The sequence below is a fragment of the Nesoenas mayeri genome (assembly GCF_963082525.1).
Source record: "Nesoenas mayeri genome assembly, chromosome: 22".
NCBI classification, from domain to species: Eukaryota; Metazoa; Chordata; class Aves; order Columbiformes; family Columbidae; genus Nesoenas; species Nesoenas mayeri.
Genome location: NC_137572.1, coordinates 6,441,814 through 6,585,992, shown reverse-complemented (window position 1 = coordinate 6,585,992; position 144,179 = coordinate 6,441,814). Strand labels below are relative to the sequence as shown.

Genomic DNA, 144,179 nt, shown 5'->3' with positions numbered 1-144,179 from the left:
CCTGCAGCCTGTCCCACAGAGACAGGTGGGGCAGGGGGTATCTTAGCATATGACAAAGCCCTGATCACAGTGAGTCAGATGAGTTTGGAAATAGGCTACAGAATGTAAATCTAATAAGCAGGCTGGTTTAAAGCACAGACATCAGGAAAAACGTTGGTGCCTCTGTAGCACTGTATACCCACTCTGCACCCCGTTTTGCTATAAATGACAGTATGAGAGCAGAACAGAGAAACACCTTCTGCAATATATGTGCAGTCTAGATGCAGGAGTCACTCCAAATTAACCTATGGATATAGATTTATGACTGAATTATCGTGGCTTGGCAATTTACTGTGATGGAGTTTGTGTATGTTCTCAGCGGGTGGCAGATGTACAGGAAAACACTCTAGGTTACATTCTTTCATTATGTTTACATTATCATTCCTGCCTTGCACTTGCCACGAGTTGAGATTATGCAAAGTGTGATTTACTGTGGCTCAGTGAATGCGTGATAACCTGTCTGGCCGCGGAGACGAGCCTGAGTGCCTGAGCCCACCTATCAAAGGAAACACGCCGGTCTATGTGGCAGCTCTCAGGGCATCTTGCAAGAAACACGCCTGATTGCCTCTTTGACAAAAAGGCTCAGTAAATTACTTACAAGATGAAAACAGAATCACTCAAGAAGATTACAGAGCGTGAGGCATAAGGAACCGGAATGTGATTCAGAGATACCAGGGAAAGGGAAAACGCTGGTAAATTCTACCTTCCTCTTAATTAAAAGACAGCCAAGGGAAGTTTCCCAGGAAGCAGAGTGATTTTGTGATGCTGTTCACCCAGCAGTCTGACACAGAACAGCTGTCTGAATGGAACAGGGCGCTCAGAAACAGGTCTCGAAACCCAAAAGCCTCAGAATAACGCTGTCACCATGCAGTAACAGTCACCACACCTCCCCGCAGAGCCACCGCCGGCGCTTGCTCAGACCCAGCACCAAGCGGAGCCGCAGCGGGGGCGCCAATGGCTCCCTTAGTCCTGCCCATCGGCAGTTCAAGTCTATGGCTGCCGCGACCATCCTCCTGGGCTTCGGGCTCTCTGGATCCAACCTCACTTCAAACCAGTGCTCAGATACATGTTTCACATCCCATTGCTCTCCAACGGCAAGTCCGTGGTCTTTCTGCAGAAGGGTGCGATTTGTTGTTGATTTATTTGTTCATTATTTAATTGGGAAGCACCATTCTCACCTGTCTCTAGGATGAAGCCCTACATCATGTTCTGTGGGGCTGGATGACTCTTCTGTCCATAGCATGATTTTGATCTTTTACCTTCTTGATTTTTCAAACCAAACTTTTTAAAATGGAAATTAAACACTTAGTCATTAAATAAATGGTAGTTAATTATAACTACATGTTAGTTATGACATTCACAAATTGCCTCTGTTAACTGCATTATGTTCTTGTAACTCAGTATATTAAAAAGGGGTATTTTTATTGTAGAGATATTGCAATAGAGCAAAAAAAATGTGAAGGTATTTATTCCAGAAGCTCACATTTGCAGCATCTTTCCAGTCAAGATGATGAAAGGAAGTCATCATCTTAGGCATGTTTTGGAAGCGCTTAGCAAATTACCATAGGATTGCCACTGGCTACACAAAAGTGCTATTTACTGTGCCAAAAGAATCACCTCCATGAAGACCATACGTTCTCTAGAGAAATACTCAAGCTCTAGAACATCTTCCCAATGAAGATGAAGAATTATTTCCCAGTAGATACATGACTTAAAACTTGACCTGAGGACAGCCAGCTCTCTGGGGTTTCAGCCATTAAGTGATTGTCTGGGGCTAGCAAGCCTCCTTGCTCTCCAGAACACTGCAGCATACCCACAGACCTACACCGCTCCCTGACCTTCCTCATTCTTCTCCAAAAACCACTCCCACAAGCAGGACCACACATAAAACCAGGATATACTTGTCGTAAATTCTACTCTACTCACCAACAGGAGCATATTTTCCGCAGAAATGGTTGAATCTGGGCAACTGAATTCAACATCTCATCTGCTCCCAGAAGACGCCATCCCCTCAAAGCCTGCTAGAGACCAGCCTTTTGAGCTAATACCCACAGCTGGGCCTTGGGAGCCCCACCTGCCTGTTTCCACTGAGTAATTGCTCAACAACCCTCCCAGGTGCTCGTTAAAAAAGAAAAGGTGCTTTGAGAATTCAGGGTAACCCAAAACAGATACTGCTTTTCTAAGGAGAAACTTTCCAACCAGTCTATGAAAGTCCCACAGCAGCATTTCGCACTTAAGACTGGGGATTACTGGTAGCACTCATGGTAGGGAACGAGGTTCGGAACTGCACCCACTTTTTGGCTTCTCCTTATAGCCATCTTTCTAATGACAGCCTCGGTGTTCAAACTCTGAAGTGGAGATGCAGTCATTAAGTTAACTGAACGCTTAGGATAAAAGCTCTTGGCTCTTTTCTTTTGACGGGGTGGAGTAGAATTATTCTGGAATTGCTTTTATCTGTGTTGCATCCATTTAAATACTTTCTACCAGTGATTTTTCTTCCTTCCCTGTTTTATTTTATTCTTGTTTTACAAATGAGATGTCAAAAAATCTGACACATTGCTGTACCATATGCTTAGTGCCTATTTGCAGCAGCAGGTGAGAATATCATGATTCAATTCCCACCTGTGCCAAGGCCATTTTACACCAATCTGCTCTGTAGGAAAACAAGAAATAAAAGCAATAAAATCTGCGGAAGACACATATGTGTGTTGCTGTGCACAGTTTCAGCATTGCCCATATGAAAAGGAAGCATACATATACCCATCTCCATCCCTGCACAGCGTTAGAACAGGAAAGCATTGCCTAAAGGCAGCACCACCAAGCTAAAATGTTCCATGAGCTTTGTCAGACCCTGGAAAATAAGTTGTGGGCTTCCTTCCGCAGCTCCAATTCCTTTAACTCTTTTAGTGTTTGTGCTTAAAAATGTCTCTTAAAAAAGGTATTTTCCTGTAATCACCAAGCTATGGGGGTTTAATGCATAGAACCTGATATTAAATAAATCATAAATGCCAGACTGAAGGATCTACAAATCTGTTCTTCCTGGAACAAATCTGGGTCTTGAAATCTTAGCATCATTCACCAGAGTCTGAGTCCCCGATTTGCTCCTCAGCGAGTCCTTGCCTTGAAGCAGCGTAATGATGTTTTCCCTCTGATGTCTAATTGCCAACTGGAGGGCTGTACAGCCCGTGATATCTTCCACGTCAAGCAGAGCACCAGCCTTAATCAGCGTCTTTATGATGGCCATATTGCCCTTGAGGACAGCGAGGTGCAAGGGTGTCCAGCCCACCTTGTTCTTGGCATTGACGTCTGCCTTGCACTCCAGGAGATTGATGACGGTCATGAAGGAGCCCCGCTGGACTGCAAAATGGAGGGGGGTCCAGTGCGACTTCTCGGCGATGTTGGGGTCTGCCCCACACCTCAACAGCTCGCACACCACCGGCTCGTCGCTGTAGCGAGTGGCCAAGTGGAGCGGCGTCCAGTCCATGCTTCCTTTGGCGTTCAGTTTGGCGTGGCTGCCTTTTAGCAGGTGGATGATTTCAATGTGTCCTTTGAAAGACGCCAAGTGCAGGGGAGTCCAACCTTTGTCTGTCCTCAGCTCCACGTTGGCTCCGTATTTGATGAGCTTCTCGCAGATGAGGTACTTTCCCCTCACCACCGCCAGGTGCAGGGCACTGTAATGGTTTTGGTCCAGGCTGTTGACAGAGGTTCCCTTCTTTAGCAGATAATGGACTACCCTGAACTTCCCCCTCTCCACAGCAACATGAAGTGGGGTTCTGTGGTTCTTCTGCTTTTTCTCCAGGTCCGCCCCTTGGCTGGCGAGCAGCTTCACCAGGCTGACGTGTCCGAAGCAAGCGGCCACGTGGAGGGCAGTTTTGCCATCCAGCTCCTGGGTGTTGGAGTCAGCCTGGCGAGACAGCAGCACTCGGGCCACATTCTCAAAGTTGTTCTGTGACGCCAAGTGCAGGGGGGTCCACCCGTCGTGCTCCTGAGCATCCACCCGCGCCTGGTGGTCCAGCAAGAGGCGTACAATTCTGTCGTCCCCATTCTGAGCGGCGAAGTGAAGAGGCGTCCAACCATCGTCATCAGGCATGTTGACGTCTGCATCGTGCTCTATCAGAAGTGAGCAGATCTCCGGCGACCTCTTCTGAACAGCCATAATGAGAGGGGTGTAGCCACACACCACCTGGCTGTTCACATTGGCTTTGCGGCTCAGGAGAAACTTCACCTTTTCCACATTGCCCTGGATCACCATGAGGTGAAGCAACGTGAGGCCATTCTCATGGACTCTGCAGATTTCCTCAGGCAGAATGTCCTCTGCATGTTCAGTCTCACTGTAAGAAGGTGGGATATGAACCTCCTGATTATCAGTTTCTAAAGGCAGGGGAAACAAAACAGGAGAGGGTAAGACCAAGTGAAATAGCTTGGTGTGCACCAGATGGGAGGGAGAATCTTTGAATCTTCACAGTATGAAATGAAACAAAAGGCATGTTAGAGACAAGGAATATGAAACGGGGCAAGAGCGCTACATGCAGCCTCTTAGAAAGCAGCGACATGCTTGGACTCTCCCTCACAGGAGCTGTATCTGCTATTTCCTGTAAGGATCATTTTCCTTAACTGAAAAAGTCATCCACATTAAAAACTTCCTTGAGCCACACGCTTATCCCTGGAGAGCGGGAAACAGGCTGATTGGTAGGCTTCCCCTGCTTTATTTTTGAATTATAAAGAAAGTCCCCTACTTACCACCACTTCCAGCATCCTGGGGGAAGGTGAACTCTTCTTTATCACTCTCATTTTCAGGAAGAGGAAAAGAAAAAGCCATAAGACAAAGTTGTTTATTTGCATTCTACAGCATTTGCACAGAGCTCTTCTCTGCAGCTGCTCTAGAATTTTGTACTGTAGTTTGAGGGGTTTTTAACCAATGCTGTTATTGCATCCAAAATTCAGCAAAGGAAATGACGACCCTAACAGGAACGCAGGAGCCTGAACAGGATCTCTGGATATCAATTAAATTTTCCTCCTCTTACTCATTTGCTCCCAAATGCACATATATTCTCCTTCCTTATCGCAGCACGTACCCACGGCAGCATCCCAGCTGGTCCTTTTCTCCGTGGTACAGGGAACCCAAACGTCCCCACCTCCTCAACACCCTGTACCCGGGTGTCTCTTTTCTTGCACAACCAGGCAAAACCTCAAAACAGCCACAGTGATCACCAGCTACTTCTCACTGTATGAAGCTGAGTTCTAGATAAAATCACCCTCCAGTAGCTGGGCTAAAATTGTGACTATCTTGAAAACTGTGGGGTTGGTTTTGTTTAATTCCAGTCAGAGCAACACAGGGATTTAAAAATGAATTACAGACGTACAACCTATGCAAAGACACTGTGCAAAGGTTGCTGCTGTGCCCTTGTTGCCTGACGATGAACAGTGACGGGGCAGGGAACACAGTCTCGAGAAGGGTGAGCACAGCGGACCTCCCAGCGGCGCGGGAGCCCTGCTCACCTGCTGGGTCCCGGCGATGGCAGGCTTGTGGGACATCTTCCTAACAAGGCGCTCGTTCTCTGGATCGACTACAAGGCTTTGGATCAGTGACAGCAGCATGTCTGTTTCCACGGGGATATCTGCCAGAGCAAGAAGACCGTTAGCTGTGCACACCATCCACTTGTGGAGAACCCAAGGCTGCAGGAGTCCTCCACATATTGACCATGCAAGGAGGGAGAAGGAGGATGTGTTGACAGCAAATGGCTACCAAGTTTTTCCATGCAATTGTGATTTAACTAGCAAAGTGTCGTGTGCAAGCTTGTCCCCCACTTTTTACTCCATGCAGCAGACCCTCGGCTAATCCATAGCACAATCAGCCGCCGCACCTGTAAAGCTCGGCCTTTGCCGAGGGTCTTGGTCCCAACACCTCTTCATCAAGTCAACCATCTGCTGGCACTCCCCTGGCCAGTCGTCGCTGATGGGCTCTAGGCAGGGCCTCTTCCCAGCTGCAACCTTGACTATTATGGCCATCATGTTGGCTCCTGGAAAAGAGCAACATGCACTGGGCTTTTCCTCTGTGAAGACGGCTGCAATAGACATTGCAGGAGTGCAGAGCGCACGAGAAGCGTCCATATTTACCTGCATAAGGTTTCTTCTGCATAAGCACCTCCCAAATGACAATTCCAAAGCTGCAGGCAAGGAGAGATCATGAGCAATCACTCCCATATGTACATGAACATAAAATTCGCTTATTGCTTTCATCTTCTTGAGAAATGGGAAAATTAGGAAACAAGTTCTGCAAGATGAAAGGATTTCATCCCCCATACCAAAAGGACAAGGTCTTGTGAATCATCACACGCATCTCTGGTTACTCGGGAAAAGAATTGGTATAGGGGACGAGTGGCTTAGAACATTTCCTGTGAAAGTCAGGCTGTCTGTGCCTTCTTTCCACTTTATTCACACCGAGTTATGCAAGGCAGGGAGCCAGAATATAACCCAAAAGAGGCAACGTGCTGTGTAAGAGCCAGGTGGCAACACTGTGCGACCCCTGAACAGCAAGGCAGCCCTCACCTGTACACATCATACTTGATTCCCGGGGGTCTGCTGTTCTGCAGAAACATTTCGGGGGGGATGTAGCTCAGAGTGCCTCTCAAAGCAGAGCTTTCGATATATTGCATTCGGCTAGACTGCTCCATCCACTTGGATAGCCCGAAGTCTGAGATCTGCAAGCAGAAAACATTAAAGCCTCCCCCCGCAATGCTCACAATCCCACCCCTCCTGTATTAGCTGGGAGATACCTCTACCCATCATGACCAGGGATACGAGGAGGTGCCCAGGAGCTGAAGGTTGATAAAGCCCTGGTAAAATGGTAGCCAGTGGTTTTAACTGAGTCCTAACTTATGAGGATTCTGGAGTCATTTGCAAAATAACCCTTCTCTTATTTGAGAAATAGCCTGCCCCTACAAACACAGCGTTAAGGTCATACCTTGACATGCATATTCCCATCTAGGAGAACGTTGCCTGGTTTTAGATCTAGGTGCAGCAAAGGTGGCGTCATGCTGTGCAGGAAATTCATAGCCAAGCCCATCTCATGGATAACCCGGAATTTGAGCTGCCACGACATTTTGTGAGTGGGAAGAATTTTCTCCAAGGACCCTCTGGCCATATATTCCATCACTATCCCCAAAGGGCTGTTGCAGACCCCATAGATGGTGACGATGTGCTGGAATTTGATTTTCTCCATCTTGGTTGCCTCTTCCATGAGACAGTTCATACTGGTCCTGGAAAACAAACAAACAAACCCCAAAAATCCCAAACCAACCAAACAGTGAAACCAAGAACTGGTAGCAGTGGATTCACAGGCTAAGTGAGCGTACAGCAGCTCGGTGACAGACTTTGCAAGCAGCTCTGCCCATTTCAAAGACATGTATGCCTTTCTGTCCCTTGAACTGGTGGTAAAGCAACTGTATTGTGATCTTCTGCAGACTAAAATCTAACATACAGCATGATATGGCTTTTCAAAATGAGCTGGGGATTGCTTGGGCAAAACTCAAGCACTAGGCTCCTAGAGAAAGCATTCAAAGCCTTTTCCATTCACACGTCCCCGGGGCAGCCTCGGTGGCAGCTGCAGGGTCCTGACACACTGACCTGCTGAGCCTGAGCAGCGGGAGCTGCAGGGCCAGAGGGCTCCCCTGGGCCATCGCTGCTCCTGCGCCTCTGCCTTTCTGCCCATGGACGTGGTGATTCTGGTGCCAAAAGGAGTCTAGACATGTCTGTCCATAGACCTGCTTCACTAAATCTTTACATTTCCCAACCTGCTGAACGAGTCGGGGTGCCCAGAGCGTGCTGACTGCAGCCAAGCAGTAAAGGGGCGAAGCTGCATTTAAAAAGAACACCCTGGGAATTAATCTGGGCTTGCAACAACATTATTCCAGGCCACTGACAGCTCTAAACATAGTTCAGCTAAGCAAATCCTCCCACCAGACTTCCTCTAGCAGGCTCCCCACTGTAAAATGTTCCTCTGACTGCGGAATCTCAGGAATTGTATTCCCCACTGGGGAAGAAAGGCTTAACACAGGCTTAACACAGCTGCAGCCCTCAGCGTACAGGGTGCAGACTGATTGTTCCCCCTCCCAGAAGATGATGAACACGGAGAAAGAAGTGACACTATAAACACTTCTATTCACCCGTTCTTCTGCAGTGCACACCAGGAGCTGAGATAATCCATGAAAGCCATATGATTAAATCTATCAGAATTGATATATACAGGAGTAAAAGTGATTAACTGGGCTCACTTTATTTCCCCAAAGAGAATTAAATGCAAACAACATCTGAAGAGCGTGAGCAGTGCGAACTAAATAGGACAGTCACTGCTTGGATTGAACCATATCAATTGTAGTCAGATTACAAGAAGTCATATAAGCATGTGATTTTAACCAAGCAGAATCCTTCCAACCTGAGAAGAACAACATTTTAGAATAAATAACTTCACTGACTTGGTTGTTTTTCATGGAGGCTGCCTATATTGTATATATATTGTATTGTAGGGGTAGTGGTGGTAATTACCTGGCTTTTGTATCTCCAGCGCCAAGGTGCTCAGCAGAAAAGCCTCTGCAGGTGAGAGACAAAGCAAAAAGCAAAGGGAAGGTGCGGGTGCACCATGGGGAGAGAAGAGCGTGTCCGAGGGTACGAGCGAGGGAGCAGAGAACCGCGTGAGCAAAACCAGCTGGAAATCTCTGTCCCCCAGCTTTAAACCTGGATCTTAAAATAGTTCATTGAGTCTAATAGGTACCTGTTAGCTCTAATGTCCAGTGAAAGCTGCAAGTAAGTAACCAGGCTGCTTTCATCCACATGCCCATGTTTAGTTCAAGATGTCTATTTCAGCCTCCTATTTCAACACTAATTGCCCTGAAAAAGTGTTCCTTGCCCACTTGCACATACACACGTAAGAAAGAAAGAGAGAGAAGCAGAACTCTGGATCACTGGTGTTTTTTCCACTTCCTTTGGGTACCAAAAACTTGACTTCCCATGGAGAAGAAGCCATGTGAATATTTCCTTCAGCTTTAGCACCAAATCACCACCGATCGCTCAGACCGTTTGAGCTGCTGAGCTAGAAAAGGCCACACAGTTACCTCTCTGCGCTGGAGTCCTGCAGCAGGTACGGAGAGCACTTCACCGCGTAAACTGTTCGCCACTTCTTGTGCTTGACTTGGTACACGTGCCCGAAGCCTCCGCTGGCCACTTTAACCCAGTCTTCTTCAAAATCCTCCTTGTTAAAGACAGTTAAGCTGCCCAGCTGCCTGTCCTTCTCCAGAGCCATGGTAGCAAGGGCAGTCTGGCCGTCTGCCTCCTGCTCCGGCCGGATCAGAGCAGAACAAAGGACTCGCACAGGGAGGTGGGGAGTTACCTGTGGTGGAGCATGTTGCTAAGAGGTGGATCCTCGGTGTCACTCTTGTTTGATATGCAGAAGAGCTGCATTACTTAATTCCAGGTACCGCGTCGAGCTTGGCCAGGCTGGGTCTATGTCCACATTTCCATAAGGCTGCACTTCTCTCCCATACCAAGTGCTGGGTGAGCAAATAAAGAGTACAAGGTGAAACCAGCGCAATGCAACAACCCCTTAGCAATTGCACGGCGCTGAAGATGGGATTCCTGGCCTGGGGCACCACTATGGGCTGGGGGAAAGGGAGGCAGACCACACTCCAAAGGAAGGCAGGTCTCACACCCAGAGCAATCCACAGTGCACGGCTGAGCTGGGTGGAGATGCAGAAAACACTCCAGAAGGGTAAAGAACAGAGAAGACCCCAGAACTAACATGTGGTAAACATGAATGCATTAACCTGAGAAAATGCTTCAATAGAAAAAGGACCAAACGCAGTGAGCTGGAGCGGTTGCCCCGGGGCTGAAGCATGCTGTCAAGTGCCTGCAGGACATACTTGAAGAAACAGGAGAATACTGAAGAACTGGTCTGAGCGGTTTAACCGTGAGAGCACCAGGAACAGCATGCATGCTTTTAGTTGCCTCATGTCTTGACTCCCCAGCTGTAGAAAGGGTTTAATGACACTCGTCTGGGTCTTGTGCATATATGTCTTTTGATGACTTAGCACAGGCACTGTCTCTGTAGATAAGTCAAATATAATGTGGTACTTGTTTCCCCGGTGCTACTGCAATACAAATAGTAATTAGTGTTTCTGAAGGGGAATTATCATGGTGTCTTGACCTGGAATTTTTAGCTACACATGAAAGCAGAATAAATTACTGGAGGGAGAGTGATGCAGGTGGAAGTGCAAGCTATGTCTCCATTGCACTTGGCACCAGGCGCTCTGGCCCTTCACTCACAACTGAAAGAAGGAAAAAAAAAGCACTTTTAGGAAATAAACAAACACCACCACAAGCAAACCAACCCACATGAATCAGAGTCTAACGTGATTGCTGCTGATTTCCTGCCGTTCCCTAAAAGCTGCCCACCAAGATGCTTCTAGCCCAGGTACCAGCCTGGCCACCTGCCCTCCCACGTGCTGGTGCTCACCTGCCGACGCAGCTTCCGAGCCCAGGACAAGCAGGATGGGGGTCCATTCCCTCGAGTGTAGGCACAGGCAGGACAAACCTTTACTGAAATGCCCGTGTTTTACTAGAGAAAGTTCTGGAGAAGGAGTGGGGGAAAACACCGCGTGGCTGCAGAGCGGCTTTTCCCACCGAATTGCTGTTCCACTGCGCTCTGCAGCGACGACTGCGAACGGTCCCGTCCAGTCCCGGCGGGGCTGCCCGCTCCGCAGCCCTGGGCGATGCCTGCCCGCGCTCCCCCGCACGGCGCCCGAGCCCCGGCCCTCCCCACGGCGCTCCCGGATCCCGCGGGGGACGGCGGATCCCCACCCGCCCCAGGCGATCTAGGACAGTCCCCACGAAGGCGACAGACACCCCCCACCTGTCTGTTTGCAACTGACCAGCTGAGTCAGTTTCCGACCGACCCTCTTTGGGCTCCACCAGACCCTTGCGCTTACTACTATAAGTTTTTATTTCATTTCCAAGGCTCTAAGGGTTCCATTAGAATTCAGGAGTACATTTTCCAGCTGTAGAACTATTTACCAGTAAAGTCTAACAGAACCATCTGGTAGCAGTTCTTAGTGTCTATGGCAGCCAGGAATTACCTAGGACAATTTAGGACTTGTTATAGTGTCAGCAATGACCTCACATCTTTAACACTCGTCAAAAGAAAGACCTGTTAGTATCCAGCACACTACGGGTACCTTTCTGCAGTGTAAACCTACAGATTGTGTGCTCATTACAGTCACTACCAGTACAAGGCACCGGGCAAACACAAGCAAGAGTAGGAGAAGTGAATTGGCATCGCTAAGGAGATCAAGTCCAGACTCATGGGACCCTTGCAAAGAAACGCTCCACTTCTTAAATAAAGTTTCATTACACACACACTTGAGTCTTCGTTAACATGAATTTCCACGTTTAGAATGCGTGCAGGTACTTGAAGTCCACACGGCATTAGGTCCAACAAGATGTAGGCCATGTTTTCCAGCTTGGCAACAAGTGCAGACGCTGCTCTAGCACTTGAAAACAATATACGATGCTTTATTGAAGAGCTACGTGCAAGCGCTGGGTTATTTCCTTCTGAGCAGCTGCATCTCTGCCATCTTCTGGAGGCTCGGTGCCTCGTCACAGCGCTGACAGGCCAGCCCGCAGCACCGGCTCTTCCATCCAGTCTCCAGCTGCTGGGAATTAACTGGATGGATCCGACCTGATTTCTTGTCTGCTTTCCCATGTCTGTGAGCAGACGGTGTGCTGGTGCTTGCACATACCGCGTGTAAGCTCTGCTCTCCCTTACAGCTGGACCACTACGACAGTTCTTCCTCTGCTCTGTAGTTCGTGGAACTGCTCGTGCAGCTGGGAAGAAGGGAAGGAGAGACGTGCTTGAAGCAGAGACTGGGTGTCTTGTTCCCTGGGTCAGCAGAAGCTCTACAAAAGCAACACAGTGTGCAAAGCAAAATCGATTGCTTTTCAGATCAGTGTAGCAGTGGGTCGGGATCTTCAGGACCAGTCAGCTGCTCGTGGGTTACAGGCCATGGATTTCTGCAGCTTGTGGACAGTGTGTGTGTTTGGTTTTCTGTCTATGATGCAGCCAAAGGCTTATGAAAGCACTGCCCAGCACAGCAAAGCCAGTAAGGGATCCCAGCAGAACGGGCACCAGCATGGCAGAACCAGGACCTGAAAATAAGGAAAGAAGTAATCATGCAGTGAACAGCATTAAGAGAGGGAGGGAGAAGAAAGAGAGGGTTAAACTCCTATTCATCCTTATAGCACGCCAAGCAGGTACGGCTAAGTTTCTTTCCATAGAGTAATCCGGATGGGCAGTGTCTTTTCAAACACGCTACCTTCTCTGCCATAAAATCCCAGCAGTAGATATTCTTTGCATACACAAGTAAATGCACAAGAAATTAGGTGTGTCAGGGATGGGGCCAGGGGATTTCAGAAGTCTCGCATGCCCATGATGTGCTGGGTTCAGTGTCACTTCTTTCTAATAGCTGGTCAACATCTAACTGGGATATAGGAAGGCCAAAACAAAGATGAGGAGTCGTTGGGATATAACCTGGTCATGCCAGGTGGCTGTCGAGGGGGTTGTTAAAAGTGTACTGGTTTCCTTACAGCGGGAAAAGTCAAACAGAAACTTCTGCAAGAGAGAGACAGAGAGAAGAAAACACAGGAGACCCACCTTCCATAGGCTGATATAGAAACCTGTTCCTCGTTCTAAAAACTGGACCGAATGAGACCAGGTTGTGCAGGTTTCCATGGCTGTTCCTGTCGCTCGGCTGCAGGAGCGGCTCCACGCTTTCAAAGCACTTCTGGCAAAGACACACGGAAAAGGTTTGAAAAGGCAGATCTGAGCCCTTTCACGTCATTCCACAGTGAGAAATTATTATAGCTCTGCTGAGCCTTTTCCTTGCACTTCACCTCTGAGGTTGCAAATTGCTTATTTGTTGACATGCTTCTTATGTTGATTGCACAAAGCAATGGTAAATTGTGGTCATAAAGTGAAAACATAGCACTGTGAGCTTAGCCTAACAGGGAGCAGAAATTGAGCTGGGCCTTTAGGAGACACAGAGTATGCAGGAGATTAAGAACGAACTGTATGAGCGAGGTGATCTACCACCACCATTCTTCACCGAATCAGCTGTGCCTGCTGGAAGCACCAAATCTTTCCAACAGCTCCTTAGGCCGGTGAGAGCAGAGCCGTCACACGTACCTGTTCACAGCCTGCTTTGCCATGCAGACAGACACTGACCGCGCAGTGCAAATAGGCCATTGAATGATTCAGCATCTGGAACAGCTGGATGGTGAAGCTAGCAGCGCCGGAGTTACCGCTCTGCAGGACCTGGATGTGGCTGCATTCAAATGGCACCCTGGCAAGGACAAAAGGCAAACGGTTTCAAATTGCAGCGCTCCCTGACTGCAGGCAGGGAAGAAGGGGATCTGCTGACACTGGTCTGCACAAGTTCTGAAGAAGGTGCCCGCATCTACGGAATCAGAACCGAACAGAAATCCACCAAGTATCGGTGTCCCGGGCTGTGCCTGTCCCTGCTGAGGAGGCCACAGTCGCAGAGCAGCACAATTGATTCGTGGAGGGTGATTTTGCTACAACCATTGAAATGGCTGCTGTAGCGCCACAGTCATTCCCTGCCCCGGGCTAATTCAGAAGCACTGCAGAGGTGATCTCCCGCTATAGCCCATATGGGCAATCAGAAAGCTCTTTTACTGGTGATGATAATGTGTAGCACTTCTAACACACATTACAAACATCAGCTAATGAATCCTCCAGTTTCCCTGTGCTCAACCCAGACGGCTTTGGCAAGAATAGCCATGACATGCTGATGAGGCAATGGAGGCCCGTGGAGAAGCCCATCTCCCACCCTTGGACCGCTGTGATGTCCCCTAGCAGAAAGTGCAGGAGGTTGCTGTAAACGCCCTGCAGGGATCAGCCCATTCCCAGCCCATTCCCACCCCAAAGGCCCGTGTGACGCCATGCGCACCGCCGCAGCTCCGCGCCTGACCTGCGGAACGGGCAGCACATGGCGCCCGGTCCCCCCGGGCTGGCGGAAGGTGTCGCGCAGCACGATCGGACCTGCAGCGCGGGCTGGCTGCCGTTACCCTGCACGGCGAGCAAAGCCAGGAAGGTCTCCTGGGAAGGTGCTGAGCCTTCGGCGGCGGGGTCTGCTTCTGCAGCGGGGCGCAGGCTCATCTGCACGGTGTAGTTGCCGGAGCCGCAGACGTCGTCACTCACAACTGCGAGGCTTTGGGGAAAGAAGGAAACAAAGCTGAGGCCCCGCTGGGCTCACAGCCCGTTAGGAACAGAACAGCATCAGGGGGAGTTTTCCCAGGGAAACTCAACAGTGAGTTGGAACAAATAAACAATATGTAGATCCTGGCATGATAGAGCTGCCCATGATCAGAGTCACCTCCTGCCTCTCTGCACAGTCAAATAATTTGAACCGAGGGGACCTTGGAAGCATTTTCCCATGTGGGAATATCTACCTTCTCGGCTGGTGCATTTGATCGCTTGAGCAATATCAAATGTTCCACTTGCAAAATGGCAAGCAGATCGAGAGGCAGGGAGTCAAAAGCTATTGTGAAAAAGAAAACTATGTCTGAAGGAGAGTGTTAATATCCAAAACATGAAAAGACTCCCCACTGTCGTCCCTTTTTTTAATGTAATGTCGTTGCTGAACAAACTAAGTGTGTGTCAAACCACAACGTAGCATACTCATGTTACTGAGCCCACGGAGCAATTTGGATATGAACTCCCTCTCTTAAATTATGCAGCATAAATATGCAACAGGAACTACAGTGAGATAATTACCCGTTGAGAATGGCAGCATCTGACTGCAGACCCCTCCTCGGGTGCGATTCCCTCAGCAGCGCGCTGGGCTCCAAATCCAGCAGCGTTAGAGCAGTTACTAAGCCCTCAGCTGCTTCTTCCGTCACCTCGTTTGTTCCAAGCATCTCCTCTGCCTCCGTGCTCAAGAACAGCCTCTCAGATTGTCCAGTGTTTGCAACACCCAGCAAGGAATTCCCCTGTGGCGTAAGCGCTACCAGACCCTGAGCAGAATACGAAGGGCTCTCTGGGGTTGGGAGGAACAGGATGACATCTCTAGCTAGAAGCGTCTCAGCATCCTTGACAGCTGCCTTGCTGAAGACAGCTGACTGATTAGTAACCTTGTTTACAAGCCTATTAGCAGAGACAGAAAATGCTGTTGTTGTAGATGGCCCGGTGGCGTGCGTCAGAGCGTCAGGGCTGGAGTGGCCAGGCTGGTGTGCAGTGTTATCGTCCGGTGATACCTTCACCAAAGGGCGTCTTGCTGGTGGCTGGTGTGGAGAGGACACGGGTGACTGAGTGGGCAGCCGGCTGGCAGCGGCTGCGTCTCCTTGCACTGCTGTGTCCTCACCCTTCCCCATTGCTCTGGAGACCACGGGTGATCTGCTCACTCTGGCAGTTGCGGGCAGCACCACGTTGGGATCAGATTGGACAGTTGATGTTGGCAGGAGAAACGTTTGTTTGTTTCTAAGTGGAGCAGTGACATACTCATCCTTCACTGCGGAGAGAGAAGACATTGCTAACGGAGACTGTGATGTGGTTTGGGTCAATTTAGGCTGCCTCTCAAGAGCAATAACAGATTCTGCAGCCACAGATGGTTGTACTGGAGTTAAAACAACCTTCTTCCCAAGAACTGCAGTGGGGGCTTGCTGTGTCCTCGTGTTAAACGCGGCTGACAGAGACGTGCTTGTTCCCAGGAATTTACCAGTTCCTATTTTTCCTGCACTTGTGCTGATTTCAGTTGGTTTTGCACTTTCTCCTATGTTGGCCTGTGAGAACAGCTTAGCTGGGGCTTGATGGATCTGGTCACGTTTCATGGCTGACAGCAGGGGAACATGTGTAGACATAGGTGAAGGTGGGCTTGCAGGAGAGTCTCTATACATCCTTGGATGGGTAATTGTAGCCAGAAGTTTCCCAGAAACTGCTGTTTTCATTTGGACTGTTGTTGAAAATGGGGTGTGCGCTGGTTCAGTTGTCGGTCTCTCTGTCATTATAAAGGGCTTAGGCACAATGGGAGTGAATTCCAAATGCTCAGTAAGATCAGGTTTTACAGGAGCGGTTCGGGTTTGTGCAGCTTTGGCGTGCACAGTGACTCCCGAGGAGGCCGTGCTGCCTGCTGCTGGGTCTTTGTGATCATTTCCAGCTGGAAGCACCGAGAAAGCCGATGATGTGCTCGGTACAGGCTGAATTTGCGACGGCAGCCTTTGAAGTGCCTCAGTGCTTAGGAGACCTTGCGACCTGGACTGCACAGGCGTGATGCCTGTGAACATCTTGACTGCGTGTTCTGTGGTTCTCGCTGAGCGCCCGGTCGAACACTCCGCGCACTGTGCGTGGGCAGAGGAAGACGTGCTCACCGAGCCTCGGTGCTGGCTCGCAGTTTGCAATGTTAATTTCTTACTGCGCTGAACCCCAGCGACAGTCCCAGTGACAGTGAAGGGAGGCCGGGCAGACATCCGAATATCAGGGAGTCCCTTTGCTGACAGTAAAGGAACCACAGAAGAACGCGGCTTTTCAGTGGTGACAAACACTTTGGGGGAAATGTAGGGGCTGTGCTGTGCAGTTGTCGCTAATGGTGGCGCAGGGGAGGCGGAGGGCTCTGCTGACACAGCGTTCAGTAAAAGCAAATCGGTCCCCTGGTCCTGCTGGAGAGCGGGAGCACGCAGCTGCAGCTCCCCGGGCGGCCGGTGCCGCTGCGCGCCCTGCGCCGCGCTGCCGGTCCTGGCCCCCGCGTCCAGCAAACCGTTTGATGCTGAGGCAACAGCTGGAAACAGAGTACTGGTGGCTGTGTAATTAGGGTTAGTTAGCACTGGCTGAGAAGTTACTGTTGTTTTCTCTGCTTGTTGGCTGGACAGAGCGGAGAGGGCAGTTTCACGCCTCAGGGACTTACTTGTGGGGGAAGAGGAGCTGGTTTTCATTGGGATATCATGGCTGCTTTCGGGGGTACCCAAATCCAGTTCTTGCTTCTTTGTGAAGAAGAGGACAGCTTTGTGGTCATCCTCACCCTCAGGGGATGTCACCACCTGTAAATCTGGTCTGTCAGAGGGCAAAAGGATAAATACAGGCCTGACGAGAATTAAGCTAGAAGGGCTCAGGTTTTGTAGGTTTGCAAGGTCCAGCGCTGAAGAATTTGCTGCTGCCAGGATTTGCTGAATGGAAACCAGACCCCCAATGCTGGTGTTTGGGAAGTTTGTGGGTAGAGGAGAATCTTGCATAGGCTGCAAGCAGATCATGCCATTAGTACTTCTAAGCAGAAAGGACAAGTTTGGGGATGTTGGTAGCGTCGTAAGTTGTTCGCCTCTAAAGGCACTGAGGGTTTTGGTGGCTGCATTGTATGCACCAAGCTGCTGTGCCAGATATGCTGGGACCCCACCTGAAACCCTGGGCACCACCGGTCCGGGATGTGCTGTTGTTGGGCTGGACTGGCTTCCCAGGGAAGCAAAAGCTGCCGGGCTGCCAGCTGGCTGGATGTGGGAGGCCGAGGGAGCAAAGCTATGCACAGGAACTCCCTGGTTGCCATTGCCATGCGGTGCAGAGGGGCTGGGGACCGGACCGGCTTGTGGAGTCACTGCGGGAGAACCAATTTGCCCTATCTGTTGCGGGAGACTTTTCTTTCTCTTGGAGTCCTCCCTTGTGCTCATCTGCAGCACCGCAGAGAAGGCTTTCTGAGATACAGGATGGGCTGAAATGCCTTGAACTCGAGACCCAGAACCAGTCGGTGTGGATGAAGGTGGTGTGTGAAGTCCTTTCTCAGCAGAGGTGGGGACACCCATTAGCCACAATCCAACAGAAGCAGGAAAAGATGTACCTGGCGGCTGAAGCCCTGCAGGGACAGAATGGAACGTGCTTACAGGCTGAAAGGATGTGTTCTCAACGGCAGATGGACCTGCAAAGAGTGCAGATGTTGCTCCTCTCAGCTTTTTAGTAGTTTGGGAAGGTTTTAATGTGGAAATCCATGACTGGCTTAATGAGGATGAACTAGTAGAAGCCTGTGGGGTCTCCGGGGATCTGGATTTTTCAGGTTTGTTTGTCATTGTCTGATGATCGGTATCTCTTTGCAAAACGAGAGCAGTGCTTTCCTGAGAGCTCCTCTTGGTTTCTTGGGAAACGTGTTGTTTAGTACAATTGACAGTCCTGGACCAAGAGATGGGGTTTTGTCTATTGGTTGTGCTAACGGGCCCTTGAAACGGAGATGGCAGTAAGTCATGGACTGGAGCTCCCAGATGCAATGATAATGCAGAATGTACATTGCCTTGTGGGAGTGTCTGACGAACCTGTCCAGAACCATTTTGTACAGCTGTTGTTGAGCTTCTGGCTCGGCTGCCTGTTGTCTCTTGCTTCAGAGATAAAGTAGGGGAAAACTGAATAGCACTTGTCTGTGTCATTCTGGAATAGAGCGCGACAGGGTCCCTTGAAGCTGGCTTTTGTAGGAGTGCAGAAGTTGTAACTTCAGCATCCATGCTCTGAGTCTTCCTCACGTACGCAGGTGTCACACCAGCTTTGCTGTCAGGCTGGACTTGTGCATTTGTGTCTTCTTGCCTTTTGCTAGAGGGAGGCATTCCTGTTGGTAACCAGTCCATCCTCACCCCTTTGAGAGCACTCTCAACTCCAGTGGAAAATGGAGATGCTGTTGTTTCTTTTCTTAAAGAATGGAAATTTACCACTGAAGTCAGAACAGGCATTTTAGGACTTGACACCTCCACCTGCTTGATAACAGGAACAGAAGAGGCAGCCGTAAGCTCGGGGGAGTCTCCATGTGTCCCTCCGCTGAGAAAGGGCTGAGGCAGCCCTGCACTGGAGCTGGTGGGATTGGAACCAGCCTCAGTAGTATTTTCTGGTTCTCCTTGCTGTGACCTGGGTGGCTGTTCCAGATGTGCGGCAGCCTGGGATGCTTGTGTGGAGACAGGGATGCTTATGCTGCTCAGGATCTTGCTGGCAAATGTGTGTCCATCCTGGGGTTTCAAAATTGCCGCTTCAGTGTGCAGTTGCTCAGGCACCTCCGCGTTTCTACCCGACTCTTCGGGCAGCGCGGCTGTGCTGTTTGCAGCTGTCTCTGCGCGGATGGAGATGAATTCAGCCGTCATTTCGTTGGCAGAGTCAACTGCTGGGCTCTGCAAATTAAAGGTCACCTCATCCAGGTTATCTTCTGTAATGGCAAACACTTGGCTGGGCATTGGGCTGCTCTCAGCTCTTGGTTGGGCTTCCCCAGGAAGGCTCCAGCCTAATGCTTCCCTGACATGGTGTTCATTCCTGGAGGCACCTAATGAAAAGAAAACAAGCCCTTTGCCTATTCAGTTTTACACGAACACTGAACAGCTTGCAGCAGCACTTTGCAACAGGCTGAGCGCGAAGCACAACGTTAAGTGGCCACCGACTCCATCCAGAACCACACAGGAGGGAAGACGGGCAGCTCTGGCACTGCCGTTCTTGCAGCCAGCTGCTCTAAATCTGATCCTCTGCTGTCTGTATTGGGGTCATATGAAGAATTACTAACTAGGTGGAAAAGTCTTTGACATCACCCACCCCAGCTTATCTTTACGATGAGAACTGTCTGCCCATAGACACATTAGCCAAGTTAATGTCATGGTCACTTGCAGGCTGTGCTCACAGGCGTGCAATAAGAGGTAGAAAGCAAAGGCTGCCTGGTTCCCTGCAATGAGCGACAGCAGCCCAAGGAACCCGTTTGAGGCACGACAGCATTACAAACTCAGCATTGATTTCATACTGTCAAGAAATATTTGGCTGCACACTTGCTCCCCGAGAAATCACAGTATCACAGTATGTTTGGGACTGGAATTGCAGAACATTGTGTTATCGCATGGTGCAGTGTCTGGAAAAGTATATTCTGAACAACACTTCAGCAGAGAGAAGTTGCTCCCTCATCCCATTGTCGTCACACACCCAGACTGATGCACAATATTGAGCACAGTTTTTCTGTTCACTCATGATAGAGGCAAAAAAGGGAAAAAGGCAGCAATTGAGATTAGAACAAAACACACCACTCACCTGATAAATCAAATAGTCCAGCTGCAACCAGAATACAGATGGGGAATTTATCCTGCATCTTGTGAAGCGGCTCCCGACTCACCCAAGAACAGTGTATTCAGACAGGGAGCAGCTCGCTCAGGAGTCGCTGCTGCCTCTTAGCAATGGGCATTAGCTGTGCTTGGTCTGCAAGGGCAGAGGATTGGGTTACTTTATAAGATCTTTGGCCAGACAGTAACCAATAATCTGTTCCAAAAAAAAGGAAAAAAAAAGCCTGCACCAATTGGAATCGATTGATTTTCAACAAAAGAAGAGAGTGTGTTCATGGCAAAGATGGAAAGCAGGATGGTAAACATGGGAGGTTTCCTGGGCAAGGCAGCTCTTTGTCTCTGAAGAAAGAGTTAAAAGGCCACCCGGAGTACTGTTTGTGGATTTGGGCCACACCGTTTGGAAAGGATGCTTGAAAGCATCCAGAGAGGCACAAGAAAGCTGGTGAAAGGAATGTCTTATTCCTTCCTATAGGAAGGAATATCCTATAGGAATTCCCTATAGGGAGGAATATCCTATGAGGAGTGGCTGAGGACTTTGGGCTTGTCTGGCTTGGAGAAAGGCTGAGGGGTGACCTGGCTCTCCACAACAAAGGAACAGCTTCCTAGAGAGCTGATGGGAGACCCAAGCCTCTCACTGTTTCAAAGGGATTTGGACAATGTCCTTAATAACATGTGTTAACTTTGGCTGCGTTCTTAATTCGAGAGTCTCGGACAAAAGCCACAACGCACAGAGAGAAGCAGATTATAACAGCAAATAACCCCATCTGGCTCTGAGCAGCCTCAATCAGCATTTTGGTGAGACAAGAACGAGAACCATAGTGAAAGAACAAGCACAACAAGTGCCCAACAAGCACACAATTTCAACTTTGATAACAATCGAAGGAACCAGAAGCTTCTTGGGCAAGGTCATAGTTACACTCCTTTTACCTTTAACCATAAGGCCCCAGTGTCCTTGCAAATGTTCACCTGAAGATAGTAAGCAGTTTACATGAGGCATCTGTTTAGTGCCAGGCACAACCCCCTTCCCCCAAATAATGAGCAAAACTCTTGGAGAGAGTAAATTCATAGCAATACACATTAAGGAGACAGGAGAGAACATTATTCCATGGCCATAACTCTTGCAAGTGCAGTGGAAATCACATGTTAAAAAATAAGCAAAAGTCAGATAAGTAGCGTAATGACAGCTCCGAAAAGCAGTGCAAAAGACACGGAGGACGGGGCGATTGCTCTCGGGAGAAATAACAATAAACTAGTATTCATCCTTCAGCAAACTGATAAAGGGTAGTCTAGTAGATAATACAGCAGATTTGGTGCTGACAGGTATCTTTTCCAGCCCCAGCCATGTCACTCACCTCAACGTGGTAACCAAGGTCAGGTCACTTCATTGTTTTCCCACTCTGTCAGTTGTCTGGGAAAGAAAATGATCCCAGCTGGTATTTGCACAGCACCTGGCACACAGAACCCTCATCGGTGTCGGTGCCTCTACCCAGAACCAGCACGCAGTAATGCGTCACATTAGCTGACACGTGAAACGCTTTCAAGAAGGCTGTTTCCAAAGGCTCCACTTCTCCAAGTTGTGTTCTGCTTCTTCCACTGGTTGATGGTCTATCCATCGCATGGTCTTGTTTCACATAGCTGAGGGTGAGGCCAAGTCTGTACTGTTGTGTTACCTACATTATAACACACGTGCTCTGCTGCATCCTAGGTACTGTAATCAAAGCTGCTGGTCTGCAATTCTACCCACGTCACACTGTTGGCAGAAAGTACCATGGTACATCCGCATGGATACCAGACCTGCTACTGTTAAAACTAAATAGCAAGAAACTTTAACATTATAATAAAGGCAATAATTCTCCTAGAAAGAGTGGTTAGTATAACCACAGTCCCTGCAGACCACATACTCGTTAGAAAGCACGGACCTCTTCCCACAGACTGTATGAGCCATCCTACCTGAATACCAGTCGAGACACTCCTGAACCATCCACCCGAGTGCAGTGGTTTTACAAGTATGGAGATGCTACAAAAGTGATCTGTAAGTCCTTAGCGACCCCCAGCTGGGCCTGCTGGCAGGTTCTTTGTTTTTCACGTGGAACTACAGCTTGTACGGCTCAGTGACCCTTCTGTAACTGCTCGGGTGCACTTCTTATCCCCCAAATGGCAATAGACCCTGCTGGTAACCTGGCGTGCTTGGAAGAATCCTGCAATAGAATCCTTTTGGAGGAGGACAAACCAGTTCACAAACACCTCTTGGGAAAGGAAGTCAGAAGCAATTCTGTCACCCGATCACCATTTTCTTCTGGGAACAACAGCAACTGGTATGTGAAAGGTTCCATTAAGCAAAACCCAGCTTGTCAGTCAAAACCAAGAAAGATCTTAAGCTTTCAGGCTTGTAAGATGATTTCAAGTCTCCTGTAATTTTCTGGTGACACACGGCACCCGCTGTTCGCTCTGACATCCTGCCCCTGGTAACACAAGATGCTGTAACCTTTTTCCTTAAGACAATGCTTAGTGTTTGTCAGGTTTAGAGCGCAGGACTTATTTGGACTTGAGCCCTGCACACAGTGCCTGTTACATATTTGCCCAGGCGATGCTGGGGGTCTTTAAAATAGGATTATCAATGATATGCTTTTACTGCGATGGGAGAAAAACCATGCGCAAGAGAATTTCCCCATGCGCAAGTGGGAAGATGATTCAGCTGCTATTTTGAAAAGGAGGTGATATATAATTTGTCAGCCACTGTTCTGAAGGGACAAGATTACACACAGAATAGACACCCACAGGTGTCAGGGAGGCAAATTGAAGAGTCATTTTAAAGTCAAACATGACTGGCCTGTGCTACTTCATATAATTGTAATATATTCTTTTGTTCCCTGCATTCAAAACCAAGCAAAAAGCAGAAGTATTGTATTTATGGCCAAAGTCCTTGTCTAGCCTAAGTTCTACGAGCTTTTAGTACAGATTTGTGTCTATGTGCATCCGTTTATTTGCAGAGAGCCTGTGTTAGATGTGACAGGCAGTACCACGGCTGCACCACCAGCAGAGTCTTCAACAGCTTCGCTTTCCAGAAGCATCTCAAACTGCCTCTTTGGAAGACCACAGAAGAGGTGGGAGCAATGCATCGCTGCCTTTCTTTTCAAATTACACTTGCCATTGGTAGTAATTCATTTTTGATCTCTGCAGAAAACACAAACACTGGCAGGATGTGCCGTTTGTGTTGCTGTTTAAAGAACAAATAACTGTAAAGAGATTAGAGACGAACAGAAGGAGCCATGAGCAAGTGCTCAAGATCAGCAAGGTCATGTACTGCTCTGACTCCACACAAAAGTAAAGCATCAAGGCATAGAATTGAATTTATATAGTGTATAGTAAATGCAATGCTACTAAAATAAACAGCCCATAATTGATAAACAAGCCTCATTGTCACGAATTATCATTTAGACTGAGCCCTTAGTCCAATTAAGACCAACATATTTAAGCGGCTAAGTATGAAGTTTAAGGTTTAAGTAAAGCATGAGGTGATACCACACGTGTAATAGTGAATCATAATCCAGCCAGCACAGGACACTATATGGGGGAAAAACAAACAACACCCACACGATTCCTCAAAGTCACAACTCTATTTATTTCTATTTTCTCCTAACACACTGGGTACCAGACCCAAACTGGACAGTAAACTAGACAACTAGGTCAATGGTTAACCAGCAAAGAACTCACCAGTGAGAAAGGGCAACATCACTTATCAAAGCTTAACGCAGGCTGTTATTTTAGTTGTTAGCCTAGATAATAAACTAACTTCTTTCTCTTGGTACTTATATTGATGTTGTTTTACTGGCTCTTATGGAGGACCAGCAAGCACTTGGAAAAGGGATTGAAAAGCTGATGTGCTTTGAGTTAGTTGTATTAGAGAAGAAAACACTCAAGGGCAAGCGACACTAACAGCGCATTTGAAGCTCTCCTGAAGAGCTCAGGTGCTCTGCACGTATTTCATGGAGGAGCTCAGGATGGCCAGCCCGTTGAGTTTCCGCAGCTGAAGAAGGTGCCTGCAAAGACAACAGAAGGGTCGCTGGGGGAGTCCAAGGTGACTAACAAAGCAAGTTGTGTTAAGTGGAAGAGCAACTTCCACTGCTCTGCTACACCCCGAAACCGCCAAGGGTGCTTAGTGCAACATTTGATAAATTCCTCCTAAAGCAGCACGATAAACAGAGTTTCTAGACTACAATTCCCCCGAAGAAGGAAAACGGAAGTTCTAAATAATACTTGACAATTGTTCAAATAGGTGATACTTCAAATTAACAACACAAAGTAACTAAAGGGTTTCCCTTTTATATCTCGGGACTGTTTTGTAAACCTCAGAGCAGACACTTCATGGTTCATTTGGGATCTCCAGCAGAAGCAAGGTGCTTAAACTTTGGAAGCCAAGCGTCATCCCTTGCTTTCTGCAGTGGGTGGGTGAGGATGTGCACGAACAAGCTGAACTCAGTTCACATCTGGAATGCAGCTCGCTGCAGCTGGCGCTCTGCAGGTAACTGGGGCTTGGCTTACCCTTGGCAGGTAGCAGCAGACGTTCTTTGCTGACATTTATACTGCTGTTTTGCTCTCGTCATTGCTCTGACCTCTAGAAACTTGTACCATCACTCCTCCTCCTTCCATTCTTCAGCACAGGGAGCAGCAGAAAGCAGCTCTTTGAAACACATTATGAGGGGCACCTAACAACACAGGAACCCTAAAGCAGAGCTATGGGGACAGTACCAGAAGTGGGAACGCTCCTTGGAGGAAGAGCGATGGATTGCATGGAGCATATGACGCTGGTCAGCTTTTCAAGAGCTACCACCCGATAACAGCCCGACGGCGCAGGAGAACAGTCGTTCTTTTACAATACCTTGGTTCAGCGACACAAAGCTTCCCCAGAGCAATGGCTGCGTTCTGCTGCACTGAAGTTCTTGTAGCATCACCACCAGCATGTTTCAACAAAGTCATCACGACATCGGAGCTCAGCAAGGACGCTGCTGCTCCAGGAACTCCAAGGCACTGGCCAAGGCATAAAGCGGCGTTTCCCACAATCATTTCATTCTCCGAGTCCAAGAGCTTCAGCAGCACGCTGAACCCTGCAGAAAGAGAGCTTAATGGCACAGAAGGCACGCGGTTTTGTCCTCCTGTCTTTACCGAAACCCCTAGAGAGTGAGCACTGCTCCGTGTCAGGTGCTTTTCTAGGTTAAGGTTCTGTTTTAAGACAGAAATGCTGTTGTGGCAAGAAGAGCTGAACAAAAGGAACACAAACAAGCTTTCTCTGTATCCTGAGCTAACAGAACGCGGCTCAGCTCACCTGCTGCTGTAACCTACGCTCATGTACAGCAGCGGGGTATTCTGTCCGTGCTCCTGATGCAGAGCAGCGCAGCTCTTGCTGGCAGCTGCAAGCAGCAGCAACTTTTTGGGCCACAGAATCTAGAAGCACTTAGACAGAATGCTTTCTAAGTAAAACACAGCCATGGCTTTCACATGCGTGAAGTTTCCTTGGGAGTTGTGGTTGAAAGAACAAGAGTGAAGTGTTTTTACTAATCTGAGGAAACGAAAGCTTCGTCTGCACATGACAGTGCCACTAATAGGGGGTGTACAAAAGGAAGACGGTGCTCCAAGAGGATTTAGTGAGTGGAAATCCTTCGAGTTCAAGTTGAACTACATGAGCTGACAGTTTCTTGACAGGTTCAACCATTTAGATAAAACTCAGGCATTCTCTGTTGTAGTTACATTAGCGTTAATTGATTTTAAAGCAATCTAAGTAGTGTTATACCACATGGCTAGAGCTAAATACTCACAAATACCCTCAGACATCTGATCTGATATAATCAGTCTGTCTCATATCTATTTCCTTTTAATACCAGGCCAAATATCCACTTGTAAATGGAGAGAAAATATAAACAGCCTCACCCTCTGGAAGTCAGATGCCTAAATGAAGACTATTATTTTAGCCACTAACTTTGGGAAATACAACCCAATTCTGTTACAGTTTACAAGCACTTTTTTCTCTGGCTCTGAAAAAACGTATCAAGCCATTTTCCTACAGTAAAGCGCAGTTTCTCTATCTCAGGCTTATTATCTGAGGCGCCTGTTTCCATGCACACACAGAGCTAAGGCCATTAAGCACTATTTCAGGAGGCGAACCAGCACATTACTCAAAGACATGGCTAAAGTCTTGCAAGAGTTAAACCCCGTGTTCAGTTCCATTCTAGAGGGGAAGAAAGTAATTGGAATTGAATCCACCTCTGCATTCAGACTCCAGTGAAGTTGGCACTTACTTTTATCTGCCTTCACTAGATCTTCCTGAGCTTGTCTGTTACTTCTGGTGCAGATGGAAAGGGTCTTTATACCATAGCTGGATGTGATCTGTCCTCCAGCCTGGGTTTGATTAGAACAAAGCACGCATTAGCAAACATACACTTCATACGCCAACTTACTCAAGCTTACAGACCAGCTTAGGTTAGTTAGGGTATAGTTAGGTATTCCTTACGCCTAAGCTCAAATACCAAAGTAAGGCTTTTGTAGAGCATATCTATCTCAAGATGGACATGGGCTGAAAATGACACAAGAACCGTCTCTTTCCTGCCAGCAACAAACATACAAAAATCCCTGAATCTCTGGAGCCCAGTTCCTTTCCGACTATTAACTGCCCTGGTGCTTGCTGGTGACACGAGCCCGGCTGAGCGCCACAGCCTGCTTTCGTCTGAAATCCACATCAGGCTGGGTACATACACATTCTCCCAGATCCACAGCTATACGGGAGAACAGTGCCTGCAGATTAACATACACATTATTTAGGCAAAAATTGCTCCCCAGCTCGGTTCAGCAGCCACTGATGATCAGTGGCAAGGGCTCCATTGCTCTCCAGTGGTCCGAGTTAGATCACACCGACTTTAAGCCCTAATGCACCCACTGGGCCTGCGGTAGTTGATTCTGGAATTGGCAGGGCCCTGCAAGCAGAGCTGGACTACAGACCAGCCTACAGGAGCCAGGTCTAATTTCCAACCTGCTTACCTAGCTTAAAACGAAACTCGAGAGCAGTCACAATGGCCAACAGATGCGGACACCAGCAGCCAGAGTGACTGCGCAGGTCTTTCTCCTAAGGAAAAGAGGCTAAACACAGAGGCAACTATGGTTTTCTTAAGGGGCAACACAGGCAAAAATAAAGGGAATTTTGTTAAATTCATTTACTTTCAAGAATCTGATGATTTTCTTCACCACCCCTCCTTTTACCGCTGCTTCTGTCGCCGTGGAGGATGCCGGCAGGACGCGACTCAGCACTCCAATGGCTCTCTTCGTTAGAACAGTGTGCAGGGAGAAAGGAAAAGTTTATTCGTCCAGACAACTTTAAGGAGTTTTCAAATTATTTTGTTTTTTTCAGAATAAAGCCAAATAATTGAAGTGATAAAAGGAGAATTTCACAGAAACACAACAAAGAACCCCTTCAGGACACGGCACAGCTTTGAAAGACTCGGTGCAGACAGAGATGAGACCAAACAACAAGCAACAGGACAACTCCCTGTATGCTTTGTTATTGAAACAAATTCCCAGTAGGAACCAGCCCGGCACTATTGAGTCAAATAAAGAAGATCAGGAGAATTCATGTCAGTTCAGAGAGGAGAATGGACGCAGAGTCCACATCTGCTCCCACCGATCTGCCCCAAACACCTGCTGTCTGTGCGAGTTACACACACAACAGGAGTCCAATGTCCCAGCCTTGATTCACATACAATAACTGTAAAAAGAAACAGCAGCTAAACACCCAAATTATTCTTGCTCCTTCGCTTCTAGATTGATTTTGAAGAGTTTTATACTGAACACAATCCTAAGGTTGAAATTATTTGTAAGAGCTTCTGTTAAGTCTATTCCAAGAGAACATTGAACACCTCTTGCATCAAATAATACCAAAAACTGAACAATATAAGGGGTATATTATCTCTTTACTACTAACAATTATGAACGTCTTAGGCTTCAAAGCCTAAGGCACAGACTTGTACAGTTTGCACTGGGCTGTTCATTAGTCCGTAGATGTTCCACTTACTGTGACAATCCTCCCGTCCTTGTCCCCAAGGAGAGACATGCACCTGCCGCTCACGTCCTCAGCAAAGCACTGAAACAACAACGCGAAAAGGCAGGTCCAGCCGACTGCTGGAAGCGCCAGGAGAAGAATGGGCTGATACACAAAGCACCGCGCACCGGAGAACCCAGGGAGACCAGGGCACACACGGCACCGAGTCACTAACACTGCACCATCCAGACCTGACTTAAGAAATTGTTCCTTCTTGACGGAATCCTTAGTTTTAAACAATTTTGGAACGTGCCAAGCATCTAAGAATATTCCACAACAGGAGACTGATGACAAACAAAACATTTATACCACTATAGAAAGGTTCTATACACTGTGTTTTTCTCATAACTGTGTGTATATGGGGTGTGGCGGTGGAAGAGAAAGTTTTGTAGATTTTTTCACGTCTTAGTTTACTTAGTCAATTATCTGTAATAGTAACCTTAAATACCAATAAAAACTAAACATTAACTCAACGCCAGCAAAATCCGAGGTTGGCAGCCTCTAAGTGCTTCAGCACGCTTGGTGTGAAAGGGGGCTCTGAATCCAGCTAACGCGGTCGAGCTCTTTTTCCCTGTACAGAAAGAGGGCTCTGAATCCATCTAACACGGTCAAGCTCTTTTTCCCCGTACGGACTGCAAGGCCACAATGTTCCACGGCCATTCCCTCACCTCATCCATCTGAATGCTTTGGTTTGACGTCAGTGACTTGCATCAGACCCACTGACAGTGCCAAGGGAGGAGGGGGCTCTAACTGCTCAAGCAATTCTGCATCTCTGAGAAAGTGTTTATAAGAAGACAACTACCAAAGAACGTTTACAGGTCTTGCATACCTGGATGGTCACATTTGATTCAAGCAGTAAGTTCATCATTAGGCCCAGGACTGCAAACACACACTCCTGGTATTGGGGTGTGCTGACATCCAAGTATTCACCCTGTGCACGAAGGAAAGAAGAGTGCCATCAGTTCAGGGTTCAGCTCATGCGCTTCCCCAGTCTCGCGTGTGCTTGCGGACACGGCGCTTCGGTGTTCCCCTGCTGCACCAGCAACTTAGAAGGAAGAAAGTCCTGTAAGCACCAGAGCAAATGGTGCCTTTTTAACACAGATTCATCCTTGTGTTTGTTCCTCTTTGGTATCTAAAGCTGCACACTCCAAACGTCTGATGTTTAGGCAGTTAATAAGATCCTCTGAATTCTTTAATTTCGGAGGACTGAGTTCATACTGCATCCTTAAAATAAGGCACCATTCACTCTCCCCCACCCATCTACCGATCTGCACCTTATGTGAACAATGGACCTTTATCCAACTACTAGATTAGAAAGATCTCAGTCGAGGGTTCAAAGCCATTAGGTGAGGCAGACAAACAGGATCACGCAGGTACCACTTCCACAGGAGACAGGGCTGAAAACACTATTCTAGGGAGCCGTCACATTTCTTTACCATGAGCTTTAAGCAGGCTTGCCAGCACTCCTCGCACTCGGAGATCTGCGCTCGAATGGCCACGTCTGCACACAGGTTGCCCATGACGCCAACGCAGCGCGCAAGGGCTGCCTGGTTCACCAGCGCGGCAGAGGCCTGAGAACACAGGAGTGGAACAACAAATCAAGAACAAGTGACAAGGAAACACAAACACATGCTCCCACCCCTCTGGAGATGGAAAACGGGAACAGAACTACGGGCACAGTAACTAGTTCTACCACAGAGAGGTTCTGTCTAGAAGCAAGCGGCTGTAAAACTGGAAAGAGTGGTCATAAGACACGTTACACACAAAAGTAAACCAGAAATATAGAAACAGATCTTTCATACCAGCAGCTGGGTGAATAAAGGTAAAACAGCTGTGGACAGCATGACACGACACTGGGTTTTGAACCTGTCGGGGGATAAAGAAAGCCATATTTGGACACGTAAAGCTTTAGACAAAACTCACAGATAAAGGCAACACAACAGCAACATAAAGACAAAGTACAACAAGAAGCAGCTGTGGTTTAATGCCAGCCAGCAACTAGGACCACCCAGCTGCTCACTCACGGCCTCCCCAAGGTGGGACGGGGGACACAATCAGAAAGGGGAAAAAGAACCAACCAACCTCATGGGTTGAGATAAGAACAGTATAATGAACAGTATAACGAACAGTATAATGAATGAAGAAATGTAAGTTACCTTTCCTCTGCTGTTAAATCAGATAGTATGTTCATGGCACTGCTAGCCCTGGTATCAGTGTGGTTGACAAACGTCATCAAAATCTGCAGCCATCTGTTATTAAAAAGAAAAAATAAACAAATTGTGTCCACTTTGGTTTAATTATTAAAGATCAAAATCGTATTTTAAGTGCACCAACAAAATTTGTGGTCTTGAGCTTCATTGTGTTCAGTAGGGCTTTGACCAAGCTGGATAAGCCAGGCCTTTCAGACACCCTCAGTCACCTAACTGCCAGCAGAACGTGTGTTAGTACCAGATCCTCCCATGATATCCCTCCTTGCACCAGTGCCAGCATCACAATATCCCTCCTTGCACAAGTGCCAATATCACAATGTCTGTCCTTGCACAACTAGAGCAATTTTAACACACGTGCCAATTTCTGTCAGCACTATAACATTTCACCAGCGTGCAAGCTCCACAGACACGGGAGGCTAAGCTGCTCTGCTGCTGGCAAACATCTTGGGGATGGACACGCAGAACGCAACTGAAAAGTTTTAGAGAGAGCACCTCTAGGCTCGTCTCATTCCAATGACGAGCCCACTGCCCAGAAGCCCGTGGGACAGGTTCTGAACACGTGCGAACCCTGGAGCGAGGACGTTTCCTGAGGTACAGCAGTGCCCATTACTTTGATAGGTCCAGGTGCCTGACAAGCAGCCTCCTCCCGTTCTCATTCTCTGAGTAAAGAGAAATCAGTGCCAATGTCTCCTGTTGGATCTCCGGCACTCCGCAGGAGAGCAGTTTTGGCAGCTGTGCATTCACATCAGGCTGAGTCAATAGAAGATGCTGATTTTCTTCTGAAATAAAAGAGAAGACCTAAGACCAATGTCACACGCAAATGGCGCCCCCATTACTATTATATGTTTTTATTTCTAGGTGCTGATTTAACATGTTTAATATCTCTATTTCATCCACGAGCGCCTGCGCATCCCTCTGTGTTCACTGCCGGCGACCCGCGGGCAGAGTACGGCACAGGCCTTCCCCTTGCCCTGCAGCACGAATATCCTCTCGGGCACCAGCTGGATGCTGCGGCACACGAGTCAATGCCGACACCAAGCATTCTGCTTTCCTCTCCACTTTATCACCCACCGCCACAGCGGATCATTCCCCATCTACACGTACACTCCCTACAAACAGAGGCAAGGGCGACCTGCCCGGTGACGACCAATTGCGAATACCTAAGGGATTCCGCACTTCTACAAACCTCTGCTTTTTGCTGGTACAACTGCTTAAAACAGTGCAAAATGGCACAAGTGATATTATCTTGAAAGCAGCAATAAACACAGGGAATTTACTTGCCACCCCTTCAGCAAATTTAAAATGCCCATAGAAACAGACTATGAGTTTCATCTCGTGACGCACAGAACCATCAAAAGTGCGTTGCTGCCAGCAGAACACGTCCAACGCTTGCCTTTGACCTCTAAAACTTGGTTTACAACAGTGTGTAGAGCCAAGTGCTCTGGCAGAGTGACGTTCATGCCAAACAACGCTTCCAGACACAATAAGTGCCGTATTAACAGTACATTAGCGATGATTAACATTCATTATATAGTCTTACCGTTCCCGGTGCAGACAGCTTGCCAAAGGAAGAGAAGAGAAACAGACAGATCCACTTCAGCACTGTTTTTAGTCTCTGTACAGAAGGCCCTGAATTAGAAATGTTATCTCATAAAAAGAGCAAAGGACAGGTCAAAGCATTAGTTTTTGGGTAGGGAAACCAGCAAAGGCGCACAGAGATGAGGCTCCGCCACAGGAACACGGGAGTTCATAAGCTCTAAACCCAGCTCATTGGTGACACGTTTTTAGAACGATCAGACTCGTTTTCCAGAACCTCCCCAAGACCAGATCTAGGATCTGTTCTACCTTCAACACACACAGGCCCTATACAAGCGTAACACAGCACAATACAGGTGATAAACTCAGTTCTGCACCGAGATAGTTGTGAACAGCCTGGGTGCAAAAACTGTGCAAATTTGGAAGGGCTTCAGCTCTTAAGTGTGTTTACAGCCAACATCCGAAATACTGGCGAGCCCCGAGGACGCCCCCGCGCTGCAGAGCCGCTGCCAGCCTGAAACGGCTGCCCGGCCCCTTCTCAGCTAACTTACTAGTGCCAAATTTTCAGATCACATCTTTTGCACATGTTACTTGTTTCCATTCTAACTGAACTTGACTCAAATACGTATTCAGACACATATAAAGCAATACGGGTAAATATTAGTCAGATTTGTTTCCCGATTACCGAAACAATACGACAGCGGCCACGAAAGCACGGCAGCAGAAGATACAGGTCCCCAGAGATGATCCCCATCCTTGATCACAGGATTAGAGAGTTTCACGGGTTACACTACAGAGCTATATGGCCAAATATTTACTGACAGCACCAACAGCACCAGGGAGTCTGGCCAGGTGTACTTAAAGCCACTGAGTGCTTTCAGATGCTCTTTCATGCTAAGGTGGGCTGGGTTTTTTGGTGTGTGTGTGTGTGCATGTGCTTTTATTTCCCCCAAAGTTGCCCTCCCCATGACAGGAAGGACAACTGTGCGGAAATAGGAGAACCAAGCAGAAATCCATTCATTCTGCTCACTGCGTCTAAGAGACCACTGTTTGTGTAGGAGTCAGTGCACTCAGCCATTAACATCTGTTATTACATTATCTTTTGATAATCCCATGTGCGTTTCAAGATGTGATTGTCTTTCTTGAGAACAATCTCTTCATTTTCTCATGCTGTAACACCCTACTGTTCTCCTTGGGAGAGCTCTTACCGTCTCACAGCCTCGTTGTCTTTGAGGATACTGAATCCATTGTTTGTTCTAAACAGAGTTTGCTCAGTGCCTGAAAAATTCAGAGATAAACGAATGAGCTCTGTGACCCATCTGGCTGATACATCCCAGTGAAGGCAGAGTGCCACCCTCCTGTGACACGGTGTCAAAGGAGAAAGTCACCGTGTCCACAGCTTTGGGGAAAGGCTCCAGGAACGCTACGTGAAGTAGAAACAGCTTTGAAGCTAAAGGCCTCTCTAATCCATGCCTGATGCTGTAAAGGACGATTGACTTGGGGGATTGGACTAGATGATCTTTTGAGGTCCCTTCCAATCCCAAACATACTGTGATACTGTGATACTTCAAGCTAAAGGCTGTTTAGGAAAACTGAAACGTGAGACCAGCTTTGCAAATCAACATGCTTTAACAGAGAATGACAAGTGTTTCAAAACAAATGAAACACCTCTTAAGAAGTCTTAACAGATCGGCTACAACATCCGTCTAGTTCTAAAATGATATGTAAACATCTACTGGCTGTAAATTTGGACTTCAAACATTACTGATTTTATGTTTAAAATATAGGGATAGTTTTTCTGCCCCTTTAAAAACTCCTCCACTTGTATTAATCTACTTGGACTCCCATGATCAACAAACTTGGTGTCACACACTTACGGCCTTTGACGGCTCCTGCCAACAGTCGGATCCCGCCCGTGTAGTACAGGACGTGCTGGTGGGGTCTCCGCAGCTTCTGCAGCAGCTCTGCTATGGACAGGGCAGCAGGATCCCCAGAGCGAACCTCCGTCCTTGCTGCCTCCTCATCTTCCATTCTTTCTTCCTCCAAGTTTACCTCGTTGACACAATCTTGGAAATAATAAGAAAACAAAGCGTGTCAGATGAAGGTTCTGATAGGGTCAAGTTTCAAGTAAAGAAATGAAGCAGAGTCCATGGGACAGCACGACGTTCTACACGCAGGTGTACAGGACCAGCGACAGCTCTGGTGAGGGAAACAGCTGGAACAGGAAACAACCGCAACCAAAAGCTGCATGAAAAGACTCCAGCAAAAGTTCCGAAGGGCTGAGCAGGGGTTTGATTAAGCTCTGTCTTGATCACAAAGCAAGGGACGGCAGGGGAACGATTTTAATTTCTCACCTTTGAATAGGCTTTCCTTTCGGGGATCAATTTGTAAGATCTTCTCGTAACACTGCCTGGACTGAACAGGGAAAAGAACAGCTCTCTCAATGTAAGATAAGATAGGAAGATGATAACAATTATAACCCAGGCTGAGTCATCCCAGTTAAGCTCAAAAGTTCTTGGCCCACGGTATTGAAGCGTGAAAAATCACATTTATGGAGACGCACAAGTCAAAACTTCCATGATTTAAAGTATTTACGCTTCCATTAGGGTTTCATACGTGAAATGCAGAACTAGATCTTTTGTTTGATATTCATTTCACTGGGATCTTGGGAAAATATATATACACATATATATATCACTCTCACTAGCATCTTTAATCTTAACAGTTCACCGAACCTGAATTATGCAGAGATTTTTGTCACGCACAGATAACACGCAATCATTTCTCAGCTATAGGCAGCAACAGTTTAATGCACTGCCCAGAGCAATTTGGGATAAAAATATAAAACACATTTTACTCGATTGTCTCTTTGGGGCAAACGCAGAACAAAACACGGTCCCAGGGGCGCAAGATTTAGTCAGCTTACCTCACTGTAGTGCTTAAGTGCCAGGTGAGCTTTCCCCATCAGAAAATAGGCTTTAATGCATTTTTCATTGCACTGTGTTGAAAAAGGAACTATTCATTATGTGTTTAGAAATTTTAACCTTTAAATACTTTTTTTCCAGCCTTCTGACTAATAGTTTTAGCTGCCCAAAGTGACTGCGAGCACGAAAAGGAGCATTCATACCGTCTGCTAGGGGTACCTCAAGTTTATATGGTGAATTATCACCTCCAGGTACCAACTTCCCTCCCTAAGCGAGGAACGCAGGCGCTGCTCTGGTTAAGAGTGGAAAGCAGCTGGTGCTGATATCCTGCCCAGAAAACTGCACTTTGGGCAACACAAGCAGATTCTCATACAATTGGGTAACCTTGAAGGCCCGCATCAAGTCTACAATGGCAGAACTTCATAACAACACGATTTCCGTGTCTTTTGATGAGTTCTGCCAGGAACAGGTACTAATTTTCATTAGAAAAAAGAGAGGAAACATCCAGCTCAGCACTAACAGATGGGGTTATCTTTTCCAGCTCCATTACAAGTGAAAAGCACTTATTTCTTTAAATGATACTGCCAATATTATTAATAATCTGCTAATTGTGTTGTAGTCATTGGCACCACTGATGGGACGCAACTACATTTCAGCTCAGCTCTTTGGCGTTTTATATGATCTTTGCCCTTCCCCACCAGATCTGGTTTTGGGAGCTTAGAGACAGAATCCTGCCGTTACCTTCAATGCCCATTCGCAGTCACCAATGGCTTTTTCGTATTCATGCACCTTCAGGTAGGCCTGAAATCAACCAAGATCGTCCAGGTAGAGGGATCAGAATCTGCAAACAGGTTCCACCGCCCACTGTGCACACATCGGTTCAGTCAATAAAAATACTAAAAAGATTAGACGGTTTATTTGCTTAGCCATTGATTTTGCAGGATAATTACCAGCTGTTCCTTCATTCCTCCTCCATCTCCTTGGAGTTTGAATAAACCAAAATTCAATACGCACATACGCATGATACAAAGCAAGTAGAGAAAGCAAAACAAGTATTAATCTACAGTTATAAAAGTGACCCCTAAAAAGAAATAATTCAAAAATCAGCGCATCCAAATAACACTATGACCTAGAATGACTGTTCTCTCCTTATTCTGAAGGAGCAAACGTCCACCTGTGCCATGTCCAAGGGGGGAGACTCGAGCGCTCCCTTGGGAAGGAGCAGCCGCAGCAGGATTGAGGCCCCCAGGGATTCAGATACATTGGAAGTTCCACCTCTAATGATCTGCTTTGTGTAAATTTGCCCAATATATGACCTTTTACGAAATCCATTTAGATAATAGAACAATATTACTTTGCCAGAATAAGACCCCAAAGTGGTCTAGGGGCAGCTCATTTCCACATGCTGACCTGTGCTCTGTTGGTATAAAGTTCCTGCTTATCCTTCAGCTTTTCCAGACCTTCGGAGTATCTCTTGATGGCCGTGCCATAGTCTCCTTTCCTGAAGGCGTCATTTCCCTTCTCTTTCAGAGCTGCAAAACAACACACAGGCATTCAAAACAACATTTGTGTTTCATTTGCCCAAATGGTGACTGAGGAAACAGAGGCCATATTGGAATAATCATCAAAACAGCGAATCAATGCTGTGTCTTGGATAACCAGGGCACTGTCTCAGCATGTGTAAGAACGGCAATAACAGAGTAGCTCGACAGCATCTTAAATCAGCCCAGATCCTGCTAAATAGTGTGTGAAGGCATTAGCTAAAAAACCTTTGGCAATTACCATTTGCTAAGTGTTCGTTCCTCTTCCTTCGTTCAGCTCGTTCCTTCGCATCCTTTTCCAAAATAGCCAGAAAGCCTTGTTGGAATCGGGAGAGTTGGTGGTATTCGAAAAATAAGAAGTGAGAGAGAGCGACCTTCATTAAAATCAGTCTACAGTAGAGAAAACAGTTATTTCTAAGGCTTTGGCAGAAATGTTATTAGGTCTTGCAGGAAGTAACAGCAACGCTGCTAAAATCGATTGAAGAGATGCTAAATATTTTAGGGAGCACTGTCCTACCTTTGTTCGCTGCCTCTGCATTTGCCGTATCCTAAAAAGAGAGAAACACGCGCATGTATACGTACAAAGATTTTACCACAACCCAGAGCAGCAAAGAACACTTGGTTAAGTTGTTCAAAGCCACACAGTCTCTGAAATATCCAGATTAATGCGTATTGGGAACAGCAAATCGACATTTAAACACAGGATGGTAAGGACTGAGTTGTTTTTGTACATTACCAGGAGGTTTCCCCGTGAACCTTCCCTGCGTTCCAACCCAACTGCAGGAACCAAAGCCCAGGGAACAACCAAGAGACTCTTGTGGCTTCAACTAGTTTGGCTCAAGTTGCTGAAGCACAGGAAACAGCTACAGGTTACAGCACCTTGGTGCTGCCGTGCAACTTGGATAAATCCAATAGAAGCATTCTGTATTATCAACAGCCTTTAGAGAAAGACAATATAACACCAAGTACCTCCCAATAAGATAACTGGTGAAAATAATAATGCCACATTTAGAACATTCTTATAAGTATTGTACTTTTTTTTGTTCTCCTGGGTCAGGAATGTGAATTAGTCTTACTTAAAAGCCCAAAACTGCATGCAGCTTCAACTTCAAAGGGAAAAAACCCCTTACGGAAGCTCGCGTGTTGATGACTGTTCTGTTCACCATAGTCTTGCTTTCTTCCTCCTTGCAAGTTTCTTGATCATGGAGCCTCTTCTCTGTTTCGGCAATAGCTTTTTCCTGGACAGCTGGGTCTGTGGAGTTCAAGCCTTGCACTAAATTGCCTAAAAAGGGGATGAAAAAATAAGAGACACACATGACTCCCAGTGATCCTGGGAGGACCAGGAGATCCGTTGTGCCTCTGCCGACCCATGCGTTTGAAACACAGGTGACCAGGGTCGCCTCTGTAAATGGAAACCTTTACAAACACAACTCCCTCTGGCTTCCAAGAGCTACCTACAGCTTCTGCGTTCTAAAATTTGCTAGGCGTAGAGAGCAGCTCTTGGCATCCGCACAGCCTTGTGACACCTAAGGAGACTTCACGTAAAGCAAACTCGGAAAGGAAGGGCGGGAATTCTCCTGTTTTCCATTCGTTTTCTGCTTTCCTTTTGCTCATGTCCTTTTTCTTTCAGTCCCTGGTACCCCATCCCGACGAAAACGGGGATGTCCGACCGCCTCCGGCCCCCACCGCGCCCCCGCGGAGTCTCCCGGCCGGGGACAGCCGGGGACAGCCGGCTCCCCCGCGGGTCACTTACTGATATCGTCCACACGGCGGAGGAACCGCTGGAAATCCTCCTCCTGCCCCCGGTCGGGCAGCATGGCCGGAGCGGCGGGGCCACCGGACGGACCAGCCGCGCCGGAAGGTGCGCACCGACCGCGCCGTTGCCGTGGCAACCACGGCCGCCGGGCACACTCCGCCAAGGGGCGTGGTTATGCAAAACAGGGGGTGGGGCGTCGCCGTCCGCCATTTCGCGCCCACCCTCGGGAGCCGGGGCGGCGTGGGAGGGTTGCGGGGTGTGCTCCGCTCCCTCCGCGCCGTGCGTGGGCTGTGCTGCCGACCCCGCTCGCCCCGCAGCGTGGGGTCCCGCTCCTGGCGCGCGTCAGCCCGTGCTGTGCAAAACCCCGCTGCGGCCCCAAGGGGGTTGGTACCTGCGCAACAGCGACACAGCCAGAGGGTGGCACCATCCTCCAGCACAACGCGGCCGGCTGCGAACAAAGCTGTGACTGCAGGGCTTCTCCCGCCTTGTCGCCTGTGTCCCCAAAGCAGCCCCCGTGCTCCCGCCAGCCGGCTGAGCGCGCCCCGAGCTGCGCGTCCGCCCGGGGGAATGAAACACGGGCAGGCTGTGCTCCAGCAGTACGTGCGGTGGCCAGGGACACACTTCTCAGGCTCTTCGGGCCCTCGCAAGAGACGCCTCGCCCTCCTTTTCCCCATGCAGCCCCGGTGGATGTGTCCGGCTCGCGGTTCAAGGCAGTCTGTGCATCCAGCACTTCACACAAAGCACGTTCCCAGCAGGACACGCACACGCATGTCATGGCTCCAATAGCTAGATGGTGGCAGCTACTGGAAGTTGTGAGTCGCCAAAGAGCGCCAGAGCATCACTGAGTTCCTGCTGCACTGCCAGGACGTTTAAATTTCGGGCACGTTATAGCCCGGCCTGTCAGAAAGGTTCTCCCCATGGCTGTGAACCTGCAGCAGTGAACTCCAGCTGGGTGGGAAATGGAGCAAGCAGGGGTCCCGCAGTCTCTCCCCTCGTGGCGGGTGGACGGGCTGCTGCCCTTCAGCCTCCTGCTCCGCCAGCTCTGCACTCTGCTCCGGCCTCTGGGCTGCCCCGCTGGCTCAGTGTCCGGGAGCGGAGCCGTTCAGCTTAAAGATGCAGCATCTCTATAGGCAAATCCTGCCTTTACTCACCTGCGTCCAAATAGCCTTGTGCGCCTCCCATTCAGCTTCCCCTTCTCTCTCCTTTCAAGAGGCTGCATTTCGTTGTGCCATCAGATCCAATGTTTATGTCTCCTGTTCATCAGGCTCTGCAGGGGGGCTACAGAAGAAAGAGCGTAATTTGCTGTATGGAAAGCCACTGCTGCTCACGCACTGCTATAGCGTCACTCACAGAGCAGCCAGCAGACACGGTGCTATACTGCCATGCGGCTTCTGCTGTGCCAGCATCCCCAGCAGAGCCGGGCGGCTGTGCGCTGCACCAGAGAAACACAGAGACCTGCAGGACCTGAGCCTCCGTGGGCAGGATGAAGCTAATGATGCAGCTGAGGAAAATAGGAGCTGGAAATCATTTAGCAGCTGGGTGGAGATTTCATTACAGCAAATGAAGAAGTTCTCAACTCAGTTTGGCTGCGAGATCTGCTGATCGCTCACAGAGCGTGGCTGCGTGCTCCGCGCCAGGCGCTGCGTCTTCCTGCCCCTTTGCCATGAACGGCAGGGAGCGCAACGGGCAAACACACAGAGGGAAGAGCCACCATTACCGAAATGGTGCCTAATGCTTTCCATACAATTCAGTAAAGAAGCACTTAAAATGATACCCTGAGAGCACGTGCATGTATATTCATACATTTATAACGGATGACAAGCCAACTATCTAGCATGGCTAGAAGAGATGAAAGAATCAGAGAAGCATTTTGGTTGGAGAAGGCTTTGAAGATCATAGAGTCCAACCGTTAAACTGTTTGCAGCAGATCTGCAGCCGCCTCCTTCAAGCTCCCCCAGCTTAGACTTACCCTTCAGCCCAGCCTGTGGTAGGACCAGACCTGCTCGGCCACGCTGACATTGACCGTCGGGTGCCATGGGCTCAGCGGGGGGAGGCAAGTTAGAATGACCAAGACAGGCAGGTCTGAAGGCTGGTGAATGGCTGAAGAAATACAAAGATCTAGTAAAGAATTTTCAGTTCTATTCGGCCCAGGAAAAGAAAACTCATCCCTCTTCACACACTGCAGCAGCAGTATATGAGGCCAAAGTGCTCTAGGACCCTCTACTGATCTCTGACAAAGGAGGAAAGACCACCCGAGCTCCTCATGGTTCATTAAGACGCTACAGCAGGAAACAAGCCAAACGCCAGGGAACAGCAGCACCAAAGTCATATGGGGCCCATCACAGCAGCTTTGCTGCAATAGTGTCTTAAACCACACCGTAAACCCCTCTTGGGACACTCACCACTTCGGAAGAGCCCGTCGGTGGAGTCACTGGTGTTCCTTCTGCAGTTTGGAACAGCTTGGACGCCGCAGCACGACTGCTCTGCCAACACTGCTGTGCCGAGAGCCGCGTTCCCCTTGTCTGCAGCCCAGAGCCTCAGCCACGGCTCAACTCACGCTGCGCGCACGGCAACGTGGGACCGCTCGCTCCACGTTAAGCTCACGTGTGGACGCAGCCCTGGGCTCCGTGTCTGCGCACAGGACCCGCGGAGCAGCTAAAGAAGGGCACAAAGGGCACGGACTGCGTGCGTGGGGCAGCTAAAGAAGGGCACAAAGGGCACAGACTGTATGCATGAGCTTGGTTTTTTGTAATTTTTATTTGAACACAGTATTCTGACAGAATGCAAAGTCAAAATCCTCAGTTAGTATCAGTATTTACACCAGTGAGAATGGGAATAAAGGTGGAATCGATGTTTCACTTGGTAAAAAGATTTTCTGTTTTCTTTCTTTTTTTTTTCTTTTTTTTTGATTTTTTGTTGTTGTTTTTGTCCTTTTTTCTAACAAGATGGAAGGCCCCAAAGTGGGGACGCTGGGTGAGGATGGCAACGGCAGCTCCGAGAACAACTGTCAAAACAGCCTAGTGTGAAAACCTGGGGTCTGAAGGCTCCATAGAAAAGGGTGAAAATAAAATCCCACTCTAAAAGCCGAACAACTGGATGCACTATTATCATCTTTACGTATGCGGCAGCATGAAATGTAGTCACTCCACAACTAGAAGCTGATCAGTCTACATTGCCATATAGATATATATGTATGGTATGGATACATATATAAACATATACAGCATAAACGGCATCAGGTTGGTCCCTCTTCAAATGTTTAAACAAAAGCAACGAAGTCTAAACTACCTTGGAAATTGGGAACTTCTACATTAAAATAAATTATTCGCCATTGAGGCCAAGTATAAAACCTCTCGGAATTGATCTCTGAGTATTGGGAGGTGTCGCAAGGGCATTGAAAGGAGCTGGATGGGCACTCCTAGGGTTCCGGCAATGCCTTGGAATGGTGCTCAGCCACAGGAGCGGAGGCACACGCTGCCTGCCCCGTCCTCTCCCCAGCCATGGACACGCCATGGTAGCGTTTTGTACCGTATTTCATGGGTTGATTCTTTAGAAAACAAAAATCCCAGGCACCGCGGGCCGAACTACCCGTAGTCACACTGGTACTGCTGCGATGGGTCATGCAAGGGCCAAACTGGACACGACGGACCCACAGCGCCCTGACACCCTGCGCAGGATGGGTGCTGCGCGCGTGCCTACGCCTGCATATCCAGCCATCCCCCATTCGCATCCCAGGAGCCAAGGAAAAACCCGCACACTCAGCAAGCGACAAGACCGTTATTTTTCACAGTTTGAAGCGATGCGATGCCACCGTAAGAGACCGCGTACTCAGAATAACACACCGATAAACGGGGCTCAACTCACCCGAGCCAACCTGCAGGCTGCCCCTACCCTCATCATCCCTCTGCTCATCGCCTTAGCACAACGCAATGGATGCCACGCTCAGCTTGGTTTGATTTTTCATTTCAAGGCTTCTGTTCCTTCTAAGAGTTGTTCTCTTCTTTGTTTTTCCTCCTGATTTGTTTAATCTGAACTATCGCTACACCTTCCACATCCAATCTATGTTGAAGCTTTTATTATTTCAATACTATGACGAAAAACACATTTCACACTAAAATAGTCACGCACCCACAGTGCACAAGCTTGCAGATCTAAAGTAGAATTAAAACAGAAAACAAACCCAACGAAAATAAAACAGAGAAAAAAAAACCCAAACGAAAACAAAAGCAAAAGCCCAACAGAAGGAACATCTCTATACAATGGGCTGGTCTTCCGCTCTATACCTCTGCCTTCCTTCTGCTCAAGCCTCCTTTCTTTTCACCCCAAAATCTCAGTGTTACTCTATGACTCCCAATTATAACCTCCCCCATCCACAATGATAACAGATGTACTACATCAGCCCCCTTTCCCAACTGTTACAGACACGATGCAAAGACAAGTGAAATCAACGGGAGTCTTGGCCATGATTTCCAAGCACTTGTTCTTCGTTTCATGGGTTTGATTCTGCAGAGCAGAATCAGTTGGAAGGGACCCCCAAGGACCATCGCGTCCAACTCCTGTCCCTGCACAGGACGAGCTCAGGCGATGGGACACAACAGTTCGGTTGGAAGGGACCCCCAAGGACCATCGTGTCCAACTCCAGGACGAGCTCAAGCGATGGGACACAACAGTTGAGCTGGAAGGGACCTACAAGGACCATCTGGTCCCAGTGCTGATGGGGCTTTGCAGGACAGGTCCTGCACGCTGCCAAGCACCCTCGTGCAAAAAGGTTTTGCCTTTAATTAAGACTTCTAGGGTCAAAAGAAATCGTATTTACTGACATACTAAGGAGGAATTGATACAATCAAACATCTGAGATGAGACCAGACCAGCCCTAACTGTACAATCTCCCTTCTGCTTCGCAAAGCTCCAGGAGGGGTCCATGAAGGAAAGGGGAGAATGTCCTAAAAAAGCAGAGATGATATTTCTCTTATGCAGTCAGGCCCAGGTCCAGCAAGGGACTTAAACTCGTGGTAAATTTAAGAATAGAAGGACTCTCACCAGCAACTCTCTCATTCCAAGTTAATGTGTTTCTGGGGGTTGCTGGGTAAAGACCTTGATTGGTGACAAGTGGTTTGGATACCCCCACCCACCCACAGAAACCCACGCAAACCCCAGCGTTACTTCTCTTCTTACTCCAGTAAGAAATAATAATAATAATTATAATAATAATAAGAACAATAATTAAGAAAAGATAAAGGGGAAACAACTACTGTAAACATCCATGGTTTCAAATGTCTCCCTTTGCCAAGCAAGCATGCTCTACCCTAGGATCTAGAGACCGTATTTACTTCTTTTTTAAAAAAGGCAGCTATTTTACACATACATTAAACACAAAAAAAAGTTAAAAAAATGTCAACTGTAAACACTGGAAAGAACAAAAGTTGGCAAAATTAACATAAAATTTAAAGAAATGTAGAGTCTGAATACTGCAAATCGAAATATATCCCCCCCACAGCTGCTATTTTGGCATTCTTCCTAAAAATAACGATAAAAGCCAAAGAAATGCCTAACGTGGAGAACAGAATTCAGTCACAAAGAGCTCAGGACACTTTGCATACTGAACAAATACAAGGTGAACAGAAATTATAACTTATTTATGAGGCTTTACATAGTTCAAACTCGACTGAAAAGTATAAAAATAAATTGTGGACTTTGTTCATTAAGTACCAGCTGTACCAATGATACAGCAGCTATATCTGCTATACTAATGAAGGAAACAACAGGGGTTATTTATTTCTCTAGGACTAGTTGATTTTGAGTGTCCCAATCACGTTGCAAATGGTATTTGCAATTTTGCTCTATTGGAATATATACAGGGTCAGCTAAGCCCTGATTTGGTGCTGGGTTTAACCCCGGTTTTAAAATGCATTACTTTTTAAAAGCAAGTGCACAACAGATAGAACTTTTCTAGAAATCTTTAAAAAAAAAAAAAAAAAGAAAAAGAAAAAGAACAAAAGAAAAGCAAAAGAGAGATGCCCCCCGCCCCCCCATTTATGCATTTCCTCTTTTGTTTGTTTTTTTAAAAAAAGGCAACAGACACGAGAAGAACGAGATGGGTGTTGTGTTTTGTGTTTTAAATGCTTGGGTGAAGTTGTTCTGTCACTCGTTTCCACCTGGCGCTGATCATGCTTTGCTCTCGCTGCCGTTTGTTTGTGTGGCTTCATTGGGCACCGTCTTCACTTCCGCGGGAGGTGCCTTCGTGTCCGTCGCTTGCGCTTCGGGTTTGTCTTCTACTGGGCTTTTCCTGAGGAAGAACCACCAAAACGGCACCGTTTAGAGACAGAGAAATACAGACCGAACTGCTGAATTAGTGATAGGGAATGTGTTTCTGGAAATGAGCAAATATTCGCCTTTGTAGAGCCGCCTGTGGCTGCAACACTGATTTGCCCCAAGGGAATCAGGTGGGCAGCACAGGTAAAAGAAGGAGGCTGGAGCGGCAGAAATAACCCGGCTCTGCAACCCACCGGACCAAGAACTCATGTACATGCCACAGACATGTTGCCATATCCTTTTGCCAGTTTAGGGACAAACCAGAGGCACCGTGCTCCTACCGTTTCACGTGGCATTAGTTCCTGCCCTGCCTTATGTTGAAATAAGTCCTGCTCTGTTAGGAAACCCAATTTGGGTCACTGTGCTCACTGAACTGCAGGAACTCAGCGCTTCCTCTGCATCAAACTGCCCTGTTTCTCATCAAAGAATAACCTATAATAGACAAATCTGCATAAAAGTCTAAAGAATAACACTTTTATTATAAATTCCTGTGTTTGTCTTTGCTTCGCTGGCATAGCCTACCCTGCTTTCCTCCTGGACCTTTTAAAGCCACGTCCTATTTAGTTGGTTCAAGGTGAGTTAGTTTGCTAAGGAAACAATGAGATTAGTTACAAGAACATCCAACAAGAACACAGCACAAGCACCAGTGCACAAGAGACACAGCACACAACCAACAGAAGATTAAAGGCGGCCATACTCGGTCTTTGCAGGTGCGGCGGGTACAGAGCTGTCTGCAGCGGATGAAGCAGGCTCGTGAGCCTGCCCGCTAGCCACACTGGGAGGAGTAGCAGTGCCAAGAGCTGCAAAAACATCCTTTGCAAGATCAATGTCTGGTGTCTTGAAGGCCCCTTCGTCCATTTTAAAGTCCTCGTTCTGGGAGGGGTTTGCGGTGCTGCCTGAAGCAGCCTCGCTCTTCACATTGCTCGGGTTCTTGGTTGTCTCTGTTGGGCTCTTCACTGTACTGGGCTGCACAGCTTCCTTTTCAGGGCTCTTGGTGCTGGAGACCTCCTGCTTGGGCTCTGATGGAGCTGGAGGGCTAGTGAGGTTTGCAGGGCTTGAGGCAGCTGGCTTGTTAGCAGCCGCCGCTTTGGAGGCCTCGGCCACGTTTGCAACAGCGCTGGGGCTGAGCACCGCGCCTTGGTTGGACAGGACACTTGAAGACAAATTGTTAGTAGCTACAGCAGAGCTTGGGGTATCGCTGAGATCAACGAGGGGGGCCACTTTGGGGGTGGAGGAGGGTGGTGGTGAGGAGACAGAGGCCCCTTTGGCTGGAGTAGCCTGGCCAGGCGACATGGAGTTTGAGTCGGGCACGGCCGCAGCTGGCAGGGCCATGCTGGACGTCAGCGTAGTGGTCTCACTGGTGGGGCTGTTCTGAGCAGTGGCAAAGGTTTCAGTGACAGTGTCAGAGTTAGTGGTGCCCGTGGTTACGGAAGGCAGCATGTCCTCAACGGTAGCTGCGGTATCGGCGGGGTGCCTGTGAATGGGACAGGAGTAGAAGAGAAATAGAGACAATGAAGCCCGTAAACGACGGCAGGGGAGCAGAGTGTAAGAGTGAGAAGGCAGGTGGGTGGCACAGCAGCGGCACGTGGGGACAACACACACAACACAAAGAGGTGCTCGCAGGAGCAGAACCCTTTCGGAGGTCAGATGTGCGAAGGGTAGCAAGGACTGGCTAGGATGCCTGAAGGACAACTAGGAAGAGAAAGAGAGTAAAGAGGACGCATCCCTCAGGACTGGCTTGCTCACACAGATTTTGGGTTAAGTCTCAGCCAATAGTAACCCTGCCAACTTACAGAGACTCTTCTCTTTTAGCTTAACTTACCCCTCAGCCTCTTCCACCTAACCTCACAAGGAAGCCTTCCACCAGTTCCCTGAGCCTGCAGCCCTGTGCCATCTGTCAACACGCAACAAGGTCCAGTGCTACCCCTGAATCCAGTCCCTCATCTTGGCCCCGTCCCCTTCCCTGCGAGTCTCAGACCTTCATCAAACCACACAGAACAGGATTATTTTTCTCACACACACGCATAAAGAAACACAGAATGGTTTGTGCTGGAAGGAATGCTAAAGATAATCCAGTTCCATCCCCCTGCCGTGGGCAGGGACACCTTGCGCTAGACCAGCTTGCTCCAAGCCCTGTCCAACATGGTCTTGAACACCTCCAGGCACCCACAACTGTGGGCAGCCTGTGCCAGGGCCTCAGCACCCTCACAGGGTGAAGAGTTTCTTCCCTATAGCTAATCCAATTCTACCCTCTGTCAGTTTAAAGCCTTTATCCCTTCTCCTCTCACTACACACTCTTGTAAAAAGTCCCTCTCCAGCTTTCTCGTAGACACCCTTTATGTACTGCAGGGCTGCTACAGGGTCTCCTCGGAGCCTTCTCTTCTCCAGGCTGAACAACCCGTGCTAAGAGCGACCCATGCCAACGTACTCTGGCTCTGTCAGCGGGGTGGTCTCGTTGGGCTCTGTGTGTTTCCCTCCGTCGTGGTTGGGGGTCCGCTCCTCTTCAGTCCGCACCTCCACAATGGGCTCCTTGGACTCATCTTTCCTGTAACAGGGAATGACATGGAGATTGCTTCCCGTTCGCACTGGGTATCCTCCTGCAAACACGCTGCAAATGTCAACAGCGAATGACAGAAACAGACTGGACTGAACAGCAGATCACTTCTTTTTGTCACTCCCCCTTCCAGTTATTAGCTACAGCACGCAAGACCACCATGACATCCAGCATGTGGGCCAGCCGTTTGATGGCTACTAACAGGAACAGGACAAAACCCCAACTCCCTTCCTGGAATATAAAGCTAACCCAGCGTGGCTCCAGATCTTTTCAGTCCCTTCCCATCAGAGCTGAGGAACCCAGAACTCCCCGAACCAGCTTCTTTTCTAGAGCTGCTGAAGGGACACACAGATCAACAGAAGGAGCAACATAAGCGGTGACAGTACTCACGAGAAGGCGGCCTTGCCCTCCTCCATGTCTTTGCCCTTGGCTCCGGGGCCGGATTTGCCGCACAAGTTGACCGCAATGCACATCAGGAGACCACACTTGTTCAGGAAGTAGCAGGTGACATCCACAGCCACCAGGAGCAGCACAAAGATTACAATGAGAATGCCTACAATGGCAGCAGTCCCAAGGCCTGATGTAGGGCTAGTGCTGGCTTTAGAGACCAAAAAAAGAAGAAGGCGTTTTAGTTAAAAGGCGAGTTGGGGCTAGTGATGGCTCACATTTGGCTATGCTTCGGTTCTAAGTGTGGGTAATTTACAGAAGGTGCATTCTCTCTCTAGCAGCCTTGTGTTATAACCAATACTTTAGGATAAAGATATTTGGGGCAATCTGCTTGAAAAGACAGATTGACTTGGACCTAACGGGGCTTTTCCCATCCCTATTGGATCAAGGCCTGGAACGCAGACTACAGCAATTAATCAATCAGGGAGTGAGGATGTCATGCATTTTTCCTCTTCTAATGTATTCAGGATTCTTGCGTATTCAATAATTAACATGTTCCTGTTCACACCAGCTCCTGGAGAAAAAGCTAAAAGTGTGTCAATCCTTCTTCTCATCTACATCATCTGTCTGTGAACGAGCTACTTGGCAGGCTGGTTCAGGTGCAGTAAGGACAGTATCAGAGAGAGGGTAACAGGATCACAGCTCCTTGTTGTGCCCACAGAATACACCTCATCTCAGCCACCAGAGCTGGGGTGAGACAAAACAGTCCTGGGACACATGGAATTTTCTCACGTGCTAGAAGATACCCTCTGGAAAATTCCATTCAAATCACAGTCCTACTCTCCTCTTCCTCTCCCCACCAGCTTTTACAAGACCTGTCAGTATCAGCTATAAGCCCCTTAAGGGTATTATCTGTGGCATAAACCGCATCAATAGCCTCACATATCGCCCACACCTTTTCTGTGCACCACTGCACGTGGCCCACGTGAACTGCAAAAACCGCAAACCCGTTAGGAACCAGTTTCTTCCCTGCGCAGGAGTCGGTTTGCTGTGCTGTGATCAAAAGGTTCGGGCATTCCCACGGGATCCTGGGCCAGCCTGTTACCATTTCACTGTGGCAACACCAAGGCACACGTATGAACAGGGGTGCAAGGAGCTGGAAATGAAACAACACCGCTGTCTTTGGCATCAGTGTGACTAACGAGGGAAAGATGCTCAGAGGAGACACTGGGGAATGTGGCGATTCAGGGAAATCTCACCATTGTGGTTGAAGAGTTAAAAAATGACTTGGGAAAGTCAGTCAGCGTAAGTTAAAAAAAGAAACGTGCAGGGATTAATGAGGTCATTGTATCCCTCTACAGAGCAGAATAGTACAACCAGTAAAGGCACTTTATTCAAGCAAAGATGCAACACGATTCAAAATCCAGAAACAGAGGACGGATGAGCTTAGGCTATGAATAACACAGGAAATTTTAACAGAAATCCCCAAATAAAAGTAAATGTCATATCTTTCTTCGCCAAATATGGTTGAATAGAAATCACCTTCACTGCTCCCAAAGATCCAATTTCTGCTATGATAGCTACAAAAAGCCCCCTCTGTTCTCTGTAACCACTCAACAGGGAGCTGCAGAACAGGCACAAGCCTCCCTGCCTGGTTCCTCCCTCCAGAATGGGTTCAAACGTCCCCTCCTGGTTCCTCCCACCAGAACAGGTTCAAGCGTCCCCTCCTGGTTCTTCCCTCCAGAACGGGTTCAAGTGTCCCCTCCTGGTTCCTCCCTCCAGAACGGGTTCAAGCGTCCCCTCCTGGTTCCTCCCTCCAGAACGGGTTCAAACGTCCCCTCCTGGTTCCTCCCTCCAGGACGGGTTCAGACCTGCCCCCCTGGTTCCTCCGTCCCTCCCCAACCATCTCCTCCCCGCTGTGCCCGGGGCTCCAGCCTGTGCCAGCAGAGCCCGCAGGGAGCGGAGACGGGAGAACAAGGGCAAAGCCCAGAGGAACGCCCTTGCTTTTGTGTATCCTCAGATCCGATGTTTCAGATCATAAAACTGGGCCAAGGTCGTTGCCTGATTTAGTAAGAAAGCCCTGCAATTTTCGGTAACTTTCCAATCTCTTCGACTAGCTCTCATTTTATAAATTCTAACTCATCACACGAATTGATATTCTACATCTTTCAGAGACCAGCAATAAGGAAGAATAATATAAGAATCCTTAAAGACCTCATGAACTTGGAGCCTGTTGGTGCTGCGTTTCTTTTTTCTTTATATATTTCGTAAAGGAATGCTGCTGTTGCTATAAAATGCAGGAAGCACGTAGCATATTATTCAGTTTCACAGGCTGGCATATTTGATTAAATTGATCTACGAATACTTTCAGAACTATTCACTCCATCCTGTAGCCAAATTTATGTCGCATTTAAACAAACTAATATTTGGACATTTAATATCCGTAATGAGTTTGCTGGGGCCTAAAAAATGCAGTGTATAAATAGGGAGGTTGAGCATCAGCTGCTGATGCTCAGTGTACGAGTACATGTACATCCCCAGCGAGAGCTGACGTGGGAAATAGATGGTGAATGTCTCTGGCCTGATCCAGAGCACGTTCAACCTGACGAGAAGCTTTCTTACAACTCCCTTTTGCTGTTACCAGGGCTACGAGGAATAATATTTCTATTGGTGTAATGAGGAAACTCTTTTCAGAAGTAACCCAGACTGTGAAGAGTGGGAGAGCTCCAAAAACCGCTGTTTATCTAGCAGAAACTAGGAGGTATGAACAACTGCAACTGATCCTGGTGGAGCAGAACGTTATCAGAGAAAGCCCTCCTCTAAAATGAAGACAAAGTAATGCTTTGACAAACACCTTTGAAAATATGTAGACACTTAACAACAGATGCTGCAGGGAGTGGAGCATCTCCCGTGTGAGGAAAGGCTGAGGGAGCTGGGGCTCTGGAGCTGGACAAGAGGACACTGAGGGGGGACTCATTCCTGGGGATCAATATGGAAAGGGGCAGTGTCAGGAGGATGGAGCCAGGCTCTGCTGGTGACAACCAGGGACAGGACAAGGGGCCATGGGTGCAAACTGGAACACAGGAGGTTCCACTTAAAGAGGAGAAGAAACTTGTTGGGGTGAGGGTGTCAGAGCCTGGCCCAGGCTGCCCAGGGGGGTTGTGGAGTCTCCTTCTCTGCAGACATTCCAACCCGCCTGGACACCTTCCTGTGTAACCTCATCTGGGTGTTCCTGCTCCATGGGGGGATTGCACTGGATGAGCTTTCCAGGGCCCTTCAACCCCTGACACTCGGGGATCCTGTGGGGCGGAGTGGCTGGAATCCCACGGGCCATGGGAGATCCTATGAGGCTCCGCAGTTCATCACACACATGGAAACACCTTTTCCAAGGGCTGGGGTTCCAGGCTGCCTGTACGTGTGACTGTTCCTGGGGAACACGTGCTGGCAAAGCTGCGTGTGTGCGCTGGAAACCGCTCCCGGAACAGCAGGAACGGGCTGCAGAGGTGCTGCTCGCTCTGCACGCAACGCTAGGTAAAGTTACGGTTATTAAAAAGATCTTACCCAAACTGTGAGTGTGAGGGTGAGATACAGCTCAACCTCAGCTCGGAAACTCTGTCTGTGGATAAGGGGAAACCCACAACATGAGCTGATACCAGATCTACGGCTCGACTTAATAAACAGGTCACACAAGTTTTTAGTACTCTTTAGCACTCTTTTAGTACTCAAAAAGTACTTTCAGTACTATTTTAAGGTACTCTTTTTGTACTCATTTTAGTACTATTTAGTACTCTTGCTGTACTGCAGTAAGACTAAGGTGCAAACTCAAGAGATCTAACAAATTCTTTATACTCTAGAACACTGGAGGTGAGGGGTTTTTAAAGGAAATCCACGTGCTTTTGTGTGCAACACCTGCACAAAGCTTTCATTTATAATTTCGATAGAAAAGCAGCTCACAAGTCATAATGAACAAGGTCTGGATAAACAGAGCAGATTTATGTGCAGAGCACAAAATGCATAGTTAGACAAGATAGCCGGCAGAGTTTCCTGGTTGCCCCTATCAGAGTTTTGTTAGAAGGTTGATCCCATTGCAGACAACTGCTCCTATTTGGGACCCTCTAACAGACCGTTCAATGGCTCCGGCATCACTTTCACCCTTGGCAACATCAGCCCCACAGAGAAAGAGACACGGGGGGACAGCAACAGTCGTTTTAGTGTCAGAGCCCAATGGATTTGCCATCACAGACAATTCATGAGGGGCACAGGTTTTTCGGTTCGGTTTTTGTTTTTTAAGGAAGAACAAGAGAAAAGGAAAGAAGTCAACTAAAATTTGTTCAAGGAAATGCAATACACAGATCTCGGTAACAAAGGTGGATTATGTCGCACCAATTTCCACCCTGGATTAATCCTGTCTGGTAGTGTCACATGCACAGTTAACCATGAATATTGTTAATGATCAGTAATAATAATAATGATAATTTAGCTGGTCAGGTAACTTGATAAAAGCTAATATTCTCTGTTAAAACAGCAAGAAAAGAGATCTCTCAATGAAATTGATAATACAGTAGCAGAAAACCATGAAATGTTAGACAAGCATCCATTGCAAATGTTTATGCCCATGGGCTCTATTATGCCCCAGATCCACCATGGGTCATGAGATACTTGACCGCACACAAGGGGCCAAAGAAGTCGCAAGGATTCGACCCCATAAATAAGAAATAAGGAAATCTCTTCAGCATCATTCCCACAGATGTTCGCGCTCAGACCGCCACATCGGGGAAACCTCGCGGCCATAGATTGGCAACCACACGCATAAGCCCACAGGGACATTGGAGCCACCAGTAGGATTATCTCGGACAAATCTTCTTTCTCTTTTTACAGTCTGTGGGTTTAGATTTGTGGACGGGGCTTTAGAAACGTTTTGCACGATACAGTGGTGATCAGCACCAGATGTGCAGAGGAATCAGTGCAAAGCAGCGAAAGGCTTTGAGGGCTGCACACCTTCCGCTGATGAAAAGCTGCACGCAAGTAACGGCAAAAATATTTCTTTACATCCATTTAAACGAGCAAATTCATGACAAGTAACAAAAAAAAATGTTAAAGAGAAAAAACTTGGCTTAAACCCTTTTTCCTTGTTACAAAATAGCGACTCTTTCAAATTAAGGAATTCTTGTTTTCTCTCTGAACTGATCCTCTGTAGCAAAGGTATCTGTTCCACACCTCGCTGGGACCCGGGCCTCTCGCTAGCAAATATTGCTTTATTTTATTTCGAGTTTCTAACAGAGTAAAAGCAGAGTCACTGCAGAGAGAAGCAATGAGACAAAGGAGGACGACGTTGATGGGCTTCCCAGGGTCGCTGCAGGCGCCAGACAATGGTTCCCAGGAGGGAAAAGATGGTTGTTTAAAAACAAATTTGGTGCATGTGGCAAGCGTGGATGTTTCCCGTGAGATCCAAGGTGACATGTATGACGACAGACAGGGAAGGAGAACGGGGAGGAGGGGGGGGAAGGACGAGGAAGAAAAAGAAAGAAAGAGAGAAAAATAGATAAAAAAATTAGGTCATAAATATAGAAAACATAAGAATCAAAGGTTTATTTGATTTCGTAAATTAAAATGGCTAAAGGTTAAAGAAGAGCATTAGCACATTCACGCCGACAAAAGGGCCGGTTCAGAAGCTCAGCAACGTCCAAAGCCACAGAGCGGGGTCCAAGTCAGGGTTTAGGGGGTTCGCAAGCAAATGGGATTAAAAACGATGGAACAGAAAGCTCAGCAACAAGCACAAGAGAACGGTTATCTGGTATTTGAAAGGACAACACTTCTGTGCAGCAGACAAGCTACCCGCCTGTCCACGTCCTTCCCCAAAGCCTGTTGGACCAAGGACCCGGATAACAGAAGCAGGTGACTAGAACACCAAGGAAACAAGAAGGTCTCAAGAATACAGGACTGACTTTTCCATGCAGCCTTCCCGCTGCTTGTAAGCTACTCTAACACAATTATTATTACTGAAAATAACACCCTTATCTTTCCAACCACTTTAAGGACACTGTGCAAGGGACGGAAACAAAGGACTCTCCATAATAAACAGACTTTTTCTGCAGGCAATTCCTAGCTATTACTGCCAAGCAGAGCAATGCCATGTTAGAGGCATTGACTCTGACTCCTCCTGTGTAGCTCATTTTGAAATCAAAATGTAAAAGCTAAACGCCATGAAAACAACAAGAGATGCTAAAGGGAAGTACATACGCAGAGCCTCTGCCCCACTGCACTTCAGCATACTCGCCCCATTTCACCGGAGGCCTCGGGTCTGCACGTTGCCTGCGCTTGGGAAATATTTTCCCCAACATAATTGGTTTGGGGATCAGCTGAGGGAACCAAAGTGTCTGGAAACACACTGGGAGGTCTAATAGAAACGAAAGTCCCCACAAAGGGGGAAAGATCTGGAGAAACAGAGTCTGAACCGCAGCACAGGCAGCAGCGGTTTCACTGCACCGAGAACCAGCCGCGGCCTCTGTGGGGCCAATCCTGCCACAAACCCCCAGAACGAGCGCGTTCCCACGGGCTCCTGACATTGACAAGTGCACATTAGAGCGGCAGCCCCCAATACTGATTCCTCCTACGCCTCACAGCAGACTGAGGAATAATTCCAGTGAAACCAAAGTTACACCTGTGATAACAAACTGGGCACCGTTTTTCTTTTTAATGTCCATTTTCAGAGGGTCCCCGCCCATGTTACTGTTGGATTTCATGGGTTTGGTGGCATCCGGGCTCATTGCTGCTCCCATTGCCATGGAGTACAGCATGAACACTGTACTCCAAAGGCGACAGCATTTTCCAAATTTGCTAATACACCTGTGCAAGACACCCCAGCTGTCCCGAGTTGCTTTGTTGTCCCATCGGACACTAACAAAAGCTAAAAGGGAATATCAGCACAGGAAGGCAACGACGGTTGCACACGAAGGAGTGTGAAGGAACCTGTAAGTGTCCCCGAGGAGACGTGTCGCAGTGCAGGAGGAACCAGCGCCGGCTGTTTCCAGCCTACTGCATTGGACTCCTCAGCTCTGAACTGAAACAAGGCATTCTGCCAAACCACCCTCACCCTGTCCTGCCACAGCAGTCACAGTTGTCCTTCAAATACGTGAGGGTAGTAAGTATTAGAGCTGTTGAAAATGAGAATCAGAGAGTAAGTTGCTTAATGAGTTACTGGGGCCCTTCCACCCAAAACTACAGCCTTGTTCAAACACGCATACCAATCTTTTGCCCCATTTCCCTCCTCGCTATCCTGATCTTCCCCCTACCATACACATTTTTCAATCCAGGCCATCTAGGTCACTCATTTTTATGCTCAACAACATTATCTGGCTTAACCAAATGGAGTTTCAGCACGCAAAGCGCACGGGGTCCCGGGTGTCTCCTCCGCACGGAGAGGAGCGGGCGCGGGGGGGACCGAGGGCTGAACTCCCAGTGCAAGAGCCGGACTGAGGAAACCCCCCAGTCGTTCTGAGGAGCAACACGAGGCCAAGCCAGCAATGCGGAACGCAGAATGAACCAAACCGCTCCCCTCAGCACGGACCGCCAGCACCAACCCTGCCATGGACACGCTCAACCCTGCCTGTGCGGTGAGGACTTTATTGACTGACCCATCAGCTTTAAAGCTCATCCACCTGCCTTTAACCAACCAGAGCTTCAGTTTACAAGTCCAGCAATTTCATCCCTGAGGTTTTGTTGGTTTGGACTGTTATTTTAATATATGTGCAGAAAAGCAATACTACTGTCCTTTCAACACCTTCCAGCAATCTGCTAAATCCCTACCTTGCTTTTATAGCATTTGTACTTCCATCTTGCTTGTTAAGCACGCTAACAAGTACAGCCTGGCTGAAACGAGAGTTTCCAGCAGCATTCTCATGCTATTTATTTACTTTTCCCTAATGCTCTACACGACATTAAAACAGCGCTGTTTTAAAAATACTGTTTTAAAAATACTGTACTGTATCTTATTTAATAAAAAACCTTCAGAGAAAGATTTAACCCCCTCCCTTTCCAACCACCAGCAAACTCCTTATGCCTTTATTTCCCCAAAGGCCGAGCTGGATGGGCAAACGAGCAGTGAGCAAGCCCAAAGCGGATTGGGAATGGAGATGTGCATTGTGAAAAGCGTTGCCCCGGAGATCTGAAAGGTCTCTTTTGCTTTAGCTTAAAATGGGAATCCTACTCTCCGTTTCAGAAAGCATTTTCTACCTGCAGCTTTTCTCACCTAGCAATCCTGTTATCCTCATTCAAAAAGCCGACATTCCTCGTGAACAGCCAGACGAGGCTCCTCGTGTAGCGTTCCCACCAGTGTTCTGCTAACGCGGTACATACTGTAACATGGACTACAGTACAGGTATGTACACGGCAAAAACTAAGCTTTGGATGGGTAACCAATTGTGATAATGGCTTTAAGCAAGCAAGTTGTCAGGGTTACTCAGGCACATTAAAGGATGCAGCATTGTTGCATTAATTGTAAGCAGAAAACAACGCTAAAGCTTGTGAGTGCTGTACCTGGGATGGCCGTGGGCTGAGCAGACGTGCGGAAAGCGTAGTGAGCCGGTTTGGATTTCCCTTGCTGGTTTTCAGCTATCACGTAAACCTCATACTCCGCGTTCCAGTCCAGGGACTTGAGCATGACGTGGTCGCTGCCGGAGGGGATCCTGATCTCTGGCTTCCACTCTGAGGAATGCTTCTGCAGAGCAGCGGGACGCAAACAGAGCACAACGTCAGCTCGGCCTTGGGAACACGGCAACGGCCACGCACCGAACGGGAGCGCGGGGAGCGCCCTATGAGCAGACGCCCCTCAGCTGATCGAGGGATGGAGAGGACAAGAGACACTGAAGCAGCCAAATTCCTGCTCAGAATCTTCCTCTCATCTTTGCCACCATTTTTTCTCCTGATTTTCCTATCATGTGAACTACCACTTAACACAAAAAAGGGCCACGTTCAGCTTACAGCGATACTAACTGCTGATCATAGAGATGTTCCTTCCCTAGACTAGGGCTAGATGAATCATGTATTTGGCAGTCCTGGCTAATCTACCATAAGAGATGAATAAGTTAGGCCCAAACGGGTTCCAATAGCATTTGTCACTTTATCCCTGTCTATACTGACTGCATTGAATATCAATAATCTGCAGAATAATTAGGTACTGAAGGTACTCAATCCAATATGGCAGTTTCAATGACCACGGGACAGTCATTATTAGATACATGTCTGAAGGTGGACAATGCTCTACACTATGAACCTGTGGTCCCCAGCTGTTTGAACTGTTGCTGGCAATCTCACCTCAGAAGTTTTTGAAATGAAATACTAAACGCGTGTAATTACCATGTGCTCACAGTTCTACAGAAGACAGCATGGAGAAATAATCTTTTACAGTCAAATGAAGGGAAAGAAAATGAGACACAGATTTTGTATGTGGCTTCTGTGCATGTCATGTCTCATACCCTATACCCTTCCACCAATCTACTTAGCATATATTCCCATACTGGCCCGCCTACGAGATCCCAGCTTCTGCACTGCCTGCATATGCACTGCAGGCTCAGCAACAGCCCAACTACAAGCCAGGCTTGAGCGTCAGTCATACTTACAGCTTTGTATTTGATCAGATAGTGTCTAATTGGGGAGCCGCCATCATCCTGCTTGATAACATTCACTTTAATGGAGTTTCCATCTTCTCCCATCTGGCCTTCCAGCTTGGGCGCGCTGGGTTCCCCTGAAACAATGGGGATTTATGTTTAAAAGTACTAATCAAAATCAGAAGAATACTTCATTATAGTCATTTGCTGGGATATCGGCCTCACCGTGACCCAGACACGGAGGCCAGAGTGTCTCTGGGATACAAATCTTCCCCAGTTTGCACCCCTGACACCAGCAGAAAACTGAACTCCCATTTGCACGTTGATTTACCACCACACCCTCTCACATCTACAGCTGCTTCTGGCCAGTTCCTCCGTACCCTGCACACACAGCCTGCAGAGGATGGTTCCCCAATCCCAACTCAGGAACCTCCTTCCTGCCCCTTTCCTATGACACCTCTCCTAATAAAAGCCAAATCCACAGGTTGTCCGACTGCATATTTACATCTCCCTGCCCGCTCATAAATGCTGCAGCACATTGCTCAAGAGCCGTGCGTTCCCCTCCCGCTTTCATTTGAGCCCAGGGATCGATTGGATCTGAAGAGCTCTGACAGCCTGGGAATTCACTATGCAAGAGGCGTTAGTACCTACCGACTTGGTTTTGTGCAAAAAGAAACCAACCAAATAACCCCTTGTCCCCAACAACATTGGTGTCAAATTAGCAGAAGAACTTATATGATAAAGGAGCACCGGCCTCCCATTTCAAAAGTGACTAGAGCGCAAGAGAGCTCAGATCACGACAGCTTTGTCAGTGCCTGGACACTCGCTTTGCTCTGTTTTACATACAGAGAAAGGCTTATGCTCCTCTATGCCAAAGCCCATCTGAGGCTGGAGCTGGCGCTATTGTTTCTACAGCCCTGAAGTGTCCCCAGAGTTTAAATGCTAATCAAAGTCAGTAAGACTTGACAAAAGTCATCATAAATCTCGCCGAAGCTTACTAGGTCATTTTACAGCACTTACTGACTGCTTCAGTATCAGCTCTGTGATGTTAAGATGTGATGCTTAAGCCAGGCTTTCTGGGCTCTGGACACTTGAGCTGCTGTTGCCTGGAAGCTGTTCTGCCTGATTTCTTCATGGGTAATTTGAGCAAAGCCAACACTGCCATTATTTGTAAGTTAAAACTTAGAAATCGGCTGCAGTTGGCAATTCCAGCAGACTCCAGAGATTAATTGCACTCTGCTGGTTGGTCTCATTGCAGGGTCCTAATTCCTACAGATATTTTATATAACAATTACAGTGGGGCAAAAAACCCTACACCTCTGTTGACCCACAGTTCTGTATATCGTATGCACTTGGGAAGTATTTCTATTTATTTATCTAAATGGTGAACAGCTCATTTAGAGCCGACTGCAGGACATTTACATACAGAGGACACAACAGACAATGCACACCCTGCGTTTCGCGGGGTGAATCTAAACACACTCCCAAATATCCGCACAGGTTTGTAAGGCTGAACACACCTTGCTGTTCTGCTAGAGCACCCCCGGGCTTTCTGGAGCCTGCTCAGAGATACACCAAAGTGTGGGGAAATACAATCAAAACATGAGCCAATTCGAGTATATCCCAAAGAGAACAATACCAAACTCTGAAATGGCGACATTTATGGCTTAAGAGCCTGAATGTGACCAGATAAGAACAAAGCCAGGACACTGAAATAACTTCTGTGACTTTCCAAAAGCTGCTGCCTAGAATAGAACGTTTAAAGAGACTCAGTTCTGTGGCATCGTACTAAAATGGAAAGGAAACAACAAGCCAGTAGTTGTATTAAGATCAACTTTGAAAGATAACATCAGCCATGGGAATTTACAGGAGCTGCTTTCAGCCCAAAAAACACTCTCCATTCTAGATCTATCCTGTCTGGATTTGTATCCACAGCCACTAACAGAGCACTTGCACTTCCGACTGGCCAGAGAAAGGTTAATTTGCCAGTATCTTTCAAAGTTAATCTTCAGAAGTAATTTGAAGCCATTTCCCACCCCCTTTCTCCTGCAAAGAATGAGAAAACTGCAACACCGAGACTGAAACAGCAATTCAAGATTAATTCGATTGTCTTGCGGCTAACACATGCTCTAACGCACCAACCGTTCCAAGAAGGTCATTTCAACCCATGGATACACAGAGCTCTTTAATGTGAGATACATACATCTGTATTTCACACCATAGTCACTTCTCTTAAACATGTAAAGAGGGAAATAATAGCTTTAACCATGTTGTATTTTCCAAATCCTCGCCTCTGCCTGTGCCCCGTCACAAGGCTGCCACGGTACAGGCTGCACACTCCAGAGCTGGTTTCCACCTTGTGGCAGGGTCCGCAGTGACAGTACATTGGAAACACAAAGGTGCAGCAGTGCAAGCCCTGCTGGAGAATACTTTAGTTTTCCCTCCATAAATACATGGCATTGAATTTATCTTAGGCAGGCAGATGTAATCCAGATACAGGGCTGTAAAAATAAAACCGGGTTAGTGTGTAGTTTCAAACAAAGGAAGAAGTTGTTTAGCGGGTAAAGTTTAGTCCAGCAGCATCAGCATCTCTCTAATGAGTCAAAGTGTCAGTAGCTGAAGAGAAAAGGTGGTTGTCAGGAGGTTAGAGAAGAAGCTCATGCTCACAGAACATGCATCCGCCCTACAGGATGGGGCTGAAAAGCAAGAGTGCATTACAAAGGTGTGCAACATGCCTGGGGATCTCCCACTCACGCCGAGCGGACGGGAGGCATTGCAGAAATCTGCCCATTCCACCCATACAATGTGCAGTCCCTAAAGAATGCGGAGTCATTAGCACCAATAAAAATGTTTCCTGGTATCCCTTCATCTTCGTTTAATTTATATTGCAAGTGCTTCCTTTATCTAATAGGAGTCTGATGCAGTTGGATTTCAGAAGTTAACTGGTTTTAACTATCCGGTTTCCAGTGCGTACCACAAGCGCCGGACTGGATGCAGCTGTAGCGAGAACCTGAGGTGGTGTGAACTAGCACAGATTTTCCCAGGTCGCAGAGCACTGGACCCCAAAAGCGCAGATAACACAGACCATTATCATGTCTCTGCTCCTATCAAATGTGTTCCCTCTGCTAGCTCTGAAAAGCAGCTCAAATTGCTACCAGACAACTGCGGCACTTCAGACTATGAGTTAAATCCATGCACAGCTGGCACCGAAGAAAGGTCCTGCATCCTTGCTCTGCTTACAGAACACAACTGCAATCCGTGGTGATTTCTGTAACACACCAACAAAGAAGTAGCTGATTTCTGCAATTTTTGAACATCATGTAAATAGGACTAGATTGTGACCTACAGCGTGGAAAGTCTACACACGTGGTAAACACATACGGGTGAGAAAGAACAGGTAGGGAGTCTGCAGAATGCACACAAGAGAAGCAAACATCAACAATCAAAGTAAGGAACAAAACCAGAAGAACATGCAAAAACGAGACAACCAGGTCTCCAGTCCTCCTGGATTTCAACCCAGAGAGGGCAGAGACCGGGGGAACAGGGGCTGCCTCCATGCACGTGGTCCTGTGGGAAGTTACTGCTGTTAGTTCTGTTTCCTGGCAAACCCCAGCCTAAGTCCCTTCCTGGTGGTGGCCCAAGACAATCGGTCATTTTGGAACTCATACATTAAAAAGAGCCAATTGCTTCCTGGTTTTCTAAATCGCTCATTTCACTGGGGAAGCAGAAAAGCAGGAGTTTCCCTCCCTCCACCCCCTTAGATTAAGCACAGAGTGTTACGTGAAGCTCTAACATTGCAGAAGTTGTTTTGACTGCCACTCTACTTGCAGACCGAATTCATCTCCATAAACTGCAGGGGTCAGTCATTTGCTTCTTGTTTTCATGGAGATCAGCAGCTCCTGTAACTGCTGCCGGTGAACGAGTTCTGATGAAATCCCTCGCCAGGCTCCGAGATGCCGTGTGGGAGCAATACGGTGCTCTAGCAGGACAGGTTCAGTAGCACCTTCTGATGCAAATGGTGTGAAGTCTCGCTCCCATCACGCACTCTCTGCGTGCCTATATACGCTACTTTATATGAGCATAGTTCCTGCTCTAGCTGTGTTTAAGGTTTACTCATGATAGAAACACTTCTTTCTTAAATCATAATGGGACACGCTTACCAAGGGCTGAACTTCAGAAACAAGTCATTTCAGATCCTCCTGACAGGCTACTAAATACATATAGTGTTAATGTGTGTATATATATATATATCTATATAAATGTAGAGGGTTGAAACATTGCTAACGCAACAGGAGATCCAGGGTTCACATTATCTGAGCATCTTACCCACAATCTCCCACCAACTAGCTGTCTGTAGCTGGCACACTGGTACCCCAAAAGGCCAAAGGATGTTTGTCATTGGTGTTAATGCCAGAGTTATAGAACCTTACTACGACACTGACTGTTGGACTCCGATAGTGCAAGAAGCAAATGACTGAGCTGTGGGATTTCTGTTGGGTTTTTTGGTCTTTTCGTTGTTCTGTGTTGTTGGGTTGGTTGGTTGTTCTCTCCAAGTTTACTCAAGCTCAGTGGGGAGACTGAGGTTGAGTTCTCCACGTGCAGACAGTGGTGAGCACCTTCTCCTAAAGGCTCGTAGGAGGACGTGGAGGTCCCTGGTCACTGACCAGAGGGGAATCCTCACCCCAAATCTAGGCACCCCATCAGAACAAAGTATTTTACCTTCTGTTCACCAGCGTGGACGACATCATCAGCACCATGCAAGCCACATGACAAAGTCACATGATACGCACGCACATGATTGGTTGAAAGGAAAGTGGAGGAGGTCACATGGAAAATACAAAAAAATTAAAAAACTGATGTAAACAATGGGCAAGGGAAAAAAAAAATCAACAACAGAATTACAGACTAAATAAAATAGAAACAAATTAAATTAGCCAGTATATACCAGAAACACTGGGGAGACAGTCAAATTGCCTGGAAATAAGGATATTAAACCACGGAAAGCGCTGAGTTATGACCCTGTGAGTGCTACACACAGCAACAACGCTGCTAATTAATACCCAGTCAGAGAAGGAACAAGAGTTATTGTAGAGTGTGCACCAGGAGTTGGGCAGCTGAAGGGATCCACGAGACCGCTGGAAAGAAAAGGGAATACACTGTTATTCACAACCAGCCCGGGCAATAGAGGTGAAACGGTCAACATCACAGTCCGGGCAGCGCGGGGAAGGCAAACCTCGGCATTTCACACTGACGCGTTCTCCCTTCTGCGGAAACAAGCGTCTCCTAAATACCAACAGCAATAGTAACTGGGAAAGAGAAAGACACCTATTTTTGGTACACATTTCCAATGACAAAGCTTTGGGTGATAGAGCTGTAACCAGAGCTCGGTCAGACCGACGGAGATCGCTCGGGGCGCACAAGCTCCGTCCCACGCTTGAGGATTCAAGGAATGGTGTGAGCCATGTACAATGAATTGCACGGACGATTCACGTATGCAAGGGCTTTTTGTGCCAGCGAGGAGAGGATGAAGTGCTCTGCACTGGAAATGGATGACAAGGATGGCATGAGGAGGACAACGGCTGCTGGAGGAGGTGAAACAGTGTGCCCACTGCACGACACTAACACTGAACTTTTTATGTGTGCGACCTAACAAGATTAAGTCAAAGAGACACGTTTCTAGATGTCTTATGCAACTATAGACATCTCCCATACGTTACTGATCACAAAGTCAAAAACTCACTGAAGTCAGTGAAGAAACTCGGCAGCTTTGTTAGGATCCAACTGGATCCACTCTTCATTTTCCTGAATTTGTGATGCTACACAGCAGTTCTCAATTTCTAATTGCTCTTGGCTTCATTCACGTAAGCACTGAGGTGGGATCAGGGTGAGACACAGGATCATTCGGTGGCATCATCACTAATTAAATGATGCAGTTATAAGAGCATCTGCCTTGTGCCAGCGCCCTTTTCTGCTGTTGAATGTAGCATATTCACATGCTGCAGAACAACTCAGCATATAAAACATGTGTCTGTCTGCATAAATTGACTGTGTACACAAATGACAACGATGCAGCAACAAGACGGATCTGCTGCTGCTCAGTGTAAGAGCTGGAATTTGAATGTAGGTGAAAATGGAAATGTTTACCTGTAAAGAAATTCGGCCTCAGCGCCCAACAATAAACACCCCCCGCCTTCCTGGAACACACACGTCCCCAACCAAGCGAGAAAAACGTGTATTGCACTGTCCTCTCCATCCCAAACCGCAAAATAACCGCATACTTCATGCTTTTAGTGCTTTCCACTTAGAAGTGATGAACCATTTCTCACCCACTCCAGGTAAACACACAGGTAGTTATCTTAAAGAACATATTCACACAAACACATACTTTGTATTATTGCCAATCAAAAGAAAAGCACTTGGCTTTGTAGAAATGATTAGTTGGTTAAAACACACATATGCACCATGTAAACCTATATCTTCCTTAAGTGTTTTTCTTCATCTTCCAGGACTGTGGTGCCAATATTTGCTCACCTTTCCTAGATTGGCACGTGACTGGCTATAAATCTCCTACAAGTAGGGATTAAAATCACACACCTGATACATCCGCTCAGTATCAGGATGTTGTGCCACTGGACTCGTAACAGCCGGTCTAAACCAGACATTGCAAAGTTGTTCTTTTACATACAAATCAAGTTTGAGCTATTTTTCCTGGGACTGCTCAGATGCAGCACAGCAGCACCTCTTTACCTGACCCAGCCTCACTAGGAACGGGTATCTAACAAGGTAGTGAGCAAGAACTGAGGGAATCTGGATCCATTCCCATGTTCTTGCGAACTCTGAGGCCCCTCTCAGTGCAGGCAGGACACGGGTGGTGAGACGGGGCGATGCTCCCTCTTCTCACAGTCCTCTGTCCTCTAAGATTTTCTGCCCCCTCGTTTGCACCTTCTTTCAACATTCAGCATCCGTGGTTGTAATATCAATCAAAGATTATTTAGTCCATGTCCCTTTTGCGAGGGCAGGCTTCAGCGCTAAAATCACTAATGGAAATGGTGAAAGGAAACATCCCTTTTGGAAATTATAAGGTTTTTTTCTCCCCCTCTACGTTTCCTCCAAATCTTCTATTTCCACTTTTTACCACATGCTTGGTAGGATGACGGGAAGAGGAGGAAGAGTGGTACCATGCTGGGTTCTGATAACACCTACATGCTCACACAACACATTAATGCCAAACTGTTGGTTAACAGACATCAAAATAACGCAGTATAGTGCTTTAATTCCCTCGATAGAAGGACTACAGCACAACAAACAGCACTCTGGAGCAAAGGGGAGCAGTTGCCTTCTACTCACTTGGCGGCTCTGAGCTTTCGGATGCAGCAAGAGGCTGAGTTGCTATGGAAACATGAAGGGCAGATAGGACATGTAAAGGTGAAGCGTACCACATAAATAAGTTATAAGAGGCAGAGGTGATGCAAAGGAAAGAGAGGAAGTCTAATGAGGAGGGAGCTGTTTCCCACCCCTCTCCCTGGGGGAGCTGTGCTACCGGGGCAGCCTCACCAGGGGACGGGGAGCCAGCCCGCACCGTGTGGCTCCTGCAGCAAGTTATGGCTCCAAGGGTCCTCTGCTGATGCTTTTTCATTCTGAGAAGCTCTGAATCTAATTTCAGAGACAGCTACAGCATTTTCCCCTTCTTTCGGCTCAAACAGCAGCCCAGGTTCACATATTGCTAGCCCATTAAGTACTGGAGTTTCTGGGAGGCTCCCTACAGCAGCACCTACTTGCTGGCTCTTGCCCAACTATAGAAGACAAAGGAGCAGGGACTAATGAGAACTTGCCGTCTTGACTGACTCTTCTCTCTCAGCTCTGTGCGCTAGCGCCAGGGTACAGGCAGAGAGGAGGAAAACAGCCCAAGGGAGTGAGAAACAAGGCAGCTTTGGGAGAAGCTGACAGGGAAGAGCAAAGCAGACTGTACAGGCACTCAGCAAGGATTAATTACTGTGACAGAAGGACAGAGAAGGAGGACATCAGACTATCAGAGTGTGTCCAGAGGAGGGCAACCAGGATGGTGGAAGGTATGAGTCAAGACTTATGAGGAGTGGCTGAGGTCACTCGGCTCGTTTGGCTGGGAGAAGAGGAAGCCGAGGGGGCACTCCATGACACCGTACACCTTCCTCAAGGCAGGAGGTGCCCGTCTCCTCTCTCTGCTGACCAGCGATAGGACAGGAAGAAACAGAATGAGACTGTTCAGACTGAACATCAGGAAAACGTTCTTTACTGAGAGGGCGGTCAGTCGCTGGAACAGGCTCCCCAGGGACGTGGTCATAGCATCAAGCCTGTTGGAGTTCAAGGAGCCTCCAGATGACACCCTTAGCCATATGATTTAGTTTTACGCAGTCCTGCAAGGACAGGGAGTTGGATGCAATGATCCTTATGTGTCTTTTCCAACTCGACATGTTCTATGATCCTATGAATTCTTTTCCTCCCATGGTGGTATCAGTGCGGCTGGTGTGGGGGTAGAACAGGACAGACCCTCATGTGGTTTGCAACCTAAACCTGATTATGCAGATTTAAAAAAAAATATGAAGTAGAATATAAAGAAATGAGTTTTCTTATACAGCTCCAGAAGGCGTCTTAGTAACAGGAAGCACAAGCCATTCCCTGCTGATCACACGAGTATCTTCCACTCTATTTAGCTGAGAAACTAAACTCTCTATTTGCTGTGCTAAGTTGATTTCATGAAATTCAGCTCCATACCACAAGAGCTGAGCACATCCCACAACACGCCTGCAAGAATGGAACACAAAGGGGTCAGAAATCTCAACGGCAAAGGCCAGTGACAACCTCCAGCTTTCACACGGGCAAGGTTCCACTCCGCATCTCCTCCCGATCTCCCTCCTGCCATGAGCCTGGCACACCTGGGAGCTGCCTCTGGCTCTTCTTTGTCCTGGAAATCACACTTATGCTTATCTGTAGCTTCTCTACGTGAAGACTGAGTTTTCACTCAGGGGGGAAAGAAAATATATATATCTATATATATAGAAAGAGAGAGAGAGAAAAGAAGGAGGATGTTAGGCAGACTGCACCACACTGAGTGAGGAGATGCATGCAGAGCAAAATGGAACAACAGCGTTTTCTACCATACTCACTCTCTGCTATACGGGAGGTGGGGGCAGCAGTACTTGCTAAAGGAAGAGAAAGGAAGGTGAGGAGGAGCGGTCAATCCCATTAAACACTGCCAAAAGACAGAAAACTAAAACCAAATTGGTAAGATGTTGTCAGATCAATCCTCTCTGGACACAGAGCGCAAGTGAAGCGCGTGCACCTTGCCAGACCTGCATTTCGGATCCTCCGAGCTCCTGCTTTCTCATGACCCGGGATCGCTGGGCACACACCACTTCTTAGCAGTGTTCCCAGAGCTGAAAGCAGTGCCGTTTCGGACCAGCGGAGATGCCGGGCGGCAGCGTGTGCGTGGCAGCGAACCACAGACCACACCACCCGTGTTTCCATGAAGGCCATTGCTAACTACCCTATTGCCAGCTTAGGACCTGGTGGAATTTGGGGATTAGTTTAGTTTTGTTTTGTTGGTTCGGGCTTTTTTACATGAAGATATTTTGACATCTGAACCAAACACACGATGCACACACAGACTGTCATGGTTGAACACACATTTGAGTCCCACCTGCACAACAGCAAGAAACAGCTGCAGAAAACTCTACTGCGAACGTGACTGTTGTTCCTCTATGTGGCTTTGAATGCTCTTCAAAGCCACGAACCTGTTCCCAAGTGATGAACGGGGGGGTTGGCAGACAGGGGTGTCTCTGTGGCTGAGGAGCAAAGCTTTTAATGTCCTTTTCCCTCTCTTCTTCACTGGATCTTTTCCCTTTTCCTGCGGTACTGATCTGCACACAGACTCAACACCTAAGCTCTTATCTCCCTCGTGTGTTTAGCAGTATGTCCAATTCAGAAGGGCCTACCAAATCGTTAGCCTGATAGCTACGATACTAACCATGACTAACTTCACATAAAGGATATATGACTTCTAGTGAAATTAATAGGCTCCAAACAATTTCAGGCAACAGACCGCACATATGCTCTGGAAAAATGTCCCCCAGCTGACTCCTGTAACTACTGCAGTTTGCAATGCTGTCTATCCATCTGTCCATTCCTTCGTCCATCCTGACTATCAATCCGTTCATCCTATCAAGTCTAAGCTTTCGTACAAATAGCACAAGCATGATTCAAATCCTCTAATTAGGGTAAAACCCAAAATATTTCCTTTTGGTACTTCGGCTTCAAAAATACCAAGGAACGCAACAGCAGCTTCCTAAAGCTTGGCCATGCAATCTGGGAACAGATAGAGTCACCACGAGGACATGTACTTCAATAAACACAGTAATGCTCACTTAGATAAAGAGAATCCTTTTAGCTGCCACTGACTAACTCCCATTTGAAATGCACAAAGCTGTGGAACACACAATGTTCCACTGAACCCAACCGACAAACACATCCATTGGATTCTCTAACTAACTTTCCATTGGGAATGAGGAAACATGCAGTTTTTATTTAGTATCAGGTTTGTTTATTTGAGTATCCAATCTATGCAAGTTCTGCAATACTGTGCAAAGACACTCACAGTAAAAGTGTTAGTAAGAAGAGGCAAAAAAGTCTTAGCTTTGTGAAAATATTAAAAAATTGTGAAGATATTAAAAATTCTGAGGCTTTTCATTGGCTCTTAATTGGTCTGAACTAGGTCTGCATTTCTAGTCCTGAGTTATCCACATTTCGCTAAAATTCGAGATTTTTTCATGGATTCATAAACACAAAGCCTTACACTACTCCATTCTGTAACCAACAAGCTATGATTATTAGACAATCACTACATGACATATTTGAATTGCATGCTCTACAACGAGGAAAAAACATGTTAGGCTCTAATTCTGTTCTAAAAAGTGCAGTATCACCCATCGCAGGATGACTATTCTAGTGTCAGTCTTGTTAGGAGATGGACAGCACCACTTACTTCATTTTGAAAGACCCTGAGAGGAAAAAGGAACTAGATGGAAAGCTAATGTTATGTGTGTTAGAGGAGCACGCTAGGAACACAAAAAGAGTGAGAGAAATGCAGAGAGGCACTTACGTGAGTGAGGGATGCCTGCGGGTTTCCCATGGATGGACACAGACAAAAAGAAACGACAGAGATAGGAAAAAAAAAAATGTAGAAGAGGTGAGGAGATAGAGAACATGGAGCTGGACAATCCAAATACCACCAGCCGTCTCAAACCCAGCCCTACGGAGCGGGGTGGGTAACACGAGTCATCCCAACAGACGGGACGTCAATTGTGAGGGTTGGCCTGGGATTTCCCACCACCAAGGAGTGTGTGCTGCCCCACAGGGCTCAGGAACCGGGGTGAGGAGGCGGCTGGCGCGCACCAGCACCACGCGCGGCGGCGCTCAGCGCCGCAGGGCATGCACACAGGGGCCAGGAGCGCCGCCGGCCCCGGGTCGAGAGAAGGTCCTGCAGAGCTGCTTCAGAAGAGCTGGGGAACAGGAACATCAGGATGGGTGCAAAGGGGGAAAGGAGAATACGCTGTACATCTAAATGCAAAGGGAATGGGAAAGAATAACTCCAGGGATTGGGAGCAGTTGAATACAGATGCTAATTCCGGGATGAGGCTGTGTACCAGGTCCTCCTCTGCCCTGCCTGCCTTTGCCATATCTCCTCTACCCACTCTACAGCTGTTTCTCCTTTTCTCCTTTCTGTCTTGAATAACCCCCTGGTTTTTAATCCTTTTCTCTTTTGTTTCTCGTTGAAACAGGAGGGAAAGGGTTACGTCACAGCAGAGCATCCCGCCATAGGAGCGGATGATTACCCAAGTAAAGCAGGAATCACCTTATGTGCTACGTGGGCAGCTTAAAGCAGTGATTTGCAGAATTTTGTATTAAAACTCCATTGCACAGCCCCTTCTCTTTGACAATACCAAGTTTACACTAGAAACTGAAGGCACAAACTAGTGCAAGTAAAACAGTTCTTCTGCCTCCTACCTTCAAAGAAGATTTTTAGTCAGTAAGGAAATTCACTACAATCAATAACCACAACGACAACAAAAGGTGCAGCGAGGTCTGCAAGAGAAGGTGGTTTAATCCATGCGTGGCAGAGATTCCCTGGAAAGACGCAAGGAAAGAGAAGCAGAGGAATGGCTCAGTTTTACTTACGAACTGGTTGCGTCTTGAAGTCGGACGGCACGCTGATCTCGCCCACGCCCTTGCCGTTGACCGCGGACAGCCTCACAGAGTAGGCTGTTTCAGGTTTCAGGCCAGTGATGGTGATCATGCCCTCCACGTTTGCTGTCGTGGAAACAATGGGGGAAAAGCAAAAAAAGGCTCAGGTTTTAAGTCAATAATAAAGGCCATGTTGCTATTATCTACTTTTGCCACCCCCACGCAATAGCCCTTCTCTTCCAGCCTTGCAGAAACGCTGCAGACACAGACAGAGGTCGGAACGGCCACCGCTGTGTCAAACAGCTGATTAAAGGCGTGTGGCCACAGCATCTCTCGAGGGGACGCAGCGGACCAGGGGGGACCTGAAAGAACAACTTCAGGATTAGCAGAGCAAGATTCAGCTCTGAAATACAACTCTCCTCTTCATAGTTCTCCCGAATTTAAATTCCTTTGTTTTACTGGACTTAAAGATCCATTTTAAGCAGTGTGTATTCCTATAGATGGCTGTAACGGGACAGGGTGTAACGGGTGTTGGACTTGCTTCTGGAATAGGAGGGTTTATGTTCCAGGGGGAGCTGAAGGGTGACAAAAGCCCTTTTGGGAAGTGCACAGTCACTGCCCAGGCAGCAGGTGAAACCTCGTTCAGTACCAGCCACAGGGTTCTTCACCTTGTTCAGCCATGACGGTGTGAACAAGGAGGGGACACAGAGATTAACACAGTGCTACAACACACACTGTGTAAGCAGAGAAGCCGTAGGTGTGTGACAGTCTATCAGCACAGTTGGGGGCACATTTGCAACCGAAAATCCAAGGTGTCACCGCAAAGCAAACATTTAAAAACTTGTCCAAGGCCTTAATAGAGGAGCTAAAATTGCAATGCCCTGCAAGCCTCCACTCTGGCTTTTGCCTACAGGAAAGAATATGATTTGAGTTGCAAGTGGGCGAGATAACCTCTTGTTTTATCATCCTACCTTCTTTTGCATCGTACAGCCTTGAATGCCATTCTCCTTCGCCCAGCGCCCTCCACTCTGCTTTGTACTTGAGTATGGGCACCCCGCCGTTAGCTTCGGGCTCATCGAACTCCACCTGGGCAGTACTGGAGTAGGGCTCCACTCTGTCAATGGAAGGAGAGGACGGAGTATCTGGGGGAGGAAGGGAAAACAACCAGTGACACAGAAAGCAGCAGGAAACAAGGATCCCAGAAAACTGGGAATATTAAAGACACCCGTGTCATGGCTTCACAGAGGAGAAAAGGCTCCGTTCTGGAGGGGAAGGCTGTTAAGAGGGCTTTTACAAATGCTAATTAGACAGTGCAGAGGCTAGAGACTTTGAGTACCTTCTTCAAAAGACCTCAAGCAGAACTGAGTAGCAAGAGCATCCCAGATGCTATTCTGTCCCGACAGTCTCTTCCACGGGACATTCCAGTACACAGCTTGACCAGTTCTGGATCTGTCCCCACGGCAGCCCAGAGAGGACACCGGAGGCCCCTCCAGCCCGTCCCGCAGTCGGGCACCAAACCTCCTGGGCTGGCGCACAGCGCTCTGAGGTCTCTATCCTGCACCACCTGTACTGGTAGGGATATTCTGCTGATTTTGGGAAGCACATGTGCATGCGTATGCAGATGTGCAACCGCTGTCAGAAATCGAAGATCACAGCTCTGTCAAAGTGTACTGGAAGCGCAGAAAAGAATGAGACCATTCTGAAATGAGGAAACATACCGTGAGGATCTCCAAATGCAAAAATCTTTGAAGAGCCTCTTGGGAAGCAGCAGCTGGCCCTCCTGCCGCCCGCCAACGCAACGGTCGCTCCATCGCCCCAGCTCAAGGGCTGAACACCTATTTCCTTACCTCCCCGCCCGGGGCGCTCACCTGCCTGCACAAGAATGAACTCGGAGGACTCCTGGCCAATGCGGTTCACCGCAGTGCAGTTATAGTTCCCAAAGTCATTTTCGGAGTCTGGTGTCACCTGCGGAAGGAATGAAGGCTCATTCTCGGGTCAGAAAACTCTTTTCAGTCTGTGAATGCAATAGAAGCCGCAATAGAAGTCGGCGTGCTAACACTGGGGGCTGTCCACAGAGGGAAGAACTGCAGCGGGCAGAAAGATCAAACGCAAAGAGGGGGTGGTGTCTTCTACTACCTGACGGTCTTAGCATGTGCATGCCAGAAACACCTCCTAACTTCTTGTCTAGCAACAGGGTGCCCTGACAAAAGACTTAACTCCTTCAGCATCAGGAACATAGATCACTTGATAGCTCTGAGCCTTCCTGGCTGCACGTGCCTTCTCCCATCCTTGCTCCTCCTCACCTCCAGGTAGCTTGCTGATGGGGTGTTGTAGATCTTGATGTTGCTGTAGTTGGAGCTGGGAAGCAGCTGTCCATCCCGAAACCAGGAGATGACAGCGCTGGGGTAAGCAAACACCTCACAGGTGATGTTCACTTGGTTCCCTTCCCAGGTATAGACAGCCACGGGGCCCTGAAGCTTGGGGGCATCTGAAAGACAGACACATTTGTCAAGGTGATTTCAGCTAGAAAATCTCCTAAAGTAGCCCAGTCGCCTCACTTTAAGGATCTCTAGGCTGGGGTCCAGCTTAATAGGGGGAAGGGAATCTAGAACGGGAAATGGGAACTGTCTTGTCATCTGGAGGGACGGGCAGTGTCTTTTGCTGAAGGATGGAAGGAGGAAACCTACTCCAGCGCCAAAGGCTGCTGCCAATGCAGCGCGGGAGGAGCAGCGGACAGCACGCTGTGCACCCAGGGAAGGGCGCACCAGGAATTCTTCCAAGGAAGACGCACCCGACAATGAGATTGTGACAGATTTGTGGCCCATCATCTTCCCAAGGTGTGAACAGCATCCCAGCTGGAGACAGCCAGAGCAAACATCTGCATCTATCCACACAGCAACACGTCTCCACCTGTGCCCCCTACGTAAACTATACACGTTCCCCTGGCTGTAGGTGCCTCCGTCTCGTCGCAGGAAAAAGAAATCAAAACGGTCCCCCCTTTTAAACACACGAACACCCTCCCCACACCGTGTTCCACTTCTTACACTGCACTTCAAGGTACATGGCTTGGGAGTCCTGTCCGATGGTGTTGCTGGCTATGCATACATATTCTCCTGCATCTGTGTACTGAATTTCTTTGAGAGTCAGGGATGACACCCGGGCATGGCTACGGACTATGATGCGCCCGTCCAGAGTCTGGCAGGAAAGGAAAATAGAGTTAGAGGCTGAGCCGTGAGCCTGTGGTGCAGACTAAAGGGATGGGAACGAACGCGAGTCTAGCACACACCACCCTCTGCTCCTCAGCACTTCTGAGGTGGTCACCCAGGGCCAGGTGAAATCATGGGCACAACATTTTTGCCAGCATGAGCTTGCAGAAAACCTCCCCAGCTGGCACTGTGTTTCTGCTCAGAAAATTCAGGCCTTTCTCTTCTCTCAGATTCTGGTTTTATTTCAATGTCCGCGGAACGGCACAAATGAGAACAGATCCAGATCTCAGAGCTGAATCAGGCAAAAATGACAGCTCAGAGCTTTCACCTGAACGTGGCACTGAAGGGAGCAAGGCACAGCAAGCAGGGCAAGGAAACTACGTGACCCTTCTAAAGGCAACCCTGCTCCAAGTCTGATGATGCTTCAAGAAAGTTCTAGAGCAATCTGCATCGGTTATAAGCCAGTTTAGAAATCGCTCCCATATGCAAGAAAGTGTGTGGATGTCAATGGCACACACAAGGAATGCAAGACCCAGGCCACCATCTGCTCAAAGGGATCGCAGCCCCCAGAGTGGTCCCATCCCACATCACTTTTTCCCCCTCTCCACTTTGTGACCAAAGCCCAAGGGCTCCCCTAATATATGAAACACAGAGGACTATGGACTCCTTCCTCCACCCGGTGCTTGTGCTTCAGCTCGGGAGCTTTAAAGCACCAACTCTCTCATCTGGTTTCCAAAGTGGCACAAGCAAACAAGGAGCTGCCCTGGTGGCTGTGCCGGCTGCCGCAGTCTGCCACACTTAACGCCATCAGTGCGCCAAAGGCATTCATTTGCTTGCACGATACAGGACAAGTACTGAGCTTAAGAGTAAAAATCCTGGGGATATTAAGCAGCCAAATGCACTGAACGGTAGCACAAAGTACATCTTTGGTATCTCAAGTGATCAGATCCTCTGGGCCTGAATCCTCTTTCTGTTCTGAGCTAGTGGTCTCAGTCTCTGAGACTGACGAAGTTTCTACAAGTAAACGTGATTACCTTTCTTAGTACTGAATATTAGTGCTAGTCAAATTTCACATGCACAAACCCAGTATCCTTGGATCGCACAGAAGCAATTATATGTATTTATCTTCTCTCTTCTACTACTGCAATCCCTGACCAACGCCACAAGCTCCTAACGCCTGTGCTTGGTCCTTTGTGTTGCTGGGAACGGTTCTGTATTCCGTGTCCATGTGGAGTTGTGTGCATCGTGTCCTGCAAGCAGGGAAGGGTCCCTTAACACGACATTTGTCTGCTGTGGTATCCTACACAACCAAATTCTGCTTTTATCTTTCTTCACTGGCTTTTAGCTCATTAGTTGGGCGTATATTCTAAACGCTCATCTCCACGAAGCCATCAGAAGGCAAGAGTGTACACATGGCAAACTACCAGCACCTGATCACTATGGCAAAGGTAATTTTACACCCAGTGTCAATCTGCCTTTTCCCCACTCTGTCAGGATCCAATACAAACAAAGAGAGCCAGGCAGTCACGGTAGAATGACAAACTCTACAAGTAATGCAACTGATTCTGAAGATGAAGTTCTTTCTCAATGCAAAAGGCACCGGTAACGAAAAAGAAAGATCAGGAAAAACACCCCAAAGAAGAGAAAAACGTCTACCCAAGAAAGCACGCTACCAGTTTTCTTTATGGATGTTTCAGATGCTAACAATTCCTGGCTATCGGAGGCATTGGAAAGGTAGAAACTCGAGAGCCAGATGTGGACGCTGCCATCCCTTCACCTAGAGTCCTCGATTTTGAGGATTTTGGGTAACAAAATGCTTCCCAGCAATGGGGAGACAACCTAAGGGACACAAGCAATAACTCATGCCATAGCAACCGCCACCCTATAGAAAAGGACATGATGGTTCTCTATAGTAGCAATTACTACAACTTAACCTAGGATACATGCAGGTGCTTTTCTCTGAATTTGGACAATGCCATGGGGCACAGTCACTATGTACAGGCTGGCCCAGGTTTCAATACTTCAGCGCAAAGGGGAAGCGGAGAGCAAATCGGAAATGCATTCACCACCCCGCTTTCCTCCATCGTTTGGATTTCTCAGCCCTTTCACCGACGAGTGTCCACAACTTAATTTCACAGTCATATCTCCTCCACACAGTGGGCATCACCATGAACAGCATCAGAATCCTGGCTGCAGGTACCGCGCCAGCGAGGGAGAATGAGCGACTCATAGCCAGTTATCACAAACGCACCACCAGTTTGTGGTATAACTGAGATGTAATTTTCCTTGTAATTGAGCTCCTTTGCATCTGTTGGTGATGTGTGGTGTTGTGTGTTTTATTTTGTTTAATGTTTTAGCACGCTGCTAATACGACTTCCAGCAGCTCCCCAGTATATGCAGGACAGGAATGGTGAACTGAGACACTATGGACTGCGCGCAGTACGTTGAGCTGGTTGTGGTCTAGAGGAAGAAGGAACCAACTGCAATTGTGCCTCCAAAGCAAGGAAGGTGAGATTTAACACCTGTTTATGCTGCTATGAGGGAAGCTCGTGGATACTTCCTTACTTTAAACCAGACAATGCATTAGTAAGAGTGAAACACTTAATGCCGAGTATTCACTGGGCTTCCTGAGAACTGAACTGGACCACGCTGCTGAAAGACCCCACAGCTGCTCTAAAGATGTGTGTGCACAAGCTGCAACCATCAGCGTCAACAACATCCTCACAGAACCCCAGCTGGATACTTTTAAGACACAGATGCAGTAGGAGATTTAGAGAAAGCAAGCTTAATTGTATTAGTGCTCATATTAATAAAAAGCTTGAGACGGGGACCACGGTGAAACACTATCAGGAGTGAGGGGAGATGGAGACAAATGTAATAGGAAGTAACTTGAAGCCTGAAGAGTTGCAACTACTCAAATTCCAAATTCAACGCAAACTGGTCTAAATGTCCAGTGCCCTTACTCGCCACAATTCACCTGTTCCAACTGATTATTATGAAGAAAAGATTGGCCGTATCTTCTCAGCCCCATATGAAACAAAGGTGGATGGTACTTAAGTCAGAGGTTCGCTGTGTTTCCACCACACCGGGCTGTGATTTAAGAGAGCTTAAAAATAAAGAATTCAGGATACCTGGGAGCCTCCAAAAATTCATCCTAAGAATACAAATGCAAGTCACCCAGTTCTGATAGCTAATTTTGTTCTCTACCTGACCCCTATTCTTCGCTTGAAATCCTATTTTCTGGTCCATTTTGAAGAATGCTACAAATCAGGTGCGTGTAACGGTAGGTTATCGTTATTTTTAAAATGCAGCACTGAATGTGAAATAAACCAGCAACAAAGCACATTTGCACCAAAGTGAGTTCCTGCTCTGCCCCACACCCTCTACTGACCCCTGAAAATCAAAGACAAATAACAACTCAGCAATTTGGAGCGTTTTCTGGAGAAAGATAACTTGTGAAAGGTCTCTCTGCATTGATTTTGAAATGGAACATGATGCAGTTGTCTTTTAGAGAAGGTCAAACTTCAGGAGCACCATGAGCAACCAGATGAGTTGGCTGGAGCAAAGATTTCATCTTTGGAAATGACCACTTTCCCAGAACATGTGCTGCTGCTAATGCTTCAACTCCAAAAGAGAGATATAATTCACACTGGTAGCACAGAAGAAAATGCTGAAAGCAGGATTTGCCATATTTTACATTGGTTTTTATTTTTAAGTGTCTTTGTTTATTCACTTTTAAGTGACAACCAGAATTATTCACTCCCAACACAGCTGGTTTGCTCATCCCAAAATGTATCACTACATGCCAAGCAATTTCTAACTCTAGCAGCTGTTTCTTTCATGTACTGATACTTAATTGGTTCATGTTATTAATACTGGTTTAGTTGGCGTGGTTACTGGACTAGAGCTTTGTTAATCGGTAATGCTGAACAAAACAACAAACCCAAAAAACTAAGAAGTTTGCTAAAAGTCTGGTAATCTTATACCTCTTGTTTCTCGGGCCGGGTCCACGAAGCCTGGAGAGAACAGATATAGAACACAACGACAACAGAAAAAAAGCAATAAAAGTTTATCAAAGGTTGCTTTTAGGTATCATCGTGTATGCACCACATTGCGTTCTGTGCACATGCAGGCTCCACGTTGCACATCTCGTGTGTGGGGTGATCACAATTTCCATTTCCCAATACAACCTCAATTTAGATTTGTATTCAAGATTTAGTACCCCATAAATTGATCTTAAAATGGTCCAGCAAAGGCTAATGATACCTAAAGACTGCTCCTGTGTCTACATATCGAGCGACTACGTCCCTCTCACCATTTCTGCTTGTCCCCAGCACTGGAGAAGGGGTTCTGATGGGCTCAGGCACTGAATTGCGAGAACAGTTATGGAACTGGTTTTCTAACACTGGTTCGTTAGCCACCCGCACACACTGATTAACATTAACATACTGTTAATGCGACCATGCATTTGTACACGTTTTTGCATGCGTGCTGTGCCAGAAGTCGGAGACCACGAGCTGCAGAGCACTGGAACAGCATCACCCCCGGGCAGGAGACAGCAGGGCAGAACCTTGCACCAGCTCATCATGCCCAGCTCGTTATGCTTAGGGACATGTGCACCCAGTGCTTACTGGGCTTGGGACAGTGAAACATGCACAAACCTTAACAAACATACGTGTCTCATTCAGAGAAAGCCACCAACAGCTTGGACCGCATTCACTGTAGTTCGGAAAGACCAAAATTGCTGGGTTCTGGTTTTCCGCTATAATTTGTCTTTCAAATATTCTCTCTTCCGGTCTCTAGTTTAATTGCAACCTGATCCACTACACTTCAGGAGTCAAAAATCACCTGCTAATGTCACCGCCACAATGGCACTGTTGAACATGAGGCACAACCATTGCTGACATGTGGATATGACAGCACACACACGAGTGACGTTACAGAAATGGAGATGAAAGCTTAGGAAATGAGAATAGAAACCCACAGTATTGCTTCCACAGTGCTTCTAGTGAACATTGAGAGACCGAAATATTAACATATGATACAGACAGCCTCCTTGTAGAATGCCTTTGATAAGAGCAAGTTAATTGCTTCTAGCTAGAGGCCTGAAGTGAAGCCACATGAAGAATGGCTCACCAACACCTGCATGGGCTAGCACTCATCATCTCATCATTTCTTTGTGTATATATCCTGTTGTGCACTAGCTCCTGGAAGGCTGAACAGCCAACCATACTAATTCAGCACCAACCCTTTTGGATGTCCAAGTCATCCTGTGTCCCTGAGCAAGCCAGGAGAGCCAAAGAGTTGACCCATGCAAGGCCCCTTCCAGTCCTATTCACTGAGTCTCTACGGTGTCAGCACAGAGAGATTTAAAAGCAAATTAAAACAAAAACAAGAAACAAACCAACCAACCCACAAAAAACCCTCCATAAAACCCGTTTTTATTCTTTGGTGTTCAGTGCCTGTCAACCTAAAAGAAGATGAAGGAGGAAAAAAGTCTGTTCCCACATTCTTAGAGTTTGCTGTTCCTTCATAACGGCACTCGGGGTATGGGGAGAACCACGCTCTCCATCCCACAGAGACTCGTAACAACTCTCCTTCACCAAGACCAAGAGATATCCAAGCTCTACGAGCACCATGCAGGGAACAGAGGGGGAACCGTGAGCCTGATATCCCCTGCATCACTGAATCCAAAGGTTTTCTCATGTACAAACTACAACACAAATTTAAGACAAGGAATTGTATTCAAGGTATATTGCCCACTTAAAAGACAAAGAGTCAGGAAACTAAACTTGAGTCAAATTTTGACATGTTAGATCTGCTGCATCATATCTAGAAGCACTTTGCTGAAGGAATTGCAACAAGGCTCATTCACATCAGAGTATTTCATGAAATTGTGTGTAGGAGTAGTTAGTGATTGCCTCACCCCAAAATCTGACAGGAAGCACAGCATGTCTGCACTAACACTGGAAAACTCGTATACACCAATACACAACAGGTCAAAACTCTATTCGCTGACTCACAGTAACTATTCTGCTGGAGCAATAGAAGAAACACGACTCCTAAGAGGGCATGAAGTGCACTGGAGGCAACGAGGAGTATTTACATCTGGGATCATTCATGGAACGCATTCCTCCTCCCAACAACGGCCCAGAAATAAATACTCGAGGAAGGAGAAGGGCAAACCATTTCAACTCAAGCTGATGACTCTCCAGGTCTGTTAGTTTTTGCTGTGTTCTGCAGCAGTGACGGGAATCTCAGGCTGCCAGGGCAAAAGTTTCTCCTACGAAGTGTGTTCCTACATTTACAACCAAAATCACATATAAGCAATTCTATTTTATTAATTCTAATTGCATTTCTGCAGGCCAGGAGGATGCAAGCTGCCAGCTTACTACTAAATGGAAGCCTCCACCATGCCACTATCTGGAAGCTGGGTTTACTCATCTGCGTTGGTACACAGTTACCAATCATCTGACTTTGGTGGCGCGCAGTCACAGCCACTTACCTTTGCAGACCACCCTGAGAGCACAACGGGTTTTGTCCCAGAAGTTATGTGACTATATATATATCTATATCTATATGTGACTATATATATATAACATTGTCCCATGTTATGTGACCATAGCCATAGAGGGGAGAAGCTTTAGCTATGCGTGCTAGGGTATCGAGAGGTCCCTAAGGGAGGTGTGGAAATGTTGGTGTGGGGCTGTAGCACACCTCCTGCCCCTTGCACGGGATGAGATACAAAACTGATCTTTGCCCCGAGGTTTGAACTGGTGTGTGAGACATATGGTAGTACCTCAGACCTTGGATTTTCTTCCCACCTCTATAAGAAACTATCAGAGTACTAACGTTTTCCTTAGTATTGATCACCAACTTAACAGCATCAAACAGGATGTATGAGAGTCTCAAAAATGGTTAGCAGTTTTGCCACTGAGGTCTTGTTAGTTTCATTGGGCTGGACATACGGGACTCTGAAACAGGCTCTCCTACCAACTTGTACCTGATTTAGTTCTTATACTCTTCTCCCTGTCAAAGGCCATGAATAACCTTATCCTGTCAAAACACATCCCCCAGCCAGGCTGCAGGAAGAGTCCAAGCCAACAGCTTTTGAAGGCAATGGAAATCTTTCTCTAAACATCGCAGGGATTTACACTAGCCCTAGGATCCAAAGGACGTTAAGAAAGAATTAAGGCTCGAAAGCTTTGGCACCCTGCTCGATAAGCTACACGTTAACAGCACGGTGAAGAGCTGACATCATGAAGGCAACCCAGAGAAGCTCATTGGGAAAGCTGTGGTGCAGAATGGCAGCTGTATGGGTGACCGACAGCGGGTACCTCTGTGGCTTTCACAGTCTATCTCGATCAGAACCCCAGTGTGCCCAGGTTACCTGAGCCTTGAAGCACCCTGGTATTAAAAGATTATTAATAAGCAACAACTCCTTACTCCAACTCTTGCCCAGGCTTTCTTTGGCTCTAAACTACGCCTCCTTACGCAACTGCTATGAAATGGCTGCAGCAATATACCACATCCTAATTTTGTCCAGCTATGGAGAATTCTGGGCAATAAAAAACAAACCAAAACAACCAAAACCCAGACAAAACAACAACCCCCACCCCCCCCGCCGCCCCCCAGTCTTTTTTAAAAGAAAAACTGCTAATTATTTTTGCTTTTTGAGAACAAAATGGCACTGATGTGATCAACAGAACAGGTGTGAACACAAAGGCAGCCAGGCTTTTGTGCTTCAGGTACATGCAGCAATAGAATACAGTACAGAAGGGCGAGAAGGAATTAACAGGCTCTTTTTGGTCTACTGCATCTTTGAGAAATACTAGCCAAGACCTCTCTCGCTGCCACCGTCCCAGACCGTGTCACCATGCACAACGCTGGAATCAGGGTGCTCATTCCCTCCTCTCAGCTTGGAAACAGAAGGGGATAAGCCCTTCCACAAGCTCCCTGCAGCTGCAGGTCCCTTTGGAAACTTCTCCCAATAGGGTCCAGGACCTATTGCTTTCCAAGTTAATCCAAATCAGAGCGATAACAGCAGGAATTAGAAAGTATAGCCTCAGTTGTTATAAACTGAGATGGCTCTTTGTACAGAAGGACACCTATGGCATCGCTTCAGCTGCGGAGCTGGCCCTTTAGGAGACAGTGCAGGGCTGCACGTGCTCTCAGTGCCGAGCGGGGAACCACCGTGATTCCCATGTGCGTTCCGGACCAGCAGAGGCAGGCGGACACAAGCTGCACCGATCCCAGCAAACGAGACCGCGATTTCGGGAAGGGTTATACCTTCTCTTCACTGCTGATGTTCCGGGTGGAAGTTCTCCAAGTGATGGAAGGGATTGGGTCCCCCGATGCCTCGCAGGTCAGTGTAATCTGATCCTCCAGCTCCATGGCTGTTTTATTTTCCACATAGGTGATTTTGGGTTTTGCTGAAAAGAAAAAGGAACCTTCATTCAGTGAGTGCTCAGAACGGAGCTTGTCTGTAGACAGCAATGTTTGAAACAGGAACACTGGGGGAGAAAGGCTCTCCAACTGGCACGAGTTCACTGCCACGCAGGGAAGGGAGCAGAGTGCCCTCTGACCAGAGGGCACCTCCTTGGGGAACTAGAAGACCTTTCCTACACATGCTCACAGCTGAGCTTTGTAAGAGAGGACCAGAAGAGGGTGCATCTGAAGCAGAATCCCCATTTATCATCATACAAATGATCAGTCCCCGGGATTAGCAGCCAAGTCTTTCACCTCCTTGTCTACTTTCTCTGCCTCAAATGAGCCTTTGGATAAGCAGCTTTGTCAAGTGGCTGCGGAGGGATGGGACAGGGAGAATTATACTCCTGAACACTCCCAGACTCAGGGCAGGCAGGAAAGCTGCTGATTCACTCCTGCAAGCTTCAGGTCATTCATACAGAGGTGGGGTGGAGTTCACCTCCCAGTCCAGGTTACAACAAGTCCCACTGAAGTGCTAAAGCCCTTTTAATAGCAGCTTTGGTTGGATCAGGATCCAGCCCTCTGGGCCTGGAAGACATTTGGAGGAGCATGTGAGTCTCACACCATCTTGGGCACAGGACTGAATTTCTTTTAGCAGAGGGGAAGTGGAGTGGAGTTGGCGTCTGCTGCAGACACATAAACAGAATCTGCTTTGCCTGGCACAATGGCAGAGGTGCACAGTGTTCATTGGGAAAGAAGCAGCTCTGGATAAGCCACATCAGGCATTAACTGGGATAAGTAGGTTACTTGCAGCTTACACTACGGAGCTACACCAACAGCCACCTGGATTGGAAAGGGGGAACAGTGAGAGCATGTTTACCGAAGACTTTGAGATGGATGGTGGCATCCTGCTCGCCAGCCTTGTTCTCAGCGATGCAGATGTATTCTGCTTCGTCACTCTTATCCACCTTCTTGATGATGAGCTCAGACCCATCGTAGTTAAAACTGTATTTGTCTTCGTCATCCTCCTGCTCTACGGGCTCTCCATCCCTGTGGGCACAAAGCACACTGGCTGCGTCGGGGAGGAGAAGCAATCAAAAGCTCTTTGGTTTAGGCTGGTTGTTAATGCTAGAACTGCATTACTAGTCTGAAACTCCTCAGGTTGAGAGGGCCCACACCACCTTTTCCTTTCCCTCTGGGCTACAAATCTGACATTTCAATCTATTCCGAATGAGGCCATTCTCTCTCCTGCAAGAAACATAAATTCATCTCATTCCAGTTAAAACGTGACTTTTCCTCCAGCCTGGTGAAAACATCCATGCTCACACACAATCGGACCCTGAACACAGCATCTTACTTTGTCCACGTCACGGTTGGCTCAGGAAAGCCATCAGCATCGCACGCTAAGGTGACAGACTGGCTGAGGTTGGCAGTGGCGTTCATGGTGCTCTGCCTGGCACGCACCGAAGGAGGCACTGCAAGAGAAGAAATCCACAGCCAAGTTAGAAAGGACAGAGGATGCGAGCGCGAGTGAGCCCTGGAAGGCTCCTGTAAATCCCTGCAGTACACACTGGTAATTCAAACCCTTACGCCATCACCTGCAGGTTTCAATCCCCAGGTCTGATGCAGGAGCTCTCCAAACAATCAGCACCGGGAGGGATGGGCAGAGGGTGGGGAGATGCACAGAAAATCACTATTGTGGACAAAACCACTTGTGAGTCCTAACAAGATCAATACCTCCCTCTAAGTCATGAGACACTTAAGGTTTCTCTTGACATAAAATATTTGCTGTAAATATCTGTTAAACAGTCGATTTCATGGATGTTTTTGGTCGATGCAGCAGAGAAAGATTAGTAAGCTAATGGCAAACTGTGGCTGTGAAGCTGAAGTACCATTTCCACCGGCAGCCTGGCGCGCAGGTGCTGCACACGCTGCCCCCGCAGCAGCCTCGCTCTAAGCCGCTCACCATTTACGATGACCTGAATATCTTTGAAGTTGATCTCCCCGCGAGCCAAGATCCGCCCCTCGCAGCGGTACGTCCCCTCGTCCGTTTTCTTGATTCCCCGGATCTGCAGGTAGTTGTTGGACAGGACTATAAATCGAACTAGAAAAGACAAAAGGAAGGTTCATCCAAGGATCCCCACGAACAGTCACCGCAGGTAACAGGTACTTCTCTCCTTGTCATTTCTGGGTTCAGACAAGGCTCAGTGTACCAAAACTTTCCCTCCCCTCATTTGATGGAGGTGCTGCTGTAAGTGTGTCACAGCCTGACGGCCATTTCTGCAGGAACATTACTGTCCTGCCGCTGCCAAACCACAGCACCTCTAATAACTAAATTCACATCCTAAGACCTACTGTTAGGTACAAATTGTTTCTCTCCTCCCTTGTGACCACCCCCGTTTTGTTCTCCTGAACCCCCTGCGCGAGCCTTATCTGAGCCCTGATGGGAGATGGACATTTGATCCCCGAATGGACAACACCAAGACACCTCTTGTGCCTTACCATCTTTCTTTAGGATAACGTCCCTGCCCTTGTGCTTCCAGATGATCGTAGGAGGCAGCGAGCTGACCACATCGCACACAATCACGGCATCGTCTCCTTCCTTGAATTCCTGAGGAGTGGGAGCATTCTTGAACATCAGCTTTTCTGCAAGCAAGGGAATGAGAGTCACTGCAGCTTCCTCGGTGCACCTCACGCTGTGCTCCTCGAGCCCGAGGACGGCAAAGAAACCCCAAAGGACGCGTCCTGTAGGAATCCTCGTGTTCCCGAGGGGGGACACTGCTGTGCTGGGGTCAATGCACCGCACCACAGAAACCCCATTTTTCAGCCCTGCGCCCGAGCTCCCGGTGACCAAATCAACCCTCACCTGGCTCACTGATTGTCCACACTGCAAAGGGAAAATGGGAACTCGGGACTGCTCAGCTTCCCAGAAGGAAGGGGAGGAGCCGCTGGCACGGCTCTGCCGGACAACATGCTGACGGCTTATTATAACCCTTCTGAATGTGCAATCCTCTTTACTGAACAGCAGTCTTATCTCACAGCTTGTCTGTCATCCACAAAAGCTGCTCTCTCTGCTTACTCCTCCCAGACATTGACGATGCACTAGAGATGCACTCTATCCCTTGGTCTCCTGTCTTGCAGAAGAATTTAAGCACTAGATGTGCTGGTAATGCCTTGACAGGCCAAGGTCCCAGTTCCCACCTTCCCCTCAAAAGCAAGAAAGGAGATGACTACATCTAAGCATCCCCTTTCTTTTCACCCTCCTCCTTCCCCTTTAGAACTGGCCTTTTCTGGGAACGGCTGCCTCCCTAATCTTGCCTCATAGATGCACAAGGTAGAACAGAAAACAGCCTCGGAGACACTCTCTTACGGAAAATCTTCACATTGACGGTGGCCTCAGAGTCTCCCTCCTCCGTGCTACTGACAATGCATTTATAGATGCCAGCGTCATCGATGTTGGCGTTGTAGATGGTGAGAGTGGAGGAGAAGTCATCATTTCGCACCACTGAGATTCGCTGTTGGTTCGGTGTCAGCTTCTCACCGTTAGGGGAAAACCAGGAGATGTCTTTGTATTTGGCCTCCCCTGCCACTGGGGACAATAAAGAAAACAGAGCAAATTTAAATGAGTGCCCCGAAAAAGCTGCACGGGGGGAATTAAATACAAGCAGTAGCACTATGCAGGAGACTGACCCAGGGAAAGGGCTTCTGGTACCCGAGAAGCAAGCAAACGGGAAATTGTCACAAGAAATGCAGGTTTCTAGCAGCATTAAAATCCTTAGTAGCAGAGGCAGCAGCTCTCAAGCCACCCAGCATTCCCATCACTGCTATTAGCAGTTGATGGAAGAAATGATTTGGAAGAACGACAGGCTTAATTCTAAACTCAGAAGACCAAAGACTTGTGGAAGGATGCGCGGTGCCACTGCTGTGGCTATTGCTCAAGCTTAGAGACCACACTTCAGTACCTGCTTTTTCATTTTAAAACCTGTTTGCTGGAGCTGCGTTCTGTTGCCAGCTCTTAAGGGAAAACACATTTATTGTTTCCAGTAAATGGCACATGTTGCCTTTGCTGCTCAGTCTTATAAACCATAGGGGTATATAAGACAGAAAGAGCAGGAGGTCTTGCAGCTAGACCTGGCGCTGGCGTTTCTATCCCAGCGTTAGTACATTGATTGGGCTTCCCAGCAACCAGAGACAACTGACGCCATAAGCCACCACTCACCTTGACATAGGAAGAACTTAGATTCTCCAACACTGATCTCCCCCTGGCTTGGAACAATGTCCACTTGTAGAGAGGCTGGAAAAGAAAGGAGCACACGAATATGGTCAGACTATCGTGTTTTCAACAAAAACAGCTTTGCCAGCCTTCCAGTCCCCATGACTGACACTGTGAGAGTGTTCTACACAACACAGAGCTACACTTCCATCCTGCTGCCAAGATGACAGAAATGGGGGATCCTTAGCAGCAGCTTTCAAAATGTTATTCAACACTTTCATCACCCTCTAAACACAGAGGGCTGCGCATAGCAGGTCTCCTATAGCAACCCATCCATCTTATCAAGAGCGCTCTCACAGAATTATCTGTGCATCTGTCCCAACCTCTTTGTAATTTAGGATGTTAAGGTCACATAAAGTATCTCAACAGGCATCAACACTTTTTCTCCAAGCGCAGAGCCGCCCTGACTCGTGGTTTCCGTGCTGCCGCCCTTCCCTGTCCTGGTAGCACCGCGACCATGTGCCAGCCAGGCACCGGCAGGGCAGCATCCCACAGCGCCTGCCACATACCTACAGCTTAACGTACCAAAACAGATTATCTGGATGCTGCTTCTGCTGCTGCCTATAAGACACCACATCTCCACAAGCAGGGAAAGAGACCCGAGCGTTCCTGTGCAGTTCAACCCCCCATCCACTTCAGGGAGGTAGAAATTACCTGCCTGGGTCTGCCTAGTGATCACCAGTCTGAGCAATTAGGAGCTGTCACCATTGTCATGCATGGATTAGGTAACTCCATTGCCTTTTGTCACCATTGTCATGGATGGATTAGGTAACTCCATTGTCTTTTTCCACTGCACCTTCACATGAGAATTCTGCCCTTGCTGAGAGCTAAAACACAACGATCAAAATGTAACTTCAGTCCCAAGTGCTATTTTGGTCCATTTTCCATTGGGATAGGAAACTCCTAGTGCTCACATATGCAGCAACACACTGTGGGGAAGCTGCTGGACTAGAGAACTGAGTAAAGCGCTGCAGGTCACTCTGACTCGTACTGGGAAGTTCTCAGGAAATCTGCCTGCACCCAACTGCATCTTTTCTTTCTTCATTTGTCTTTAGGCAGCAACCACAGCATTTGTTTTGCATCTCTACTGTGCCCAGCACAAGGAACTCCAAGAGACTATACTAAGAAATGGCCACAAGAACCATAAAGTACCATCTGACTGCCGTGTCTGGTCCAGCGCCCTCGGCCAGGGACACTGAGCTGTGGAAACCAGGAACCATCTGACAAGAAACGTTTCTCCGAATTATTCGCATCAAGCTCATCTGTACTTATTTTACACCAGGAGAATCCAACTCTAATTGTTTCAACCAGCCTTTATCAGCAGAACAATCTGCTGACCTCGTAACCTGGATAAACGGGTTGATCATAACAAGGGACTATGCCTTCAAATGACACAAACAATTGCTCCCTACTTGTTAGACTTTATTGCTTAGTATATGATCAAGCTAACAAACCCAGAACTGCCATGGATTTTAATCACTACTTAATTGTTATTTTTGCTTGGCAGTTCAGGGAAACTGAGACTATTTTTCCCACTCTTCATTTAATAGAGACTGGGAGCTCATTTGTATTCCACTTCCAACTTTGAGCAATGAAGGCCTTTTTAGCATCACATAATAACTGCATTAAAAGGCCTCTTCATCATCACACAATAACACTTTTTATAGCTCTGCCCTCCCCCATATCTTTTATCTGGTTGCAAAGTTCCCCAGCCCCCAAATAATGCTGAATAACTCCTTACTGATCTGAAAAGCTCTGCTAATGCAACTTCCTGTTCATCTGTAGTTAAATATAATTAGTTTTGCATTTCAACAAAAGAAATGAGCTCAAATTAAGCCATAATTTTGGTAACAGGCAGGGAGGATGTGTCCCTGCTGGGCTAAGACTGAGGCTAACACAGCAGGCTTTACCTGTTAAGTAAATAACTTGCCACTTAGAGCAGAGGAAAGTGTGTTAATTGCTGGTATTGGTTCCATATCTGTCTGAATTCAAAGGAGCCAAGCGAAGCGGGGTGTGAATGAAGGCGGTGGGCTGCAGCCGCCCTTCCCACACGCAGCGGGACGGCAAACGCGCACTCTGCTTCCCAAGATGTGTCTGGGGCCACGCACACAGAACGCACCCAACACACTTAACCGCGCATTTGCACCAATGCAAATTGTTATATCCATCACGGTTCCCCGGGATAAACGCGAGCCCACCCCCTAGCCTTCCTCCCCCATAGAACCACGACTCCTTTAGCCTCCTGCCACTCCGCCACCGACCCTCGAGGTTCTGATGTGAGCTTCAGGAATAAAGAAAGAACTAAATCCTTTTGACTTCACAGCATGAATTGTTATGTGCGGCACGTGCCACACGACAAGTCTGCCGTTTCTCCGTGGCTGAAAGCAGCGGGCAACCTCCAGCAGGATGCGCTTGCCCATGCAGGGCAGCCTGCCCCTGTCCCCGCATCCAGCTTCGGCACAGCCTGCACCCAGCACAGCCCGGAGGCGCTGGCTGCAACCCGGGACCTGCCTTCCTCTGGATTACGCTCCTCTGCAACACGCAAGTGAACTGAAGAGAAAATGCATTGCCTTCTGGCAAACAAAAATATGGATAAAATGAGTTTTACATGCAGAACCCTAGTTTTACTTCTTAAAGATTGTGCCTTTAATTTCCTTCGCTTCTAGCAACAGTTCCCCAATTGAACTCTGCAGTGTGTACCAAATTCCAGAAATAAGCAAAATTGATCAGGAAAATATATCTAGTGGCTCGAATGCCCACAGGGTAGGATTTGTAAAGCTCGTGAGTTCAGCAGATTATAGTGAAAGCCCTCAGGATTTAATATACAACAAAGGCTTAACAAGACAAAGCCGTGCCTCCCGTACACAGCCACTTTATTAAAAATACGCTGAGTGCTCAGGAGTAGGAGGCTGGGATTGATCTCAGCTGGGCTGCAGAGCCAATTCCTCCCCATTGCCATGGTAACCACTGGGTAATTCTGCCATGAATCAGAGGAGGGGATTGGTGATACCTTGGGGGAATATCAGCACAAAGATGCAGAGAGGAAGCAAACGGCAGCTTACTGTAGCGTCACGACAAAATGCAAAGAGAAAGGCATGACCAAAGCAACATTTAGAGGAAAACTACCTAAAAGTGAAACCAAACCAATGAACAAAAACACACACAGGACCAAACACACACAGCAAACAAACAACAATAAACCCAGAAATGATTAAAAGAAAACACAAAACAAAAGGAAACACACCACACCAAAAAAACCCAAAACCGCAGACTAGCAGCCCAGGGGCTGTGAGGGAAATGCATGGGAGCAGCCAGAAGCAGTGTGTAAAGCATGCTAAGCACCGGTGTATCCCAGCTCCTTCGTTACAGCATCCTGCTGCCACGCGAGGGGACACTGGCGTGCTTTCCGATGCAGCTGGGGCGCGGGAGGATGCTCCGCGCCGCGGTGCTGAGCACAGCGCGCTGCAGCCAGCACCCCGCTGCACAGGGCACGGCCCCTGCCCCCGTGTCACCCTCAGCTCAGCGCAGCGTCCCAGCCACAGGCTCTGAGCGCCTGGGACACCGTGGCTCACACCAAAAGCAGGGGAGCTCCGATCCCGGGGGTGTGCGCTGGCTGCACATCCACCTCCCCGCCGGTCTCAGAGAAGCCGTGGTTAACGCGGCTCTGCTCTTCGTGCCGCGCTCAGGAATCCGCGCAGCTTATGCTGGCTGACCTGAACATCTGGCCTCTCTGTTGACATGTTTTTGTAATCTTCTTTGCATCTGGAATACAAGAGCTGCTCTCTGCAGCTCCTTCCAGCAGTGACCTGGCACTTCAGATTCAAATACAGCATGACTTAATAGGCTCAGCTCCCTCAGTGGCCAAAGAGTCGCACGGGATCACTGGTTTTGCACGACACAACATTAAAAAAATCCTATTAGTTGCCTGTACCAGTGTGTGCCAAAAACAGACACTTTTCATCTTAGAAATAAAGAATGCATGTCTTCTGCTCAAATTTCTTTATTTACCCCAGAGAGGAGGACACTTCAAAAGCCTTATCAGGCCTGGGTTAAGCCCTGCTTACACAGAACATAATCAAAGCCAGCCCTAAGAAAACAGGAGGGTATGAAAGATTGCATACCATTTGAAGAGAGAGACATGCACTCAAGTCTTGTGTAGTGCCAGAGGGCCGAACAGAGTGCAAGTGTAACATGAGCAAAGTCAGCAGTATTACACCAGGACTTGATTTGGCTTACACCCAATAAAGTCCATAGATGCACATCTGTAACCCAAAGCATTTTCTGGATGCATTGCAGTGTTCTCCTGTATGGGATGTGCTGTGTCAGCATCTACTTTATAAACTTGTAGCCTCTAGGATTTGTAACTTGGCTATAAAAATTCACCCTGGCAGAATCTTGGCACACAAGGGCTTTGGAACTATATCGTGGAGGAAGTCAACTAAACCCACGTCATGTTAATAGTGGAAACTTCACACTGTAGAGAGAGAGTGTCTATGGAGCGTGTTCCTTGCTGAAGGCCAAAGCTGAGGGAAATGCACGGGAGCAGCCAGAAGCAGCGTGTGAAGCATGCTAAGCATTGGTGTATCGCAGCTCCTTCGTTACAGCATCCTGCTGCCACACGAGGGGAACCGGAGTGCTTCCCAATGACAGCAGAGCCAGCCCAGCGCCGCTGGAAATCCTCACACTTGTACGAGTCCTCGGTGATGGTGAACAAAGCCACCTACACACCGAGGACAAAGCGCCGGCACAGGACAGACTATTAGTAATTCACCAAATTCCCAGAAACACCTAAATAAACCCAGGGCTTCTGGAAATACCACTGTAATTGGTGAGTAGGCTGTAATGACACTTAAAGTAGTGTGTTAGCTGGAAGACCTTTGCAACTACTACATGGACAGAACCCCCAGAACTTCAGAAAACGGCTGGGACTGCTAGCATCCTTATGACATCTTTCTCTTGAATAAAACCTAAAGCGCTAATACAATGAAAACAGAAACCAAAGGATTAGGAAGCATAATATACTAATACACTGGCCTACTTGCTCAACAAGCGCAGGAGTGAAAATGCCTTCAGGCAAGAGCGAAATGAGCTTGTTTACTGCCTCTCCTCTCTGCCACTGCATTACTACTTTAACTACATAGTTGTCAGACTAATGTCAAATTACAGGCAATAAATTAGCAGCCCTCCTCACTCAGGCACTACAACATATAGAAGATCAATAGTTTACACAAGCTCCAAGCAGCTAAAAAAGAGGTGATCCCAGGGAAGAAACAAATAGGATATTCAACCAACCAAACCTGCCCCTGGCCACCTCGATGTCTCTAAATGTCCTACAGCATCAGCTGTGAGCGACAGGATAAACAGGAACCCAATTGCCAGGAGGCAAGAAAATGTTTCATATATTGTCCTCTGGGAAGTCTCCTGGAGACGCAGCGAGAATTCACCACGGCAAACACGAGCAACTTCATTCACGTGGAATGACACGGCACAGTTCTGGGTCGCTTGGGGTCTTTTCCACAGCTACCTCGGCTTTAAAAAACATATGACATCTAGTTTGATTTTTACTGGGACAATCCCATTTGTTAAGGGGTTAGAGTTGGCCTCATCAGCCAGTTAATTCAGTGAATGCTGATGCTCTTCTCCTTGGGTATGTGCAACCATTGCCTCTGGTCTTGTTATATTTCTCTTCTGAATCTCTGCAACTCCTAAGTTATGCAAGTCAAAGAACATTTTAGCTGAGCATTTGTTCTTCAGAAATTAAGAGAGCTGGCAGAGTTCCGGACTCAATCCCTCTTGGTTACCACCAGCACGGCAGTCTTTGCAATAACATCGGCTTTGGAAATGAAAGAGATCAGGGGTTCTCTTCGCCTGCATTCACTACCAGGCCCAACAGCCTCTTCAGATTTGAACGCCTTCTCTTATATGAATGCAAATAACACTAATGGTCACCAGTTTCAAACAGAACCAGAGACCCATCAACACCGACCTGAGAAAAGGGATTTCTACCAGTAGATGACACCATCTCCAGCATGAACCTTACGAATAGGACTAAGCTGATCTCTTGAAATTAACTGTAACATCAAGACAAAAACTGCTTTATTCCCTCGATGAGCACATGATTTCAGGTTTCTATCGCAAAACAGACAAGCTGTGTCACAGCAGCAATTTGGGTCAAAGCAGCAGATTGCAATAGTGGTATGAAGAACCCAAATTTAACAGCAGGATCATGCCCGGAATACACTGAATTCCAGTTGCCCTTCTGTTGCCCAGAGGCCATCAGAATTCAGAAGCAGGTATAGCCAGAGGCTATGGAAGCACATGAGCATCCGTACAATGTCACAAGTTCAACACGTCTTTAGTTAACAACTTTAGTTAAATAACTTTCCTTTCACTACTCTGAGCCCAAATACAGGAAAGAAAACATGACTTAGGGCAAGGCACAAATATGCATAAAAGTTGGTTACCTTTACCTGTCCAGTACTGTACTTTAACATACATCTCCTCAGTACATCGGTCTCTGGCTGGAGTTAAACGACTTCAGTCAGCACAGTGGCTTCAGGCATCAAGTGCTCAGCACATATAATTTATATTGCACACATAAAATAGCCCATAAAAATGAACTCTCCGCTACAGCAGTTTTGATGGAAAGGAAAATAACAGGTGAAGGTTGTAAATTACGAAAACCTGGCCTAACCCACAGCTAATCACTAAGATTACAAAGAGGCAGCCTTGCATTAAAACCATAAAAGCTTTATAAAACAGGGCTAACTAATCTGTGCAAGAGCCTCTGCAACTCTACCAAAGCTACTGGCCAAAATGTAAGCACAAATCTATGATCCTAGCGAAGCAAAATCAGCCTGGTCAAGTCACATTCCACTCCTTTTATTTTCATCTCGCTTTGCATTTGGCAAATCTTGACATTAGTGGTAATATAAATAAACATCTGACTAGCACTGAACGGAGAATTACTGGCCAACCATTCAGCACAGCGGTTATTTGGATGTATAGTAACAAGTTATTCACCTCAAGTCTGACATACAGCAGAGCACCCCAAACCTCCAATCTATTCTGATGCTTCCCTATCTCTGCACGTACATCTCTGAGCGGCGCACATCCGAATTAACTCTTCACCACATCTTACTGGAATCGATCCGATGTCAGTGCAAAACAGACTTGGCCATCTCACAACGTTTTGGTTCTCTGGCACTGTGTTCCCTTACTCTTAGCTTGTCCTGCTTGATACAACGCAACCGGGGACATTGTACCTGTGTCACACGCACCTTGCACACGGCAGATATCAGGGCTGGTCTAGTTAGCTTTGCCACATTTTGCCACTACTGAAAATGTTTGTATGAGAACTTTAACACAGGAACAACACCCCGAAAGACAGCAGGGAGGGTAGGGCTGGAATGTTCTACCCAAGCTGGCTTCAGTGATACGTGAGGGCAAAAACCTTCGGGCCACCTGAGGATTCCCTGCTGAATACCTTTCCTTCCACAGGCCTTCTGCTTCACAGGAAATAACAGCATAGAAAACCACCGCTGTTATATGATACATATAGCAGAACAGAAAACGCACAAGACAAATGTCCTCTGGGAACACAAGAGCAATGGAAACATTCTCAAACAGAAAAGACGACACACACAAAGTAATCGATGTAGATGCTTGCTGAAATAATAAACCTATCATTGTGTTGCCATGATTAAAGATAGAAAAAGATAACATACCACTAAAAACCCTTTTAGAATGATTGTTACCATTATTAATTGCTCTTTACTATAAAAAGCCCCCAGGGAGCAGCGAGATGAGCAAGTGTCTGAATCTCCCGGATACAATATTCTGCCTGTTGTCAAGAACCAACGTTTGTTTTTAGAGCATCTCCTGCCCTCACCCAGACCCACAGCTCTGCAAAAACCACCAGCAACACGAGTCAAAAATTAACACGGGTCAGTCTCGACCCATCCAATTCTTGCCTTTATTTCAGAATGAGAAACAGCCGAGCAGCAAGGTGCAAAAACAGCCCCCCAGAGACTATAGGGATGAAGGGTATAACAGTCTTTCACAAAGCTTTCAGAATGATGTCCTACATAAAACCTAAATGGATACAATAAAATGGTCAGAGGTGATCAATAATTCCCATTACCAATCTGCTCTGAAAGCCACAGCAGCTGTCCGTGTGTCCGGGCAGCTGAGCCCCCCTGCAGTACGGCCAGGTCTTGGGGTCCAAGCACCTTTAACTTCCCATCCACAACCTGCCATAGGACCTACACACCTCCATGGATATCTCCAGGGGTGGACAAAGAGACAAGGGACTTGGCTCATGGAATGAGCCGTGCGGACAGACAGACGGATGGAAGCAATTACTCCACCACTGAAATGATGCGAGATACATAAAACAAGCATCTTTGTGGAGGAACTATGATTTCACATGTAGCACTGGGAGGCCTTTTGATCTATCACATTAACAATAACCTTTATAGATCTCCGCTGCAAAAGATGGACACATATCTTGCCCAAAGGAGGGCCCTGCAGCACTGTAACAGCAGAAAAACCCATGCTAAGGATCCTACACTAATTGCTATATTCTACACTTAAGTTCTTGTGCTAATTGTTAGAGGTGAAATGAAGAAACATCAGACGCCTTAGTTCTGCTCTCCGTGAAGTCTCGTCTGCCCTGCACAGCTACAAAATGTCAGTAAGGACCAAACAACAACCTCCTCAGAAAAGGTCTCAGAAACTTACAGCCTACAAAATGCATTTCACTGCAGGCACCACAAATTCTTGTAGCAGAAACCAAAGCAGTTATTTAAACATTTTTATTCCAAGGAGAAATTAAGGGGGAAAAAAAAAAATCTACTTGGTTTATTTGGTTTATTTGCCTGAATGAACAGTAAAGGGTAAGTCAGTTACCGATTTGTTTTGCATTTTGAAACAAACAAACAAAACCTCTGTCGGCAGCGTGGAATCCACCTCCCGGAGCTCCCGCGGCCGCCAGAGGGAGCGACTCGCCCGCGCTCGGGAACCCGCACGGGAACGGCCGCCGGGGACGAGCCGGAGCAGATCCGGCTGCGGAACAAAACCTGGACAGGACGAGCAATGAGGGCTCCGCTTAAATGGGAGAGGAAACTTCTTCATGGTGAGGGTGTCAGAGCCTGGCCCAGGCTGCCCAGGGGGTTGTGGAGTCTCCTTCTGTGCAGACATTCCAACCCACCTGGACACCTTCCTGTGTAACCTCATCTGGGTGTTCCTGCTCCATGGGGGGATTGCACTGGATGAGCTTTCCAGGGCCCTCCAACCCCTGACACTCTGTTATCCTGTGATTCTTTAGTGGCAACGAATGCAGAGAACTGAACATTCCTCAAGGCAAATCCCTGTTCATCCTGTTACCGAGACGGTACTAAAACCAAAGACGAATCAACCGCAATCCACCACAACAACACGTGCTAGATGTGGCTGGCTCCTCCTATAATAAACGTCTCGCACCCCTCATGTCAGCTACACGATGCACTCTTTGGAGCCTGCAAGTAACACTAATCAAACGTGTCTGGACTTCTGTTTTAAATGGTCCCCAAGCACTGGAATGTGCGTCTGTTACAAGCGAGAGGAGGATGTTGTGAGCTCCACAAACCCTAATGAAACAAATAGAACCTTAGTAACATTTGCCTCAAGAGCATGGAATGTACAGCGTTCCAAATCAAGAGATCAGAATTCAGCTTGTCCAGCTTAGCACCACAATTTGCTATTTTGTATTTTTATTTTATGGCAGTTGTAAAGAATAGGTTTTCAGAGACTTGGCATAAAGCTGTGACAGAAGTGGCCGTGCCAGTTGTGCATATCAAGAAAAAACTCCCATGGACAGAAAAACATGTATTCAGATCCCTCATCCTGTGCCCACCAAGCTCATGAAATAATCCTTTGTCACTGCCCATGAAAACTAGGACTCAGGCCAATTTCCTGGATTACACCTAGAAACATTACATATAGATTTATTTTTCCCTCCTAAATCCATAAGATTTTAAGGTCAGAAAGGACCACAATGCTTATCTCCTCCTTCGAAGGATCCAAGGAGGAAGAACAGCAGAATCTGTTGGAATGGTTTCTCAGTTTCTCAGCCACATTATTAATTGTTTAGTCTGGATCTAGTGTACAAAGGCCCAGTAATTGGTTCCTAGGCTGCAATCAGTGATTACCTGTGGACTTCTGAGCCAAGGGGGGGATGGAGCAAGGAAAACACACAAAACAAACAAACAAACCACATACAAAACCAACACCACCCCCCCAACCCACACCGCAAATCGAAAGCTGCACAATCCCTTGGTTATTAGAATGAGCAAACGCTTCATCTGAGAGGGGAATGCTTAATATTGGGTTCACAAATGGCTGCTTCTCCTTTCCAGCACTGCCCCTTTTTCGTGTGTCAATGGTGCCTCAGCCAACAGTTTCTCAAGCGCATCCCTAATTCCTTCAGGCACTGAGACACCCGAGTATCATGTCACAAATCACTCTGACAATAGCAGCCTTGCTCCCCTTTCATTTTGCGCACAGGAGCCGCCTGCTCACAGATCACACCATTCGGATACTGCATGACAAACAGAAACCGCCCTTATTGCAGTGAACTTAAACATAACTTCCCTGTGCCATCCGTAATGCACACACCGCAGCTGCAGTGGCTCACTGTCGGTATTACGAAGGGATATCATCCATGATTATACAATCACGCTTCCAAGTCCTTTCAGCCAATCTCACCTACACATTTCCAGCCAGCACAAGGCCTGGGCTCCTCCTACTGAAAGGACACTGGGACACTTCTCTGCTCCCAAAGTGACCTGTTTTAGCAGTTACCATTCTGCTCGTTACGCTTCATCTAATGAAACCTTGGATTCTAGACCACAAGTTCACTGTGATGAAATGAGCAGGAGCCTAAACAGCAATGAGACAATGTCACCAATATTCCATTTGAGGAAAGGTGAACGGCTACAATTCCCTTCTGCACTCCGCAATGAGGAAACATGAAGAGTCTCTTCAACTTCCAGGCTGTTTCCAACCATTCCACTCCTTATTCTCTTTTCACTTCTCAGCCCATCCCAACCCTGCCCTCTTCTGCTCCAAGAGAAATTACACTCTCCAAAAGCACCACCTGTTATTTTTATCATATGTTCACATAATACTTAGTATACCAAGATCCTAATCTTCACATAGCATCCATTTCTAAGCAAAAAATCAAAGCACGGGTGCTTTCAAGTCTGTTACCATCCTGTCTCCTGGGAGTCCAACTATAAACACATTCCATCCACTACAAACGCACACTGAGGTATTATCTCTGCAGTCAAGGACAAGCATGCTTGCCACTGTAATTCAGCCAGGGATTTGGCTCAGTGAGACAACAAAGGTTAACAGCCATGGAAGGGCAGGGAAGGATCTTACATCCCCATTTTCCACTGTCTCAGGATGCCTTCACGTGGAAGGAAGAACCGTGACTGCCACATGAAAGCAAGGCGAACAAGAGTTTCGAGTTATTCCTAAATAATTGTCATTATTTTATGCCTTAAATTATACTGCTTGGTGAAAAATGTTGCATTAAGGCTTCCACCCGATCCGCTTGGGTACATCTTATGACCGGGCATTTCAAGAAGTTCAGTAGCAGACAACGAATCTATTCCTTTCATCTGTAGGAACAGGACGGGACCTGTGCTGGGGCCACCGCACCAAGCAGCGCTCAGCATAGAGAGAACCATTCCCGCGGGGTTTCCCGGGACTGCAGCCACGCAACGTGCAGCTCATTTTTCAGACAGCATTCAGGGCCTAAATAATGATCCATATTCCCAGTAAAAACAAGAAAGGGAGAAGAAAGATTGCAGCATCTCGCATCCCTCCTTAGACGCTCATTTCTCATCGTGAAGATGCAGAAAGGGAGGGAGGGGAAACTGGCGGCAGCCAACTGCTGGGCCTCGCCTCCCAATCTGTGCTACACAACTGCTCCTGCCTGCCACTTTGGCATTTTTTTCCCCTACGTGTTTTATTAGAAACAGATGGGGCCCCCGGCTACTATATTATCAAGTCCCCCCACACAGCTGCACAGCCCTGAAATTGCAGAAATAGCAATCTCCTGAATAAATTTTGCCTGCCACTAACAACTGCTTTCTTTGCTGTAATGAAGACCATAGCGGGTCTGGAAAGCTTTCTTCCACTCTCAAGAGCATGGATGGGTTTATTTTGAGCCACAATGTATTTCTGGATTCCACAATGAAATGCTATGTGCAGGTGCCAGATGACCCTCCCCTCCCCAGAAGTCACGGGCAGAAGCAGCCAGTACAGTCTGCAAGAAGCATGAGGACAATGCGGACCAGAGAAGTAAAGTGATAAATACCAAGTTCAAGTTGTGGACAAGCCGCCTTCCGAATATGAGGTAGGTTTCAGTCTGATCAAAATCTAAAGGCTTAATATTAGGTGAAGAAATCTGTCCTCCCTAGTTCTGTCCGTCAGCGTCTCTTCCCCATCCTACACAATAAAACCAGGAAACTGATGACAGTTCTTTATTCAAATAAATTTGGCCAATGCGCTTTCATGAGTGCACAAGCAACTATCTAAGAGTTATGGTTCATGTTTAGTAGTTCACTCATGTCAGTAGCTACAAGACGCTTGTCAGAAAGGAACCTCAAAGGAAGAGCTTAGCACGTCTATGCAAAACCGCCTGTTCAACCTCAATAAGGCTTCAGCAAACCTTTTTAGCCAAGAGCTCTTTGCTGCTCTGGGCACTAACAAGCCACTAGGAACCAACCCTACGAACACCCGATTCTCCCCGCAGATCTGCAGATTGCAATCTTGCAGCTGCACAAAGCCTCCATTTCAACATACAGCCTGTGTTCTTAGAGCTATTTATGATTACTGATTCAGCATCAGGATTGCAAGCCTCTGTACAGATGAGGCACTGAAAGCCATCCTAAAGGATGAACGATCTGAAATACTAACAGACGCAGTTGGCGTCTGTGACGTGACGGAGCAGCCCCGGGCGCAGGCAGGAGCAGAAGCCGACGTTCAAACAACGGCCATGGTGCTCTATGCACTCATCTGAGATCTCTAGAGGCACCCGCTAGCTCCGGTTTCCACACAGACATCTCCAGCACACTCAAGTGAGAACTGGAAGGAGGAGCCAGATAATACCTGATCTACATTGGCCTGTGAGCTTTGTCTGGCAGCTCGGCCAGCTGGTGTCTAGGTGGACGTGCTTAGCCAGGGGCACAGCAAGGCTCCAACAAACAGCAGGACCGTCCAGTGCCAGCAGGATCCCCATTTCCCTGATAAGAGAACAAATTGTGATCCTAAGAACAAACCATCTTGGTGTGTAGCAGGTTTTCCAAATACTAACCTAAACCCTCAGAGCCTGCTCACGCTGTCTCCCCCGCCTCAATGCTATTTCAGATACAAAACAAAGCTTTGCTGGAGCCCCTGGAAATGACCCGCACCACACAGCAGAAATCAGTAAAACGTAGCTGACAATGCAATTACGGCCTGAAAGTTAACAGACTGTGAAAACCATACACACACCACAGATGCCGGGCTGCCGTTTCCACTGCACATCTCTCCCTCAGATCCAGAAGGGCTGTGAGGCCCCAGATTCAACCCGGTTACTCAAGTCCAGCCTTTTTTTGAAATACCCACAGAATCACTTATCTTCTTTATTTTCCCTTTTCTCATGCGTCATCTATGCTCTTCCATCTCTAAGGAGGAAACCTGTTAACTATCTAATGCTCAAAACAATTCCACCAGACAACCTCAGAGAAGCAAACCAGAGCGCGTGGACAACGAGTGAAGGGAATTCTCGCAAAGAATCAAACACGACTTGAGAGCTCACAACGGGAAATATGTCTGAAAATAATGAAACAGAACCTCGATAGAATCTCCTTAAGGATAACGCTAACTAGCCTTTTCATATTTAACAACAAACTATTGATTCACCTCTGTGCATGACAGAAGGCTCAATGAAACTGCCGCCCCAGAAATGACTAACCTAACAAAGGCAATAAAAGAGCCCATGCTCCACGCTAGCATGTATTAAGCCAGAGACTCAGGTAACTGAATGATTTGCCCTAACGAAGAAAAGCATGAAAAAGAGGTCTCATTGCGATGTTAATGAATGCAGCATCATTAACACTAAATTACTGGCTGCAAAGTTAAGCACAGAATGTAAGCAGACTTTGAACCAAGCCAAGCAAGCTAATGGTTGCATCAAACAACGAGGTCAACCATTCTACTGCCCCAATTATTGAACTGGGAATTCTTGTTGTTATAGGACGGCATTAAAAGGAATTTACTGTCGCTTTTATGTTTTACATTCGCTCTTGGAGTGCTACAGTTATTCAAACTATTTGGCATGCTGAGTTTACAGCCACAAAGGATGTTTTGTTTCTGGTAAAGTGAAGGACAAGACAGACAAGGACAGATAAAAATAAGAGGGGAAAAAAAGAGCAGATGACAAAGCAGTGCAACCGTAACGCCCAACTGACGGAGCATCACACCGAAAATTTGAGAGGAAAAGCTATTAAAACAATGGCAAGCACCACAGACCACTAAGCAGAGGAATTACGTTGCCAAGGGTAATTCCATGACTTTTCAGTACATTTATACTGTATGCCAAGCATAATAAATAGGAACAAGCCAGGAAGACATTTTCAGGCAGACCCTCTGCTGTCTCTGTGCTGCGCTGCCACACCGTATTTCACAACGATATTCTCCAAAAGAACCTGCGTCTTCACCTTTTACTTTGAAGCGAATCCAGCTTAAGGCTGTCCACAATTTCAGAAAAATAACGTAATGCTCAAGGTTGGGAGCTGGATCCAATGTAAACCTGGTGGTGATTAAAGAACTGGCTGTCGCCAGGCAATGTCTGCACCAGGTCCCAAGAGGCTGGGAGGGGGCAGAGCCAGGACACCTGAGCCCAGGTGACCACGGAGATACTCCACACATGTCCTACTCAGTACATCTCCTGGGGGAAGGAGGAGGAGGGGGATGTTCACAGTTACACTGGTCTCCCCCCTCACTGCCATGTGTGATGGAGCCCTGCTTTCATGAAGATGGCTGAAGGGCAGTAGTGAATGAATCCCACGTTCTGCTCTGCTTGTGTGTACAGCTTTTACTTTATCTTTTAAACCCTCTTCATGGCAACCCACAAGTTTTGTCACTTCTCCTCTTCCAGTTCTCTCCCCCGTCCCAGCGCTGGGGGAGCAAGCGGCCGCGCGGTTAAACCGTGACCAGGAATGTCACAGCGCACCAGTTCATGGCGGCCACCGCGTGTCTCCTGGGGGGGTCATGAACAAGACGCTGGTTCAGTCCAACTTGTGCTTCCGTCTTGAAACGTTTCCAAGAGGGAAACCTCAGAGGGACAGGGAAGGCTGTGCAGCTCTATCTGCCCCACTCTCCTTAAAATAAGGCGTAATACCATGTTTCATGAGAAGAAGATTCCTGGGCTTTCCACAGCAACCACCTGTTAGAAGAAATATGGTGACAGGAGGAGGAGGTGGCGGCGGAGGATGTGATAAAAGTGGAAGAAGCCCCATACTGTGCAATACACTACAAGTTCCTGCCAAATCCCCCTATAAAAAGATTTTCCTGCAAGAAGTCCAACAGCATCCAGTATGTGTTTCAGTCAGTCTTGCAGAATAAGCCCCATCTTGTGCTGCGCTCAGTACTTTCGGGTATCATGTGCATTGCCAGGTTTCTCCTGTGGTTAACCCAACAGTTTCCTCATGAAAAAATAAAGGCTTGTGGGGTTTTGCATGTTCAGAATAACAGGAAAAAATAGCAGAGGCCCCTTGATTTAAACAGTATTCTCTATGAAACTGCACCCTAACCAATATCTGTTGCAGAACATTTAAAAATCTCTAGCTGCAAAGTAAAACCCCGAACGTGCTCTGTTGAAATCCATCACTAAATGCCACAAGAATACATACAAAATTAGAGCAAAGACAGCAAGTGCACGTCAAAAATGCTACAGGGGAAAGGATGGAAACAAGTGATGGGGAACTGAGTGGCACATCCCCTTATCTCGGTAGGTAAATGTCTACTAAGCAGCTCTGTGCTCTTGAGTATCTTTCCCATGGTAACAGAAATGGTTTGGGCAGCCGAGCTGGGACATGCTGCCTGCATTTTGGGAAGAGAAATCATTATTTCCTAAGAATGCTGAGCAGCAAGTTGTGACAGTCATTTCAGAGCCTGCCCATGGGTCTACCAACTCCTTTAATTCCACCCACCGGCCATCGCCGTGAGCTGCGGGACACCCGCCCATCGCTCACGTACACACGGTACGTTAGCATAACTAAAGCACCCCGAGGAGGCACTAGTTGTAAATGAGAGCACCCGGGTCACTGCAGTAAATCATGGCCCTTAATTTCATGTGAAAGAAGGGAATGTTGGGCTACCGTAAGACCCTCAAAGGGTCCTTTGTTAGGATGGGGGCCTGTGCATAAATATGTTTCAGAAGCCCAGAGAAAGGAGGTTTAGAAAGGAAAATGGATTTTTTTGGCCTTACTTTATCACCTTTCAGAGAACCAGTAAAGAAGCTGAAAATCAAGCAGAGATAGAACTGACAACCTATAAGCAAACACGAGTAACCTTTTCCCCCCACACTATTTCACCAACAAAGAACGCCTCCAAAGAGCCCTGGTTCACCTCTGGAGTCACTGGAACATAAAAGCAGCAGAATAAAATCACAAACCAGAAGTAATTCTATCTTTATTAATACTGCCGATTACACAATTGCCAGTGATGTGGATCAATACAGCTAAAAACCCCTGCCCCACTATTCCATCAGATAGATCTCATAATCAGTCAAAGCCAATGAGTGCACACTGCAGTGCCGTCATATCTTTGGTTGCCAAATATTGCCACTGCCCATCTCAGAATGGGTTGGTATAGCACTACAGATGTTGTCTTGCATACAAACTGTTACTCTCAGTAAGACTACGTTAGAAATGCCCACGTGAACATGTCCGGTGAGTCGGGGAACGCTACCGAAGATCATCAGGCAGCGCTGCTGCACAAAGTGACTTATGTCTTGACACTTGAACATGAGCTTCCCATCAATGGAGAGCCTCCCGAAAGGTCACACGCGGCCACAGGCTAAGCCAAGCGCCACAGCTGGAACCTCCCCAAGATTAGTGCTGTATCCTCCATGGAACCACAACCACGGAAACAGTCATGACAAAAGCTTTCAGATCAGAACGGTCAAAGAGCCAGCGGCATTATAGTGGAGCTGAAGGAAATGATTTAAAACCCCATAGCGAAATGCCACATCAGAAATTAGTGATTAACCATTAAAATAAATGGTGTACATTCACAGCCAATTAATGCAAGCAGCTGAGAGGGGAAAACAAGCTCCTGCACAATGACTGTGCTGCATGCAGGACTCCTATGTGCTTTATTTCTATCAAGAACTCTGACAACGACAGGAACACGTGCTGTCTCCACTGCACGATTCCAAGGTGGATTTCACAATTGACAGCATTTTTCCTCTCTTTTTTTTTTTCCTAAAAATGAGTATTTGTATGGGAACGAGAACATTTCTAATAAGAAATAAATTATCCCATTCTCTGACGCAGCATGCTGGCATCTATAATTAAAGACCACCAAAATGGATGCAGCAGTTTTCTAAATCTGAATCCCACACTAATTATACCCTTCCGAGATGATTCTGCATTGTTACACGTTATAATTGGAACAGTTACGAGCACATGATGTGACTGGTCATTAAATCACGCGAGAAAGAAGTAGCTCAACTTGTACTCTATAGGCACATCCTCTTTGCATCTTCCCAAAGGAGAAGAGGGCATGCTCAGATGGTAGCCAGCAGTCAAACATTTTATCATAAGCTTGGATTGTTTGTTAGTAGATAGGTCAGACTGCAGGTGTATATACAATAAGGGTATTCTCAGCTATCCTTCAGCCGTTCCATAGCGCAGCGCTTTCCCAGCCTTGAGCTGTTTGCCTCCAGGAAACATTGAGCCCTTCAGCTACAGTACCTGCCTGCTCCTTTGGGAATGAATTTCACCACCAAGCCTTCAGACTCACACCATAAAGTCCAACACCTGTTTGTTCCATTACAAGAGCAGCATCTGCAGACGATGAGTAGCATCCTTCTGAATTTTCACCATTTCTCTGCTTGCCCAAAGATCACAAACAACATGGTGACGCAGAGGCAAAAGTGCATCTAAGTTTTTCATAAGCAGCTCAGATGTACACAGGCCCTTTTCTCGAACTTCCCCACTGCAATTCCTTTTGTCTTCAACAAAAAGAGCAGCAATATCTATTAGTGCATGAAGTATTAAAACGTGGTTGTTATCTCTGCAGAATCAAGGAGCTCATTTTGCTCCAATGAAGAGTGCAGCCCTAAAAGACCATCACCAGTCAGGGAAAACCCCCCAGGGCTGGACACACAGGCAGGAAAGAAAACAACCAAAAAAGCCCCCAAATGAACAAACAAGAATAGACATACAGGAGGGAATGGGCTTTTAGAACTCCACAGGGAATGGATTACACATGACTTAGCCTAATCTACTTTACCTTCAACAGGTCCCATATAAACAAGGCTAGCACGCATGCTAAATAAAAGCCCCGTGAAATGTCAAGGAAAAGTAATATTCAGTTACAGAAACTCATCTTCTAAATGGAATAATTTCACAAGTGGAAAATTTCACAAAGCCAGAGAGAGTTTGAACTGGAAGTTGGGAAATGACTTTATCTAGTGAAGGTGAGCAGAGGTGGCAATTTCCATACAGGCAAGTATTCGGATATGCACTGAATCTGTAAGACTCGCGTTGCTTCGTCACACGTAACAGCGACTTGGGAAGACAAACACCATCACTCCAACCTTGAGAATTACTTTTGCTACAGGTATTATACAACCTGTACTTCCTAAAGACTGAGACAGAAATAATAACAGGTCTCAGTGACAACGTCAAGGTGGAGAACTCCCTTCAATATCTGAACTAATGATACTATATTCATTACAAAAGAAAGATAATAACCCTTTGCGCGATGCTAAAATTAAGTAAGAGCAAAAGAAAAGTCAACTGGAAACTCAAGCAGCATGGTAAGATGCTTTAAATACAACACAAACCCTAGGAGAATTCCTTACAGACACGCAGGGCACTATCTATAGCAATTAAATCAGAAAACCCAACACTGGAATGATTCCACTGAGACCTTTCAGAGATCACAGTTATTTTGTTTCTATACCCATCACTTTAAAAAGAGGATTTACATGTTTCTCTTGCAGACTTCGCCCATCAGAGGAAGGGTACTGGACTCCCCACTCCGCACCCAAGTAACTCCATCCAGGACTGTGCTGTCCCCGCTCACTCCCTTGAGCCCACGTGCAACAGCCAGAGAAAACAGTGCTTGCAGTAACACCGCCTGCACGGCTGCGATAACAGCGCAGGAACGTGCCTTTCAGCAAGAGAAAAATGGATCGAATCAGCTGTTCCTCCAATTATAAGAGTCTGAGTCTCTGCACTGTCACAAGGGACCTCTGCAATCCTCTTTGAACCAACTGTAAAACACTGCGATGGTCCTTCCCAGCCCACTGGGATACTGGATGGGGCACCCCCACTCCAGAGGGCTCATCTCCCCCCTTGTCTTCGCTACAGCAAAGCCATCGACTTTTGTCCGTTATTTTAGTAGAACTGTGTTTTCCCAACCCCTTCAACTATACCATTTGATCTGATTTTCAATAAAGATGTATTGAGGACTAGCTTTCTCACTCACAGAAATACCTAGTATCATTACACAGAATCACAGAATCTGTTCCCTCGTCCAAATAATTGATGAATATATTGAATAATACCGTCCCCAGCACTGCCCCTGCGGCACTGCACTGGATCCAGGCCTCAACTGGACTCTGCCCATTGACCACGACTCTCTGGCTTCTTCCCTCCAGCCAGTTCGCAGTCACCTCACTCCCCGCTCATCCAGCCGCACTCCCTCAGTTCACTGTGAGGATGCTGTGGGGACTGTGTCAATGCCTCACTCAAGTCAAGGTGGATCACGTCCACCGCTCTGCCATCATCCATCCATCTTGTTATGTCCTCATCAAAGTCAATGAGGTTGGTCAAGCACAAGTTCCCCTTGGTGAGGCCATGCTGACTGCCCCTAATGACCCTCTTATCCCTGATATGCCTTGAGATGGCACCAAGGAGAAGTTGTTCCATCAGTTTCCCAGGGATGGAGGTGAGGCTGACCGGTCTATAGTCACCAGTCTATAGCTACCAGTCTATAGTCACCAGTGTTAAGAAAAATTACAGTACTGACAAAATCTTACCCACAGCTGAGAATTCACATGTTTTTAAGCCGTTCACATCAGATATAAAAGATCTTGTGTGTGTAGTTTTGACAAGTCTTAAAATAAGGAAATTTAGTCAAGAGTTTTCTACAGGAGACAATCATTTAAATAATTAAAAAAAAAAGAAATCAAGCAGCTGCTGCCAAGTCGAGTCTTGGCTGTAAGTGTCTCTGGAAGTGCTCTGTGGGCAGACAGCTGAATGGATAGCGACACAACTTGTGCTGCTGGCGTCTCGTTACTTCCGTCTTTCTGTTCTTTGGCTGCGTATGACAGCTTCACTCGCACAAGAAATGTCAATTCTGTAAAAGGGCATCTGTACTGAACAGTGTTTTAATGTTCATTTTATATCATCTGTGCACATTGAAGAAAATACGTCTTTCAGTAAAGCTTCCGCAATTGCTCGTTAGACGAGACAAAAGCCTTTAGGTTCCATAGTGGGGGTGTTATTTCCCGGACCGCTGCGCATTTCCAGAGGACCCATCTATTCCACTGAAATTCAATACCGCCCCTACTGGAAAATCCTGCTTTTATCATCCAAGACAGAGCGCTGGAGCCAGCTGCTGCCATACGGGGCACGCGGATGGGACGGATCGATAAAACCGAGTTCCTGCTCAGGAAACCTCAGGACTAAATAACACTGCACTAAGGTACTTCTGATGTTCTGCGTAGCTCGTAGCTGTTAAAGGATTGCTCTTATGAGCACATCAGTAAGGTACACAGGCATCTCCTACAGAAACTACAGGGGAATAACAGGTCTTAACAGCTTTTTTGTCTTTCCTTTATTAAACAGCTATTAAAATTCCAGACTATATGGCTTCCATACTGAGACCACCCAGCGAGGGGTTGCAAGCATTTTCTTTTTTTTTAAAAACAATTACACATTGCTCATTCTTTTCCTTTGAGTAAAGCTTTCATGATACATACCACCTCTTGCTCATTAATAATGCTCCGTTTGTTAAGATTCAGCATATTACTACCAGCCAGCTCCGCCTTCCCCAGACTGCGGTAGAAGCTGTCGCTGTTAGATTGGTTTAACTCTTTTACCCACGTCATTTCAATAGCTCCCTGAGATCCTGGCAAACACTATAATCCTTAAGGCCAGTCAAGTGAAAACCAAAGTAATCAGGAACAACACAAAATACATAGAAATATTACAAAGTTTTCTGATACTGTGCAGAATTATTGTTTTCTTTAAACAAATGGATTAGCCAATGGATTTGGAGGCAATTAGAAACACTCTACAAAAGACACTCAGCACAGCTAATAACATCTTCCATGGAGCAGAACATCCAGGCTTAATTGATACGACAATCACAGACACACTTACTTCCCATGGATCTGGACACGTGCTGACACAATACTGCAGCATTATTCCTCTCGGGGCTGGGGACATACGTCTGAAACTGGAATTTGAGGAGCCCAAATAGTCACCACATTAAGAGCGGGTCTGGATTTATAACCAGAGTGGAACGTTTTGCCAGACTTTAGAGAAAGACTTCCTAAAAAGACTCATCATGAGTTTCAGAATCACCTTTCCAGCTGCCACCCTCGCCAGCAGGCAGAGCCGCTCACTGCTGCGCATTCGGTGTAAACTAAAACCAGGATCTGTAGGAACAGCAAAAACAAGACACCCAGGTACCCATAAAGGGAGGATTGCAGGAGCAGGCGACTTCAGGGCCAGAATTTGCCTGCAATCTCAACTTAGCTGCGTGTATAGAGGCCTTTTCAGCAATCCTGAGTTCAGGTGCTAGTCACAATAGCGTGATACTGATCTGGACTAAGACTTCACATCCAAGGAAAAAGTTGCTTAAGTTCTGACTTAAACAGCAAGTCTTAAACTTCTGGGAAGCCTTAACCAGAAATACCTTCCAACTCAAATATTCTATTCTATTCAGTAATTCAGAGGCTGTTCGCACTCTCAACGGCCACCAGAGTAAGGGTGCAAAGCGGGGTGTGAATGTCACTGCTTCTCATCCACAGGTATGGGTGCAGATCACGCTCACAGGCCCGTGACAAGCTCAGCCTCTCCTGTATTCAAACTGCAAACAATGACAAACAACTCTGATTTTGTTCGACATACCATTGTTTTATAGAACAGCACATGTGGAATGCAATCAAGCACTGAGCAAGGCCTGAGCGCAGCACCATGCAGCTGAGATCCATCGGCTCCTGCTCAAGACTCACACACCATTCCAATTTGGACTAAGAACAAGGACAGATGCCAACGCAGAACAGAGAAAACCATGAACTTTAACCATGGAAGCATAAATCAATTTAACATCCAGCATTAACATCTGGGGGCATATTCTTCTAGCACACATCTACTTAGGCTATCATAAAATGATTTGGTGCATAAGGGTCAGAGAATCTCAGTTGTAGGTTGAACACAACACAGCAGCCCAGTTACAAAGTCCCAGACACAACGCTTCCCCCTTCTTATAAACACGTAATTAACCGATAGATCCATTATTCCTGTTTTCTTGCTGTTTTTAAGGGGCCTAACTCTGAGTGCAAGAAATAACAACCTTCTGCACAGAGAAACCCCCTTCCCGTGCACAAATCAGGAGTAAATTACCCAGTTCTCCCCACATATTCTGCCTGTCCATAAAATACCACAGGAAAACACGCACATTCTCCGAAATACCAGAGAGAAATCACTAACATTTTCTGAAGCACAAGCACTGCCGCTGGGATGACAAGTTTTCCTGAAACCTGTACTAGAAGCTTTTCCCCTCTCGAGTCTCTCTGAATTAAGCTGGATTTTTCCCCCTTCAAGAACAGTTCTTCCCTTTATTCTCATTTATTTGTTAGCATGAAAAATCTGCTGCTTTCAAAATGCATCTCTGCTAAAATCCTGACACAGGATTGAAGTTCAGATGACAGATTGCTAAGCAATTTCCTGCCAAAGACTTATAGCGAGTGTTCTCCCTGTGTCTTCTGCAATACCATGAACCTAATGCTAAGCAAGAAAAGAGGCAGGAAAAGCAGTTGCAGTCACAACAGTGACCCCAGTGTCCCTGCCCGAGACGTCGCAGCCCACGATGCAGCTGTTGGTACCGGGCAGGCACCCACAGCAACACAACCTCCCGCCTCAATTTGCTTAATTGGAAATGACATCACGATTTGTAACACCATTTTCTAATTCTGCAGCAGTAATCTATAACTAATTAGACAAGGCTCATATAGGACCGGCTTAGCCTTCAACCAGAAATAACTGCATCGTCATCTTTCCCCTTTTGTACTTTTTCTGTGCAAAAGAGAAAGAAATACAGGAAAGAAGAAAAAAGCAGAGCAAGTCAGAGCTTGGGAGGTTAAAATTAACACTCAAATGATAAAAATATCCTATAAAGAAGAATGACAGAGTACAAGTGGTTGATAGCAAAGCCTTCCATTACAATGGAAATGCACTGTAGCTCCTCTTTCCTCAAGAGACAGTTATCCCCGGTGGAGAGTTCCCTGCGACCGCCTGTGTCACATTAAAAAACTGCTAATTGCACTATGAGAATGATGCAGAACTCACAGAACTCATTGTACTTCTAGGCCATTCTCTTTTGCTCACACCTGACCAGCCTATCGAACACATTCAGGTTGGATTGTCGCTATCCATCTCAACAGGACTCAGCACCATGTGAGTTTGCTTGCAATAATAAAGAAGGACTTAACTGTTCTGTTTTTCTAAGCATGCAAAAAAGGACATATGCAAAGCCTGCTTCCAGAATGCTATCCCTTGCAAATTTATAAGCATAGTATTTTCCATCTGTTTTCAAAGAATGTCAGATCATAAATTACTATTCCACCTTCTGTTCTTGGAAAACAGACCTTGTACTCCTCTTCACGTCCTGTCCCACGCTCCCCATGACTCTACCCACCTCTGCCATCAGACCCGACCGATTATCCCACCAAAACAAATCAGACCTAGATTGGCTTCAGTAAATTTCCCCTTTTTTGGCTGATTTACGACTGGATTTGCGATACGTGTTGTGGGATTTTTACACCGTTTACCTACATGCCATTTCAATTCATAGGAAAATCCTTGTGTCGCTAGAACTGAAGGATCAGAAGCCTGACGGTGTAAATCATTCAACACCTACAACACTGAGAAATGGCTGGAGGTTTACTATCAGATTTTATACCTCCCTGAGACTCCAGGTCCTCCTGAAAAACTTCATCCCTTCGAATAAAGGCCAGAGAGAAGATATTGTCAGTGGCAAAATGGGGAGCCTGTTTCCTTTGAACAGATTTTTCCTTTGATAAAGAACAGAAGGTACTGCTTGGTAGAACAAAGCCTTACTCAAAATTTATCCTCATATAGCATCCTAATAATCCCCCCTACGTCCTCAAAACCAAGACTTGGGCATCTACGAAGGCGAAGGCAGTATCTGATGGCACAGCCAATGCAGAAGAGAAGACAAGAGAGATGAGGTTATGCACGCTGAGCTCTGCTCATTTCTACCCTGCCACAGCTCCAACCAACACAACGCCTACAGCTTTTACAAAGCTTGCCGTCCCTGCCATACCAACCGTAAGGGAAATTTCTTCCCAGACACCCAAAACAGTCAGTTATTAACTGACTCGAAGACTAATCCAACTGTCTTTCTCAGAACAATATTTTCAAGGCTGGCAAGGGAACATACCAGTCCAGCTCCTCTGATTAGGTTGTTGTTTTGTACGGTGCACGTAAAGCTTGGCTCAGCGTGACACAGGGATCATCCCTGAGAACTCAGTGTATCAACTTCACAAAAATAAACTGTCACTGCCATTTCTGTCCTCAGCACTGGAATAAAATATGCTCGTGTCATACCCATGCCCTTCAGCACTATCACACTGAAATCCCTTTGATGCTACCCAAAGCCACTACTTGTACAATCATAATCCACCAGAAATGCTCCTTCGTTCTCCTTGTCAGACCCAGCTTCTCAATGCTGACACGTTTTGGGACAGCACCATGGCAAAGCCAGCTGTCCATCGTGCACTGCCTGCAATGATCCAGCGCAGCTTTCTTGTCTTGGCAGAGGATGTTTAAGCAAAGCAGATATAAACCCAAACACCAGCCAAGTATTTCTTCTGATACGCCTTGACAGTTCTAAATATTGAAAAAATACACTTATGATTTGCCTGTCCCACCCACAATATCAGTCCATTACTCCACTTCAGAAGCACAGGGTCATGAAGGATATATATGTGTACGCAAGATAAACAGCTAAGTACCACTGATCTTCGTTGTCTTATATACGCTCCCTGTTCCCAAACACAAACTGCATTTAGTGTTTTTTCCAGAGAAAGCAACTTGATCAACAGAACAATAAATTAGTGCCACCTAGTGGAGTTCAAGATGTTAACCTGGCCGGAGCTCCCGCACCACACCTGGCTGCTATTCATGACCCTGCAAACATCTACATTAATGAAAGCAGAAACAACTGGACAAGTCTTGCCTGCAGCGCACACCGCTGACCAAACACATCGGTACAACACGCACTTAAGCCTTCCTCAACTTCTAAAGTCTGCAGAAGCAACAAATAAAGACCAATACTCTTCAACATCAGCGGAAACTCCTGTTTAGAGCTACTGAACATGCAGCCAACAGCCCTGCGGTTACAACAAATACCGGCCAAAAACACAACAGAAATATTTGGTCTAATGGAAACAATATTGCATTGATTTACAACTATTTTTCCAGCAGTTTTGAAAATAAGAATGCATAGGGAGATTTAACATCGCAATATCATTGCACCTTATTAAAGAAAATGATGTACTATGACTGTGTGACTGTGTTTCTCTGTTCCAGGCCCCCTGCAAGGGCGTCAAGATCATTTACCTGCTATACAGAAGGAAAAAGTATTATCATTAATCCACCCATCTGCGAGTTCGGTCAAGCAACATTCACATGAGCTTCTCTCCTTCTGTTAAGATCGGATTTGTTGCTACAGCGCCCAGCAGACTGCACGTTAACTTTGTTAACACTCACGTCCAGCATTGCTCTGAACCATGCACAAAGCAGTATTGTTCTCCCGCGTTCAGAACGCACGCTGCCCACAGCACCCTGTGAGATAACAAGACCGGATCTCACCTATAGAAATGGACGGCAAGTACAACGGCATTAGCCTTGCAACCAAAGCGCTGACATTTACCATGCCGCCATTTGGCTCAAATGCGCAACACTTCTAAAGTTTACATCAAATATGTAAATGCAGACACTTTAAAATGCTTCCGGGCCTGATGCAATGACAGGCAGAGATATTTTTAGTTCTAATCCATTTAAAGCGCTAAATTCCAAGGGAATCAGCTGCATTGCTTTCACTCGCCACTTCAGCTGAAGTCTTCTGGACCCTGCTCACTGCAGCCCTCCAGAAAAAGGAGATAAGATAAAACCATCCACCTGATAAGAAAATAGCTTTATCCTTTATGTTTTAATACTTGCAGGTACTGCTGTATGTCCCAATAAACAGTACATGACAACTGCATTTGCACACACAAGATATTGCTTAAATATATAAATAACGCAGTGCCTCAACACATGAAATAAGTCAGCGTGGGGTTTGCTACTTTTATCTCAAGTCTTGTTGGTATGTACTGATTTAGGTTCATGAGAAACACACTGGAAATACACAAAAGCTTCCGAATATGGCACCGATCATCTCCAGACCCCACGCAGTGACTCTGGCTGCTGCAACGCCGCAAGAAACCGCAATCTTAAGTTGCATCTCTGAAATAAAAATCACCAACGGCTTGGTATACATTTGGTTTGATTTCATTTAAATCCTGATCCATTCTCGTAAAACAAGTATTCTCCAAATACAGTGTTTCTTTTAACCAGAATAAGCTTTGAAATCAGAATACACTAGGACTTCCATCAGTAGATAATTGGCATATTCAGTCATTTCTTTGGGGATCTGCATTTTCAAAAGGTGGACAGAACTGAAACAGAGACGGGTTATCAGAAACCTAAGTGTACATGTTAGAAAGAAAGCGGCTGCTTTCATTTCTTGCTATTATGAGAACAGTACAGCACTTAGATTTTTGTCATTTACAAGCTGTTATTTTACCAAAATGATGCAAGCATGAAACGAACAAGCTTGTGTCTAACAAGTTTATTTCTACTATTGTTGGTAAGCAAACAATTCATTGTTATTGTGCCTGGTAGAAACAGTCCCTGAACACCAACCAACTATCTTGGGCCCCTTTACCTTCAAGCTGCCCTGCCCATGGGATTTCCCCAGAAATTGCCTGAAAAGGCCAAAGTTTGCCTTGCTGAAATCCATTGGTCTTTACCCAAGTGACCACTCTGAACCTTCCACAGCAATCACGCTGACAAGGTGCCCGTTTGATAGGATCCCTCAGTGTGGTATCTCAGAGCAGGTGACGACTCCGACTGATGCGGTAACAGCTCTGCATGCAGGCTTAGTGCAGGTTTTACCTCCTCATGCCCAATGCCATGCAAAAGCAAACTGGACAAGCGCATGAGCATAAAAAACCCACACTTTGCTAGGAATAAAAGCATCCTATGAACAGAAATATTCATTTCCAAGTATCTAGACAAAATAACTGTGATTCCATTAAACAGAAAGATTTCGCAGTATACCCCTAATCTAGAGCCAACGTTCACACTGGCTTGAAGCGGAAAATTAGTCTTTTTCCAGATCCAAACACAAGCGCACACTGCAGCACTCCATTCTCTGCGTTATTTTTGTCCGTAAAGCCCAAACTACTCAAAATTCGCTTGTACAAATGAAGTGTTTTATGAAATAATCATTTTAGAGAGAAACTGAGAAAAATGATAGAGCTGACTGGCCAAAGCGCATTCACAAAAAAACCCCAATGTCAGAGCTAGGAAGTGAATCCATATGAAACTGAATCTCTATTCTATATGCTCTTCCTCTTACAAGCCAACGAGATTTCTTAAGCAAAACCCAGCTTAAAGACAGAGGATGGAACAATTCCGCAGCCAGTCAGCTGTAGATACAACAGCCGTACAATAATAAACAAGCGGTCGCTACAGAACTGAGAGATAAACAATGTTCATTCTTTTTCTTGTAGATGGACCCAGCTGTGAAGAGACAAAAGCTACAACAGAACCAACCCCAGTGAGCTGACAACAGCTCGAGAAGCTTCACCGGTCTGAACCGAGGTACATACCCAGCTACAGCCCATCATGGCACAAGGGACACAGGAACCACCGCTCGGAGTCTGAGTGATGACAGTAGGGGGAAAAGCTAAACAGGATTCACACCTCTTCACAGTATTCATTAAGATTTTCATTTCTTAGTATCTGTTACTTCTTCGACTAAGATCCACAATAAATACACGCACAAATTGTATTTTCTTAAGAGTATTCTACTATGCCTTTATTTTTTCCTGTCGAATACCAGCCACTAGGGAGAATAGAATAAAAGCTAAATGCCTTCAAGTGGCATCCTACAGATCATTAAGAAATTAAACTCCAAAAGGATTTAGGGACTATAGAGTGATTCTGCACGTCTGCTGACAACCCCTAAAAGCACGTTATACTTGTAAAGGATTATCTTTTGAAAACACTGGAACTGAAATACAGTTACAGTACTTCATTCTTCTGAATTCTGCAGGCTTATAATTTAATATGTTACTTGGACAAGCAGCTGTTGATTATATTTTTCCGAAATGGTATACACAAATGTCTGATGACTGTTTCTCTCTGTATTAACATATTCAAAAACACAATTTGAAGTTCTTGAAAAATTATAATTAGCCAATACTGTGAGCATGCATTCTGCATGCCAGATCCTGCGCTGCACAAAGTGAGCGTTTACAGCACGTTGCTAAGTGTTATTTATACTCACAGCTAGAGAGGAAGTTTTAGAAAGGGTTATTTATAGGGCTCTGAAAGTATACACAGGAGGACACCATATCAGTGCATTGTGTTATCATAACAATGCCACAGCTTGCACAACAATTCAATGACTAAATATTAAGGCACCTATCATTAAAATGCATCACAGATGGAAATTAACAACCAGTGACAGGACAAGGGGTAATGGGTTCAAACTGGAACACAGGAGGTTCAGCTTAAATTTGAGAAGAAATTTCTCATAACCACCGCAAACAGACTCAATTTGCAGGCCAACACTCTTACTCATTATGCCACAGCTCCTTTCAAAATCACATTCCCAGTATATTGTACTTTAAATATATACACATACCCCTTTTATCTGTACATCTTCTCATTTAGAATACCAAGCAAAATAGCTTGAGAGCTACCATTCATTGAAACAGTTCCATCATTCCCTGAAGTTCACGTTTCAATATCTCAGAACAAAACGTTCCGAGGTTTTGTTGAGACTGTCGGGCACCTTCCATGATTACACAGGGATGTCTGATGTCCAAGTCCCAGCAAAGCTCACCTTCCCTGCATCTGCAGCCAGGACAGACAGGGCACAGACACAGGCAGCAAGACACATTAACACATCACCCCACATTGTTCCAGTAACAGCTGGAGTAACGTCAAACCACGTTACCAGAGCAACGATGGACGCCTAAACAAAAGCGTCGTCATTCCAAAACTTCCCCATCCTGAAAATTTCCCCAATCTTTACATCTTCCATATGTTTTTCAAAGGTATCCAGGCCCAGAGTTTTGGCCACCGTACTCACAAAAGGCAAACACCCAACTTTTCACCGATATTTTATTTTAAATGCTAATTGCCCGATAACGCGGAGTATTTGTACATCTAATGGAGGGTATCCTGCGGATTACATCACACAAGGGCGAGTCGCTCCCCTCCTCACCCCACCCCGGGCGCTCGGACTGCTCACGAGCCAGGGCTGCTCCACATGAAACGCAGTGACCGAATGGGGCCGTTCTTCCACAAAACACTGCGCTAATTCTCCCGCATTCAGCCCTTCCACTTGAATGGAATAAAAACCCTTTTGAGAACAACAATTCCCGCTTCCCCCGCCCGCCCCCCTTTTTTCTCGGGCACACTATGGGACTCCTCAGTGCACGCACAATGCAAATAAGGCAAACTTCCTTTGAAAGGGTGATTAATATGCAAAGCAGCCTGCTTTTTAGTGCATGTGAAGAACCACCAACAAGTATTTCCAAATTCTGAGGTTTCTTCAATTATTTCCAGTGTTTATTTTCAACATGAGATTATGCAATAATACCACACATCAAGACCAATTTGCCAATACTGGGTAAACAATAGCAAATTGGCTCTTCATCTTTTGTATCATATTTAAATGCAGCCTTGAATATGCTAGCTATGAAGGCAAAAAAACAACCTGAATTTTCAACTCCTTGACGTGTATCAATCTGCACGTTGAAAAGACTGCATTTAAACCCATAGCACCTCACTGCCCTTTTTTTTTAGATAAATATTTAGAGGACTTTTTTAATACAAAACAAGATAGTTTACAGTATTACAAACTAATTTCAGTAGCAATTAACTAACTTCTGTATGAATATATTGCAGTTCCAGTAACGCTTAAAGTACTTATTTATATAGTTGCTTTTGGGGTAAGAGAGAGAATGCACGAGACATCCAGAAAGGCCCATTCAGATCTGAAGACACTGATTTTCTATTTCCATTGTATACAATTTTCAGCACTACTTCTCATCATTTATCACCTGGTCAACTGCACTTTCTGTGTACAACTCAGCCACGATTCTCCTACGGAAAGGACCTTTTGAGTGCCGATATATTACCATGCTCTGTCCCAAATGAGCTCAAAATGTAGACTGAATATGTTAACCGACCCATTTCTTACTCCAGCCCTTGATTTCATACACTTTCCAACCTTTTCACGCAGGTTTAAACACTCCTCGCCAGGTCTTTGGAAAGGCCTTTGGAGTTAACAAATGTGGTAAATTATTAAGCATCAACAAGTAAGCAAATAATTAACATTCTTGTTTGTCTTAAAGATTTCAACCTTGACACATATCGCTAATATAAGCAAAAATTAAAAAGTAAATTAAATACTTAAGTAAGTGTCTATTATAAGTACTTTATAGCAGTAGCTGTACTGAAATTACAGAGTCGAGGTTGGAAGGGACCTCCTGAGATCATCCAGTCCAACAGGGGGAAGCAGCTCCAAGAGGTTACCCAGAGGTCTGCTCAGATGGGGTTCCAAGAGCTCCATGGATAGGGGCTCCACAATGTCTCTGGGCACCCTACTCCAGGATTCCGCCACCCCCTTCACAACACAAATAAAGGGGTTTGATCTGTGTTCTTACGTTTGGACGGGACTTCCCATATTCCACTTTGTGCCCGTTGTCTCTTGTCCTTGGAAGGTCTAGAAGCCACAAGTATGACTCACTGCATGGATAGCAATTCTATGCCTTCCCATCATCGTCTTAGATAGAGCGAAAGCTATCGCACTTCCACTGTGAGCAAAATAATTATTTTAATCTGAATTTTATCCTCGATTTTTATCTACTCTACTTTCTTTAGGCATCTGTATCACAAACTAAAAGCCAGAGGAAAACCTCATTGCGGTACTCAGCAGCGACTGCCTCAACACTTAGAAGTGCAACGTGTCCCAAGGAACCGAAAACCCGCCCCTTGGCTCCCGCAGTAACTTCAAAAGGCAACGTTCCTAATGAGCAGCTGCATTTCAACACCATGAACTGAAAGGGCATAATGGCACTGCCCGCCAAACCCACCTCATTTACATCCCTTTGCATCAGCAAGGGCTTTAAACCATGGTAATGTGTTTTCCTAAACAAAAGAAACCAGAGACAGCATAGATCTGACCTTCAAATTTGCTTCTGTAATTTCTGTCTCAAAGTCTATCTGCCTGGTGGCTCTTTTCTCCCCTCCAAGACTTGAGTGTTGTGATGAAAACCAACACATCAGCCCTGGAAAACATGCGCAGAGGACACGTTGGGCAAAGCGGGGACGCCTGGGGGCTGCAGGGCTCTTACAGACACCCCTCAGCCAGGCTGCTCCCAGACATCCGCCCTGTCACAGACGGATATTGTAGAAAGATATTAATACGGTTTTGCTTGTGAATGTTTTCAAACATCCATATTTACAATTTAGTCGGTTTATGTATTTTATCTCACATTTCAGATCTTCCTCAGGGTATGGAAATGGGAAAACACAAGTGACACCAGCTTTCCATTGCACCTGAAGAACATCGGCATGGCCCCTACTTGCATTTTCTGCCCGTTCTCTTTATAAAAGCTGCGATACGCACTCGCAAAGACAACAGCTGCTTATACAGGCGTTTAGAGAAGTTCACAATATCTCACTATTTGCAAGTTGGGAGTTAGAATTGTTACTGACAGATCAAACCATGCTGAAGGATACAACACCAGTGCTTCCAAAGCCACACTGGAAAACTGATGGAAAACCAGAACTGTGCATTCTCCATATAAACAGTATCACCAGGTGTGTTTAATAATGAGTAAAAATGCAGGATGGCCTTTTAAAGGAGAAGATAAATGTGCTTTTGTCTCTCACTAAAGCTCTTCTCCCGTTCCTTGAAGACTGATGGCAGCAGATGCAGCGCTCCCTCCTCCATCAATTGGTTCTGCTTTCCTGCCAGCCCGACGAGGCAAATCCATGGCATTACCCCCCTTTCCCGCCGCCCAAAAGCAAGCAAAACACCCAAAAGCCCATGTCATCCTCTATCAACAAGAAACAATCACTTATACCCAATGGCAAAAAGACTCTATCCTTAAAATAAGTTTCTGGAGATGAGCCAAGGAAAGTGAAGGCACTTTCAGTCTGGAGAGCAGCCACAATCTTCAACACTTAAAAACGGGGTATTCATTAAATTGCCATTACACCAAATGTAAAAAACCCACACCACACACATGAAACACCCCCAGAAAACCTCAGAAGTCAGGACTCTTCAAGTTCGCATGTCAGGAGGATAAAGCTTATACAAAATACTCTGTTATTTAAGAAACCATAGCTCTCAGGATGGAAATGGAAGATGAGCCATCTGCTGTGTCTATAAATCAGCTTCTAAATTAAAACATTCTCGTATAATTTAACAGTAGATTAAATAAATTATCACTACCACAGGCCATGGAATATAGGATTATTCTAGAAGATGTAAAGGCGCTCTTTTGTTCTGAACCTTCCATGTAACTATTGCTTAGATGTCTCTTCAGGGATTCTTCACTAATAAGGATCTATCTCGTGTCTCCTCTTACACCTAAGGCGCTGTAAAGCTGTACTCAGGGTTTCTTTATTAGCATCATTGTAGCTGCTCCCCTTCTTTCACTGACATCTCCTTCAACATCACAGCTTCCAAAACCACAAGCAATAGCCTCCCTCTCCCCCCACATCAGAGTGTGGTGAGGTCAGCTGGGAAAACAGGTACAAGCAGACCAAAGCATCCTTTAGCATGGAAAGCTCAACTATGTGCTTGGTGCTGCTTTCACCATAAACAGCGCTGCTGCTTTGTTCTAGCTTTTTAATATTTTATTTAGGTTTTTTGTTCTCCATTTTATGCTGATTTAACAGTCCGGTTCCAGCTGTGCAGCTCCCTAGGCACTCTATGAATTCATAATTGTTATTATTGGATAAACACGCGTTTGAGTGGGGCAACAGATGATACGCAGATAATTCTTCTTTGCTTACTCCCATCTATTTCCCCTGAAAAAAACGCTTTATTCTCCCCTCCCACGGCCGAGAAAGCCCGTGTGAAGGTGTCAGAGAGGCGACAGAACAGAACCGCAGATAGGAGTCTGGCATCTTAGAACGGCTGAGATTAAGAATGTATGCAGAGATAGCGATTAGAGGGCGTGGCCGAGCCAGATGCAGAGCTGTGCTGAAAACGGAACGGCAAGTCCCCCTTTTTGGTACATACACACCCTCTAATAAGCAGTAATGCATTTTTCTCAGATTATAATAAAGAGAAGCTATATAGTAGTGCATATGACGCAGGAGAGCTGTGTGGTGTTAAGAACGGGTGTTGTGCTGATGTTAAACAGGTGTCTTGGTTGGGCATCAGACTCTGGCACACTGGTGGCAATGGTCCGCCATGATGGGAGCCGGAGCAGAGCCACGACATAACAGCAATTGGTACTATGTTAGCAGACTCAGCTACAGCAGAATTAATTGCTTAAGGAGATAAGGAATCACCTGTATGGGAGTGAGGAGTTATGGTAGTTAAGGACAGAACCGAAGCGAAGGGTGAAAAGAAACTGTGCAGCAAGGTTTGTAACAGCAGTGATGTGAATGAATAGTGCCCTGGGGTACGTTGCAAGGACACAGGAGCTACCCCAAGAGAGCGGGGGTCTGGACAGAGCGTGAGCTTCACTTGCATTACAAGAGCAGTGACTGGGAAGTAGCTATGAAATGATGAGCTGAGACGGGAATGCAAGAAGGCAACGGCAGTTTGGAGGAAAAGATAACAGGGACAATCAGGCTTGGTGCTTTAGGCCAAAATGCTTGCAAAGGGGCGGGAAGTGAGCTGGAGGACAGGGAGGAAACAGCCGTAGTCAAGAGCGGGTGCAGAAGGCCCTGGGGAACGCTTCGCAGCGCGCGTGGGTAAGGACAGCGCCAAGGCTCCGGGGTGACGAGCTGGCTCAAGGATGATGGCGCTGGGGCCGTCGGGGCGGCCCACGCTGGCGGAGGGGGCGGTGTCGGCACAGGTGTGGCCCGAACCGGCCCGCACCCGGGCGGTGCTGCCCCGGGCAGGTGAGGCGGCGGGGCCGTTATGGCCGTTGGTGACCCCGAGCGCTAACGGCCGCGCTCGCTCGGGGCCGCCCCCTCCCCCCCCGCCTGCCACTCCCTTAACGGCAGCGGCGCGCGGCCCGCGCCCCCCGCCCCCGCCCTCCCGCAGCGCCCGTCTCCGCTCCATCACCAGCCGCCCCGCTCCCCTCCGCTTTTTGGGTGCTGGTGGGTTTTTGTGGTTGTTTTTTGGTTGCCGGTGCGGGTTTTTTTGGTTTTTTTTCCCCTGGTTTTCTTGCCCACAGCTGCTCTAACCCCCGCCTCCAATTGCAATCGCATCTCTCCCCTCCCCGCGCTGCAATTTCTGCCCGGCACATGCACCGCTTGCAAGAATGAGGGCGGACGGGCGGCGGCGGCCAAGGGGAGGGTGTGGACGTCGCTGCGTAGCGCAGTAGCATCCTCAATATTCACAATGAAATGGACGCGACAACGAAAACCCACCGCCTCCTCGCACCGCGACACCATTAACACAGCGCACGTAGCATCCTCTCCGCTCCGCTCGCCTCCCCTTTGCCCATCTCCATTGTCTGGCATTCACAGCACACCGAAACGCCAGCCCGTGGGCTCCCGCGGGGGGAGCCGCTCCTCCTGCCGCACCCGCGGAACGGCAGCACCGGAGCGCACACCGAGCCGCTCGCTCACACCCTTCCCACCTACCCGCCCCTCCGCTTTCTCCTGTCAAATTCGCACAGCTCGAGCCATCTTTCCCCGCCGGCTTCCACGACAGCGAACAATGTGCACGAATCAGCGACCCCGTCACGCACACCGGGCGCGGCTCGGGGGGGGGGGGGACCCCACCATGGGTTATTTCCCCCACAAGCCCAGCGGCAGCGCAGGGGCGGCGGGGTCTGCCCGACCCCATTGTTCGCTCCACCAGGTCCCGGCGTTACCTCGCCCCAGCCCCGGGCAGCGCCCCGGCCCCGCACGTACCTGCGGCTCCAAGCAAAAACAACGTCCAGGGCAGCACGGTGGCTAGCAGCATCGCAGCCAGCTAGGGAAGGGAAAGCCGCTTGTGAAATAGCCTATTCCTGCAGCCTGAAAGAAACGCAGCTCGCTTCGGTTATTTTTTCCGCTTTGTGCCCCCGTCTCCCTTGGCCGCTGCTCCCGCCGCCGGCCGCTCCGGCTCCGCGCTCCCCGCACCGCCTTCTGCCGGCTGCGCCCCGGCCGCGTCCCGGCACCGCCGCCTTGACTGACAGGCGGCCTCAGCACCGCGGCCCGGATCCCTGCGCCGCCGCTCTCGCGCGGCAGACGACACCACCGCCGTGTTCTTCCACCCGCGCCCGCCTCAAATAGTGCAGCGCACCCGCGCAGAGGGCGCTGCGGGGCGCGGAGCCGGCTCGGCAGCCCCCCGGCGCTGAGGCCGCGGCGGAGCCGCCCGGGGCTCGGCGGCGCTCCCACTCGGGGCAGGGCGGCGGCGGCTTCAGGGCTATATTGCCAAAATTAACGAATCCACCGGCGTGCGGGAATTTGGGAAGGGATTTCCGCGCCGGTCTGGCCGGCGCCTAGCCGAAAGCATATCTGCGGGGAGGCAGGTGCGAGGTGAAGAGAGCAAGGGGAACATCATTTTATCAATCCCCTGCTCTTGGGGTGATCTTTTGTTCCATTTTTGCATGAGGGGGCAGAACTTGCTCAGAAATCACCGGAGTCCCAGGGGCAGGAGTTTTTACAGGCACCATTTTGTCACAGCCAAGAGTTGTGGCAAAAGCCGGGGGGGAACTGCGGGTCAGGAGATGCTCCGTGGAGATCCAGCTCTGAAGGAAGAAGGTGGTCCACCTTACGGACCGTTTCTCCCAAGCCTCCCTTCGCATGGCTCCGCAGATCTCCAGCCACCCCAGCTCGCACTGACAGCACATCAGAGCTGTGCTAACGACTTCCATGTGTCGTTATGTGTCTGTATGTGCACATACATACAGAATGTCTTGTCACTCAACTTGTTGTCTACACCAGCACCCACAGCAGCAACTTGAAGATCTGAGAGGCAGTGGGCACTCAGGCACAGTGTAAAAGACGATGTCGATTCAGTACTGGGTGTACAGGATAATTAAAGCTAAAAAGCCAGTTTTTAACTAGATTTACACTGCAATCCACAAAGCGTGTCCTCTTCAGGTTATCGTGCTCCTCCTGTACCTTCCCATACTGCAGGAACTGCTGAGCGCCCTCATTTCTTGAGTACAGTATTGCTCTGGGATCTGTGAACAAGGGGAAGAAAGTTCTTAGGAAAAAATGAACGTTTAAGCATTTATTTTATTCATGCATAGCACACCGTCTGTGTTTTCATTTCATTAGTATTAGAGAAAAACACTTCAACTGAAGTAGATCTTCGTCACAACATGTAAAATAATTTGGCTTAGGTGGCTAATTGTAGTTGCTGTCTTAAAATGAAATTCAGAATACCTGGAGTAGTGGTGAACATGTAAGGACTTCTAATGCCACAGATGCTTCACTAGCAGAAAACTGCCAAGCAGAAGATAGCTTAGATAAAGAACCAACACCCTTTGAGTATGATTGATAACAGTATTTCCAACAATATTTTAATGTAGTCAATCCATTCCAGTATTTTGCTGTTAGTGGTCTAAAGGATCATTCTGGGCCAGATCATATTCTTTTATTTTATCCTTTTCTGCTTGAGAAATCCCTTCCCCCTTTTCATTTTAGAAAAATCCTTCTCTGAAAGAAACAACAAAATCACTTATTGCAGTGTGATTGAAAACATGCCTCCCCTGCTCCTTCGCTCTGCCTAGCCCATGGCCCCATGCTGGATTGATTATCTGCAGAGAGCAACCTTGCTCAGCCATGCCATGTGCTATTACTCAACCCGCTCTTGCTCCCCCGGCTTCACACCAGTCCCCGCTCCCCGCAGACGCGCATTCCTGAGCTCCGTGTTCCACCCCCACCAACACAAGGTCACCCGGCCGGGAAGATGCCAATATTAATTTGAAGTTTTTCAGGTCATACGGATGCTTGGCTGGGAGCATTTGGGAACAGGAAGCCAATCTCCCACCAGGTGTGTTTGCTTGGGATAAAAACTCCGAGGAGAAAGAGTATCCTGAACTAGTAACCCAACTTCTGGGTACACATTAAATACCTTCCCTCTTATATGAAAGAGTTTACATAATTATTACACCAATTTAACGGATTAAATGAATGAGCTGTTTCAGAGCAGAGAGTCGGTATCTCCATCACCCATCAAACCAGAACATTTTGGAAGACTCTCGCCTTGTTTCTTCACCCTTTCAACTGCTGGTTGACACACGTGGATGAACATAGTGGCAACCACCTGCTTCTCCTTGGGTGTCCCCTCTGCCGTCAGCTGTCCCAATGGGTTTGCCCCATAAAGAGTGACCCCAAAGGATAACAAAACATGGCCTCGCGAGGAGTGCTCTTCTTACAGCTGAATTTCAAGCACTATGCAATTCCTGAGTCTCTACCCTGAGCAGTAAGACCAACTCCTTTGCACTCAGCCAGATTAGTGCCCAATCATTTCCTATGAGACTGAGTTGTCGTACTGTTATTAGTACTGTCAGAAATAGTTTGTAGAATTAGTTCTAGTTCCCGGAGGCCTTACACAAGTTTCCATTGCTTTCCCTGCTACAAAAAGCATCTAGATACACGAACACCTTATAAAAGTCACATTTATAGCGTTCATAATAAGAGATCATGGCAGTGCACAGGTCATTATAAATTGAATGAGGAAACTGTAACACTAATTGATAAGATGCAACTGTCCATTTTTTATGAGCCGCCAGTGATATTTTTCCATGAAATCTCAGTCATCTTAAAAAAAAAAAAACAAATCAGCAAAACAGCGAAAAGCTTCTGAATAATTTTAAAACAAAATTGTGGATTTTATGGCCAAAGTCAAATAGAGACAGGTCCCAAGCACATCCAGCATATCCAGATTGAATGAGGTGTTCTAAGTACATTACCTGAAACATTTCCGCTGTTCTGTCGTTAACTGACATCTGCCAGCCATGCCCATTCCCTTATTTTTCTCAATCTATGAAATAAAAAGGGCAAACACACAAATCAAAAATGACAGCGCAAGTTTCAGTTATTGACCTCATTGGGTACTTTGCGTAAAAGCGACCAGGATATTTGGATTGGGTTTTCTCCCAGGTTTAGAACCAGCAGCAATTGTATCTATCAAATTAACGCTACTTCGACTACGCAAACATGAGGGTGAGCGATCCAGGGTTTGGACCATACAGGGTAGGTGCAGCTTCAACGTCATACAAAGGCTGTAGAATAACGCTGTCTGTAGCTGGCATTGCCTTTCTCCTGACATAACTGCTCACTGGTGGGCGTTTGAGGCAGGATTATTACCGGATGCACTGGAAATTCTCTAAGACATTAAAGAATTGTGTGGGGTCAAGAGAAGACTTCAGCTGCCAAGCTAGAAAGGGATAACCCAGCAGACAGCGATGCCTTGTGCTCCGTCTGTGAGAAGAAAAATCTACAGTCTAAAATCGCTACCGAGGTCAAATCCCAAGATCCAAACCTGATGCAACAGGCCAGTAATAACCGTTGCTATGACAGATGTTGTATGTTGCTGATCATCGAAAAGCAACGGGAATTATTTTCATCAACATGCCCCTTAAGGTAGCGTCATTAAGGAGAGGTAGCCTGCAAAGAATTATTTGGGATTTGCTGTGGGAGACATTAGATCCAGATTTATAAACCACAAAGTAGACTTATTACTTATTTGTAGGCTACAGAAAATGGGCAAACATGGGTGGCACACGGAGCAAACGCACTCCAACGGGATCTCTGGTCAAAGTCTTACTCCATGCTGTGTGGATATTGATTGTGATGGATAGTAACACTATGCAAAATGCACCTCAAGTCAATATGCTTCTTCACAGACAGGCAATACAAGGATAGTCCCTTAAAACATTCTTCTCTTTGTAAGGAAATCTTAATAAAGAAAAAAATACTGGTATCTCCCCTTCCTCCTTTGGGCAATATGGCTCACGAAGCTGCGCAGGCTCTTCTGGTGATGTCATAAACCACAAGAATGAAGATGAAGTCATCAGGAGGGGAGAGATAAAATGACAATCCAGAAATACAGAATCTTGGCATTAAATCGTATGTGTTCTATCTCCACACCTGGAACAAACTCCAGCACTGACCTCAGCACTCGTGCTGCTCTGCGGTTGTGCGGCTGCGCCTGTGCGAGTAGGTGATGGTTCCATCTGCAGGGCTGAGAAAATACACCCGTGAGTGCTGTTAACCGGGGAAAGACACTCCATGGAGGTGTCCTGTCAGTCTGACTCACAACGGAAATGTCACCAACAATCTAATGGCATTCCTACAAGTTATCTGGCAGTTATTCCCATGTAGCTTTGGAAGCGAAAGAAATCTTCCATCTTTGGAGGTAAAAACTTGCAATTCAATGTCTATGCTCCCATATATAAGATCATTACACTTACAGTGTGCAGTAGATGTCTCATTTTAACCTTTTTAATCCATCCAGTTGCCATGGTTTAATCCCAGCTAGCAATCAAAGGCCACGATAGCTGCTGATATCCGCTGATCAGAACCACAGAAAACAAGAGGGCTGTAAAGAATACATCAGGATTAATTGCCTGCTCTTTTATACTCTTCCCATGGTATCACTTGTATTTGTTTTAATTTTAAGTATTTTGATTAGCCAAGGCATTTAAAGCACATTCGTCACCCAGTGCCTCTAAATAATGGCATAGCCATCCCTGATACCTATTTTAAAAGAGCAGCTGTCCTGGTTCTGCTTTTATTTATACTAATGTTAGTGAGAAGACTCATCACCATATTATGTGGAGTAATGCACGTGTAAAACCAGTATATATAAAATTAGAATAGAGGAGACTGAAACGCTAGGGTGTCTCTGGGTAAACCTTTGGTAGCAAGCAATAAAAGGTTATCTTAACTTGAAAAAAACCTGCTTTTATTTTTAAAAAGTATAAGTATGCCAGCCAGGAACATTCAAGAGTGGTACCTGCTCCGTTTGGAGAGGGCAGAGGTGATTCCTTTCAAGCCAAGGCTCCAGAATATTCATCTTGCCATGCTTTCCATTTCTGTGGAAGAAAATTGTACAAGTAGGTGATGAGAGAAGAATGCAATGGGTGGAGAGGGGTGCAAGCTGTAACTGAAGTGCAAACATCTGTCTTCATTAGAGGGACAAAGTAGACTAATAGATAATAAATAGAGATTTGAAAATATTGTCGTGTAAAGAAAACATAGCATTAAAGAAGCCCTGTAAATAATTTTCCTGTTGGTTCGTAACAGTCACACAGTGCGTATTTATAACTTTCGGAGAAGACGCATCTGCACTGCAGTCCCACTGAGAGTCTTCACTGTTCCCCTTTGTTTCTGTCACTTACACCCTACTCTTGAACAGTCCTCTGTCATCCTACAACTTGTTCTGTTGTATCACCAGCTGTAGAACTGCAACTTGCAGCGTTTTCTCCTGCCTTTCAGTATCACCTTCAGTTTCTTCAACATTTTAGCTGCCACTAGATTTAAGTCATAGAACAGTGAGGCTAGTAATAGAATCTCTGTCTCTGATTTTGTGTTATTTCAGCCTTATGTTTCTCTAAAAATACTGTAGATAGGTTAAAAACATGAGGAAAGCAATGCCTCTATTTTTGCATAATGGTCTTAAGATGGAAATGCAGTGAGAAATAAAAGATCCTCAAACATTCTTGCTGTCAAGGCAGAATCATTGTTCTTGAACTGCAAATATACTCTGCTTTATTACCAAAGGAGGGATCTAGGCTCTGGGATACATAATACCCTGGAATCAGATCAGGTTGATTTGAGGCGACCAACCAGGGACATCCGGGTAGTTGCCTCATTCGGGGTGTTTAAGTTCAGCCATTAAGTATTTTGGCAGCATATCAGTATTTCAATCTTTGCCATAGCCATTCTGGTAGCACACATAGGGCCAGATTCACTTGTGAGAATCACCAAGTGATGCTAACGCAGCCGTTGCCCATTCAATCCATATTATGGTTCCCGAAGGTTTGTCTGATGAATCCTTCCTTGATTTTTGCAGTCAGATTTTAGCACCGCTGTTCTTGTACCATAAATCTCCAATCCAAATTAATGTAATATTAAATAATCTCCTGAACGCTCAATGACAGAATGTAGACAGGGACTTCATCCCTTTGCAGGGCATTGCTTGTTATACAAAGCATTTTGCATTAAAAGATGTGGCAGGTTGTAGCTACGCTTATAGGTAAAAGGTCTTAGGCTAGCACAAATGCTAATCAAGCTGTCAAAATAGGATTAGGGCAGTGTCTTGGGTGCGTGGTATTAGCAGAAGAAGTCTCGTCCCTAACAAGGTAGTTGTTAGGTAACACAATTGGCTCTGTGCCTGTGGTGATAACATGAGCAATGCCAGATGAGGTAAGATGCTGCATTATTTTGGAGGTGTCTACCATCTGTACAGCAGCACCGGCTGTTTTTGGAGAAGGGCTGTGCCCATTGGGAGAGAAGGGAAATAAAGAGGAGACTATCTAACAAGTCCTCTTGGAAGCCTTTGAGATCCTGGTCAGGTAGGACGATCAGGGGAAGACACTGCATTTGGCAGCCAGTTTGTTCCTAGGGTATAAAGCTCATTTTGATAAATCTCATGTAGATAAACGTATCATTGCACCTAAATACAACTCACATTGCGTAGATCCCACTGCACTCCATCAGCAATCCTGGCGAGGTAGCGTAATTCAGCATCCTCCTTTATATTATTTTGTATTTCTAGTTTGCTCTTGGTGATGATTTCCGATATAAAATATGGTTTCCCAAAGTCCTTATTATTTTAACGGACTGCATAGAAGAACCAAACTCAGTAATTTTGAAAAGCACAGTAATAAACGGGCCTTGCCCAGGACAGCACACAATCTGAACAGGTGAAACAGAGCAAGAGACGTTAGCTGAACACATCGACAAATTGCATTTAGTGACGTGCCTTGTGCTTCCCTATAGGAAATCTGTGACCAGCAGGAAACTGCAAACAGACCTCCTGAGCTTCAGGTTAAACCATTAACCGAAAGGCCAATATTGGAAGCTGTGGGATAGAATTAAGCGCAAAACAACAAAATATTATTTCCCCTCCCTTTCATCCACTTTGCGGAAAGCTCTGGGACAATAACGTGAGCAATTAAGAGGCTGACTACAGAGAAACTGGAGTCTCATCAGGGAACGTGGACTGACTTCCCTCTACCCTTTCCTCATCTACGTGCTCACCATAGCGACTTTTGCAATAGGGATGAGTTTACAACAGTACCTGTTGTGGTCTGGTTGAGATCAAGGAGCTGTTTTGCTTTTAAGTCCATACTGGATCACCACTTTCAAGCACAACTACTGGTTTTCAGCGTCCTAATAAGGACCATAAGCGATGTAGGTGATTTGCCTGACAGCATCTATGAGAAAATTTTCAATCCTCCTTTGTTTTCTTACACACCACGTCAAAAGCTTTATTTTCATTGATAGAACAATTAGAAGAGATGTGTGAAGCTCCATAGGGGAAAACTGGGTCCACATGACATTATATTCATCTGGGAAAAGTATCTCCTGAGGGGAACAGCAGCACAGGGTGTACTGGCTGTCCTGGCGGTGCCAGATCACACTGTATTAAAGGCTATTAAATGTCATATTTCATGTAACAGTCAATCTAAGCTGTGATTTGTTCTTTCAAGCAAATGTTACAAGGCCTTTGGAAGTATGGTACCTTGCTCTCTTCTGCCAGTTGTAGTTTTGTTTCTTATTATTTCAGTTCCGCATTGGAGGGGATGTAAATCCCTTCCTTCTCAAAGACAGGCTATCCCGCAACGATGTTTTCTGAATGAAAGTCATTGCCATTCTACAGGGCACGCTGCTTTCTCCTTTTTTTAAGCCTAAACCAGCCCCTTGGGCACCCTAACCTTCATTGGCACGAGTGCTGTGTCACAGGAGATGGCTCATCATTACAGCAGCAATCAATACCTACGATGCATTTCTTTCACGGCACTACTAAGAGTCAGATATGTCTATATAATAAGGGCCTTAAATATAGCCATTTGTAATGTGCTTAAGTTTGATGTCAGCGTTTACTTCATAAGAGGTAATAGTGTTATGAAAGTTGCTGCACTGGGCAAGGAAATCTCACTGCCAGCTTTGCAAATTTCCCTCTTACGTTTCTGACCAAGATTCACTCCTAAAATAATCCTACCACAAAAAAGTCTGGTCCTGAAGACAGCCAAAGGCTATGTGCCTGTGGCCTGCTTGATATTTCCTTAGCAGTATTTGACTTTAAATGTACACATGCATGCTTGCAGTGTTAACAGACCAGCTGTGTGGCAGCAAATACTGAAGGGCCACATTTACACAAGCGAAATTCCAGCTAAGCCCGCACTCTCCAGGGCACTTACCCATTTCACATGGGTCCTCTGAGCTGCCCCTTCACATTACCCGGAGACCTGTGTAAAATGAAAGAAATCGTTGAAATCTACTTGAATTTACTGTTTGGCTTTCAAACTGTTGCAACTGCATTCCTTGGTATTGTACTATAGAGCATTACGGATAACGTGGACGTGAATAAGAGGTTCACACGACCTTTCCGAAGATGCATCTACAAATGTTTGGCCCAACGCTGTGTGCAGATTTCAGTGCAGTCATTCGCCAGTGACAGACCCGTAATAGGGGTGGACAACATAGGGACTTGTAGTCACTAGTAGTCCCCAAACTCTTTTGGTACAATCCAGCTATCAGCAAGGTGATTATTTTCTCTTTGTTTTCCCCATGAGCTGGAGTAACTATCTACATAGTGAGAAAATGTGGAGAATCCCCACAAAACAGCAAATCTGGAATGTCAGCGGAGCCTTCGCATGACTTCTGCTCTTGCCTTGGTGGCTTTAGGGGAATGCTGCTGCCTCCCAACCCAGCCTGTCTGTCCCTATGGCCTCCCTACCCGCCCCCACACCTTATCACGGGAAGGTAACTGAAAACCATTGAGTCACAGCGAGGAAGGATTAATCTGTCTAGGGTTGTGTCATTAAGAAATGGCTTACCAACTGAGGTCAACAAGTGTTACATTTTTCCTTTGCTGTGGACAGTTGTTAAGGGAGTTTCCTCTAACACGGTGACCCTGACGACTTCAAAAACAAGGAGGATTTCAAATCCCGCAGGACTCACTGAAGTACCCGCTCACTTCTGCTCCACGGCTGCTGTGGGAGCGGGAGGAGCAGGCACAGCACCCCGCACGCTGCACAAAGAGCGCTTGTCCCCACTCGTCAGTGCTTGACGTCAACAATCACAGATGAGTGCTGCAACACATTTCGCCCTTGAATGCTGATCTTGAAGCAAAGATGCCATTTGAAACCAAAGATGTTTTTTGTAAACAAGAGAACAAACCATAAAGACATCGTGTCTGTCTTTGCGAGGGTACCCATAGCTGACAGTTCCCACCAGCATCGGCGCAGGAGAAACGTTCGAGCCACTGCCCGCGCAGAGCAAACCGAGGGAGGCACAGGGTAATAATTACCTGACTTGGGCCTTTGCCAAGAGAATTATATCAACACTGTACTTGTCATGTATAACATTATGGGAGTTTTAATTTTATTAATTTATTACAGTCACTTAGCAGGATAAGAACACAAGGTTTCTTCTTCATCTATAGGCTGACACCTCTAGCCTCATCAGTGTGATAGCAGGTCAACATACGGCAGCAAAATGTGCTGTTCACATCACTACCAAAATACTTGGTGCTGCCTGAGAAAGAGTCCGGTGTTGTGATATGAGCTTCGTCTGGCTGTTAAACCTGCAAGAGCGGACAGGGTCACAACTCAAAACACACTGCTGCCAGTGGACAGGAGAGCATTCAGACTAAGGCAGTTTATTCTGTAAGCTGATTAACATATTGTTCCCACCAATTTACTGAAGGAAGGAGATTGCATGGGCTGCCTGTCTCGCTGCACACCCAGGATGTTGCCAGTATCATTCACTGCTTCAGGGACTGACCAGTGTAAATTTTTCGCAGCAAACTTGTGACATTCAGATCAGTAAAAAGCAGAGCCCTTAGAGTGGTCTGGCCATGGCATTTGCTTCCCGCATTATGTCTATTATATAAAGGAAAATAAAGTAGGATGCGTGGTGCATAGCAATGGCAGCACTCGGTGCTGCGGGAACTGGCTGTTCCATCCTGCAGCGCAGCATTCCCGGCTCCCAGCACAGGGATGTGCTGCTTGGAGGAAGAAGCAGCTTGCTCTCCGTTCAGGAAAATATTGCCTGGAGGTGACACGAGCAGAAGGGAAACTCCAAGCCAGTCTTCTGCAATGACTTGTGCAAGCATTATATGATCATTGCAGGTGAGGCATGGAAGAAAAAGACCCATATTTCATACTTGCATTTCTGAAATATTCTGTTCTGAGTCAGGAGATTGCAGGTCTTAATTTGGGCTGGGATGCGGCAGGTATGGAAACTATAATACATGAAGAAACACTGCCAGCCGGCATATAGAGCTGGGAGGGTGGGGAGGAACGGAGGAACGGCCCTTGTTCCTTTACCAGCCTGCGCTGAGGACACCCTGGTGCTAGCCAGGGCTCGCTGTAATGGTCACACATCAGGGCTTGCTCTGCCAGCTTGGCGAGATGGTGACATTTTTGTCTCAGTGTTTGCCAAACGTGCCGATGCTGCTCTGTGGGTTCTTTCCCAAGCGTTTCTGAGGATTGGTTGCTCCAGGCTTTTGGCTTCCTGGAGAGCCACAGCACCATCTTGTGCCTACCGCTCCTTCTAGTGCCCCCGCCTTCTCTTGCTTCTACACTCCAGGCTTTTCTACAGAAACCCATCATTCATGTTTTCAAAGCACCTGAGCACATTCCTTGCACTTTCCCGGGAATCAGTTAAGCCACTGTACCACAGCTCCGCCTGGTCTAACTCAAATTCACCCGAACACAAGCAGAGCCTCATCCATCATTGTATAGACTCTGAGATGTGTATGATAATCTCGGTAGGGTCCTAAACTGAGAGAATGAAAGCGGCCTGATATGCCGTGCAGAGATGAGGGTCATTTGTATTTTGACCTGGAAATCCGTTCTTTCCAAAGGCCTTTGGCAGGGAAGGGTGGTCATGATTTGCATCACCACGGTGAAATCCAGTTTCCAGCAGGGATACAGATACTTGGGCTCAGATGTTGTTTCCTGCGCTGTTGCTTTAATCCTGGTCCTACTGTACTGCTTGTTGTATCCGTCCCAAGAGGAACTGAAGTGCAAAAATAAAACGCAAATAAAGGAACCATACCTGTCACAGCACAGACTTTGCCTTTCTGCTGCTACCAAACAGTTGGGAATAAAGACTGTAAACTGTGACTAGGAGACAAAATATTTGGTTCAGAGCAGGTCTAAACTTTATAAAGGACAACAGCTGAAAGTCGCTGTGTTTGAGTGCGAGCGGCGATTATGTCCTCGCTGCTTTGCAACAACTAAGTCAGTAAATGAAGCCTGCCTTCTGCTGTGGGGCACGGGAACACCGCACGCCCAGGAAAACCACATCCCTGAGATTTAAGAAGGACTGGGCCAGATTTCCCATCCTGTTAATGATCTAGAAGCACCTGCAAACTGAACACTGGATATCCTCTTGAGGACAATACCCCGGTGCCACCTGGAGCCCTGGTTCTCAAAGGCAGGCGTTTCTCTTCTTTTCATGTTTGCTTTTCAGCTGTGGTTTCTTTTGATGAGCTCCTTGGCCTTTGTGTGGTTTTTTCTGATTGCAAGGCATTCCTCCACAGAAATAACGTAAATATTTACGTAGTGCCCTACATCAGACATCTCTTTTATAGCACGATTTCATCATTTACAGCCTGCAAGTCGAACTTGTGATTAATTGCAATGGGTTGCTGGCATTAGCACCCAAGAGACATATCAGATTGACGGTGTCTGATGTCACGATGACTGTACGTTTTTTGAGTGTGCATCTCAAGAAAACATGCAGCCTCCCTATTGTCAAAGGGCAATTTTGGTCCAGATTTCTAATTGCACACGTGAAACAACACAAAAGCGAGCTCTGTGAAATGTCCCTATTAGCTTTGATTCGGTTACAAATAAGCATGGCAGCCGATGGGACCGGAGCCCACCTGCATGAATTCAGCCCTGGGGAATGGACACGCCGAGCTGCCAAGCCTGCTACCTCCATTTTACAGGGAAAACACACGATGACAAGAGTTTCATCCTCAGCCATTCTGAAATGAATTGCAAGTTACACGAGGAATTTAAAATAGAAGAGCTGACAGCAAGCAAGGTACCACTGCGCAGGTGGCATCTTAGGGACAGAGCGCGCAGGACAGCCAGGGACAGGCACGGGTTATCTTCACACCTGCCAAGCTCTGCCTCTGCAAATACCTTTCTTTCCATGGCCCTGCCCCGTCTTATTTTCCCAGAAAACTTCAGCTTTGGTGAAAAAGTGATGGTTTAAGCCACCAAAGATGAAGGGTAGAAAGCAGTCAGCACCCTTTCTAGGACAGGCCTTGCTGTTGCCATGGCGATGTGTCACAGGAGGCACTGGTCTCAGAGATAAAGTTCAGCTCAGTTAAGCTAAATCTGGGTTTTCTTTGTTCAGATTGCTATCCTCCGTTAACATAGCTTGTTGAGCTTTTACAGTTGCAGGATAGATCTGGAAGAGGTGAAGTAGACAGAGTCGACATGCCATCCCCTCAAAGGATTGGCAGGGAAGTAGACAGTATGTATTATTAAAACCAATTATTAAATTAAAAAGGTATTGACTCATACAACTGAGTGTCTAAGGGCCCCTCTCTGTGGGATGCAGCACAGCCTGCTCTTTGGGCTGGTCCTGTCATACGCGTCTTTCATGCGGATGGAAGCAGCAGAGCTTCTGCCGCTCATTGAAGCCGATTGCCCTGCTCTGTTACCCCCGTGCGGTGCAGCTGTCCCCACGCCTCCTGCTTCTAAAAGATGTTTCCTTTGTTTGTTGAAGCAGGCTGCTGTGTCAGAATCAAACACAACCCCCTGCTCTCCCTCATGCTGGAGATAGAGGAAGCCTGTTTGCACAAGGTGCTAGATCTTCAAACAGAAAGTTATGCTCAGAACCCAGCAAGATGTGCGAGGAGGTTGTCAACTCATTTTCCCCTAGATTTCAAATAGGGTCTAACAAATGAGTGCACGGGCCTTTCCAGCACACATCATGCTGAATTACGGTGACACAGATGCATCCTCATGGTGTGAGGAGGGTTTTATTCTGCTCCCTCCTTTCAGGACTCTGCAGATCTCAGCCCCTTATCACTGTGTGTGTTCTTCAGGCAGTGCGCTGCATTTCCTGTCTGCCAGTTCAGGTTTAGGGTTCCCCGCGTGCCTCCTTTCCCCCAGGACAAGGGGGCGTTAGTGCGACAAAGGGTCCAAAAGTTTAGAAGCCTCACCAAGAAATTCCCAGTGCCAAAGTCAGGCAGGATTCCTGACTTGGGAAGGACTTGGGGAACTGATAATTTCCTCCATCTATCCACCCACCTGCCCCACCAAGGCAGCGAGGATCCAATATCATGTGGGCGTGCTTTATGGGAGGAACGACCGACCATGAAAACAAACATGGTCTGGTGATTAAAGCAGACATTGAAGAGATCTGCAGAGAGCAGGAGGAAGAGGGGTCTGAGAAGGGAAGTGGGAGCTGGCTTCTGTTCCTGGCCACTGATCTGCTGCATGACCTGGAACAAATCCCGTCTCCTTTCTGCGCTTGCTTTTCTCTTTGAGCGTCAAGTGGGATGATATCCCTTACCTAGTTCCCAGGCAGGGCAGAAAGGCAGACTCATTACTATTTCCCATATTACGGTTACTCTTGGCAGCCACAGCAGAGGTCAGATCCCTTTTACTGGAATTTCTGCATGGTGAGAGCTCTCATCCCGGACATCAGGCTGGCAGAGGAAGGAGCTGTGCCATGTCACAGAAAGGGACAGAGTCCCAGAGGCACTGCATGCTTTACCAAGAGCCTTTGCAGAAGCCAGCGGCAGAGCTGGGCATGGCACTGTTGACATATGCATCGCCACCCAGTCTTTTGAAGCAGCACCATTTGCTGCCAGCCGCGGATTTATTACCCTTTCATCGGTCACTTCAGACTGTGGGACAGAAGCCGATCGGTAGAGAAGCAGCAGAAATTCTTAGAACATCACAGCACATGAAATGTGCTCATGGCCCTACATGAGGCCTCTAAAAAGTGTTTGAGAGCACCAGTGAAGCGTTTTGCCAAAACAAGCGCGAGGCAACAAAAGAGCACGGTTGTTCCTCTCTTCTGCCAGATCTAAAGTGATTTCATGTTATGCTGGGAAAGCACACCTGGGTGCAGCGGGCTCCCTTTGGAGCTACCTGTCTGCTGTTGTTACCAGGGAAGTGACAGCTTGTACACAAGTGCCTTTTTCTTACTGCAGAGCACTTGTAACTGAGAGGGGACCAGAAATAACCAGATGCAATCTGAAACGATGCAGCCGCCGCAACAAGAATAGCCGGAGCGCATTTTAAAATGAAACATTAAGGAGTGGAGGGAATGAAAAGTGTTTACTATTTCGGAGCAAGAAAATTGCCAGGACTTGAGTAGGAAGCACAGCTTACTGACATCAAGATGGAGCTCCAAAGGGAACGCTGTTTACACACGTGTGGTGGCTGTTGGAAACAGTCTCACCTCCATTCTCTCAGGCCGTGGGTTTAACCACTCTTTGCAATCTCAGATGACGGGTTCCTCGCTGTAGGTATTGCAGGGATTAGTCCACTTGCCGAAATCTGCTGGTGCATTGGAATTCCGCCTGAGTCAGAGCTGAAATGCCATTTCAAGATCTGCAACAGCTGCGGCAGCAATGGGGGAGGCAGAAAGGTGTCTGGGAGTTTATACTGGTAAGAAAAATGCTGTTGCCAAAGTAGATGGTTAGAAATTACTATAGCTTTAAAGAATCAAAGGAATGCAACTCTCTGTTTGCAAGCAAATAGACATAGAAGTAACTAGCAGGGCTGTGTAGGACCTAGAGGAATATGTGTCCCACTTGTCCCCTCTCAGAGAACAACTTGTTGGACAATATCCCCAAATCTGCAGATGCTGGAATGGACATTATTGAAGTGGAAGATGTTTACTAGCACCAGCCTTCATAAGAAATACCCGTGAAAGCAGGAGAAAGCTCAGTGGAGAATACAGAGAGGTGGGAGTGCACAGCCCTGTGTTGATGACCCAGTTAATCCTCCACACCTTAAACATTTCAAATATTTAATGAATGACTCCCCACACCTTTTGGGCTTGGGCTCTTTTATCTACACAGAGGGATGCTGATTTGCTAAAGCTTTACTTTATGATGTCTGGTGAACTGTTATCGTGGGAAGATAAGCTGTCTCTTGCACGTTGAGATGGGCACAAGCATTTCAAACCCTCGGGTGGTTCTCAGTGTCCCTGGCTACCAGCAATGCCTGCTGAGCGGTGCTTAGTGCTTTCTTCATCGTCCGTCTTGGCAGAGAAACTACAGAGCCACAGTTTCTTGCAGTGGTTTGAAGAAGCCTCTGGAAGACTCTAGTCCAGCCTCTCACAAGGCTGGATGGGACAGGATTCGCATTTACCCAAGCAGGGTGGGAATTACCCAGTCTAAGCAATCTGGCAGGTTTAATCTTGCAGCCTTTAACTGGAAATACTTTTGCTGGATCCAAATCCTTGCTGTGCACCCAGTCGTCCGTCTCCTTGTTGGCACTGGTGTCCATGCCGTGTTCTTGTTGGGGTTAAGCAGGGCTCGCTCATGGGGTCAGGACTCAACAGCCGTGTCTCTGCCCACACAAACAGACCAAGAGCAGGATACAGAGCACTCCTCTGCTTTCCCACCCTGCCTGAGGACATAGGGGAGGCAAACATCTTGTCGTCTTCTTCACTGGGTTTTATAGGGTGACTACTCACCTCTTTCTAGCTGTACTTTAATTGCCTCTACAACCACATGATAAATGCAAAGCTCAGAGAATCCATTCGGGGAGAGAAACAAAGGACTAGCAATAAAACTGGCGTTTTTCTAATGTATTCTTCCTCACAGAGACGTCTGGTGATAAACCGGTCTGCACAAACTCACCTTTCAGTGCAGGGAGGATTTGAAAGCATTCGGATCGTGCACACCTTACCTGTTATACAAGTTATAAATAATAATAATAATTTGCAGTCACTTCCTAATGTAATTTAGTTTGTAAAGAAAAACTCAAAGTAACCTTCCTTTTTCCTAAAGTGGCTGTGACACAAGTCCCAGCGGGGCTGGTAGAGATTTAATTGTGGCACTAAGTAATTTATCTGATGTAGGACATTAGGAACTGAAGTGGAGCAGGTTAGCAGAGTGGGTGCAACACTGTTCGAAGACCTTTGCTGACATTCAGCTGCTGTGAGAATAACTGTAAATCAGGACTTTTTCCCTTTAACCTTCACTGTTTTGAGCTCTGGGCAGACCTTCTATGTATTTTTGAGTGCGTTTTTTAATTAAAATGCAATGTATCAACAAGATAAAATTAAGCGCTTCTTTTTTTAAATAGCAACCAAAGGTAAATGTGCAGCCAAATCCGCTTCCCACCCAACCTTGGGAAGGTTGGGAAGGTCTGCAGTAGACACTTTCAATATGAGCGCAGACACATTCTGGGTGTTTTCTAAATATCTAAACTACAAAATCATCATTCAATGGTTGGAATTTCTTACCTCTCCCATCAACTAACACACTTTGCCTGTTGAACGTTACGTTGACTTGCTCTTGTGAAAGAGACACTTGGCAGAACGGCTCAGTTATGGATTAATAGTCACTGAGTAACGCTGGTTAGGAAAACACTTCTAGCTGCTGCAAGTGATACCCAAGAGATATAAAGCCAGAGCTATTGTCCAGAAGACAAGCCAAGGTGGAAGAAGCCAAGGTAAACTGGACTATCAAAAATTAGGGAGGAAACGCACATGAAGAGTAAATTTTACAATCTTCTGTAAATATTCAGTGCTTTCTTTAGGGGCACCATGGATCTCGACTGTTTATCAGCTTGCTACAAGTACAGGCTTTCATTGATGGATGAAACTGAGACTTCCCGGACCTACAGCAGCTGACAATGTGAGCCAGCTGTTACTACTGACTCCGCATGGCAAGATGAATGTTGTGCTCTATCAGCCCCATCCGTATCATTATCACCTACTTTGTTTCTTTGCTCTTCCCATGATCCTCCTTTCAGTGCTTTGTGGCCCAGTTTGAAGAACTATTTTTGTTAGCAAACAGTCTTCCACTCCCACGTTGAAATGGATTAAGAGCTTGTAAGTGCCGTTGCTTTAAACTCCTCATTAAAGAGCTGGTCAAAGCAGGTTTAATGGAGACGGCAGCAGCTGCCTGTCTACAGAGAGGCTCCCAGGGCTGGCAAGAAGCAGCAGGAGCTTTTAAGAATACAAGGCTGGTACCTGCGGGGCCTTTCAGGGCAGAGCAGATGTGCATAAACAAGGCGCCGCTCCCCATAGACCTTCTTGTGGGATCTTGAGGTGGCGGAGTCTTTTCCCCATACTCTTCACTCCCACCACTGAGATCTCCTTGGGAGCAGAAGGCGGCGGCTTGTCAGCATCACACTGTGTGCTCAGCGCAGGCTGTCACTGCACAGCACACCTGGTTGCGTGCGCTCCAGCTCTGCAGAACAGGGATCTGGCCACAAACACTCCTTCAGATTTTTCATCCTAAATATGTGGCTGATTCAAAAATCTCCCATTTCTCACTTTTGCCCTGAGCTCCTCCTTCGCACAGCTGCTGCTTTGCCTTCGCTGCCAGGGCGGGGAGGGACTGTGCAAACCTCCCCGGCAGTCCTGCTAGCAGCATTCAACAAATTCCTCCATGGAGAGTCCTTAATAGCAGTTGCCCACAACTCCTCATTGTGCTTGTTCACTCCTCTGCCAGCTGCTGCCAACACACAGCCTGCTGACCCACTTCCTCTGTGAACCTCTTTCTTCTTGGTTTAATTTCTGATGCCTCACAAAATGGGGAAAGCAAGCTATCCGTAGCATTTGTGCATAGAAGGGAGCGCATCCACGTGAACACAAGGCAGGAGCTGAGATTGACTGTTGATGCAACATAACTGGAAGTGCAATGTAAACACCGAGGCAGCAGATGACTCCATGCCGAAAGAGGCAGGTTGTTCAGCTACAACCGAGAAGAAATCCCTTAGTCACTAGGGTTGCTGTAGGAAGCTCAAACGCAGAGCAAGGCAGGGGATGGGATAAGGGAAATCTAGACTGTGTCCCCAAGGATTACTGGCAGGGGGATGCACACTGGGTGTTCTTCAGCCCCCTCCCTTGCTTGCTCCTTTCCCTGCAAGGACTTTTTTGGCAGGTCTTCATGCAGTCAGCATTCGTAACTTCAGTTCTTTCCAGTATCTGCATAGTTATTGCTATTGAATGTCAGTCTCCAAAGTAACCCTTGGTTTCTCTGTGGCTCAAAATCAAGGTTGCTTGGCCAGCAACACAGTGCCCGAGCCCCAGAGTCCCGGGAGCCTTTGTTACTTTCCTTTTGGAAGAGCCCAGTGAAGAAATGCAACAGTCTAAGCTGCAGACAGGAATATTGTTTTCACACAATATGCAGATAAACTGGCGGACTCCTCACAGTAAGTCCAGAATACGGCAAGATTCAGCAAGGGATGGGAATCTGCGCTTGTCAATATAATCCCACATTTGAGGAAGGGTATTTAGTGTCCTGTTTAAAAACCTTGTCAACTTCCAGCAACTATGAGCATACCTGACATGCAGCATCTGTTGTCTCACACCCTTCTAAAATGGGGGTTCTTGTACCTTTCTCTGGAGCAGAGCGCACAGGCTGGGCTGGCCTGGGGCTGCTTTTGTTTGACACCCCGCTCCCACCTTCCCCTTGAACGAAAATCTGCTGTTGCTTCAAATGACGTTACATTTTTACAGGATAAAAAATGCACTGATGGCATGGCCTGAACCATCATTGATGAATACAGCCCGGGGAAAGCGAACTCTGAGAGATCTATTAACCTGTCACACCAGAAGCATCGTCATTTTCAATGCAATCATGCCTGATCTACCCCAGTAAGAGAGAATAATCCCATTGCTTAGTGGCGGGAAGCTGATGATCCAAATATCACAGAGAAAAACATCTGAGCAACAGAATCTGGGACTCTGAAGAAAAGCCACATTGCTTCTGCCACGTTTGCATAAACTCGGTGCCATGATTTTAGTCGCAAAAACATAAATATAGGATGATGTAGTTATTTACTCTGGATTTTGGTTCTATGCAAGGTCTGTGCTGAGATGTTCCTGTCCTATGAGTTTTTTTGGGACAGCCCGTGACCCGGGAATTGCTGGACGGGCTGGAGCTGATGGTTTGGGTTAGAACCCATCTTCACCAGCCGCACCAGCACCACGGCAGGGCCTCCAGGGGTTAAGGGACCTTGACAAGAAACTAGTTCTCAAAGGGAAAAGCAATGGCTTCAAGCAACAGCAAGGAGGCAACATGCACTACGGCACCGATTCTGGCGCTCTGCCGGCCAACACCTTCCCGCTCAGTGAAAGATAAACCAAGCACTTGGTGAATTTCTGGCTAAAATGCCATTAGCTTCTCTCTGGAAGAAACCCCGTCTGAGCTTAAGTGTGGGCTGGTTTATGAGCACAGTCTGACTTGGAAGCAGTCTACAGTCTTCCTGCTTTGAAAGGATGGGGATCTAAATATTCTGTAATTAACCTATTAGTTTTAATTAGATACCACAGCCACTTATTTTCTGATCTGGGAAACTAGCATTCCAGATGCAAAGGGGAGGATTTCTTTCTTCCTTCCTTTATTTTTAATGCTTAGCAAAAGGTTTAAATGCCTTGTCAACCCAGAAGAAACGCAGGAAAAAAGTGACACTTGATGAAAGATGAAGGAAAATGGGGAAGATTAACAAAGCTTGATAGGCGGGCAATTAAAATAGAAGTGAAGGATCGTTAGTATTCATTACTAGAAAACACAGGCAGGGAGGACTGTGCAGCTGTTGGAAATCCCCAGTATCTGACTACACAAGAAGTCATTCCAAAAAATAACTTGCTCTTTTTGCTGGTGAAGTTTCCACTGGCAGTTAAGTGGATTAGCTGCTTTTTGTTGCCTCTTCACCCTTCAAGTCTTATCTGGACTAAAGGCCTTTGAAATGTGGCACTGGCGGCTTCTCGTCAAGGAAGCTCTTGCGCTCAGGAAGGTGAAATAGCTAATAACTCCCAGCACTAGTGACACATCCTGATTAAACCGAGGTCCAGTGCGGAGCGAGCTGCAGTGAAGCTGCCAGACTGTAGGTCTTCCAACAGGCAGAAAAGCAAGCGAGCAGCAGGTAAACACGAGACTCGGGTCTCCCATTGTCCCGCTTTCTCTGTCTTCTCTAGTGAGAAGTTACGACCAAGAAAAGGGCCAGAGTCCAAATTAATGGTGGTACTGACAGGCAGAAAAGAGATGAAAACTACCCCTGGCTTTTCATCCTCTTGTTGTAAACAGAAATTTCGAACTAGAGCATAGCTTGTACAGCATTTGAATGGAAACACAGCCGGAGCTTGTTGGACCAGCTCCTAGAGCTGATAGTACAAAGCTAAGATCAAAACATATGTGCGCAGGGAGGGCTGTGCGCACACTGTGTGTGCGTATCAACAGACAGACGGAACCTGCGACGCACACGCTGTGCTGTGTGGCTCTGGGCACAGCCCAATGCGGTGGCTACAGCTTTTATTCCCTTTCTGTTCCTCCACTGAACTGAATCAGCCTTTCCCTGTCCGGATCAGGTCCAGCCTGAAAACAGGAGCTGAAGACCATTCGTGCTGGCTCAGGCAGGGCTAAAGCCCAGCTAGCTCAGGGTAGCTCTACAAGACTCCACTGCATACAAGGGCAGTAGTTTCCACTCACACAAAGCCAAAAAGGTCCCTGTTTGCAGAAAGAACTTGGCTTTGGGCTCATCTCACCTGGCCAGCCTAGGGGAGGATGGATGAACTTCCACAAAGCACAAAAGAACCTCTAAGTTCCTTGTAAACCATGTAGCTTGCCAGTCGCTTCCCTAACACACACATGGTGAGAACCGCTAAGCATTTTGCCACGCAAAACTCTTATTTTGGTTTCTATCTCGGAGTAGCAAGAGGACCGGGGTTCATCGCACCGCGGTCTGTTACCCTGTCAGTACTGCCCAGTCTCTCCTGGTCTGGTCCTGTTGCTTTTTGTCAGGGTTCTGAGCTCTGAGAGAGCTGCTATGGAGAGATGCAAACCCAGATGGGCATTAGCAAAGGCCATTATCAGCATGTGGCTGCAAGGGAAGATTTGCTGCTCAGCAATCTTCTGCCCTGTACTTTGGAACCTTTTAAAAGGCTCCTTTTCCCAAACTCTAATCACCCTGACAGCCTCCCGGTTTGTGCCTGGGCAGGACTGTGTGCTGCTACCCCACTCACGTTTTCTCTCTTTAGAGCCGGTCAGGCTTGTTTTTAAGGTTCAATAACATTTGCTCTTTTCCCAAAGACAGCTATTCCAGTTAACATCAGTTCAGCAGTCACCTTTGGTCTTTGTTTCACCCTGAAGTGCTCATGTAACAGATGAACAAGCAAGTGTAAGCAAATCCCCCTTAACTTACCCTGTCCTGCAGGCTTGGACCCTTCACTTAGCACCCATCTCTAAAACAGGGCTTTAAGTAGGATCCTGCTTATTTAAAACAAATAGACTGTTCAGGCCCTGGACTTTGCCACGTGCCCCAATGCCCCGTTCTCATCAGCCCCTTGCTCAAGAAAAGCCAGACAGTCCCCTCCCCATACAGCATCTCACTGCAGACTCAGTCCCACCAATTTTGCCGCCACCAGCGTGCGTGGGACAAGAAACCTTGACTAGAAAGAGGGGCCTGGATGCGGTTATGCCTTCCCAAATCTTCCCATTGCAAAGATCCAGTCAAATCAAGCAGAAGGGTCATTCTCTGCTGCCTGCTAGTGTTCAAACAAGGCAGCAGTTTGGTTTGCTTTGGTGGGCAGGCCCTTTCATGCTGAGAAAGGAAGGGGGGAAAGCTTGCTTTGCAGAGGGAGGAACATGCTGTACTTGGCTGGATACTTTATTAGGAATGAGCTGAGCTGGTAAATGTCTGCTTTCTATTCTTTATTTTGTTCCAGTTTGTTGGAGACCTCCAGACATGTTCCACTTACAGACTGTGCATGCAGAACGGCTGAATTAGAGCACTGTTTCAGGGAGATTTTAAGGTGTTTTTGGCCAGGGTGAACACAGAGAGAATTTGATCTTTAAATATGGAAAAAGACAAAAACCCAGCTCCAAGTAAAGCTGATAAACTCGCATTATTAGTTCCATGGCCCATTGAATCTTCGAAGAAGCATAAATACACGGCAGCTGCATGTCTGTGAACTATGCACTTTATAGGTTCATGGAAGAAACATTTATCAACTTATTTTCTAACTGTGTTTAGAAAATACACTGAGAAAACGGAAATAAGGCTTGGTCTATCCATTTCTTTGGGACACTTCTTATGTGTGCCTAGTACCCTCCGGAGCCAGGCTGATTTGCAGCCTACAGACACACTAGAATAATGAGAAGTAGATCCTACACCATCAAAGTGATTCGGTCTGAAACAAGAGGCAGGGCTTCACACAACACTTCTGAATACTTCCTAATCAATAACAGCAAAGAACAGCCCTCCTAGCAACACAGAAAGGAGTTCATGTTTGAAACAGCAGAGCAGGAGTCAAAACCAGCACGTCACATTTGGCACAACACGTCTGCAGCCTCGCAGACCTTTGGGTACGGCGCTTATTCACAAAGAACAAAACATGTGCTCCAAAATGGTGTTGGGAATCTTTATGGATGCACAAGAATTGTAAGCATATGATGGAAAGCTCTAGAATAGAGGCAGGTTTAAGTACCACAAAGTAAACCCAAAGAATCTGCATTATTTTAACTAACCATTGATGCTGCTCTTCCACTGCTCCACCTCTCTTCTCTTCCATGTTTTGCATCTTCAAGTACCCAGGTCACCTCCTCCCTCCTAGTAGCTTGTATTAGTGATGTGGAGGATGTAAAGGAGCA

At 46.9% G+C, this 144,179-nt stretch overlaps 3 protein-coding genes across 4 annotated transcripts; all 3 read right to left on the bottom strand.

Moving 5' to 3' along the window:
* Positions 1-3,061: 3,061 nt before the first annotated feature.
* ANKK1 (ankyrin repeat and kinase domain containing 1) lies at positions 3,062-9,337 on the bottom strand (the record flags this gene model as incomplete). Its single annotated transcript, XM_080358000.1, has 8 exons — positions 3,062-4,410; positions 4,780-4,825; positions 5,539-5,657; positions 5,904-6,059; positions 6,157-6,206; positions 6,589-6,740; positions 7,004-7,298; positions 9,150-9,337. 8 exons carry the CDS (start codon positions 9,335-9,337, stop codon positions 3,062-3,064), a joined length of 2,355 nt encoding a protein of 784 aa, XP_080214126.1.
* Positions 9,338-24,112: 14,775 nt separating this feature from the next.
* On the bottom strand, positions 24,113-38,259 carry TTC12 (tetratricopeptide repeat domain 12; the record flags this gene model as incomplete). The annotated part of the gene is made up of 21 exons (XM_080357999.1): positions 24,113-24,188; positions 25,028-25,253; positions 26,442-26,541; positions 27,355-27,456; positions 28,205-28,273; positions 29,061-29,162; positions 29,668-29,802; positions 30,034-30,097; positions 30,388-30,480; positions 31,052-31,220; positions 31,982-32,070; positions 33,186-33,255; positions 33,855-34,043; positions 34,332-34,392; positions 34,904-34,975; positions 35,643-35,702; positions 36,312-36,433; positions 36,684-36,758; positions 36,960-36,990; positions 37,573-37,724; positions 38,196-38,259. 21 exons carry the CDS (start codon positions 38,257-38,259, stop codon positions 24,113-24,115), a joined length of 2,121 nt encoding a protein of 706 aa, XP_080214125.1.
* Positions 38,260-44,363: 6,104 nt separating this feature from the next.
* NCAM1 (neural cell adhesion molecule 1) lies at positions 44,364-121,154 on the bottom strand (the record flags this gene model as incomplete). Of its 2 annotated transcripts, none has more annotated exons than XM_080358074.1 (19): positions 44,364-44,484; positions 46,939-47,055; positions 47,455-47,662; positions 55,987-56,167; positions 57,069-57,193; positions 69,267-69,398; positions 70,244-70,414; positions 71,141-71,237; positions 71,576-71,760; positions 72,317-72,467; positions 76,465-76,494; positions 80,768-80,910; positions 81,786-81,955; positions 82,263-82,380; positions 82,872-83,009; positions 83,408-83,551; positions 84,276-84,494; positions 85,125-85,199; positions 121,103-121,154. In XM_080358074.1, 19 exons carry the CDS (start codon positions 121,152-121,154, stop codon positions 44,364-44,366), a joined length of 2,577 nt encoding a protein of 858 aa, XP_080214200.1. The 2 variants fall into 2 exon arrangements, with proteins under 2 accessions (XP_080214200.1, XP_080214199.1); XM_080358073.1 differs by lacking the exon at positions 76,465-76,494 and adding an exon at positions 45,208-45,984.
* Positions 121,155-144,179: the final 23,025 nt, after the last annotated feature.